Source organism: Odontesthes bonariensis, chromosome 2 (genome assembly GCF_027942865.1).
Source record: "Odontesthes bonariensis isolate fOdoBon6 chromosome 2, fOdoBon6.hap1, whole genome shotgun sequence".
NCBI lineage: Eukaryota > Metazoa > Chordata > Actinopteri > Atheriniformes > Atherinopsidae > Odontesthes > Odontesthes bonariensis.
In genome coordinates, this window is record NC_134507.1 from 21,250,580 (window position 1) to 21,394,432 (window position 143,853).

A 143,853-nucleotide genomic window follows, 5' to 3' on the forward strand; every position below is an offset into this window, starting at 1 on the left:
TGCATATACACTTGCACAAGAAACAATGCAGACAGCTGTTTAACTCAAACATTTTCATTGGTTTCAAACCCATAACGTTATCATCCAACAGTTAGCTGACCACCAGGCCTACCCCACAGAGTGGCTTCTGACACAAGATTACGAGGCCTGAAGAAAAGCTGCGCTCCTGTTTCTGCATCTGTGTCAGCAGCCAGCCTTTCCACCATGTCAGTGTATAAGGCCGGACACGAGCAGCTGGGTAAACATATGAGATGATTTTCTCCAATGAGGAGAAGAGCTTTATGGCTGTTTGTTCGGCATGACTGAGAGCAATGAAAATACCATTAAACTAGAAAGAGGAAAGCCGCATTTCTCTGCTGCCTCATACAGTCAATATCTGACCAAACACAAGCTTATCTTTACTGCTTGCAGCCTGCTTGTGATAACAGAATTAGGCTTTGTCAAGGTAATAAGCTGGAGGGTTGTCCGTTGCTATTGGCCATAAGAGGAGGACGGGGTAATAAAGAGTAAGTAAATATAGTGTTGGAAATAACATACGTTTTATAATTCATTCTGAAGAGATTGTCAATCTTGAAATCAAGCAGTTATAAATCCACTAAAGTCAGGGAATCACTGAAGTTATAAGAATTTTACCTCTGGGTATCTTGAGTGTAAATTGTTACTGGTCATCCATATGTTTGAGGAATTTGATTTGATACTGAAGGTAAAGTACACACATAGTGTATACGTGAGCTGCTGCTTGTGAGGTGAAAAGTAAAGGGCCTTTGTAAAGTGGTCAGGGCAAAATTTTGATTCTATTATTGTTGATATATTCTAGAAAATGTTAAAGCTTAATACAAAGTGCTACTTAGAGGACTGAAAAGACAACAAGTCAGAACATTTCAGTCGAGGCCAACCATGGAGACACTCTGATTTCATTTATCATTGTTTATGTCACAGAGTAATAATTCAACTTTATCTTGTTTTCTAAGACTATTGCTGCTGGGGATTGTTTTCTGATGTTACACAGTGATCCACAGACAATAAAAAACATGAAGAGATTTAATAAAGAAATAGAATGAAATGAATGTTGGCAGGATACCCAGAATCATTCAGGAAATATTGCCAATTTCCCCAGAGATTCTTATCTCACATTCTTTGAAAGGAACACAATGTTGCCCATGATAACATGAGCGGATGGGTTCACTGCAGACAAAGGATGCAACGAGTTAACAACGAGGAAATGGTTTGAAATGGTAATGTTGTGGTCATAAAAGTCAAGTTGCAGCTTCCCCCAGGTTTCCTGACACTTTTTTTCAAGCAAATTAAAGTCAAATATTCTGTTTAAGAGGACATAAATCTCACCTCATTTGTTGAAGTCACTGCAGCTATATTAGTTCCCAAACATATGGGAAATTTTACGCTGTTGGTGTTTGATATTTGTGTTTATCAGAAAATGTAGAGCATGAACCAGGCCACTATTGTATATTTCAGGGACTATTATATGGACATTTTCAGGCCAACCTGCCTGCCTTGTTCTGATAAGCTGAAGTCTGTTATTGCATATCTGCATATTAATGAACAATACTTTTCTTCTTAGAAGCAGTTAAACTTCTCAGTTAAACCTTTACTTGATACTAAAGACTCTGAAAACTCTTCTTTAACCCTCTTACTATAATAAGTGGTAATGACTACTCATAATTTTTCATAAAACAAACACAACAAACCCCAAAACGCAATCTGAAAGATCATCTAGATGTGCCCAACCAACATTAGAGAGGTGGTTTTAACGTTGTGGGTGATCTGTTAAGGGTTGAGGTTCAGCAAATAGCCAACCTGGTTCTGGTTTGTTTAGGTCTCCAGAAAATGCATGTAGCCTAAGTCAATTAAACCTCTGAAGTGACAGAAAAAGGACCATGTGGGGATAGGTGATAGGTGTCTTTTTACATATTATTCTTTAAAAACTTTTTCTTTCTTAAATTCATATGCAAGTGATTTCGAATAGAAATTATTTTAATGGAAAAATTACACGATTAACAATTTGAGTGACACATGTGTGTAGGAAAACAAGCCAATTCACTTCCTAATCCATGTCTATTTATATATAAATATATTAGTTTATTTTGTCTGAGCCTTGTCCTAAGTCGACAAAGTAGCCCACTGTGTAGTTAATGTGTATTTGTAGACTGTAAAGTTTCCCCAAGGTCACTATAAAACCTGCACAATTACAAAAGAACACAAACACTGAGGCCATGACCCATTTAATGCCTAACATTCCTCTGGGAGTCCATAATTCTTCGCTAAAGACTCTACATTACAGTCAATTAAACAGACGTTTTACGTTAGTAATGGTTGAATATTTAAGAAGAATAAAGGCTTGTATACGTCTTTGACTAATATAAGGCAACAGCGCAGTGTACTTGACCCAGCTGCGGCAGCCGCGGGGCGTGCACACTTCTGCAGGCAGCGCGAGAATGAAGAGGAGAAAAAAAAAAAGCTTCTTTGACGTCAGACACGTCAGATTTCAGTATTCCAAGATGGCGGAGGTGAGCGGGCTGAGGAGCAGAAATCACTTCGAGCCCAACTGCAAAAGCCGTGTCGTAGACGAAGGTAACATGTTGTTTGTTACGTTGATTCATTTTTTAAAGCGAAGTGATGCGGAGTAGTTGATTGGATCAGCATACAATCTGAAAATGTTGGCGTTTCCATGGTTTTGGTTTCTGTCGCTTTTCCGTTAGCCATACGCTTCTGTTTTCAGTTGGTGACCCGCGGTGTCCGATCAAGTGTGGTAGTCCAGCCAGAATATGTCTCCCGTGGCTCGCTAGCACAGTTTAAATACTGTCGAAACAGTTAAAAAAAAATAGCTACAACGCGACAAATTTTGCCAGCCTTTGTTGTGGCTCTTTGAAATGTTTTCCCATGGTAATTTGAACAGAAGAACAATTGTTTAGACCAAATTCTGACCCGGATACAAAATACTCGCGACACCTGTCGGCTCATTTGTCCTGGCCGTCACTTTCACCTGGCTGCACCGTGGAGAGCCGGCTGTTTGTCTGTTTCTTTGTCTCTAAACCTGCATCTTGTGGCACAGTCAGCCAGAATATACACAAAGTACTGTTTTATTTTCTTAACGTGGAAAAACAGTCATCTTGAGCGGCTCTTCAGTCCATGTAAACCGTGCAACGATACGCTAATCTCATCCCACTAATGACTCGGATATTTTTAAATACCCTATTATTAGTCAGTTTAGTTTGTCAGCAGACCTAATCACGTAATTGGGAGGAATTGTTTTAAACAGGTGTGTGTATTTTAAACTTAACACAAAAGATTGTCAATAAGAACACATATAAATAAGTAAACCATTGGTATTAAACCGTGAGCTGATGCAGATATTCACCTGCTTTGCATACTTAGAGAGGTGTCTGATTCTGCTCCATGAATGTGGGTATTTTTAATTTGTATTTTGTGGAAACGATCCTCTGGCAGCTTAAGTGTGAGGGTGGTATGTTTCTAACCACTAAATATAGTGTACTTGCATTGTAAGACTGGCTTAGATAACAACAGTGCTGTTCTTCAGGAGGACTTAAAGTTTTACAGTCGACATAGAATTCAGTGGAACTATTTACGTTTTGTTTTCAACACATGTAGTGAAGGTTGAAGGACAAATTTAAAGATTGGGCTTGAGGACACTGACTTTCAGTTTTTAGTGTTTTCCTTTATTTCGTTGACCGGTCACCATCTAACTTAAAGAGCATTCGGATTCATTTTCTAATATACTAACTGTTGCAGACCTTTATTTGTTGTTTAACTGCTTTCACAAATGAAAGACATGATAAATGATGTCTGAACGCTGCTTTTCTAGACAGCTGACGCTTGCTAAAGCTTTTGAGGACAAGTTCGCAATACAGTCTGCGTGGCTCGCGGGCATGCTTAAGAACCCGTTATCGTAATGACCTTTATGTTTACTTTCATACAGCCCAGCTGCCTCTGGCAAACAAGGTTCACAAACTGTAACGGCTCTTAATCTGCACTTTGTCCTCACAGCCTCCTCGTTGGTTTGCCTGCCGCGGCAGCTAAACATTTGGCCTTCTTGACTCGTGGCCAGAGGCTGAGTCAGGTTATGGTAGTGGAGTGCAGGGAAGTTAGTGTATTCACATCCTAATAGGCAATTAGGATGCAGGTATCTATTTCCTAATCTTAGTCTCTACTGACTTGTTCTATTTGCATAGACTAAAAAACAATATTTACTGGTCACTCAGGGGTAACACCTATTAATATGCAGCGTTCTCTGTTTAGGATGCAACTTTACTCCATTTCTGTTGTTCCTCTACGTGCCAGTTTTAGTGCGTCTGTAAGGAATAAAATCTCCATTATTTAGACAGATGATCATGTGAAGTGGATCGTGTTTGAGTCAAAAGAGTGCCTCGGATATAGTCCAGGAGTCGAGGGAGGTGAGCGCTCACGCAGTGCTGATATGTAGGCTGGATTGCGCAGAAACTCGCCATCCTCGCAGTGTTTATTTAAAGACGGACCATCTTCAGGAAGGGAAGGATGCAGTTAGGAGCAGAGAGGGCAACTTTCTGAGTGTATGGTGGGGGAAACGTAAAGCCCAAGTAGCATCTGCTCAGTGAAGCCATAAGATAAGAAATAAAATGGCTAATTTTAGCTCTGCCCTCATTTTTATTGAAGCTGAGGAGCAGGACAGTGCATTAGTCACTCAACATGAAGTGTGGCTGCGATGCTTTTATCTCTGGCTCTTATGCTTCCTTCTCTTATTGTGTTTGTCTTTTTTTCTTCTCACTTACATTCTGCTGCAATACACACTCCTCGCAGCCCCAGCAGAATAGTGTCTTTGTGCGAGTCTCCTCTACGGATGCAGTCTGTGCCACTTCATTTTGCTGAGTGCTGCGCTGGACTTGATGGGAACCTGCAAGGCCACAGACTGAGGAACTGTTCAGGGCTCATTTGTGTGCAGAGCAGATTACAGTAACCGCCTTGTGCTGAATGTTGCTGCTGCCCTTTGCAACACCACCAGGTTGATCTCTGGATGTCCCACTTACAATTGTTTTCTTGAGCAAAATATGGCTTGGCACTCTGAAACCTGCCCTTTAACTACTTTTAAATGGGATTTGGTTGCGATTTTCTTCAATTCTGAAGGAATTTGCTGGTTACCTTTAAGATAAACTTGTTATTGACCTGGCTTTTAGGAAGTTTAGAATATCCTTTAAACATTGGATACTGGTAATTGATAATGCAACACTTTAATGGGGTGAAATTTGTCTTAAAACATCATTATAAACCTAATCTAAATAATTTTCACTATTTTTACACAACACACTTTTTCTTATCTCACTGACCCAGTTTGTTGACCCCTTGTGCTGCTTTCTTTGTTTTTTCTTTGCCAGATTTCTGTTTTATTAAGCCCATAATATAACAAAGTGTCAAGCCTAGTTCCAGTCAGCTGACTGGACCACTGACCACTTTTCTGTGATGAGTACCACAGTAGGTGTACAGAGGAGGGATTATTCCTTAAATCAGATGCATTTTACTTCTAAAAATCCTCCTGGTGCTGCCTGAGGTAACCCATGGAAAATATTTTAAATTAACTTGTCTTTAGAGTGTAAACTGCTCTCTTCCCATTTCCATCACTCATGCAGTGTTTCAGTATCCAGATACAAAGTCATAACAGTGTTCAGGGCTGTTTTGGATGTGTTTGATCACTTTTAAGGCACTTTCAGGCATTTGGGTTGGAAGTTGGACCACTTTTATTTAAAACATCACAATTACCAAACCATGTTTCTGAAAACTCTCATGTTGTGATAATTACCAGGTTGCAGCTTATTCAGTTTAGTGATTTATTCCAACGATGGAGAATTAGACTCAGTGGTTCCTGCTTCTTAAAGGACAAGACCGGTTTTTTGACATTGGGCCCTTGATTTCACATTATAACATGATGTTCTACTCACCCCTGCTTGTTGTTGAACATTTGGAGCTGTTCCGAAGATATTCGCGAGGCGTCTGGCTGCTCTCTTGAGATATTCGGCCATGAAACGGTTTCCTATGGGCAACGTTATACAGGCACAAACTATGCTGTTTATAATTTATTAATTACTCTACACTAGCACTGATAACGTGGAGGTGCGTCGCTTACTTAAAAAAATCCGGGTTACTGTAATTTTGAATTTTAGCCGAATGAATAAATAGGCAGCAGGTCTGTGGGCTGTCTGTGGTAGTAGCACGACGATGACGTCAGTAACACCCACTTTACGACAAAAAAATCAAAATTACAGTAACCCGGATTTTTTTAAGTAAGCGACGCACCTCCACGTTATCAGTGCTAGTACACCAAACTTTGAGTCCCGTGGGAGACGCTGCTTAAAAAACTCTGAACAGTCTAATTCATGTAGATATTTGAATGAGAAAGGTTTAATGACTCCTGAATTGTCTCTTTAATTAGTTTGTACTTGAAGGAGTGTCGTTCGAGTGGTGCTGTGTCTGTACTTTTGGTATTTGTGAAGGGGGTGAACAAAGTAAATGAGGATGATGTGTGTATATTTTTTTTTTTCTGTGCCCTCACATGATAACAACCTGAACATCTCTTTGGTTTGATTATTGGCCAGACTAAATAAGATATTTGAACATTTCATCTTGGGCTTTTAAGTCATTATGATGAACCCCTCATCTAAATAATCCCTCACCACCTTTGGAATAATGCTACTGTGACTCCGGAGGAGATCTAGCAGTTTAGAGGAGACCTGCTTTAGATTTATGGGAAACACTTTTATGGAAAAATCAATGTGTTGGAGAGGAAAACGTAAAGAATGTCCTGGTGACATACTTTACTCGTGTCCTTTTTTCTGGCCCTTTGTGATTTTCACCGGCAAGCTATTTTCGAGTTTGACCTAGATGGGAAGTCCAGAGTGGATAACGGTATTTAGCCCAGCACAGAAAGCTGGAAAGATTCCCATCTTCAGCTTGATCCATGTAGGGCATTTCATTTTCCTCTTAACTTCCCCAAACAAGTCAGTTTCCTATGCAGATAAACTCGTGACAGTAAAGCCTCTTCACACATAAAGCTGCCTCCCCATCATAGTCGGTGTAACTTTATCTTTTCCTACTTTGTGCTGTTCTCTATAGGCTCGAGCAGCGTGGAAGATGTCCCCATTTTCAGGCCTAAGAAGAAGCCTCCTTTAGCCAGGCCCGAAGACCTGGAGGATGAGTTGCTTCCACACGCCATGACTTCAAACTTTGGCAAAAGTGACAGCCTCACCCCATCACCAGATGAAGGAATTGAGGAAGAAGAGGTGAAGTTTCCGCCAGTTTCCTTTTGGTCTTCCATTCCACCGATAAATGTCTACGATTTTTATAGGAGTGGAACCTATTCTTCTTACTCTGAACTGAGTTTTATTTAGAAGAAAACATGTTTTTCACAGCAGCTGGCAGAAAAAAAATGATTGTAAAAGTGTTAAAGTAAGGAAAAGACAAAAATGGTGAACATCCAGATTAATGTCTCCCTTTTTTTATTCATTCTTTGTATTTATATGCTGTTTTATGTGAAAACGTTCGTATGTAAAACAAATTAAAACAACAAAAAATGCCTGGTTTTTATATATATGACCAAGTTGTTCAATTTACTATCGTTTCAAAGAAGGAAGAAGCAGCAAATCCATTGTCTTGGACACAAGCAGTTACCAATTATCAAGATTGTTGCAGATTAACTTTCAACCTGTAAATAGTCAGTTAACAGACTTATTTTATTAGCTCTAATGGGGATGGTAATCACGTCCAGTTTGAAGAGTTTACAAAAAGATTAATATTTTGGGGTGTAGTGGGATAAGCAGGCGCCCCATGTAGAGAGGCTACAGTCCTCGCTGCAGCTGGCCCCGGTTCGAGTCCCGCACCGGACGGCCCTTTGCTGCATGTCATTCCCCCTCTCTGTGCCACCTGCTTCCTGTCTCCAACTGTCCTGTCCATTAAAGGCATAAAAAGCCCCAAAAAATAATAATAATAAAAGAAAAAAAGAATATTTTTAATGCTGAGAGAAACAGAAAATTGGTAGATGGGTAAAAAAACTCTCACTCTCGATTTTCTCCATCAGAGAAAATGGATTTATTTAGCAGGCATTTGAGTGTATCTTCCAGGAGCCAGTGTTGCTGTCTTTGCTTTATGCCAACCCCCCCCCCCCCCCCCCCCCCCCCCCCCAGTGTGATGCGCTGTTGGCTTGTGTCAGCCTTGTAATTTCACTTCCTTCTCACTGAAAGCTGCTCCGTCAGCAGCGCAACCACTCGAGCCTCTCTCGGTGCCAAAGAGAAAGCCCCGATTGATTGCAAACTGGTGTCTTCAGGTTTTGTTGGAGGAGGATAAGGCCCGGCCCATCCAGATCGTCCTGGCCAACGAAGATGAACACAGCTTTGAGCTGGATGCTGCCGCACTGGAGAAGATCCTGCTGCAGGATCACGTGAAGGACCTGAACGTGGTGGTCGTGTCTGTGGCCGGGGCTTTTCGCAAGGGCAAGTCCTTCCTGCTGGACTTCATGCTGCGCTTCATGTACAGTCAGGTGGGGTGAACGTGTTGAATTTATCTGGATGCCTGTACCATTTAATCCTGTCCAATATAAGAGGCAGAATCTTCACTGCTGAACATCGTCCTTAAAGGAATGTCTAAATCTTTAATAGACTGGCACAAACAATACTTTGTCTTAAACTTTTTTCTGATTCTGAACCCCCCCCCCCCGAGAGTGTGTTTACACTTGCTGAGTAAACACAGGACAGTTCATCCTTCCTCTGGGTTTTGTTGTTGTGTAACGCTGACTGTCAGCAGAGACTGTAAAAACAGGTGATCAGATTACAGCTCGTTCTCATGTGTGAAGCTGACGAGCGCTTCCAGTTTGGTCTCGGTTGAGATTCTTGCTGAACTTGAAGAGTAAGGTGTGAATCCAGGTGGATGGTTCAGAGCGTGATGTAACCGGTATCCTCCTTCTGGGAAGGAAAATGTGATCATACTTATAAGAATAAGTGTTTTCGACTTGTTGAGAAAATACACCAAACTTCACTGCTAGGGTAGTGACCTTTTATTGTATTAAAAACCCAAACGGACGCCACACAAACAAACATTCTTGTTCATTTCTACTGAATAACAGACCTTCAGACCCTCTGACAGCAGCTGGACACACCAAGGTTGGCGACCTTGGTGTGGATCACCTTTCACTCACTTACAAATACTCTTTATAACACATACACTTGAGGAAAATCGGAGGAATGTTATGAGCTTTTCTCACAGCTGTTGGGCAAGTCTTTGCCCGTGTTCACACTGATGCTATCTGCTCTGTCATTAATAGTTAATGTCACAAGCTGTACTGATAAGTGTACAACTTTTTATTAATGTATTATCTTAGTTGGTCATTAGGTCGTAGTTGGACCCGGAGCAGAGCTGCGCTGTTTAGTTGCACTAACGAGGAGCCTCCCCATACTCTGACTTGCAAATCGAGTATTTGTTTAGAAAGCTGCGTTTCTAACTTGTTGTCAGCAGCTCAACTCGCTCGTCACTGGGACAAACGCACAAGGTCACAGTCTGCTGCTTTCACTAGAAATATGTTCACACTCGCAAGAAGTGAGCGCTAAGAAAAAAATGAATAATGTATTTCCCCTTGCAGCACTTTGGACACTGGTTGCTTTAAATCTGCTTTATGAATAAACTATTTTTGATTTATATGACTCCAGCTAAACTGGAGTCTTAGTTTTTTGGGTGTTTTTTTTGTTATCAATGTTCGGATTGACTTTCACTTCAGTATGGATGCAGGATTTTAGGAAGGTGTAGTCACAAGTTGGTAATTGAACGAGTTTAGAACCGGATAACTTAATGCATTATTCATCACAAATGCTTGAATCTCGTGGGTTCTAATCTGTGCCAAATGCTGATGGACTGTTCACTGAACCGTATCATTTTCCACTCCTCCCTGCGTTCTTATCTCTACACCTTCCCTCTTGTGCCCTTTATCCTCCCACTTATCTCCATTTTCTCTTCTGTTTTTGTTATTTAATCTCCTCTCCTAACCTCGTCCCTGTTCCCTCCGTCTTTCCTCCGCAGCAAGACGACTCGTGGATGGGAGGTGACAACGAGCCCCTGACTGGCTTTACTTGGCGGGGAGGCTGCGAGAGGGAGACCACTGGAATTCAGGTCTGGAACGAAGTGTTTGTGGTCGACAAACCCGATGGCACCAAGGTAGACTGTTCCCAGACGTAACCAAACACTGAACTTCCTTTTTGTTGGGGAGTTTTCACAAATCTCAACCTCACCCGTGGTTGCTGTTTGCAGGTGGCCGTTCTCCTCGTTGACACTCAGGGGGCGTTTGACAGCCAGTCCACCATAAAGGACTGTGCTACTGTGTTCGCCCTCAGCACGATGACCAGCTCTGTGCAGGTGACGCTTCAAAATGTCGCGCCTTCCAGAAACCTTGTCTTTCACTTTTTGGAAACCTTTACACTCGTGTTGTGCTCGTCTCTGTTTTCAGGTGTACAATCTTACCCAGAACATACAGGAGGACGACCTGCAGCATCTGCAGGTTTGTGTTATTTCTTCTTTGAGGAAAAAGAAGCATCCAGCTGCCGCATTTTATACTGTTTTCTGATCATTATTTGTCTGTTTTTCATATGAAGCTCTTCACAGAATATGGCCGGTTGGCAATGGAAGAGATCTACTCGAAACCTTTCCAGGTAACGGCTTTTTCAGATGAATGTGTTGTGCAGTTATATAGTTGTAACAATGTATTTTGTACTTTTACATAATAAACATTATTGCCTCATTTGTAGCACATTCCTCACATTCCGTTTCTGCCATGTCGGTTGTGTATTTTAGTCCTTGATGTTCCTGATTCGGGACTGGAGTTATCCCTATGAGCATAATTATGGACTGAAAGGAGGAAACTCCTTTCTGGAGAGAAGACTCCAGGTGAGAACCAGTTGGTTTTAGATTGAAAATGCGCATTGGCTTTTCAGTGGTGCAGCAGATCTGAAACGCACCGCGTCTGTGTGGTAAAGAAAAGCATAGAGTTGAACTGTGCTGCTGACACAGGTCAAACCGATGCAACACGAAGAGCTGCAGAACGTGAGGAAGCACATCCACTCCTGCTTCTCCAGCATCGGCTGCTTCCTGCTCCCACATCCGGGCCTCAAGGTGGCCACCAACCCGTACTTTGACGGCAGACTGAAAGGTGAACACAAAACAACACAAACGTGCTCTCACAACGCAGAGTAGCTCCCTGACCAGCTGAGCTGTAATACTCAAAAGTATTACTAATGTAATCAGTGACTTTGTGTTTATGTTTCAGACATTGATGGTGATTTTAAACAGGAGCTGGCCAAGCTGGTGCCTCTGCTGCTCGCCCCAGAACAACTGGTGGAGAAGGAGATCGGCGGAAACAAAGTCACCTGCAGAGATCTTCTGGAGTACTTCAAGGTCCTGCAGGATTTTTGTAAATTCTAATGCTTTTCATTCTGATGGGTCACTGAGATTCTACACACACAACACAAGTTTGGATATTTGTCCCCAACGGGCTCCAAATAATGTTTCTGCTCCAACCAACGAGCGCTTTGTTGTTTGATGCCCAGTCCTGTTTTATAAAAACTTCCTACTTGGTTCAGAGGCGCATGCAGGATTTCAAAAGGTGACACCAGACTTATGCCTTAGGTTTGTAACGCCTGCATTATTTTTAATTTCTACAGGCCTACATAAAGATCTACCAAGGTGAGGAGCTGCCTCACCCAAAGTCCATGCTGCAGGTCAGTTACTGTCCACATGAGTTTTAAATCTCATATCTCATTGCCAGATTATCTTGAATTGTCTTCCTGTTTGTCAGGCGACAGCTGAGGCCAACAACCTGACTGCTGTGGCAGGAGCCAAAGACATGTACAGCAAGAGCATGGAGCAGGCAAGGACGCTTCCTTTTCTTCTTAAAGTCGACACGAATCAGTCCAACAGGAACAAGGGCTGCCAAAGTTTAGAGATCACCGGGTTTCAGCACAGAAACGGAACAGATCATGCTAAGAACCGACTCATCATGTCTCTTATCTCCGCAGGTTTGTGGAGGGGACAAGCCCTACATCGCCCCGGCTGACCTGGAGCGCTGCCACGGGGAGTTCCGCGAGCACTCGGTGCGTTACTTCTGCTCTGTGAAGAAAATGGGCGGCAACGAGTTCTGTCAGCGCTACCAGAACCAGCTGGAGTCTGAGCTGGACGAGGCCTTCAACAACTTCTCCAAACACAACGACAGCAAAAACATCTTCAACGCAGCGCGCACGCCCGCCACGCTCTTCGCTGTCATGTTTGTCACTTACGTGGTGTCTGGGGTGACGGGCTTCATCGGGATCAGCACCATAGCGCTGCTGTCTAACCTGATCATGGGTGTGGCGCTGATGTCGCTGTGCGCCTGGGCGTATGTGAAGTATTCTGGAGAGTTTCGGGAGGTGGGAACGTTGATAGACCGGGTGGCCGACCTGCTCTGGGAACAGGTGAGTTATCAGCGTGTTTATTCATGTGAAAACAGATCATGTGGCAGGAAAACTGATTCTTTTTAAAGCTTTAAGTTGCTTTTAGTACATAAAAATATCTAAATTTGTGATGGCAGTTTGGTGAAACTAGAAAATATTGTAGGTATTAGGGCTCATCAAAGACTAATGTATACGGTCCAGACATTTGTCGCTTCATGAATTGATGCACTGTGTCACCCAGTATTTCTAGTTTGGGAGAGCAGAGAATAGTAACAGTTTTTTTTTTTTTTTTTACGTCATTTTTACCGCAGCCTGTTCTGTAACTTCTTACGCTGCACGCTTTAAGTTTGTGGTTCAAAGGATTTGCAGACAGATCCAAAGTATTTCTGAACAGTGGGTATAAGTTTGGGTTAACTTGCAGGATTTTTACCCTCCCACAGCTGCGAGATGCAGCACCGCTGTCGTAAAAACAAATCTCTGTCTGAGCCCTGCACATGCACAGCCATACACGGGAATTAGTTGTCCTAATAAAGAGGCTGGGAAAGACGCCGCCAGCGACACAAGAACAAGACTACATATTTCTATATACTGTGATGTTGGTGGTAAACACCCCCTCACTCAGAGCCAGGAATCGAAGGTAGCAGAGGACATGTTGAAAGGGTGAAAACCTCTAAGATTTTGGCGAGGTTTGCACAAACTGACCCAACATTTTTACTTGAGAAGAACCGTTTACAAGTGACTCTGAAAGAGAACTGAGGCTTCATCTGTGAGGTTATAACTTGCATTTCAGTCTGTGATGAATAACTGCCGTTGTTGTTTTATTTCCTTTTGTGATTCTGAGAGTTAAAGTTATCGAGTGTATAACTAGTTTCGTTGTTTGAGATAAACCTCTGATTCAGCCTCCTCTGACTCACAACCAGCGCAGAGAAGAGGGAGGAATCATCGTCATCTTTTCATGATTATTAACCCGTCAGAGCCAAGCAAAGCTGCTCAGTTATCACTTGTAGGAACCTGTGCAGTGAGTTTAGCTTCCGTATAGTTTTGTGTAAGACAAAGTTGAAAGCCTCACAATGTTTTGAGCTTTTTTTTTTCTCCCAGCGTCAGGGTGTCGGAGAATAACTCAGGTTGGTGTGAACAGATGCAGAGACCAGAGGTCCAGTTAAATGGCACGTTTGAGCTGTAACCAGAGCTCGACTCACCTGTGCATGTAACTGTGCTGTGTCAGGAGCACATGGTTTAAAGTTTTACACACTTCTCTGATGTTACTTCAGATAAAACTCTTTGTGTGTTTACAGCAGCGAGCTCACGTCTGTGTAATGTCTCTTTAATTATTCCAGTTTCTGTCATCTCTCTGTTTTATTGAATTAATTCTGAGCTGAAAAGTATCCCATCCTATGAGGCATAAGAAACTAAAGTCGAAGCACCTGTGGTCACCGACGCTGCTCGATTGAGAACATCTGGGATTCCCCGAACTGCGCACACATGATCACAAAGTGACAGGATGTCAGCACCAGAACTTTGGGCACATCTGTGTCCTGCATCCACACGAAGGAGAGTCTCGAATGATGTGAAACGGCCCAGTGAGGTTAAAACCAACAAAAACACATCGGTGGACACAGCTGCTGCCGTGTTCAGGAGGTACAGAGTGAGCCATGGTTCCACAGATGCTGAAAGCACACCACAGACAGTGCTGATTGCACAACCTGGAAAAAACTCCAACTTGGCAGAGGAGTTATCTGTGGAAATCTGCGTTTCTGTGCCTGCTCAGATAGTGTGAGGGATGTTGTGTAACAGCGACCTCTGAGCGATGGCACAAAAACACATTATTAAACTTTGCCGAGTCGGTTGAGACAAAGACGCTCTGTTTGGTTCAGATGGGTCCAGCGGGTTTGACCTGTGCAGGTGGACCTGCTGCCGGGAAGCACGGAGGATAAAACGTGATCACATGGATGCATGAGTGCGGGACAGTTTCAGGAGATTACATATTTTAGAGAAATGGTCTGAAGAATATCAGAACACCTGATGCCTCACAGTGGTACGCTCTGATCTGTTGTCACCGGGTGGTTTTATGTTATTAGGTTCTTCTTGTTTCCTTTTTCCATCATTTTCTCCTTCTCCACTCCTTGTTCTTGGCTTTGAGTCCGGCCTTGACTTCACATCCCATCATCCATCTCAACAAGTCCAAAGAACCCTTTCTTTCTCTGTCCTCTGTCTCTGTTGTCGCTCCGTTCTGACGTTACTCAGGAGAACAAGTATGAACTTGGGTTGTTTTCTGTTTCCCTCACATGTTGCTTCTCCCACCCTCCTGTTTGTGCCCCCCCCCCCCGCTTTACAGAGGACTGTCAGAAAGGTGAGACGTGTTGGTTCCTGTTCTCTGATCTTCCGCCTGCCTGCCGTTCCACACATCCTGCCTGATTTACTTTCCACCTTCCTTCTCTTGTATTTTGTTTTGGATGAGTTTTGTACGACACCCTTCTTACCCCCTGACTTCGTATCGCACTTTCTTGTGTGGGCCCCCCCCCCTCTGCTCCAGTGTACGTCTGCCCATCAGTCTTATCCAAGCTTAACTTTCCTGTTCCTCCCTGCTGTCCTCTCAGGTGTTTTCCAAACTTTCGGAACCTGTCAGGAGCCGCCTGGCGTGGCCCATCTCTCTCCTCCCTTCCCTCCCATCAGGAGCGACACTGGGACTCAGAGCTCTGACTCCTCTCAACAACAACTACAAGAAGACCAACTAGCCGCCGGCCGGCTGGTTTACTTACAAACTGTTCAATTTCTGTCTCATATAGAAACTTTTGAAGTTTGCTGGCTTCTTTATTTATTGACTCTCAGTCCAGTGGTGCTGGATTCTTATACTTTATCGCTGGGTGTGGACACCTGCAGAACTACAACCATCTGTGGATGTTGATGACACAAAGCCAAACGGTTTCTAATCATCTTATTCTAATAAATGTGGACAGTGTTCTTTAAGTTTTTTTTGTTACAGTTGTTTTGTTGTGAATGTCTGAGAGGTTTTTATGTTCAGCATGTTGGAGTCCTGTTTCGTTTTTCTTCCTGAGCTTCCTTTTTACTTATTTTTTTTCCCAGCGTTTCTGTGACCGCGGTGGAAAGTTTTGATTTCACACAAACCCTCTTTTTCTTTTGTCTCCTGCAGGTTTTGAAGCCACTAAGTGAACATTATATGGAGGACAACGTCAGACAGACGGTGGTTAACTCCATCAAAGCCAGCTTGACAGAACAGGGCTCGCAGCACACCAAGTTAAAGACTCACTGACGCTCTTCCTCCCCATCTCCCCCGACGTGTTAATCATCCTCCTGCCCACTCGCTGTCCAATCCTAGAACTGTGGAACTAGTTCAACACCAAAGCTGACCTTCTTTTTATTTTTACTTTTCTCCTGCCCGTCATCACGCTGCTGCCCCGTCTCTGTCCGTCTGTTGTGGACCCGTAGGCTCGTGGCCTGCTCTTCATCGCCCCCCAGTGCCTCACATCACATACTACACGCTCATGAGAGGACAGAGCAGAGACGCCGGCGGCGGCGCCTCTTGCCAAAACCACGACCTGTAGGGATCCCCTGCGGCGTGCCCTGCTCTCGCTTCAGGACTGAGCTGCGATTCAGGGAAAAGCGGCACAGCTGTGGGCAGCTGCTGACACCATCGGACGAGACTGAATCCCTTCAGAGTGCATAGAACCGTTTTGTCTTACAGTTTACTTCCTCTTTGGATTGATAACAGCATTTGACACTTAGAGAACAATCGATGAGGTGATTCTCAGCTCTGGTTTTGCTGAAGTAAAAGTAAATGAAAACGCAGCTGGAGCGACAAATGTATCTGTAACTCTGAATTTATTAGCAGGAAAATGAAGCAAAGCTGTATTTTTCTTTGTTCTTTCTCTTCTGTTTGCTGCCATTTGGGTCACATTTCCAGGTGACGTTTGTATAATCCAACTCTGGGCTCAGGTTGCTTCTCGATCAGATGTCTGCACTTGTCTTTGTCCCTTTAATCTTTGTGATGACTGAAGTGCTGGAGGGAACCTCCATTTTTCTCAGCTCTCTCTCCTCTTGGTCTGTTTTTTTATGGTAGAAATTTGAGGCTTTTGAGATGGCCTTTGGAGTCCCGTTAGTGGCCCCGCCAGCGCTCGGCTCTCTGCATGCTGTTAAGAGCTTTTAGAGCCCAGCTATAGACAAGTTGTTAGTTTTAAATGTTTTATTTTCATCCACTGCCTTCCATTGAAGCTGCAGCAGCACTGACTGGCTGCAGTTTTAGAAGCTGTAAGATTGTTTCGTTGGGAGCTCCAGCTCAGATGTTTGTGTCATCCGTGGCTTAAGTTGTTGCTCTGTAAAGATGGAATGACAGAACCAGCCTCTGAAGCTGTTTGTGAGTTGTCCCTCTGTTTAAACCAAGCCGACCAGATGTTGGTTGTAGCTTTAACTGACAAACACGAGTCACTTCTTTCATGTCTAAATCAACCTGCTGCTGACAGCGCCCCCCCCCCCCCCCCCCACACACACACACACACACACATCAGAGCTGGATCTCCCAGAAGCAGCTGAATAAAATGTACTTTACAACAGAGGAGAAACTTGACTGAAGAAATCGGTTCGTTTTAGCTCATCACACTAACGGCTGAATCTGAGCTCTTTCGCATTTATTCCATCCACGATTTCTCACCTCAAGCGCCGGTTTCGTACTGTACAGACATTACAAATCAAGCATGTATGTTGATTTAAGTATTTAAATAAACTTTGTACACCTTTTTGTTTGTTTTAGAGAGAATCAGCTAATGATGGTTGTTTGTCGTCTTCTCTCGCTTAACTTACCAGTTTGTGGTTTGTTACAGAATAAGTTGCTGCTGTAGGTTTACATTAGTTCCTCCTCCTCCGCGACAACAGAGACGCATGGTGTGAGTAGTCGTATCCTGATGGGTTTTTCTTCGGGGCTGGAGACGACATCCGTCTGTCTGCCTTTTAAAGAGATCTCTGGTAATTTATTTTTGAATAAAATGTTTACCTTAAAGAATAAACAATCACCACAGCTCTCTAGGCTCCTTTTTCCTGTTATTTCTTCAATCTTAATGAAGCCGTCTTTACAACCAGCTGTCCAGACATGCTCGATTCTTTAATATAACATGATTCAACAACCTAATCAGGAGACACTTTTGTAGTTTCTTTTTTTTTTTTTTCTGGTTTCAGAACGTTACAGCAACCCCAGGAGACGGTTTCACTTCTGAAGTGAAACATTTTCCTTTGAAGCACTCTGGAATTAAACTAAAGAAGTTTCCTGATGCTCTCCCTCCACAATCTGAATTCACTGAGCTCCGTTTTTTTTGCGAGATTCGACCGCGTGATGGTGCTTAAACTATATTCAAATATGTTATAAGGTAGTTGTGATTAATGATTATCGGAGAATATATCACAGCGTTACACCGTGAACTTTACAGGGCTGGCAGAGCTGTAACAGCAGCCTTGTTTTGTAAAGATGTGATTTGAGGTATTTTCATGCGTGCTTATCTTCTTTATTCAGTCACACGCAGCTCGTGGGAAAAAACTTGGCAGCTGACGAACGTGGATCGTTTGTTAAATACCATAAGTTGCTCCCAGAACAGTTTGTTACATTAAATGATTTGTTAGTTTAACGTTCTGCAGACAGAAGATTAAACTGTTTTTCATCAGCTTGACTGAAGGCGTGTTCAAACAAAACAAGCTGTAACAAGAGTCATTTACCTGCTTTTATTGGAGATAGAACTTTAAATTCAGGACTTTTACCTGTAAGGGAGTGTTATTTATTTATGTGTTGCTATTTAACTACAATGTTGAGTGCTGTAAGTTCCAGGAATGACCAGCAGGGGGAGCCACAGTCTTAAAAATACATTTATTTTTTCACAGAAGTTTCACGCTAAACTACGAGCAGCACTGTAATGGTCGTTATCTTTGACTCCCACACCAAACTAATCACAAAGACAAGCGCTGTGCTCTTAAACAAGCAGGTTTGTTAGGATGTATACAGTTAAAGCAGGCTTCATAAGCATCAAAAGGCCCCCAAAAAATGCAAAGTAAACCCCTGACATACCTTTAATCCCAAAGTAAAAGCCTAAAACGCAACTACTCCTGGTATAAAACTCGTCTTCAATGAGAAAATAACTTCATGAGAAATGGCTCACGCTTACAGAAGAGGCCAGAGTGAGATTTTAAGTGTCTCCCACTCACATTCAAAATTTCATTTCACACCACTGATGGCTGCGTAGCTTTTATAGAACAATGCTGTGTTCAAAACCTCAGTAACAGTACAACCTTAATGTTGACTAAAAATCTCAAGACTAATGACACATTATCTCCTGTTAAAGGATTTTACACACCAAACTGACAGAGAAACAGCTGCTGAGGATGGGGGTGGGAGGGTAGTACCTGAACACACTGCAAAAAAAAACAAAAAACACCTTCAAGTACTAGATTAGTCTCAAAAAACCTGTTGAGTTTAAATTAAAATCACATGGATTGCTTGGTTGGTTTAAGCTTCTCTTAAAGCCAGCGTGATGTAGAAGCTTCTGATGAGTAAACTTGATGATCACAGCTTAAACGGGTTGAGCTGAGGTCAGACTTTATTTACACGCCATCTAAATGTTTTCTGTCTTTTCTAAGGAGACTGCTCCGCAGGGACTAAAGAAGTGTTACACACAGAAGCATTGACACAATCTTTGTTCCACGTGTTGTTGAATGAGGCCGGGGGACGCTTGATGGGGGGCTTTAAACGCACCTGGAAGCTCCAACAACAGCTAATTTTTTAACACTTTTGGTTTTGATTGAAACGCAGAAACTTGTTTGATCAGTGGTATCAATTAAAAAAATATCTCCATGAACCTGAAGCACAAGTGAACATGATGTGCTGCTGAGTTTGGAGAAAACACACATTTAAAAACAACAATATTCAGTAACATGACTCAGCTGCTGATGGCTGAACGAGTCTCTGCTGTAACACACGTGGAAGACCGAGCTCCTCTAGTCCTCCGGTGTGTTGTGCCGTGTCCTCCCAGAGAACGAGGTGGTTTGATCTATGGCTGCTGAAGGTTCTGCTGGAGGTTTTAGACCAAGGCCCGGATTGCGAAGGAGATTCCAGCACCCAGTGCCAAGCCGAGGGACAAGAAGAAGGCCATGATGGCGCCCGCCGTCTCTGCCTCGTGCTGCGCCACCTTCCTGCACGAAGACAACAGAAAGCCGTCAGAAATGAGCGCAGCGGACGCGCTGGCTGTGATCAGACTGCAGATCTGAACTTCAGGACGGCGTGTGTGAGCTGCCGTTTGCTCATACAGTCCGTCCTGATCAGATGTGCGTGACTGAACGTCTCCTACTGATGCGTTGCTGAGGTAGCAATGGACACAGCTTAAAAAGCGACGCAGATCTGATGTTTATCAGGTTGTGAATGACACGAGGAGACATTTCTGGACCCTCACTCAAGTCGAGGCTGAGACACGTCTGCAGGAATCACCTCAAAATCAGACTTTTTGCTTTGTTCTCCGTGGTGACTCGAGTCCGAACACACGACCTGGAGCCGGTTAGCTTAGCCGAGGATAAAAACTGGAAGCGTGTTAACAAACCTGTCCAGCAGCTTCCACAGCTAACCGACTCGTGTTTCAGCTCCTCCCTGTAATTTGCAGACGTTGGTTTTGCACAACAAAAACTTTTTATTTGTGCACATAGTTTGATTCGGAGTTCATCTAAGAGTTCGTATGAGTAGCATATTAGTGCAACTCTGCCATAGTTACGCATCAGCGTGCACTTGGAGTCCAACAGATATGTTGGTACCAAGTGGCTGTTTGGGAGAATTTAGATCCGAGTGACTCATTTAAATAGTGACTCATAGTTTCTTTCTCATCAGAAACTCTGCAGCTCCTTCTTCTACCCTAAGATGGGCGTGTTCTACATCTTCTGATCTTACTCATGGGCGGACAACAATGACGGCCCGTATCCCGCACGTGTGCAGCGCTTACTTGGGTCCAAAGCACATGCAGAGGCTGGCCAGGTATCCGTTGGAGAAGGAGAAGAGGATCATGAAGATGATGTACCAGGCGTCGTGAGAAAACAGCACGGGGAGGTAGTGGCGAGGCTCGACGTTGCACAGCATGAAGAGCGGGATGAAGACGACCCGTACGCCAACCAGGACAGGAAGCCACATGCTGTCTTTACCCGGCTGGACACAGAGACACACACAGTTACCACGGAGACAGGCACCAGCTCACAACTCCAAACAACATGTGTGTTTATGCCCACATGTATACTGTGATATCATAACTAACTAACTAATACACCTCACTCACCAGTTTAAATACTAATTCTAAAGTTTTGTGGCTCTGAAATGTTGGTGAAAAGAAGACATTTGAAGGCATCATCTTGGTCTTTTCAGATTAAATTACAATAAAGTCTTTTATCCGCCCGTGGACACACTTACGCTGAAAAGGAAAAGGGAATAGATAACTTCCTGTGGTAAAGACGCGACTGCCTGAAGAACCTGGAGTCACAGGGCACCTCAGAAAACCCTGATCATTGTCGTTTGAGGATAATGAATGAGCTCACATGCCCCTGCAGCGGCTGACTGCTGTTATCTGCATTCCGCTGCAGGTCAGCCTGCGTCCGCTAACTGTACTCAGTTTGTTATATTAGATTCCATCCTCTCAATCACAGGAAATTAAACCTCTTCATTTATTTGTTATTTTATGGAAAAAAATTTTTTTAAAGGAGCTCGAAGCATGTTGTGTTGGGAGAGGAGCCAACGTCTTTCTCACAAAGAGAAACATTAGTACAACGTTTAATGCGTTAGCAAATACAAACTAACAAAAGCTCAATTCTTTGAGTTTTTTCGCTCACAGTGTGGATGATTAAATCTGATGGAGGTCATACACTTCTGACCAGGGGAGTCCCACTGGGGCCAAATGGGACAGAAGTAATGAACCAACAGCTCCAAAACGCAATGAATGCAAAATACTCCATTAAAGCTTGTTGGAGAAGTTACTCAGACATGTTTCCATGCCCTCCACAGACACCGAGCTCAGACGTGAAGCTGGCGTGAGGTCACCGTAGCTCTTCGGTTACCTCCCTGCTGCCATTGTTCGTGCAGATCCCCGCCGTCACTTTTCTCTGACCCCGAGAGAAACACACACCCGCAAGCATTCGCCTGAAAAAACTAACTCCTGATCTCAGAAGCTAAACTCTTGTCCTTTACTTTCACCGTAAACTCCGAGTGACTGTTGTTTTTCTGCCGCTCCTCACATGACAGCGATTTACTCATGGGTAAACATTTGATGCAGCCAGAGGCCTTCGTTAGACTCTCAACAAGTGCGTCTGTTGTTCACAGCGCCAAACGCCCGTTGGCCATTTCAAAATGTCTATAAGTCAAAAGTGTTTAGAAACAAGAGAATAATGTTCGGTTTGATTTAAGGAAGGTGGTGACTGTCATAAGTACATATTTGTTCTTTATAAATATGTTCTTTTACAGTGCAGATACGCAGGCTGTTGCTGGATCATATCCAGATCCACAAAGACCAAAACCCAGGATTTTTAGTTTCACGTTGTTTCAGAGTTGGTACTGACCCACATGCAGACGGCCGTCAGGCTCCTGCCCGCCCAGTCCATCACATTAAAGAGGAGGAAACACGACACGGGGATGAAGTAAGTCGCTGAAAAGGGATCAAAACAAACCGCCGTTAAAAGCCACACCTTCAGATGATAAAACTAAAATACACTACACATCAAATCAAACTGACTTGGCAAGAGAGACTGACTCAAAGAGTTTGCTCCCTTCAGAGCAAGCTTTTCTTTAAATTTGTGGGGCATACTTTCCCCACAAAGTGCCAAATCAATCCGATCTTCTTCCACTTCTGCACCTTTCTCTCACCAATTGCCCCTTTCTTTTTGTCAGTTTATCAGAGTTGCTGGCTCCCTTCTACAAAAACAGTTCACGGTTGGACAAAAAGGAGAAATCCAAACTCACTCCAGGCGCCTCCATCTGCTACTGTTGTTTTGACGTCAACGGTCACGGATGGGAAAGTTCCTATAGTGACGGTGAAGATGAAACACACCGACAGAGCCATCACCCAGATCTGACGGGAGAGAACAGGGAGAGAATTACAATTCAACCTGCTGAATCTCAGTCTGACATTTAAAAGTAGACTGACTGGAGCTGATGATATCAGACTGGAGACTGAGCAGATAGTTATATTACTATCTGTTATATTTCATATAACAAGGCTGCGTTTTTTGTTTTGTTTTTAAAAAAAATAAATGAATAAAAATCAGGATTTAATCGGTGCAGAGCTGAAGCCTGGAACTTGCCCTCACCGCACACCCGATTTCTCGCTGGTTCCTGGAGGGTGCAGAAAACTTTCTAATGCAGGTAACACACTGGGCCAGAACTCCACGCTAAAAAGAACACTGAAGCCTCTTGTGTTTGCGCTTGTAAACTACTGAACATTTTGCAAATTTTACCAGCAGTTTAGACATTTTAGCGTTAGCATCAACGTGGCTACACTGCGTTATATTTCTGTGGCCCTTACCACGCACAAGCTGCCAGCGTTGGGGGTTAACAAACTAATCTTTTCACCTGTTGATTAGCAATTTCCAAAGGAATGCATGAAATTCTTCCTGGCTTGTAAAGTGGGACTTAGGGGAGGGATGGGAATATTTAAACAGTTTCATGGCTCAGAGTTTACAGAAACCATTACAAAATGTTCTCACTGCGGTTATTGCAAGTTTGGTAAGTTTGGATCTGAAATAAAGACAGGACTGCTGATTGCTCTGCTAGGAAGAAAGCGGTCATTTGAACCTGTTTGAAGATGTTAAACACGGAAACACTGGGTTTGGCCTCGTCCTCCATCAGATTCACCACCGGTCGCTTCTCTGTTGGACTCTCTGAGAAACAAACAAACAAGTGAAGTGGCACTTAGCGTAGCATTACCATATTTGGGTGGGTGTGCTCTTTCACATAATGACGCCAATAAACCAAAGCGAACAGTTCAGTTAGTCGACAAAACAAACTTAAAGACTTTAAGACAATCCTTTGGGTACAAAGGCAAACCAGTCAACCAGAAACACTCTAGAAGGCACTCCTTACACAAAGTTAAGTTAAATATTCTGCTGTTTTCTTTTTTTTTTTAATCATTCGATAGATGAACAGCATTGACACAGGCTGTTGTAAATCTTTTGTGGAGATCTAAGTTCCCCAGATAAATGATCAAATAAACCTCAGCCTAAACCTAAGCCTCTGCAGACAAAGGAAACTCCAATTCTCAAAGAGGATTTCAATGAGAAACCTTAAAGTTCCCACTGCTAACCGCTAGTATTAAACTTTATGAAAAACAAGTCTGGAACAATCTTAACTGGAGTATTTGTTGGTGGGTTTTCCTGGTTAAAGCAATAAGAGACACACATGCAAGGAAATACAAAATAAACCTGAGTTCTAGGGGAAAAAAGCTGACAAATATCACAATGATGAGCTTATTGCAACTGTGTGAGTCACTCAGTTCCAATAGCAGGTGACAAACATCCTCTGTGATGTTCAGTAAACCTAAATAAAACGACTTCCTCAACCTCACAGATCAGGCCCATGAAAGTTCTTTAGGTACCTTTTTTGAGTAAATCCATCTTGTTCTCCTCATCTGCAGATTTCCGAGAGCCATTACTCTCGATGTAGTACTGAAAGAACTCCTGTTGAAGAGAACAATGACCATAATGAGCCACTTCCACTGAGGCAGGAGAACAAAGACACAAGGGAGACAATGGTTCACTGAGATGCTGCGAATCACAAAAACATCCACTTTCTAAAGCACAAAGAGCTTTTCAAAAGGGAGTTTTAACGGCAAAAGAAAACCTGATGCTTAACTAAAGTCTGCAAATCAAACTGTGGTGTTTTACCATCCTGGGCAGAGTGAGGTAGGACATTATGGCCAGAAGAATAACAACACAGGCTGTGATGAAGTATCCAAAAGCACTGTCCTGCAGTTCTGATCCAGCTGAAGACCAAAGACACACAGAACCATTAATGTTTTGTCTTCTCATACAAAATCACATCAAGTTTCAGTGTTCTTCTTTAAAAATGATACTCAAGAATTGCCTCATCTGCCAAAATCTTAATAAATCAACTGAATATTCAGTCTACAACCTGTGAGAAAATGGTGACTAATGGCTTAAAGCCAACAATACTTTGAATGATTCACCCATCTGTTGCAGCTCAGAAGCCACATATAAGTGAAGCAAACAACTAAAAGCACATAAGGCACATGTCACTGCTCAGGACAGAGCTCTTAAAGATGTCCAAGAAAGCCAAATCTGATAAACAGATTCTTTATTCAGCTGAGGAAGAGTTTGTGTGCGACTGTGCTTCTTTAACTGAAAGCTTGTGCTACAAAGTTTAACTGCAGCTACAGTCACATTTATAAATTGTGAGAAACATTAGAGACATGTTTCTATGGGTGTTATTAATACATATATATTGTTTTTAGAAGATAAAAGAGACAGTTTTATCTGTCCACCTGCAGAAGAACCTCCAAAAACCGTTCAAATACAGTTATGTTTTCAGTCTGTTAAATCAATCCTTCAGTCGAACGCTGGTCACATTTACGTTAACGTTTCTCACAGCTTCATTCAGACAAACTGATGACTGTCATGAGTACAATGGTTACCACTGAAGTGAGACTGGATACTACATTAACTATGGATATGATCAATCAATAAAAATAAATCAAAGTCTGAGTCTTGTTAGGGGAACAGGAAATACGGCCACAGCAGCTGATATTAGCCCTGCCGGCACTGTAGTTGTGTAAAGCAGTAGAGGAGTGCAGATGAGAACATCACTTCACTCTGCATATTTCAGCTTTTCACCCGCCAGGTTATTAATCAAACTGACAGGTTCTGTCCACTGCAGAAAAACAATCGTTATCTTCGTCCCCAGAGCAGAGAACATTTAGAGAACAAAATTTGGTTTGGCTCAAGTGTTGTGATCACTCGGCCCTTAAATCAGACTTGAACGTGACAAATAAGTCCTGCTCTGCCCGACCTTTGGGCAATTGTTTCAGCAGAGAAGCACCACAGAGCTCAGTATACATGCTCAGTCGCAGATAAAAATAGGTTTGTTTATTTCCCCACCACCTGTTTTCATAGAGGAGGTGTACGTGAGGTTTGTGACTTACTGGCCAGAGCGCAGATCATGGAGAAAGCAGCGAAGGTGCCAGCCAGCCCCTGTCCGCTCATGATGGGAGTGGTGTAGGAGGCAGGCAGGATCCCTGCCAGCCCGAACAGGCTGCCCTGAAGAATGGCCCCGAACGCTGGTGAAGGACAGAAACAGTCATATGGAGCTTTAACGGCCTGTACAGTTTACACTCCCAGCAAAAGGAGCAACTATCACACAGAGAAATGACACCTTTTCTTAAAACAATAAGAATCAAAGTTAACTCTTTTCTTTACTGTTGCATTTCTCACTCAGTCAACATTGAGGCCAATAACGCTCTTTCATGCAAACACATTACACAACAACTGTGGGGCTCGCTGCAGAATTCTAGTGACACGACCTTTAGGAGGGAAGCGCCGATGTAAAAATCAAAGCTTTAGGGTCATCCTGTCCAGAACAAAACACGATGGGCTTTTAGGCATGAGAATCTGGGGGTCAGAACTGGCCCGCTGGGGTTAAGGGGGGGTGAGCTTATCCCTGCAGCTCAGTGACTCAATATGAATAAACAAACACTGTGAAACCTCAGAGTGTGTTGAGAAGCTCATTGTGGTATGAAGATATGTACTGTATGTGAAGTTTTCCCCATAATGCCGGATATGATGGAAGTGATTATTAACATGACTTCAGCCTGGAACAGACAACTTTATTTAGTGCAGCCTAATAAAAGAGTCCATCAACTCTTACTAACCATCATGAATTCTCATTAATATATAATCATCGAGTCATGCTTCTTTGGGAGGCTGCAGTCTGTGTTGCAACGCAGCATCATAAATATAAAAAAAAAAAAAGGGACAAATTCTTTTAGAAAAATCCTCTTGCTGTGCTTAAAAACATATTTTGGGTTCCTGAAATGATTTCCCTCTAAAACTCCGACATAATAAAGCCCCGTTACTTTGTTTGGGGGTGCTTAGGTCTGAAAATATATCATTCAGCGAGCCATTCAAATTCGTCTGGGACGCACATCGCAGCTGGAGTTTAGATTAGAATTATTAGCCGTCTTCCTCTTTATCTCCACCCACAGCTTGACATCAAACCTTTGAGGTCTGCAAGCATCGAACCTGCTAGAAATATGTTACAACAACGAAAAAAAAACTGCACAAAGTAGGACCCATCATTACACTGAGCTCCAGCCGAGGGAGAAAACAGGGGCCCTGTGGATGGACCTCATTTTCGAGGGCATTTGCTGCAGCAGTGTATTTTTAATAACCTGGACCAGTTCGTTATGTGACTCATGACCCCATTGTGCAAAAGAGGGAGCGGTACCAACTGTCTGGAGACAAGGATAATGTAGGTATTTAATATAATCTAGCTTTGTGATTCTTTGGCTGTTAGCGAAGTTAGGGTGTCATAACTTAAAATGCGTTGATGTTAAAATGAATCCTTGGGGAAAACTTTTCAGAGATGCAGTCGTGAATAAAACTGCCAGTGAAGCATTTTTCTGTTAGTTTAGCGTGAGGTAGCGGCAGCTTCTAACCTCTGTGCTGTACACTCTCTCATACTTTAATATGTGATTTGATGTATGTCAAGTGTAATTTGTGTCTCTCTCTAAAGACGGGGCTGAGAAGGGCTCCGTTGTATCTCATCTTTGTGAAATTATGACCAAATCACATTTCATTTAGACCCCAGGAAACCGTGCCAACTGTGAAAAAAGGGCATAGTGTGTCTTTTTTAAATTAAAAAATATTTTGTTTTACTATTGAGTCTAATTGTATCAAGTGTATAGTTCAGGATGACAAGTTCACCATTTCTCTGCTTTGTTCTGAGACTGTTGGGTTCACGTATGCACAGCAGGTCGTTCCCATTTGATAAGGATCAGACATTTAAAGTTGTGACTTTTGAGCTTTGAAAGATTTCTCTGCACTTTTTAAACGGTGGTCGTAAAGAAACCTATTCTTTTGAGATATTCTTTGTATAATGGCATAAAGAGACGTTCGTCTTTTCAAACCCAACACGGAACAGATCTGAGAGGCTGTTAAGACTTGATTGGTTCAATGCAGCATCAGAGCACACACACATGAACCTTGACTCGCTGCATCAAACCAGTTGGTATAAAAAAAAAAAAAAACAGCTTGAATCATGCTGTAAAAAACTTATATAAAAAATATATATTTTCAAAAACCTGAAAAACTCACAGTTTATGCAAACAATCTTGATCATAGTGAGGGTGAAGAAGGTAACAGGAGCCATTTCCACCTTGACAAGCACTGCTGTGAGCATGAAAACCCCCAGGATGACCGTCAAGCTGCCCGAGATCCGCAGCTTCTGAGGAATCCTGAAAAATAGACACATAAATGTATAAATGTATAAGACCCAATACTGCGGAGCATCAGTTTCTGCACAAGCGCCGACCAATCAGCCATGACCATTTAAAAACATTACGTAGAAGAAAAAAAGTTACACAATATAGCAAAAGGAAGGAATAAAATTCAGATTTCAGAGAAAATTAAATCCTTTCCAAGGAAGGAAAGGATTTAAAGTTGGTGGAAAATAAGGCTGATGAGTTAGTTTCAATGAAAAAGTATCTGTTCTGGAACAAAAGAAAAAAACTAAAACAAAGTGATGTGAGAAAGAACCGGCAGAACAAAGAAGGTCAGGAGGAAGAAGACAGGGGTAAGTGGAGAACATAAATAGCATTGCTAGGTGTGTTTTTGCACAGTATGACCCCACTCCTGAACTCTCAGTCCAAGTCTAATTAAAGCAAACACGAAAAAGGTATAAAGTCATGACAGGGACCACGTTACACAAAGGGGGTCAGAGCAGGAAACGCATTGAAGAAAGTTGATTGGGTTGCATTGTATGAAATATCCTGAGTAACACAAAACTAGAAATCAGTCGCTGTGTTACAAAAACAAATCATTAAACCGTTAATGAACGTTGAAATAAGTCTTGCACTCTTTCAGTTGATCTTTTGACTGTACAAGTTTTTGTTTATTCTCATTTAACATCTTTGTATGTAACGCATGTGCAACAGTCAGCGACTGATATGGCCATCACAACCACGAGCTTTCCATGTGTGTTCAGGATGAACTTTATCTGCATCAGAAACTGCAGCCTTCCACATCTTTCCACTGGTAGGTTTACTTTACTCACAGTAAAACCCAAGTTCTGGAAGAGCCCATGTGTTTCCAATATAATTTATATCTTGTGAGAAGGGAGTTGGGTCGTTCCTGGCTCAACTTTGAGGAGTTTGCTGGCTATCCAAACAGGAGATTATTTCCATGCACTTGATGAAAAGCTGCAGACTTCTTTCTGTGTACCTGGAAGATGCCTTGTAGGAAGCCAAAGGAACAATGTTTTGATAATTATCTGTGTTTTTTCAGTTGTGTCTGGAGAGGATGAACTTGATATGCTTACCTGATGAAAGATTGTATCAGTGTGCCCACATGGTTTAGAACAAAAATGAAACTGCACAACTTAAGGAATAAACAAACAAATAAAATCCTCAGTAGGCCTGACTCAGCTGACAATTTAGACCAAGAGGGACGTGACTGAACTCTGGTAACTCAAGATCTCAGTTATAGCTGTAACTGTAATATTTACATGGGGGGGGGGGGAGACTTTTAACCTTTAACTGTTAAACTTTTTGCTCACAGTGCAAAGGACAAAACTCAAGCAGATTTACTTGGGTTTTTGTTTATCTTGTAAAGTAATACTTTACTCTGTGACATTTTGATAACTTATAACTGTATTTTTTGTGTTTATGACCAAATAATTTATTAATAATGCAGTCAAGACTTAACAAATATAAAAGCCTAACATTAGAAGTTGATTTAGGCAGCTGCTATTCAGTATTAAGTTTAAAAGTCTAGTACCATAAGTTAGTGCATTACATAAAAAGCTACACAACCATATTGCCAGATAAGTATAATCCCTTTCGAGCACTCATTAGGTACCTTGAACAAATAAAGAACAGACAAAACAGAGGCTACTGTCTTTGGAAAGGAGAATGATTAAAAAAGTCTGCGCTTTATTTTAGTCTGTAAAGTTAAAAACCACAAACCAAGCCAGATATCCGAGTGTCAGTCTGGACTCGGACCTGTACTTCCACAGCGATATGATGTGGATTAAATGACTAATGTCTCAAATGTTTCATTTTATTTGGGATTACTTGCTTAATTTCATTTCAAAAGCTGGTCCGTGCATTAGTAGACTTGATTACTGTAACTGTCGGCAGCCGCTGGCGCTCGAGTCCTCACTTAGACCAGAAATAGACCAGAACACACAAGACACGAGGAAACACAAATCTATGGGATCGGTTTCTTTTCTTTTGGTCAGAGTGTGTCAGTGAGCAGGAACACGAGTACCTCTGATGTATGAAGGAGTTGAGGCAGGTGAAAATGAGCAGGGGCACCATGGCGCACAGCGTCATCACGTTGTTAAACTTTGACTGCAGCACATTGCGAGTATCGAGAAAGGTCTCGTTGGCCGTCAGATTGGGCGAGAGGCCAGTTGGTGGGTCCTTCAGTCTGCTGGTGAAGTACTGAGGAAAACCATGAAGCAACACACATTCATTACACTTGTTTTCTTGCTACTCAACAGTTAAACTTTTTTAAGAAAGACCTGAATGGACTTTTATTTTTTAAAAAGGCCACAAATGAGAAGCATCTCTTCCTCATGACTGTAGGAGTTTTGCATTGATCCCCATCAGTTTGAGTTATGAACTGTGTATGTTCAACAAGAAAAAGGTTAGAGTTATGCTAGACCACACAAATAACCATCTTTATGGTCCAGGTCTCATAAGTGCGTTTTATTTACCAGTGTTTTTCTTTTTTTAAACTTTTATTTTCTCTATCATAACAACGATACAATTTAAGCGTCACCATACAGTCTTCTTTAAGGTAAGCCCACATTATATTGCACATAACAAAACCTCCATTCCACATTTAACTCAGAGTTAACCCTCTGAAGCTCAAGAAGAATTTCTGGGATTAGAGACTGAACCACAGCAATAGAAATCCACCTGGCTGCAGTCATTTCAGCTGTCCTGAGTGAAAGGTAAACAAATAACCTTTGTTTCCTTTGAGATAAGCTACTTTCCTCCAAGCGGAGCCTAACCTTTCAGTTAACTAACTGACACGGGCTGGTCTCCTACTCCAAGGATTAAGAGCATTCGCCATCAGACAGTCTCACATTCAGGGGATTAAAAGCATTCTTAAACCTACCATCGCTGCAGTCATGAAGAAATTCCACGGTAAGAGAGTTCCCAGGCCCAGGATGAAGAAAATGATCCATACTGCATTGTATCTGGGAGAGCAGCAAAAGGAAATCTACATGAAAGTACATCAATCAAGTCATTCATCTTTATATCAACAAACAATCTCCAACTACTTATTCTCTGGATCTCATCCAAGCTTCATTTTGAGCATGCGGATGTTCAACATGAGGCTAAGAGAACAAACACACACACAAAAAAAATAAACAGCCTTTCTTCCCTTTTTGAATCACTTCTCTTACTTGTCTCGAGGTGCGTTGATGGCCGTCATGATTCGCAGGCTGTTGCAGGTTCAGTGCTTGATTGAGGCAAAACAAGGTCTGCAATGATCAGAAAGAAACAGTCGTTTCCAAAACCTGCCAGCACAGACATTTCCTCTATAAGCAGCCATCTACGTCTTCCTTCTAAATGCAGATATTTACGCAGCAATTTAATAATGAGCCTTGTTCCAGGGGTTATCCTGTAAACCACTCACACACACACTCTGTGTTCGCCACGCCTCTGAATTGCATCTGTTTGCAGTATGATGCACATTGGCAGCATGTTTAGATGTGGTTTTCCACTGTTAACTTCTTGTATTTAGAAAGTTGGTAACAAACTACTGCTGTGGGTTAATTAATTCAACTAATGTTATTTTGCAGAGGAGGTTAAGACACAGTTTATAAAAGCAGGAGCTGAAACTTGGAGCCTGTGCTTCAGAGCAAGATGGCACAAACAGGCCGTAGTAGCTTTGCACCACCAACAACCCCAACTGGAAGAGGTCTACAGTCATTTGCATGTTTTTCTTTATATCTGGTGAGTCTTAAGCTTGAAAACTTAGTAAAACCCAAACTAACAGCTTTAAGACTCCCTTTACGGTCCTTCAGACAACCTGACAGACCTTATTATGGGATTTCACAGAAACCAAACAACTGATTCAAACAAAGCTACAAGAATCAGTTTAAAGAACACCTAAAACTGCAAGACACAAGTTCCACTTCCTAAATTTTGCTTGTTCACAAACGTTTCTCAGTCACTACAGAGCAAGACAATCAAGCCACAAGAGCATTAAGTGGTCAATCATCCACCCAACAAGCAATTAAAAAAAATTAATCTTGCCGCTTTTCTGGTGCAGTTATGCAGTGGTTGTGAAGCTGAGACGACAAACATCATACGGGCCGAAAACATATTATCGCCCCCATACAGCATTCCTCTCACGTGTGGTAAATCAAATATGACAAACAGGAAAAAAATGCCAATGATCGGTCCATATTACCCTTAAAAATAAACTTACTTAGAGAAGAGGTCGAGCGCAGACGGAGGGTTGCTCCTTCCACTCACCAGATGCACAGTGAGGAAAGGCTGAGCAGCCTCCGAATGCTTGAGTTTATAACATACAGAGGTTTAGTGGGTTGACACCCAGCTGTTTTCAGCTCATTGGAACGGCCCCTCTTTGCATCTCAGTGTCCATCCCTCCCTCTTGTCTCAAAGACCCCGTTCTCCTCGACTCCACCCTTCCTCTACCTCTGTGTATTTACATTCCTTTCATGCATGCGTAACACTTTTTGGCATACAGATGTCAGCTCCTAGATTAATAGTAATAGGTAATAGGAGCGATAGTTGTTTGTTACCTCTCACACTGTCACTCTCAGCACCTCTAATGCATCTACCTTCCTATCTGTTGTTCTCTTTTGTTCATTCTATTGTCCTCTCTTTCGGGCAAATAAATTCCTCCTTTTGCTCTCATTATCTTAACACATCCAACACTGTAATGCGCTCTCCCCTCCCTCAGAGAAAGTTTCCTCCTGAAATTAATGGGGTGCACGTGTTCAGTTAGTTGTGCAACTCCTTCACCAAACAGAATGAGCTCATTTGAAGACAGGAGAAATATGGGAATGAGAGCAGCTTTATTAGTTATTCCCTTGCATCTATATAAGCTTAACTCTGACTTGTCTTGTTTAGCATATTCATGCAGGAGTGATTCAGTGACAGCCGGATCATCTGGGTGTGTTAGTCCATTATTGAGAAGCTCCATTTTGGTTTGGACTCGCATATTTTCGTGAACTTTCGTTACCACAAAAAAGGAAATGCATTCAACATACTAGCAGGAACTTCACGTAAGCCAAGTTTCAAAGTTTCACCTGCACAAATTTACAGTGAAATCATCTAATAATATTAAGGCAACAAGGAAGTGGAAAAAAATGCAAAGAAACTTAAAAGACGGACCGACTTTCATTCTGGACAGCACGTCTGGTACGTCCCCTCTTCCTGTCTGTACAGTGCTGCGAGCCCGCACCACACAGTAACATATAGACAGACATTAGTTTGATTGATATAAATTTGAAGACGAAGATGTTGTCCGGCTTCCATACAAGCGGCAAACTTCTCACTACTGGGAACCACAGACTCACTGTGACACCATCAGAGAGAGGGCAAAGACGTGAGCATTGTTGGCATCGAGTGGGCGCTGTAGCTCAGCTGTGTTGGGGATATAAAGGAGTTGCCAGAGGCAAGACAAGTTGTATCCTGTTGCAGCATATAAGACCCGACTGAACTGCTGCTTCATCTATAAACTCAGTTTAAGCAGCAGTTACTTTTTCTTGATTACAATGTGCACCTTTAATGAAAGCAAGTATTTCCAAAGGCCACCGTTATAATAGAGTATTGCAGAGCATTTATTTCAAATTGGGAAAACTGTTGTTTCAGTAGATCAATAGATAAACTAAATATGAAAAAGGAAAAACCCTTCAAAATGGTTTAGCAAATTTAAGAGATGTCAAGCCTACACAGCAGAAATCATGAATAATACACACTTCTGGTGTGTTGAAATAAATGATTAAATGTACCACAGAAAGGGGAGAAAAGGGAGCCTCGAACACTGTATATACAGTCAAATTAAACCCTGAAGTTAAAAGATAGGAGAAAATACAATCCAAGGCAAGAATAGGCTGGCATGAGTAGTTAAGCTCATCAGTAGTATCCTACCAGTGTGGAAAGCAGGTAAGGGGGAACTCTCCTTTTGTTGTTATGAATGAAGCTGAATTCCAGATAAGATGAAATGTGGGACAGCATTAGTTACACCTATTAGATTTAATGAGCAACACTGAAGGAAAACATAACATATGAGAACTACTTAGATTACTCAAAACAAGCTAAAGTCACTCAGGGATTCACAGACCTCAGTATTTGCAAGGCATACGTTCTTGTTGCTTATAGACACGATGAATCGATTGGTTGATCTGGCTGGTCATGAGGATGCCGTGAGTGAGCACAGAGAGTCCTCTATATGAAGGAGGCCAACACACGATAACTCATTAAGTATCACGGATCGAAACGACACGGGACTGCTATAGCAGACATTCACTGAGAGACCACTGTCTGAGAGAGGTCCGCGTGGAACGCAGGATGGGAAAAGAGTTCACCTTTGGGATAACAAGACATGGTCATGGCAGGTCAGGAGCTCCCATCCTCTGCTGAACTCTTTGACTGAAAAGATAAGATTTTTACTTGTTACTTTTGGTGGTTTTCTCCACAGAAGAAAGACCGTATTTGATCTGGAGGCTTTAGTCATTTTCATTCTTGAACTAGCTTAACCCAGACCTAAGCACCTGCTTCATAATTTCTCAATCTTCTGCCACCTCTCTCCTCTGGCTGCCATGACAAATTTGCATGTAATCTCACTGCTCAGCTCAGTGAGGCCAAACATTATTCATAGGGAGTGTCATTACAGAACCCCAGCAAGTCACAGTTTAAGGCATATTGACTGAGTCGTGTCCCATATTCTTGTAAGACAAACCATTTCAAAGTGTGTTTCAGGGGAGCCTCAGTGAATGGAGAAGAAAGAATAGCCATCAGAAGAATAGCTCAGATATATATGTGACGTGATTAAGGAGTTCAGATACACGAGTTCTTGGAAAATGTGAGTCCTAAATACTTTAAGATAGTCCTTTTTTTGTATTTAGTGTGGTGTGGACACGTCAGGTGTCAGCACGTGGCGATTTTGGCTAATTTGCTAATTTTGCACAGGATTTAAAAAAAAAAAAAAAAAAAAGAGGATAATTATGGTTCCACAGGTATCAAGACATTTAACTAAAGTAAGTGATATGGTAGAGAGGGGAAGGCTTAATGTTTCAGACTTTGAAAATCCCTGCTGTCAAGTATGCCTCTCTCAACCTCATCATCATCATCAGCACGAGCCAGCTGGCAAACGGCGCCTGGTGCTGAAACGGCGCCCGCCACACACACACAAACACAGGCACTTTGCAGTCTGTGGAGTGGTACACTTTCCCATTTTCACTGGCTGGCCTCTCGGTGACACTCAACAAACAGCGCCCTTAAGAACAAAGATTTAACTTGCTGTGACTGCAAGTTAGCCTACCTTTTTCCTGATCTTATAACAAGGTATAAAATAAATCTAGAAATCATCCCAAACTCACTCCGATTGCAGCTGCGTCCAAACTTTCACTTATGTAACACAAACCTGATCTTTTTAGTTCTAATTTCATGCAACATTACAAAAAAAAGTAATTTTTCACAGGATTAAAAAAAAAAAAAAAAAGAGGATAATTATGGTTCTATAGGTATCAAGACATTTAACTAAAGTAAGTGATATGGTAGAGAGGCTTAATATTTCAACAACATTTTTGTAAAAACCATAATTTTTTTGCAGCTTTTTTCAGATGAAGCAGAGGAAAATCATATGGAATCCCCTTTTAATTCAATTCAATAATACTTTATTTATCCCAGAGGGAAATTAAATGTTGATGTAGCTCAATTAAATCAAGGAGTTATTATAGATGCTGATGGCTGTGGGCAGGAATGATTTCCTGTAGCGGTCCGTTTTGCATCCAAACTGAAGAAGCCTTTGACTGAAGAGACTCTGTTTTCCGATAACAGTCTCATGGAGAGGATGTTCAGGGTTGTCCATAATTCTCTTGATTTTATGCAAAATCCTTCTTTGCATTATGGTCTCCAGAGGTTCCACAGTCGTCCCCAGAACAGAACCAGCCTTCCTTATCAGGTTGTTGAGTCTTTTTAGGTCCCTGGTTCTGATGCTGCTGCCCCAACAGATGACGCCAGAGGAAATGATGCTCTCAACAACAGACTTGTAGAAGAGCTGCAACATCTTGTTGCAAACCTTGAAGGACCTTAGCTTCCTCAAGAAGTACAGTCTGCTCGGTCCTTTCTTGTAGATGGCTTCACTGTTGTGTCTCCAGTCCAGTCTGTTGTCCAGATGAACACCAAGGTATTTATATTCCTCAACCACCTCCACTTCTTCTCCCATGATGGAAACAGGGTTTGATCTGACCCTGTTTCTCCTGAAATCTACAATCATCTCCTTTGTTTTGTTAACATTCAAGATGAGATGATTGTTCCCACACCATGCCACAAAGCGGTCCACCAGCTCTCTGTACTCAGCTTCTTGTCCATCTCTGATACACCCGACCACTGCAGAGTCATCTGAATATTTCTGTAGATGACAGGAGTCTGACTTGTACTGGAAGTCTGAAGTGTACAGAGTGAAAAGGAATGGTGAGAGTACAGTCCCCTGTGGTGCTCCTGTGCTGCTGATCACCTGGTTAGACACACAATTCTTCAGTCTGACAAACTGTGGTCTGTTTGTCAGGTAGTCATTAATCCAGGTGATTGTTGAGGCCTCCACCTGAGTCTTCTGGAGTTTCAGACGAAGCAGATCAGGCTGGATTGTGTTAAATGCACTGGAGAAATCAAAGAACATGATCCTCACAGTGCTGCCTGCTTTGTCCAGATGACAGTGGGTTTGTTGAAGCAGGTGTATGATAGCGTCTTCAACTCCAACTCCATGGCGATAAGCAAACTGCAGGGGGTCCTGATATGTGCTGGTTTGCTTACACAGGTGGGTCAACAGGAGTCTCTCCAGGACCTTCATGATGTGGGATGTCAGGGCAACAGGTCTGTAGTCATTGATGACTGAAGGGTGAGTTTTCTTTGGTACCTGAACCAGACAGGATGTCTTCCACAACAGTGGTACCTTCTCTTGGGTCAAGCTAAGGTTGAAAAGGTGTTGCAGAATCCCACAGAGCTGCTCTGCACAGGCCTTCAGGACTCGGGGGCTGACACCATCTGGACCTGCAGCCTTGTTCCGGTTCAGTCTTTCCAACTGCCTCTTCACCTGACTTCTAGAAACAGAAAAGTGGGAGGGGGAGGCAAAGGGGACAGCAGCATCTCCTGATTGGGTTGAAGACAAACTAGTGGAAGCAGAAGAATCCATGACTGAGGTGGAGGTGGAGATGTTACAGGAAAGCTGTGGGTCAGAGGAGGGTGGGATGTCTCTTTGGCTGGGAACAGGAGGGGAGGATGGTGAGCTTGTTCCTGAAATGAACCTGTTGAAGAATGTGTTCAGCTCATTTGCTCTGTCCAGACTTCCATCCATCCGATCCTCCCTCTGCTTGAGGCCTTTGATCTTCTTCATTCCTGACCTCACATCTCTGATATTGTTCCTCTGCAGTTTACTCTCAAGCTTCTTTCTATACAGTCTCCTTGCTCTCTCTGATCTTGACTTTGAGCTGCTTCTGTATACTCCTCAGTAACTCCCTGTCTCGCTCCCTAAAGGCTCTTTTTTTCTTGTTCAATAGTTCCTTTAGCTCACTGGTGATCCAGGGTTTGTTATTAGGGAAGCATCTCACTGTTCTGGTGGGGATGGTGTTGTCCACACAGAAGTTTATATAGTCAGTCACACACTCAGTCATGGCATTAATGTCCTCTCCATGTGGCTTACAAAGAGAAATCCAATCGGTTGCATCAAAACAACCCTGTAAGGCTTCTTCAGCTTCCTGTGACCACTTCTCTAACAGTCCTTTTTGTGACAGGTAGTCTCTGGACAAGGGGTTTATATGCTGAACAGAGAAAAACAAGGTTGTGATCTGATTTACCCAGGGGAGGTCTTGATTTGGAAATGTATGAATCCTTGACATTTGTGTAAAACAAATCCAATGTCTTGTTTTCTCTGGTAGAGCAGCTGACAAACTGTTGAAAAGTTGGCAGTGTAGCAGAGAGTGAGGCATGATTAAAATCACCAGATATTGCCACAAAAGAATTGGGGTGTTGAGTCTGTATCTTAGCAACAACGGAACTGATGACATCACATGCAGTGTCGGCAACAGCTGAGGGTGGAATGTAAACAGCCACCAAAACAACACTGGTGAACTCTCTTGGCAAATAATATGGACGAAAACTTACTGCCAATAGTTCAATGTCAGGACTGCAGAGACGACTCTTCACAGTAACATGTCCTGGGTGACACCATCTGTTGTTGACAAGCACTACCAATCCACCCCCTTTCCTTTTCCTGCTACTCTTTAAATCTCGATCTGCTCGTACAGTCAGGAAGCCCGGCAGAGAGACGCTGGAGTCAGGGATATGATCCTGTAGCCATGTCTCAGTAAAACACATAATGCTACATTCCCGATATTCTTGCTGAGTCCTTGTCAAGGCTAGAAGTTCATCCAACTTGTTAGCTAACGATCTTACATTGCCCATGATGACGGATGGCAGAGATGGTTTGAACTTCTTCTTTCTTTCTCTCCTCTTTGCTCCTGCTCTGCATCCACGACGCCTCCTTTTCAATTCCAGTGGGATTTCTGGCTTCAGTTGTCGAATTATTTCTGCTTTTCCAATGTTAATCAGCTGCTCCCTGTTGTAAACCACCTTGTTGCTATGGTTATGCATCATAACAAAAGAGCAAAATATACAAAAGTATTGGGAAAAATCAATCCAGCTGCACAGCATCCAAGGCAGGAAGGAACAGTTGTCCAAAAAATGCAATTTCTTCCAAGAAAAAACAGGAATGAAATTTAGAAAAAAGAATAAATCTCAATGTGAGGTACAGAGCTACTCCAACGTGCTGCCACCCTCAGCAGCGCATTCTAGAATCAATCAATGGGCATTTCTCAAATAAACAGCTGGACAAATATAAATATGTAATTAAGTCTGGAGGTAAAGGAAAGTGCTCGTGGAGCTTTTTGAGCCGTTAAAAGCAATTATAAAACTCCTTCAAGAAAGTAACTGAACTCTGTGGTAAAAGTTTGTTTTTCCCAATCAGCCGTGTGTGAAATCTGTAGCAACATACGGGTCCAATAATGAAGTGTCAGGACAGAAAACTAACGCACACCGCCTACAACGTAGAAAATGTAGCTACAACAAATTATATGAAAAAAACAAATGGTAAGAAACAGGACTCAATGTTTGTGAGCGTATTATAAGAAACTGGGGGAAGGAAATGGGACCTGAACCCAGAAAAGCCAAATGTAAACCATCATAAACACCTAAAAAGGAGCTGAATGAACGCCCTCCAATTATGATAATTCCATAGTTTCAAGATCCCTTAAATCACTTCTCAAACTGCACATTTCATTAAGGCCGAATGTTGGCAAAAAAGGACCGAAGTTCAAATGTTGTCACAGTATCGAGCTCTTACAGGGTCACCTTTCTTCCCAGGCTGAGACGTGGAATACTTTGATGTTGGTCATATGATGAGCGGGAGGAATAACCTCCTTCCTCGAGGTCATTTCCCAGTGCTTATAGAGGTTAAACACTCACATGTCATGCCATTTTCTCGTAATAGCATCAAACTGAAAACAATTCTCAGAAGTTATCAGAGGAAACTGTCAGCAGTGAAATATGGTTTTACACCAGAAGTAGTGGCATAATACATTCGACAAGATTTACAAAAAAAAAAAAATCACCGAAACCAATTCAATAGGATTTAATGGCCATTTAATTAAAGGAAACTTCACACTAGAGACACATCCTGAGTGCAGCAAACTCAATGAACGAGCTAACAGCGGGACAGAAAACTGCACCAACGTATTGATTTCTCACTCCATTTGTTTCGACACTCAACCATCCTCCAACATGTGCTTTTAATGCAGGAGAAACGGGACAAAAGGGATGTTGTGCACTGTGTCCCCTTCTGTGTTTAGAGGCCACACAGACGCCGGATGTGCTGCTGCAGCGTAAACAACAGCAGACAAGACATCGATCGGTGTCCAGTGGACTAGTCGCGCTCTGGGGGGTTACAAGTCTCAACAAGTTATCTGGACGTGAGTTAGTAAAAAAAACTTTAATTCACACCATATTACTTAAGAGTCCATAAAGATATAGACCGTAATTATCACAACAACATCTGTATGCTATGCATCACTATTAGCACGATACAGTGATGATTGTTCCATTGTTTCTACATGGCCAACACACAAAGATACGCAGTTACATAACCCGCAGCTTGCTCAACAGCCCAAGCCAAGAACATCGAGGAACACATTACAGCTCTGTGGCGCTACACTAACTTCAACATCTCCTGTTTTTCTCCTTCTCTTCTCTCAAAGGTCAATATAACTGACAGTCGAACTCTGAGGAGAACACCTGCAGAGTCTCCAACGTCTGACTAGAAATAAATGAAGAACATGTAGCTTCAGGTTACCCTGAAAATGTAAATGTACCACAATCTTGCTTCAACTATTCCCTCAGAGAAAAACTCCATGTTTAAGAAGCCCTGGTCTCTTATATGAATAATGATGAGAATAAGCAGCAAGATTTCACCTCATCTAGTCGGGGATTTAGAATAAACGTGTGGTACTTTGAATTACTGAATTACTGACAGATGACAGTATTTTATCAAAGTAATCATGATTGAATAAAATGACTGAACTGAAACTGTGCAAGTTCACATGTGAAGACGGCTTCTTGTAAATGTTTGACTCAACCAATAAACAGCCACAACAGTCTCTTTATCAGTCTGATAACCGGTCTGTTCCAATGTGCTTGCATTCAGAAATGCTTTGATAAAAATGCACCCCGTGTACTCTCCACGTACTCTTAATAACCCACGCGCAAAAGAATAAATGTTAGCAATTTCAAGAGGCTTTAGGACAGGATCAAATGTATCCGACAAATCATAAACAGAGAAACCAGGAAAGTACTCATATTTGGCTGCCACAAGAGAAAGTTTGTATTTCTGTTTGAGACGCAACTGCCTTCAAAATCCCAAATCTCATTATTAGGAAACAATGTTATTCAGCAAGCTCCCAACAGCGAGTATCGATGCATCCCCGAATGCTGTGGTGCAGTAGAAGTCGAGCTCTGACCTGCAGTCACATTATTTAGAAGGTGCACTCATGCCAACCTCTCGTCTGCATCATAATTGAGTTTTTTAATCTCGAGGTTGATCCGACGGTCCGTGGCAGCTTCCATGTCAGCAACTGACTCTGTCCGAGTGGCTGACTGAAATACCCCTGTCAGATTAAAATAAATCAAATCTGTACAAAAGCTCCTGCGTAATACTGTCAGACAGAGAAATAGAAACAGAAAACAGGAAAAACAGACTGGACTGAAGCGAAGGGGGCAGAACTCCAAACAAAACACAAACTTTAGCTTTCCACATGCTGCTCTCAACAAGAACATTAAAAAATTAAACACAGGTACCTAAACCTAAACACCATCTCAATCACTGTTATTATCAAACCGTAGGAAAATGCTTTGCAGTTCAAGATTAAATAAAATATATCACTTGCACTGGTTATAAACACACTGTGTCTGCACAAAAAAAACTGCCATTTATTCTTTTTATAACATGTTTTTTCTCCAAGCAAGTGGCTTTTATTCCTGTGCAGAGGAAAGGTGATTCCAGAAGATCACTCCGAGCTGAAAAGTTACATGCGTGACACCGTTTTACGTTTGATTTGAGCCCAATCATTTGCATTCCGTGTACCAGAAAGGCCGTAATGCTTTGTCAGATGGAGATGTAATAAGGAAACACATATAAGATGAGGAAACAACAGCCCGAGAGAGGGAATTGGTCTTTGATAAGAGACTACTTCTAGTAATCCCAGCCAAAAGTAGGGCAGACAATAAAAGTCTCCAAAAGCGTCGCCTTCACCATGACTCACCCCCCCTCCTTGGCTCACCAAATCCCTTCCCGCCACTCTGACAGAGAACAAAGAAAGCCGCACTCCAGCCGCCCGTTTTAATAGTTGCTTCAAGTGGTCTGGTTCATAAACCGGCAGCTTCACACATCACCATCCGTTTCCTTTGAGGACTCTGCTCAGCCAAAAAAAAAAAAAATGAACACTTTATTCTGCTTGTATGAGCAATAAAGAACCACTGGAAAGCTGACTCAGGAAACAGGTGAAGAAACTTAACGCCCACTCCAACTGTAAGGCAGATGTGCTGGGTGAGTGGTGCCGTCCCATCTGCTGTTCAGTGAAAAACAAAGCCACCACTCTTCTCCTTGCTTCAGGGTCAGCAGTCACAAATATAGCACAAACACGTGTGACGTGGAGCCAGGCCAGGAAACACGTTACCATTCAATCAGAGGGAGATCTCTACTCTCTACTCATTCAGACAACCCTAAAACCTGAAGTACTTCGCTCCTCATTCAACCACACGGTACTTCACCTAACATTTAAAGCAGCTGCAGGTATACGACCCTCATCAGTGACCTACAAACAGACAGATCTGACACATATTTGTCATTGTTTAATCACGTTGCAGCAGGAATGTTGAAGCTTCTTGTTAAAACCTCACTAGGGTTTCAAATCTTCGCCAACATGCTGATAAACCCTGAAAGGACTCCCCTCTTATCTCTGGTGTCCTGTGATACAGTAAGCGTTAGGACCGCGTGCAACCATTCAAAACGTCATTAACAAACGCACGTGCTGTCAGATAGCCATGCGACCCGTGATTCACCACACGCGCTTATGTTCGGATTCACACCTTTTTGGGTTTGAAGACTACATTATTACGTTTGTAATGGTGTAAAACAACCCAAAAGAAACAGAAAAGGTTCACATCAAAATGTAGAGTATGAGGCGTTACACTGAGCACCTGTTCAACGCTTCTTCAGCACCGCTTTAGGGCTTAATCATTGCGCCTGGGGCTCCAGATGTGTTTTCCCTCGACACTGAATTTGACAGGTAACAGAATCTGCTGTTACACCGGGTCGCTAACTCGACGGTTAAGCTAACGCTAACAACAGCCGGCAAAATTAAACACGTTGGCGCTAAATTCAATCGGAAGAGGAAGACGGGCACCGAGCACAAAAAAAAGAAACGATAACCTCGGCGCCTCTGCCTTCATGCCTGCCTCTTTGAGACAGTTACAGATACTAAAACAAGTCGTTCAATGTTAAAGAAAATGGCACAGAAAGGCAGATGCTGTTATATTATCAGTTATTTCGTTAGTACAGGACAGTTTTTGAGCTCAATACAAAGCTCGAATAACCCCCGTTCCTTCAGGAAAACGACCAAATCCCGGCTGAGAGCAGCGTTTAGTCAGTGAAAGTTATCTTTTATTAACTATAGAGAAATTCCTCCTTACCTTGTTAAAGTCAGCGGATGATTGTTGTTGGTTTGAAGCGGAGTAAAACCACCACGAAAAGAGAGAGGTTCACACTCCGTCGTAAATCTGAGCTCCTCCTCGCAGCCGCTGCTCCTTGAGCTCTTCACGTCATCAATACTATGTGTCTAAAGCTAAAATGGGCAAAAAATCAACAAATAACAGCACTGCAGAGACAGTTACTTTTAATCTCCTCATATGCTACATTTAAATACAGTTTTGTTGTACTTTTCTGCTTCTTTGTGAGTCAGATCCCTTTGGCATCACATGTTTTAAATATTGTATTTGTTATTCGACAGCATTTTTTGATAACCTTAATTTATCAGAAGATTAAGATTAATAATTCAAACTACAATAAATTGCTCCCGCTCCAGCAGTATAGAAAATGGATGGATGGATAATAGAATATTAACAAACTAATAAAGTTGTAAACACAAGCCCAAACTTATCTTCTGAAAGCAATTACTTGGGTTACTTTAATTTTATTTTAATGCCCACCAATTACACTTATCTTATACTAAATCATAATGTAATGTTTTCTTCTTGTTACAGTATACTTTGTTCCAGCGCTCTGTTTAAACTACTTTTTCTATAGTCTAAGATGTAAGAACTGCTCAGAAGAGGTAATGATTCACTTTCTGAGTTTCCATAAAGTACCCGCAATACTTGAGACAGATGAGGGGGAAATTTTGTAGTACTCTATGGGTATTTTAATGTGGGCTGACATTTGTCAGGCAAAGCTCAACACTTTCTGAATGAGTGCTCCTTCAGCAAATGCTCAACACCAAAAGTACAAGCATTGACGGTGAAGCTTAATGGCACCTTTGATGTAACAGACTCCACTGCCTTTGAACCAGGGGCGTCTGTAGCTTGAGCAAACATTGGGGGCTGTAGCCCAGACATGCAAATAATTTTTAACGGGGGTTTGGGGGTTTCTCCCCCTGGAAAAAAAATTAAAAAAGGGGGTGTTAAAGCTGCGGTCGGCAACTTTTTTTTAGTCATATTAGCTTGAACTGTCATGGGATTCTGGAAGTAGAATATTAAATAGGCTGTTTAGGAAAAATAACGAAATCTGTAGCTCCCTCTGAAGCCTGTAATCATGCTTACAAAAACCGAGCGCTCCCGGCTGTTTTTAACCAATCAAGTTAGGGTGGAGGAATCCTACCTGTCAATCACAGCTTGTGCACACGCTGCTGAGCGTGAGTCTGCCCCAGCTTGTGTGCACTCACACTGGTGTGAACTCACGTGCACAACCTCGTCCACAGAGGGGGAGGGGTTTGGGGGGCGATTCGGAGCTTGTTAGGTTGGAGGAGGGACCTGAAAGTTGTATCAGTTCGAATTTTCCGACTTTAGACTCGGAATTTTGAAAACCTGCCGACTGCAGCTTTAAATGAAAATTTAACACAGTTCATGACCAGCTGCTACACAATTAAGAGTTCAGCTTTGGCCACTAGGGGACCACATCTCGGAGTTCACGAGTAGCCCTACTGCTTCCAGTGAGTAACTCGAGCCACAGTCGATGGCTCGAGCCAATCAGAGGTCATCACCAAATGAAGAGCCTGCCTACTTTTTAACACAACCCAGAAGGACTGAGAAGGAACCAGCTGTGTCGTCGACCTTCATGCTGTACTTGGACGTTTGTAAGCTTGTTGTGCCTGTGTTCATATACTGTAAGTTTTGACATTTGGTTGTTTGGATGTAATGTAAGGTCATATTTCTATTTTCAAAATCAGAATTTACCAAAGTTTGTGGGCATTGCGTGTAGTCTGAGCCGCGTGTGCGGTGTGTAGGCTAGGCCTGCTAATTAGAAATTGCTGTTTTTATCCTGCCGTGTGAAACTGATATTATGCCTTTAATTTAGTAGTAGGCTATACTATCTATGTCTTTGCGGTGTGCATAGACAACGCTGTGTATATTCATATCCTTGTCTCTACTAGGTATTTTATGTAGTGTCAGGCTGGATATTTCTGATGTGTGTTAGGCGAGTTTCTTTTAGCTATAGCCCTTATCCATCAGATTCCAAAGCGAATTAGCTTTGTTTTGTAACGAAGTAAGGTGCGCCTTGTTGGCTTTTAATCAACAGGACGATTATAGCGAAATAAAACGGTATTGTCTTTTGACTCGCCAGATGATTTTCATATCAAGTTTTCTGAGGAATATAACACATAGTTTGTGCTTGGAACGTAGGTAAGGGAGAACATCCTGCACAAGACTCAAAGCCATCGGCTAATCAACAGAGCCATGATCACCAGGTGTTGGAGCAAGTGTTGGAGCTCTCGTGCATGGGCCAGTAGCCTATCGCATTAAACCTTTTCTTGTAGCGATAGAACTTTGCTCATCACCATAAATTCCGAGCGAATTAATATTATAACCGTTAGTCAAAGTGTGGTCCACGGAGCTCTTCTTTTTCTTCTTCTTCTTCTTCTTCTTCTTCTTCTTCTTCTTCTTCTTCTTCTTCTTCTTCTTCTTCTTCTTCTTCTTCTTCTTCTTCTTCTTCTTCTTCTTCTTCTTCTTCTTCTTCTTCTTCTTCTTCTTCTTATTATTATACATATTTTATTTATGTCAGTCCAGAGAGATTCGGGGCTGAAGCCCCGAATGACCAGGTCTCTCGACGCCCCTGCTTTGAACTTTTAAAACAAAGGTTTTAAAAGGTGGTGTTAATGAGCCCTTATTAAATGATTACATGCAGGCATTTTATGGAAAATAAAGCCAACGAAAAGTCTGAGCACCTTCTCATTCTGTGGTTTTTGTGGCTTCTGTTAGACAGTAATGAAACAAATGGAGTACGATTTTTCAAAGCAACAGCCCATGGAAACTTTCCAGGTGATCAGAGTTTGTTCATGTGCTAAAAAGCATGTGTTTGCTGCTGACTTTACACATCTGAAATGGGTTTATATTGAGTGTGAAGGCCAGGCATCTGAGGCAGTGTGTTTTCACTCTACTACATGGTCAAATGACACAACCGAACACAGTGGTTGTGTTTTGGCTCACTGTCCTGTTGAGAAACAAACGATGGCCTCAATTAGCTCAAACCAGATGGAATGGCAGGTCTCTGGTTAACTGTTGCCTTTAGTTCAGAACAGAAACGGCTCTACCAGCCAAGCCCCTCAACATCTTCATGCCCTGCTAGCGGAGCCAAACATGCAGATACCAGGCATTCATCTCCACTGGAAACTTGGAAAAAATTTCTTTCTCCCAACACATCACATTTGAAATGCATATTTGAACCCTTCTGCATCATTTTTGGTCAGGCAGTATTGTAAAAGGGAGTGTTTTGAGCTAAATGATGATCTTTTCCCTACTCTAAGTAGCTTTTGTCCCGAAACCTAACCAAAAAAACAAAATTAAACTAACTGACAAGGCTCAAGGCTCTCAAGGAAGGAAAACTAAGTGAAAACACAATCCTCCTCCTCCTCATGGAGGCTTTTGACACTCTTTCAGCAGCAAACATTGTCACGTGTCAAGTGCACGTTGGAGTCAGATGTCACTGGACACCAAGTGTGAATGCTATAGAGGCTTGTTTAGAAACAGCAATCTCATATTTGGGTGTGGAAATCATAAAACAGAAAAGAAATAACACAAAGTCTCCCATATGCAAGCTGCAATCAAGACAGTTTTCAACCTTGAGGAATTTGAAATATGAGATTTGTCATTGTTGTCTTCAGTATTGTTCTACAACAGCGGAAAAGAAAGAAAAAGCCTTAGAACGAGTAGGTGTGTCCAGATTTTTGCCTCGTCTTATATAAAACACTTAATCATATAAGTCATTTTTATAAAAATGTGGATGTTTTTACAATATTTTGGCAGTTTACAAAAATTCTTTAAATCTATTCATAGATTAAATGAGAAAAATGATTTTGGTTGATTTAGCAAATAAATGTAAAAAGTCAATCTATTTGATCACATGATGATAAATGATCATAAAAATTCTATATTTTCACAGAGAATTCCTGATCATTGGTCGGTGGAAGCAATAAATAAACTGATGTTTCATTTAATTAGACAGAGTCTTGGTTGCTCGGCTTTTCTTCTTTGTGTGACGCAGAAAGAGAAGAAGTCATTTCCTGTACCAGCGACCCGTTGTTCGGATGTAAGATAAAAGCCACAACCCCAAACCCCAGCAGCACATGGCATTGAAGTGCCCATAATACATTTATATCGTACTCATGTTCAACTTGTTCATATTCCCAAAGCTTCATGATCCAATAAGTGATGAGTAGCAGGTTGATGAAGAGAAAATACACAGACATCACTGCTCGCGTGAATACAAATAAAACGTGTTTGAGAAGGCGTGGAGGAAGTCAATCATGTAATGTATCCATTATTTACACATTAGAATAGCTGAACAAATACATGTCAGTACAGGCTGAAGGTTACGTGTGGTCATAGTCTGAGGATCAGTAAGGACAATGAAGCAGAAGACAGAGAGCCCCTGAGGGGGTTTGTGATAGGAAAACATGTGTTGTTCTTAAATTATAAGAAACAAATGACTTATTAAAGAAAAAGTGTCTAATCAGTCAGTTTCTGTTATGCAAGACGTTTAAGTAAACATGCTACAGTTCTCTATTTTCTTTCAGGGAACAGCTTGTTTTCCCAAGTGTGTGCAAGAAGTCACACCAGCGTATCATCTCATCTCAACACGTGCATCTGTCTGAACCGCCGTGCCAAGGCGTTGTTTGTAGGCATGAATCTGAACACACTAAGAGCCGCTCTCTGCTGTTTACTCATATAGTCGTGGTAGATATTTAGTCATCCACACCCTGTCTCCCTCCTGTCTAAAAAAAGCTTGCTGAGGTTTTGAGAGAGAGCTAGAGCAGTCTGCCTGCGTCCCCGCCAACCCAAAACCCAACGAGTAGGAGTCCAGCTGCACAGAACTGAGGAACTTCTGTCTGTCTCTGCTGGCGTGAAGACACAAGACACACTTAATTTCCACAAGGGGGGCATTCAAATATGTTACTGTCATGTAGCTAAATGTGTCTGTCTCCACTCTCTGGGTTCCTCTGAGCCTTGTTTACTAGGTTGTGAGGCTAAAAGGGAAAGTCAGTGAGCAGCCCTCAGTACAGCACGGCCCAAATGTGACTGGGTTTTTCCATGAAGAGGAGGTAGACAGAAACGGAGAAAGAAAATAAGAGAAAACAAGAGAGGAAGCAAAACAGAGAAATGGAAAAAGAAAGGTTGCCATTTCAAGAAAACACAATCTTTATCCGACACCCTGAAACCTACATGAAAATGTGAATTTGCACAGGAACTGTATAAAACCCTGTTTACACAAGGGTTGGGACGTTCTTGGAAATGTAAATAAAGACATAATAAATAATGTATTTTTGACAATTTCACAGAATTAAATAAAAAAATAGTGGAAAGACTTTTTTTTATAGTTTAACCATGTTCCTTTCTTGTCCTTTATGACCCATTTTCAGCCAAGCTTTAGCTGTCAGACAGATGGCCTCACATTTGAATACTTTGGTATACAGAGGAGCTCATGTTGGACTCAATGACTGCAACGTGTCCAGATCCAGTGGCGTTAAAACAGGCCCAGATCAACATTCAAATCTTGAATGTTTTCCACTTGTGAATAATCTCTCTCTCTCTGTAAATGATGGACTCCAAATAGTTTGGAAATGTTCTTCTAGTCCCGCTCCAGATTCATGGGCAGCAACAATTGCTTCTCTAAGAACATTACTGATGTCTTTCCTCCTTGGCATTGTGTTAACACACAACTGAATGCTCCAGACCAGCAAACTGACAAAACTTCTGCTTTAACAGAGGAGCTCACACTTGCTGACGATCAATTATTCAAGTCCATTTGATCAACAACACCAAGTTTCAAGAGTATAATTGAAACTTATAATAAGTAATAATAAACCAAAAAGTCTTCAAATAAAACAAAGGGCGCTGTTATACAGGCAATCCTAAATTAACAAAAACTTTTAAAAAAGCACAAAGAAGATGGGTTTCCGGAAAACAGTGGGGGAAGAGAAAAAGATGAACTGGCAAATGGCTGAGGTGACTGGAGAGTTTCATTCCCCTCAGTGCAGACCTTAGAGGGATGGGAGGGTTAATGCCAGCAGGTGAGCAATTAATAAGAGACAGGTGTGAATTGAGACCAAAGACAAAGAAAACTGAGTATATCTACAGATTAATAAGAACAGAAGGAAACTAAATCAAACCAAGGACTGAAAATAACTACAAACTAAGCAGATAGCACAAAAAACTGAATTAAACATATGATGAAACTAAACTAGGGAGGAGGAAACTAAAGTTAGAGAGTAAACAGTCCACAAACACAGTACGAACTCTAACAGAATCTAATCAAGAGGACTGAAAACTACAAAGCTAAAAAAATGCCAGAACTCAAAGCAAGACAAACCCAAGGTAAGAATAAATAAATTGGGGCATAGAACAAAAAACAAAGACAACATAGGAAACCAAGAGACTGAAGGGGAAACAAAAATCTGTAAACTAAAACCTCCTAAATATAACAAAACTGTCAATTAACATAATTAATTTTGAGATTTTCCTCCAAGTGTTTTTAAAAATATCTTGAGCTGACCTCAAATTAAGCATAAATTTAGCAAAATTCTGATAGATGTCTCAGTTTTCACATTTAATACGTTACAACATATTCTATCAAAATAGGGTTTAAACTATTTGCAACATTTTGAGTCTGTTTTTATTCAACAGCAACAACATCCAACCTTTTTGGATTTAAGACAGATAGACAGATAACTGCAGGTTATGAACAGCAGTGAAAATAACTCCAACTGCAGCTGAGCGGTTGTTCGTATCTTTACCTCTAACTGACTTGTACAGCACCTGCTCAACAGCACATCTGCAGATTAGCCTGTTTCAGCCTGCAAAAGCTGAGGAGCAGCCAAAAACAATCTGATTCAAAGCCACTATTTCATATTAACAGGAAGAACCTGAAAAACAATCAATCGGCTTTTTGTTTTGCTTTTTGTAAGCATGTGTATTGTCAGATGAAAAACTTAACTCCTTCACTTCCTGCTGACCCAGACAGGTCCCTGTTATTCCATTTTTAGAACACAAGATGAACAAATAAACATCACACATGTCTAATTTGAGAATATCCGGTGAAATTTGTGGCGTAAAAGGCGCAGATTAGGAGGAGGGCATGATGTGAATGGGCTGGAAGTGGCTTTCTGACCACATACTCAGATTTAAGAGGACCACGGTAGAAATTTCCGCGGTTCACTGGCCCATAATTACCCAAGTAGCCTATGAGAAATCCCACCAACGCTTGATGGTTCGCAAGATTCATGAACTCGCATGAAATCCCTGTCATGATGGATTGTGCACAAATCTGCCTCTAAGCACACAAGGATTTCAGCTCATTGACAAGTCCACTTAATTATGGGTTTCACCTCTTCAGTTGAGGTTCAGCAGCTATGAGACCAGCATCAGTCACATAAATCTGCACCCTCATTTTTCTGAGCAACTGCAACTGCTCAGTTAATTTTGTTCACTCCTCCAACACAAACACATCTCTTTTATCAGCGGCCTGGTATGGGCTCAGTGTTGACTTAGATTTTGAGTGCATCTAAAAAATGTAATGTCCCTGCCAAATATAATATATCTCAGATTTAATACCTATAAACTGTAGCTGAAATGTTCATTCCTCCACTGTTCAGATGCATCTCTCATTTTTTATGTTCTTGCTTGTAAAACCCAATAACACCTGTCGTCTTTTCCATCTATCAAAAGAGCTTTCTATCACTGACATGAGATAAATAAGAGTCAGTGTCAGTCACGAGTCAATTCCTGATCCCCTTCTTCAGGAATCTCATGAAATTTATGAAATATTCAACACAAGGTCAGATTCTGTTGTGAATCTTCAGAGGGAGGATTGTGTGCATTCCTGTAGTTTCTGCATTCCCATGCTCCTCTGCTTGTAGTCAATATGTGTTGCAACAGTGTTGTCCTGAAGACTGGATTAAATCCAATTCTGCAGAGCGAGTAGTTGTAATGGCCGGGCCAGAGTGCACAATGTTGGCACGAAAGCAGCCTGAGCAGAAAGATGAAAACCAGGACTCAGAAGCTGAGTGTCAAGGACTGCCAACTTCTGTGTGAAAAGAGGTTGCAAAAGTTCACACAGTCTTTATAAAGTTGAATTACATATTCTTCTGTATAAAAAACGAACAAAACAAGCAAAAAAAGACCTTTTTACTCAAGTAAAAGTAAAAAGCAACCCTTTAAAGGACATTTCCACGAGCTGTTTTAATGAAAAACTTGCTGAGCTAGTTGGATGAATACATGTCTGTCGTTATTTGCTAAGAATCGTTCCTACAGACAACAACAGCTCTGAATCTGCTCCATCTGGAAGTGGAAAGTCGGAATCACGTCATTTTCTACCTCTGCATGTTAGATGTTCAAAGTGGAAAAAGAAACATAGCTGCCTAAGTTTTTTTTAATTTAGCTATTTCCTCATCAACCAGCCCAGTCTCACAGAAAATGTTTAGTACGTTAATTTGTCCACATGTCAGAAAATGTAGTAAGTTCACATTGTGAATGGGTGAGAAATTCTAAGATAACAACATCTCAGTAGGCGGTTGTAGTCACGTGACGGGAGCTGCAACCACTGAGAATTAAACTGTGGAGTCCTCCACAATGTATAGCTTTCTAACCCCAATCACGTGTCATTAACTTCTAAACCTCATGACTTTTGGGTGGGAGCAAAGTAGAAAAGTAAGCACTGGTGAAGCAGAAAAATGAAAGGTATGTGCAAAAAAAAAAGTGAACTTGCAATCTTTTGCATGAGAGTCATGAGTTTAACATTTTTTTAAGGCTTTACAGTGAAACTGCAATGAATCTACTGCTGACCAAAGCAGGTATTGCACAATTTGTCATGGGGACATGTTAGATCAATGTTTTATTTGATCAAGAACAACAAATGACAGATGTGTACTTTATAAGGTAACTCTTAAAAAAATGTGCAAGTTGGAGTTGAGAAGCTTACTCAAGGTCCCAACCAGAAAGTCTGACTCTGGTGTGTTCTTAAACTTTTTCCCAGCCAGTTGTTATCAGATGCAGTGTTACAGTTGAGTCTCCCAGTTATCTGTTATGTCACATTGTTACATTTGTCATGTGGATACACCAGGGGATCCCTGTTTGGAATAATTATGCATAAAAATAATCTATGATTCCCATGAAATTCATGAGAACAAACATAACAAAACTCTTTTGAAAATATAAGGAGTATAAAGTATAGATATCATTTGTTTCCAATGAAGCAGCTTAAAGTAAAACTTTCAACTTCTAGTTGCAGATCACAGCTCACCACACAAGGCAGGCCTATTTCATGAAGGCTTACATAAAGTGGAGTAAATATATTCGCAACGCATTTTCAACTGGCATCAGAAATCCAAGCTTGTGTGGAGGAAAATGGCTTGTAACATAAATCTGGAGGAAGAATGTCAGGAGTGAAGCTGTGTAACATTTCAGTCTCATTTATTGCCCATTCAAGATCAACTGGGAGAGCCAGTGTCAAAAAACCAAAAGTTCCCTCAGAAGAGATCAAATCTAAAAACTAAACTACTCATAAAACAAAGAGGGGCAATCCTGACCGTTACCCATGGATAAAAAAGAAGAAACACCAAAACAGCAGTTAACATAAATCTGATTAATACATTTTCTGATTCTATCCGGTAAAAGAAGGTTTCAATGTGTTGTTGAGGTATACATGTCGAAGTTCCATCAGGGGTGTCGTTGATGTGACTTTTGATTACTCAAAATTTTAAGGAAGATAGCTCTAAATCACATTTTTGATACCTTAGTTTTAACTCGCAATATATAGATTAGCATTTTTCTGTATCCTTAAATCTGTCTGTCTAATAAATTGTACATCCACACAATGATGTGATTTCAGAAATCCAATTCTGATTAGTAGATATTTGTAGATAGACAAAATCTATTTACAAATATTAATTCGGAACATATTAAAAGCCTATGGTTTGCTATGTTGGCTCTTCACACTGAAGGCAATCAGGATATTTGGGAATACTTTCCTGTAAGCTGCTTAATAACTGGGCTGATGTTCTGGTGGGATAAAAACAAGGCTACTTTAACTATGTTGATGCCATTAATCCGCTCACCTGTAGCCTCAGCATTGCAGTAGGTTGGATGGTTGCTACCAGCTGAAGCAGTTCCCCTCCCTGTAATCAACAAAGGTGATTTTGACCTTACAGTTCAGGTTAGGCTCACAGAAAAACCTTAAAATTGGTAACGTAACATAGAACTAGAAAGTAAAGACCACATCTGTATTTTTAAAAATTCGAAATAATGTATTTCAGTAGGATGTCTGTTTTTTTTGTCGCATTTTGAGTTGAACCAAGCGGGCAGGACTCAGCTATCAATAACCCAGGAAAAGGACATTGGCATGCGACACCTTATGATAGTGTCTGTTTTAATGCAAGCCCTTATGCCACCTAACATTAACCAGGTAGACTGAAATATGTAAAACACCAATGAAACTATCTACTTGGTAGATAGTTGTGTAACGCAATCCTTCAACCCCTCTCACCTCCAACTGTGAACTTTTTCACCTATTAAATGTTTGTTGATGAAATGGTGTGACAGTACTGTGTCACTGAGTTATTTACGTGTGCTGCAGTATTGACACAAAAAAATTGTGTCCGTGGGCATGACTTTACAGATTAAAATTACACAGCTATTTCACATTTGAAAGCTGTAAACCTGACTCTGGCTTCACGAGTCGTTTTCATTCATTTTTGGCACATTGAAAAATTTTAAAGGAAAAACTAACATATACAGATGTAAGGAGGGGCTGAAAAGCTCAGATATAAAAAAAATAATTTGAGGGTGAGAATAGCAACTGGGGCTCTTTGCTGTGTTGATATCAACACTGTATGTATGTATAAGTATGCTCAATAACAAGGAATGCATACAGCTGACTCAGCAGCACACGCTCAGTCACACGCAGACAGTCAGGAATTATGTCTTTATGTCACTTTAATGCTATTTTTACACCAGAAGTAGCATGTTTAAACAGATTTTTCAAATACTGGAGCTTTCATTAAAATAAGCTGATTAAATTTTTCTGTTGCTACTGAGGCACTGTAAGGGCTAGTGTATTCAGAAACTACCACAAACTCCCCGGCATTGAGCCTGGTTGCCTTGCTGTTGCTTATAATAGCGTGCAATACAGCATGCACATGTGTGGTGGGGTTTTAGGGTTTCATGCTTATCAGCTCATTCTTCACAGCAGCACGGATAATTTGTACACTACAGTACAAACATGTTGTCCTGTGTGTGTTTGCTTGCTCTCTGATTAGTTTCCTTGTTCTTTGTCCAAGGTGAAAAACATCACCTGTTAAACCTCTTCAGGAAATGTGAATTCCCTGCTGACAGTCTCAGCTGTTTAGATTTTTTTTTGTCCAGCGTAAATTATGCTGTCAGCCCATGGCCAGCTTAAGACCCGTCTCTTCAGTGATCTCTTTGACACGATTTTATGAATGTGATCCTTATCAGTGTCCATCCACGGCCATCCTTTATCTTAATGAAGGCTGACAGCCATCCTGTTGGCCTGTCAAGATGGGGAAAGTAATCTTAGTTACCCCAAACCAGTAACTAAGGGCATTTTTTTGAGAATCTGGAGTGCTGCCACTATCATGTTTGCCGTGGTGTGTTTTTGAGCATTTAACATCCTGTTTGCCCAGTTAAAACCCATTACTCAATTGTTCTTTCTTTCTTTCTTTCTTGCTGCTTGAGAATGCTGCAGTCGTGCTTTCCAGTTTCTGTAGTAACATTAAACCCTAACTGTTTTCAAGCTGCCCCACTGAACATGAAGACTACTAGTGGAAGCCATCGGATCCCCAAAGACACGTTCACAAGTAATTTGCTGACGAAACTATCACAATGAGAATTTGGGAAACAATACAGTGACGACTATACTGCCACAATCAGGTGGCACAGGTTTCATGGCACATTGATAGTCATTGATGCCACTGGAGGCATTGTTTTTCAGTGGGTTTGCCTTTTTAATTGGCAAAGTATGATTACCAAAGCATTTATAGTGTTAAATTCCTCAAAGTGTAAGCTATCGTAAGTCTGTCCACAGGTCAGAGATGAGCTTTGTGTTGTTTAAATAAGGTTGTGCAGGGCTTTTAAACAACTTATCCAGGACTAAAGAGTTTTAAGTGACATGAACAGACAGATTATCCACGGGGCTATTCTAACCTCAATCTGTTCCTAAAGCTGCCTGATTTATCACAGGCTGAGATAAAGTCATTTCCAAGGCTGACACCAGACCCCTTTAAGCTGCACATGAGCCACATGGTAGTGTGACACTCACATGATTAAGGAGCGAAGCATCTGCCGCATGCATGTCCCAAAGGCTGCATGTGAAATGAAAGGTACAGATCAGGGAAGAGTTGAGTTCCCTCGCTCTGGCTGAGGAACTTCCAACAGTAACATTACACCACCACTATGGTATTATCTATTGCATGCTTTGGGATTTGTGTTCACAAAAGTCAAATACCTTTATAAATTTACTGATCACAAATCTGTTTTTCAGAGTCACAGTTGCATAAACAATACAGCCAAGCAACTGTTACAGCTCAACTGTGCCATTTAACTGGACTTGTTCTAGTACACATGTTGATGACTGAAGTATGTCTGCCACTATAATGTTTGGCCTGTGAGAGACAGTGCTTTAAAAATCATGCTGGTTCTAACTTTCTCTACAAGAGATCATCTTACATGTAAGTATAACCAAATTCACTCCACAGACACCTGTAAATGACTTCAGTGGTGATTTTAAAAAATGACACTGGGGTCATAAAGTCAGGATTTCATTAGGGCAGAGCGACAGTCCTTAAATCCTTCAGCCGAATGGACAGAAAAATATGTGAATGAGAGTAACCTCTCTTGGGAATTCATCTGTGTCAACATACACTTCAACTTTAATATTTATTAAGGTGGACCTTTGGAGCATCAGCAGAGCATCTAATCTCATTTGAGTCTGCTTGAGTGTCATAAATAAAACCTGAAACCTGACTGAAACCAGAAAACCCTGACGGAGGTTGGTATTCACTTGTAATAATAATAAAAAAGAAGATATGTTTTAAGTGTTTAATTTAAGAAGGTACATATCTATATAAAGTTTGAATAAACAAGATATCACAGTTTATTTCTCTGTCCATTGACTCATTAATTAATTTGTTATGGTTCCAGCATTGCGGTGGTTATGCAAAAGAAATGACGAATAAAACAATTCTCTGCCCACAAGAGGATGACAAGATCTTAATTCAATATTGCAGCATTATCTCACATGGAAGACTAAAAACTACTATTTCTAGACTAGATTTGTAGCCGTGTTTGTTTAACATGGCAGAGGCAGTTTTTTAAGCCCTCTCATGGGACTGCATGATGAAGTTGGTTGACAAGATGCTGAAGTTGTGGTCATCTAGGAAAAAAAGCCGTCTAGCCAGGTTGAGAAATGCTACATGAGTTAAGAAAACCACAAACCTCACAAATATGTTGATGCACACTTGTGTTTTTTCTTCAGAATGTCTACTCTCATGGTTTAATCGTCATGCTCGGACAAGGAACACAGTTTTACTCATCTGACTTCGGTGTCTTTGCTGTGCATGTCAAGAGCATTCATATTTATGTGGAAAAATATCTGTCTTTCACTGCTGCACTCCTGCTTAATTTCATTGATCTGTGGATAGATTTTAGCTTTTATAAAATTTGTCAAACCCTAATTTCCAAAATAGGGAAGTACGGTCAACTTCTGGGTAAGTTTGTGACGTCTGATCTCTTTGCAACACATCCTGTATCAATGTCATTGCTGCTCATTATTTCCCTCTTCTCCGATCAAAACAAGCACATAGGTCTCTTGTTAGTTTCTTAAATACAACCAGAACTGGTTGAACATACGATACGTGGGCATGTTTTGGGGAGGACAAACAGCTCCCACCTTCACTCCATTACATTCAACAAACCACTCCAGTGTTTGTTGAGTGTAACCTGAGGTACACCTGAACAATCACAGCATCCTGATCTCACAAGAAAATGTGTAATAGGTTCATTTATCCATTCAAAAGTAGTGCTTTTTGTGTAGGCCAGCCTCAAAGTTACTTGACAATAACGTCATTACTCGAAATGTTAAAACACATAAATATGACTTGCATATTTCTCTAATGTCTCTAATCATTCATGACAGAGAGCAGAGTGGGAAAGTGAAAGGGTTGTGTTGACTGGGTCTCCGCCACGGGGTCTCTTGTTTTAAAGTCAGCAAAAGCCAAATCAAAGTTGTGCAACATGTTTTCATATCGGAGAAGCTGCAGGTGAGAGATGACAACATCCAATGATACATAGCGAGAATATGGGTGGTGGTCAAACCTATGTGTAATCAGGTCAGATATATAAATATGTGTTTCGCACTGTGGACCAACTTTGCTATAACATGTTCTGTTAAGAGAGAGTTGATCCCTAAAGTCCTTCAAACTACATAGCTGTACAAAGATTGAGTTTTATAAAGCTTTGATAGTAAAGTTTAGAAATCAGAGATGCTTTTCTTGCTTTTAATTTGTATTTGAATTAAACTGGTACACAAAGACCCCTGTTTAAGTTTGGATTGTTTGCTTTGGTCCAGCTGTGGTGCTCTGTTTGTTACCAGCAGAGCTCTAGACAGGCCCCCTTAGCAACGTGCAGGTAGTAAATCGTGGTTTTTAACTGTGACGTTAATGTGACGAGCACTAGTAACCACTCTTAGCACAAGTCTGGAAAAATGTGCTTTTTAGATACATTTATGAATCCACAAGAGCTTCAGAACTTCAAAGATTAAAGAGAATTTAGCATCGGTGCTTAAACCACAAGTCGGCAAGCAGCTCCTTTACTGTTATCAGCTGCGTCTGTGAGCTGCTAAGTCTCCATTACACCAGATAAAAGGAGAAAAGGCTGTTTTCTATTGTCATTTTTCTGAAATCATCAACAGTTTACATATTTACATTACACTTGAAGAAACTGAATTATTGTGTTTAGAGTTTTTGAAAAACACGTAAACTCATCAGTCCAACTGAGAATCAAACTTCTCAAAACTGAATAAACAATCATAGATTATGTGGTTGGGGATTGAATTGCTTCCACTTCTTTTTTTTCTTTTTTTTACATCTTTTTGTGAAAACAATAAAGTGCAGTATATAAACACAGCTGAATACTGAATAATAATTAAGTTGCTCTCATTCACTACAATCAAATCCTAGTCAAATCCATCATTTAAGTAACTGACAGACATCTGTGCAGAGAATTTGGCTATACTCAGGGCTCCTGCACACTAATCGAAACACACAGAAAATGCTTTAATCAAAGCATACAAGAACAAAACAATCCGATGTGTTAGTTTGAATTTGTCATAACACGTTAAAACAGCCTATAATTGAGCTAGAACTATGTTGGATGATGAAAACTGAACTAATGACCTGACATTACCTGACATTGAGCTGAAACCATAGCTCAACTCAGCTGTGTATGTAAACATGCTTGGTGGGGCGTCTAGCTAACCTGCAATTACCCCTGAGAAGAAATGCAACACAAGTTTTAATAAGCTATGACATTAAATGTCCTTTATCCAAATGAATTTGGGAGTGTCTGGTGACTCTTGTAGGGCCTTCCAAAGGCTAAACACTGAAGATTTCTGATTGGTTGCATATTCCAAGATTCTTCCTCACTGTTATTTTCTGCCTCATTCATCTCAGTCAGTCTCCGGTATAACTCTTGTAAATCTGTCAAATTTGTACGGCAGAAGTCATTGTTCCTGTTTGTAAATATTTGTTAAAAAATTATGCCCAGTTCAATCAGCTGGGGCAGACCAAGTGTGCAGCGCAAGCTGAGCTTGAGGAAGAACACGGGTAGAGAGAGATCATGAGAACAAAGCAGTGGAATTGAAAAATGAATCACTGATTTGGGATTGTCTCAACACAGTTAGGCTGGATTCACAATACACATTTCAAGTGTCATCTGTGTCACTTTTCATTCACTTTGAATTGGGTGATGTCTTACATCAACAAACTGTATGAGGCACCAATAAATCAAATCACCTGACTAATCGTGTCTGATCTCATGACTGATCGTTGCTACACTTGAAGGCATCAGGCCTGCCCAGTGATGAGCGTCAAAATATACCCTCTGCTATGTTCTGCCCTACATGGAAAGCACAAAAAAACCCAAATATAAGCATAACTTTGTGGGAGTGTGTAGCATTTCCAGATTTTCAACGAATGAAGCTGGAATGCACTTCCTCCTTCTGACTGTGTTTGTGTCTGTAAACTGTAGTCGGCCCAGGAATTATATAGATCCTTGATTAGAGTTCCCTGGACTTAAAATACCACATAGACAAAGACTGGTCCAAAACTGACCTTAGAGACTATGAGCAGAAGCTCCAGTGGCACTTTTTATGACAAATCCTGTGTAACATTCATTCTAAATGTATGTATGTATTATCTGGGGCTGGATAGTGTAGCTGCCTTTCATGTGGCCGACCGAGGTCCAAACCCTGACCCCCCCTGCATGAAATGTACTACCTCCAGTAAGGGTCCTTAGGCAAGACCCCCTTAAAAGCGTCTGCCAAATGCACAAACACAAACACAGACACATCTGCAGTTATTTGCTTTGCACATGGACTCATTATTTTGTGGCTGTGTAAGAAGTGGTCGTCCTCCAATTAAAAGATTGGTGATTTAATCTCCAACCTCTCTGCATGTGGGGCTTGTCCCTGGACAAGACACTGAATCCCACAGATTGCCCTGAAAAGTGCTGTACGCACAGAATTAAAATAGAATGGAAATATTTAAGAGGAGCTGTGTAGGTGTTTGTATGAATGAGAAACACACTGTTATCCACTTTGTAGAATAATGTTAAAAAGTGCCAAACAAGTGGAAACCATCTAGCACCAAACATGTAAAAAGCCTCTGGCACTCTTACAATGTTCCAATATTATTTGACAGCTTACAATGGCAAACATATGTTTCTGATTATTTCTAGGAGTTTCCCTGAAACAGCACACAAGGTTATGTAACCATAACTTTCATTCCCTGGTGAAAAATGGGTTTCTAACCCTTTCGGCCTTCAAACAAAAACATTACAAGACTGGTCCATTTTCTTTATGAAATATGCAGTGTTTGTTTCACAAGTGTGTTGAATACAAATCAGTGTGAATATCTGTTGATAGAAGCCAACCTGACCCCAATCTGCCCCCCGCTACACTTAACAAGCTCATAGGTGATGCTTTATTCAAGATGTAAAAACAAACCTGAGATTATTTACTCGTGAAACTTAATGAGATAACATTCCAATGTGTTTAAACTAAACTGACCTAAACACAACTTATTTTCTGAGGAAATATGCTTAAATACTTTTCTGTATCTTTTCTGTAAAGGTCCTCCTTTTTATTATACATCGTCCATTCTCCAAGACCTCACCTTGGTTATCATGCAGAACATGACACTGCAATAAAACATCTGAAAAGACAAATACATGAATTTCACCTTGCAATTTCCCCATCATAATCTGCAGGGTTGGGTGTGTTTTCACTGTCTTTTGAGCCTATCCCTGCTGACATTAGGCAGTAAAACGAGGTACACCCTACACCCTGGACAGGCTGCCAACCATCACAGGGCATGCATCATTCAATTAGTAAAAAAATGAACCTGTTGGTGCCACTTGAGGAAAAGTCAGAAGATCAGTCTGAAGTCTTAAGAGTTTGTCTGTCGAATCCATTTTAAAATGACTGAGGGAGGCGAAGAGAAACATTTCCACAAAACTGACACTCCAAACAAAGACACCGAAAATAATAAAACAAACTGGTGTGACCTTATTAAATTAGGTCTGCTCCTGCGTGTGTGCCTCCTCATTCCACCTCTGATGATTCACCAGTATCAATAACCTTGCAGGCCGACAGGTTGTGGCTGTGAACAAAGTGACACATTTAATGGCCCAGTTTTGATCAACCGGTTTTCTCTCTACCGCTTCATATTACACCGCTGCTTATGTTCTTTGCACCATGTGTCGCTGCCCCTGCCTGCTTATCAGAGTATCTAATTATTGTCTCAGGATACAAGGTGATCAAGTGTTTGAGGGAGCTGCAAAAAAGGAAGTTGCAAATGGGTTACGGTAAAAACAGTGTTGAAGGCTGATTACAGAGCTATCAGCGGGGATTGTCATCTGAATTCACATTTAGCATTTTATGCTTTAAGGTTGAAACTTCCATAGATTGTAACCTTCTTCTAGGCATTTTAGTTCTCATTAAACACCCAGCAATGTAATTTTGCTCTTATTTCTGGTGAAAACCATAAAAAACACCACAAATAGAATAGGGACATAGTCACTGTCATAGAAGCCCCTTAGTGCAGTTCACTTCCTGGTTTGTGAACTGCCATTTTTGAAGATTTCAGTTTAGCATTTTGCCGTCCCAATCCAGAGGCCAGGTACATAAATAATGTCTACCTTTTTCTACACACAAACTGGTATTTATAAAGAAAAAATGTGATGTGAATATGGGTGCATCTTACTCATTTTTCAGACCATGCACTGCAGAGCAAGTAAAGCCTGATTAGATGAACTGAAAATGTAATTTTCTCTTCAATTTCACCAGAAGAATTTTTCTGGGTTTGTTGCCTTTGATTAGTTTTTTTTTATCATATATACTCTTATCTAACTGTGGTTCCCATAAATAGCTGCAGCTGTGTGTCACGGTTGTGTCTCGGTTTTACATTCAGTAAAATTGTGACTTGTCTTTACTTTTGCTGTCATTATCACGCCTGTTTAGTTGTGATGCAGCACAATTCAGCTTATGAAAACACACACAACATGATAACATCATGCCTCTGAAAAAAGATAAATCTCAGAAAATAACCTCTAATTGTCCAGCAGCAAATTCACCAGGGTTATGTGGGTGTGAGAGGTACCATACAGGGATTATGGGCCTATAGTGACAACTAAAAGTCAGGATATCTCACCCTTTCTGCTGTGATTGTGACTACTTTTTAGTCTATAAAATGTTAAGAAAAAGAGCCAATTCCGACTTTCTCGAGGCCCAAATCTGTCAGCACAAAATTTCTAACCCAGATGGAATTAAAGCAATATTAGATTAGTTTGTGAACCTTAAAACAATGTGCTTCTGACTCGTTTTGCAGGCCACTGACTTTGTTATGCACATTCTTTGGCCTGAAACTGCCCTAGGGCGCCCAGGGGCTGAGAGACAGCAGTTTAAGACGTTAGTTTCCAGCCCTGCACCACACTGTTTAGCTTTCTGGTTGCTTGACATTTTTGTGGGCTTTCGATGGTGTCTTTGTGGCCTCTTCAACATGAAAATAAATTCACGTGTGCAGCTGTACATTTGCAGGGCTCACACAGAGATTCCTTTTTTATACCAGCAGTGTTACATCCTACAACAAGAGAAATTCCAAACTGTTACTCTAATTTCTCGTAACATAAGATTTAGAAAAGTTGCAAATCCTCTCAATCAATTGTTCTATTGATCAACTAACTGATTATCGACTGAGGTTTTAGCCACATCAGCTTGTTGATCCTGATCTGAGCTGAGCATCTTAAACTCTCCTGTTTTCAAGCCCAGCAGCGTTCACAGCAGGTGAAAACTGACATCAACAGAACATCTAACCACAGCTAGAACAACAGCTTTCTCAAAGCCACATGCCCGTCTTCAAAAGTTATCTCACTCCACCAACATTACATAAAGCATTTGCTGCAAAGAGTAGTTTGAAACAGGGTTTGTGCATTGACAACATGCTGTTTGGTGTTTACATGATACAGTAGTAGTTTTAGCTCAGTGGGGTCTATTCTTGGAGCTCTTTCATGTTTTCTGCGGCTGTGGAGTGTGTGCGTGGCGGATCTATATTCTCACACTGTTGCCTGCTGTGATGCCCCAACTCAAACTGTGGTCAGGTCTCAACCTCTGGCCAGCAACTTTGAATCCAAAACCAAATCTTCTTTCAACTTCCTCTGCAGCTATCACAACATGGATGCAGGAGATATTCTAAAAGCATCTGCCTACATTCAGACTGTATCATATCACAAGTCAAGAATAGCTCTCAGCAGATGCCCTCTGTCGCACATCATCTGGCGCACTTTCAGCGCATTGAGAGCATGACGCGTCAGTCACGTCCAAGCAGCGCAGCGCAGTGCGAATTTGTGACCATTTGACCTTGTCACCGTTTCTTCAGCAGGAGCTCCACCTGCTCCACAGAATCTCCTCTAAACTAAACATCTGCATTTTCTGAGTTTGCAAGCACATGACACTCACTTTGTGGGCATCCCATGCAATCCCCCGCGCCTCGACCCCCCGAGCTCTTTTTGACAGGCTGTGTCAGCAGTCTGCACACCGTCCTTTACTTTCACACTGACGGTACGTTGCCGACACATGAGAAACGCACACTTACCCTCGGACAAACCGGTCTGCAACACCCTCACATGTGAGCAGCACGTCGGTCCGTGGGCTAAAACATTGATGCATGCATTCGTCTGGTTTCCTCTCGCCTCGTTCAGCTGCAAAACTCAACGCTCCGTAATCATGCAGCTGGCACACATACAGGCTGCAAGGCTGTGTATGTGTGTGTGTGTGTGTGCGGGGGGGGTCTCTCTCACTGGACCAGATTCCGACAAATAGCAGGACAGCTGGTTACTTTGGATTTTTACAAGTAAGCTACCAGATTATGATTGTTGTAAAACATGCGTCAGAGGAGGCGGTGAAATAATGTCACAAGCTCTTTATTCTCGTAACAAACCAGTAAGTGCCTCTAGTAACTCCACCACTCTGCTCCAGTTTACAACACAATCCATAACAAACAACTGTGGCCACGTATTCATGTATTGATTTTATTGATCAGCTGTCATGTCAGGAGTATGAAACAGTCAGAGGAGGCCAGTGTCCTGTGGATAACATTTCAATGCTTAAAGCTTGTTTTGCTCCATGTATTTTGATGGAAAACTGCTTGTTGACTTTTTTTCTTTAGGTGTTACATTTTTTGAGTCACTAAGAGAAACTGTGGTTCAAATATCGGTTAAAAAGAAAAAACATCCAGAAAGCACTTGTATTTCTTTTAAAATGCAGGCTGGTTTAAATGAACCAATCTTCAGAGTGCAGCCCCGTAAACTTGAATGAGTTGGATTCTTCCCTGATGTTGAAATCTGGAAGAGACTGAATTACACTCTTGTGAGAGCAATCTGATGACCATGGAAGGTAATGAAGAAGGAAGTGAGTTTATGAAGGATGTACGACATTAGATTTGGGCTAACTGCAGACACCACTACAGATCATGTGCATATTTTTTCTATAGTGGGAAAGAGTAAGAGGTCCTTCCTCTACTGTGATTATTATAATAGGTCTCTGTCAGATGTTGACATTCATTAAAAGGCTTTTCAAATGACACATTTAGTGGGGTGCATGTAAAAATGTGCCATTCTCATACTAAATGATTTAAACTAAGGATATTAGAATTTTCCTGACATTAGATATGCCACCTATCGGCCCATCTCTTCTCTAAACCACATAGTCTATTTCAGGCAGTTATGGGGAACAGACCTGGTCCCTCCCTGCACCTTCTGTCTCATCAGCTGTTCCCAAGCCAGTAGGGGGTGAGTCCTGGGTCATTGTTGGGTACACCACTTTTCTGGCTGTGCCTTAAAAACCTCTAAAGGCACTGAGGGGGCTATCCTTATCAGGGGCCTGAGCCACCATAACTGGCTCTTTGTCAGTATGAGGAGCAGCAGCTCTACTCTAAGCCTATCTTAGACTAAACTGTTTTCACACCAAAAGTTATGTGCTTCATTTTTAAATGTGGGTACACCTGATAAAACAGGTTGATTACATCCTTATATTACATTTACCCTCAGTGCTCCAGAGGCTACAAAGCTTTCAATAACCAGACTGGTAATTACGACCACCTCCCAGGAGAAAATCCTGTAACTGCAACAACATGAATGGATGGCCTTACACTGTAACTGTCAGGTTGAGGGTGCGGATGGAAGGGAGGACACGGATGCGGACTTAAAAAAAAAAAAAAAAAAAAAGGGTGATTTATTTAACAAAAAACAAAGTACGAACAAAAGGCGCGGCAAAGCCGGATTCAAAAACTAAACTGTGACAAAAACAAAACAAAATCACTTGACATGGCATGGAATAAATACTTAACTTTAGCCGGGCAGGTTGGGACAGACAGGTCATGAACACTAACAAAGGCAAAGATCCAACAAAACTGAAAGGGGAGGCAGGAAACTAAATAGGGAGTGAGAGTGATTGGGGAGTGAGTGCAGCTGAGGGAAAAAAACACAGGTGAAGTGAGTGAACTAATAAACAGAGTGCAGGGAAACTAAAGCATGACAAAAACTAAACATGGAGTGACACAAACATAACCTAAAACTAAAAACGTGAGTCCATGGGTGTGACAGAGCCCCCCCCTCAAGGGGTGGATCCCAGACAACCCCTAAGAAATCCGAGGGTGGGAGGGAGGGGCTCGAAGCCGGTCAGGCCGGGGACCAGAAACGGGTGTGTGGTACCGGCTTCGGGCAGCAGGAGGCAGTGGTCTGGCGGACGCCCAGACCGCAGATGGCATAGCCAGAACAGGCGGTGGTCTGGCGGACTCCCAGACCGCAGACGGCATAGTCGGAACAGGCGGTGGTCTGGCGGACGCCCAGACCGCAGACGGCATAGCAGGAACAGGCGGTGGTCTGGCGGACGCCCAGACCGCAGACGGCATAGCAGGAACAGGCGGTGGTCTTGCGGACGCCCAGACCGCAGACGGCATAGCAGGAACATGCGGTGGTCTGGCGGACGCCCAGACTTCCGTTGGTGTGGCGGCAGTCCGGCGGACGCCCGGACCCCCGATGACGTGGCAGCAGGCGGTGATCCGGCGGACGCCCGGACCCCCGATGACGTGGCAGCAGGCTGTGGTCTGGATGGCACCCAGACTTCCGTCGGCGTGGCGGGAGGAGGAGCCGGGGACCGTCCCACGGTCGGACGGACCTCCGACGGGGGGGGAGCCCCCCCTTCAAGGGATGGATCCCAGACATCCCCAAAGTCTAGGGGTGGGAGGGAGGGGCTCGAACCGGTGAGTCCATGGGCCCCATGGGCTCTGAGGCTTTGTGGGGGGCTGCCGCCTCGTGGTCAGGCCCGGAGGCCTCTTGGTCAGGCCCTGTGGCCTCTTGGTCAGGCCCTGTGGCCTCTTGGTCAGGCCCTGTGGCCTCTGGAACGGCTGGGGCCGGGGCCAGCTCTGGAACGGCTGGGGCCGGGGCCAGCTCTGGAACGGCTGGGGCCGGGGCCAGCTCTGGAACGGCTGGGGCCGGGGCCAGCTCTGGAACGGCTGGGGCCGGGGCCAGCTCTGGAACGGCTGGGGCCGGGGCCAGCTCTGGAACGGCTTGCAAAACAAAATCACTTGACATGGCATGGAATAAATACTTAACTTTAGCCAGGCAGGTTGGGACAGACAGGTCATGAACACTAACAAAGGCAAAGATCCGACAAAACTGAAAGGGGAGGCAGGAAACTAAATAGGGAGTGAGAGTGATTGGGGAGTGAGTGCAGCTGAGGGAAAAAACACAGGTGAAGTGAGTGAACTAATAAACAGAGTGCAGGGAAACTAAAGCATGACAAAAACTAAACATGGAGTGACACAAACATAACCTAAAACATGAAACTAAAAACGTGAGTCCATGGGTGTGACAGTAACCTGCTGTGTTGGACCACACCTCAGTTAGACTGAGCTGCCTGTTGTCTTGACAACAGGTAAAATTGATCTGTCTTGTCTATTCATGTCCACGAGTTGTTCCTGTCAGCTTCAGAGCCTCAATGTGAGACATTACAATCGGTAAATGTGTGCCTCTTCAAAGAAAACTTGAGCTGTGCCAACGCTTGTGGCCCGCAGCACCCTTGTTGAAAGTTAGCATGTGAGCTCAGGCGTTTTGTTCCCATCGATGCTTGTTTGAACTCATGAAAACCTGTGACGACTGCACTTTGATGTCTGATTAAATGGCAAATACATTCTTTCCCATTGCACTCAACAGCCAGATATTAGTGGGTGTTAGAGGTCTTTTTTTGACCAGGGCAAAAAAAAAGGCTTTACTGAGCATCTCATTCAACATCTGAAAGGAAGCACAGGCACACTGCAGAGAAAACTCAGCTCTTGTTCTTTGTGGTTATCGTGCCACAGTCAGAGCCGTGAGTGATGGTTGAAACACGAGTCAATCTGATGGTCCTTTTTCCCCTTCACACCCCAAGTCACTCAATCTTGAGAAAAGTCTCTCACTTCACCTGAGGAGAGCATGCCAATTTTTTTTCAATTAGAGAAACTTGGCCTCTAATTGAGAGGTGCTGAGCCAAATTCACCCGTATACCACTCAAGTGATTGTGCAGTGCCAAATTCCCACACCCACAATAACTGCTCATTGTGCTTCCTATTCAAGGTAAACACAAGAAACTTGTGCTAAAGGAAAAAAATAAATAAAAATGGACCAGACTCAGTGAATAATTCCCTATACTCCCTATATAGATCAGTGAGCAATGCTGACCAACATGTCATTGGGGTCCTCAGGTGGGAACCTGATTCAGGTTTAATCTCAAAGCTTTTCTTTACTAATACAAATCACATGCCACAGACGTCGGGAATCCATGCATTTCATTATTGACTCCGATCAGCTTCAAACAGCTGATTGTTCTGCAGAATGCAGCACTAAATATCACATCCTTTTTTGGCAATAAATATGGTCTTCTTTACAAAGTGCTCTGCAACAGAGTTGGGTACACATTGTTAAGTTGCATGTTTTATGATTTATTTGGTAGATTACAAGTAAGCTTCTGCATGATGCAGTCATCACATTTGTTCGCGTGAACAGGGGCATGTAAGGAAACAACAGCCCCACTCACTCTCTGCTTTTAATAGACGAGCTCCTCATGCCACAAAAGGTCCTGCATGTGATTTATATACACTAGGATTAGCAATAGACAGTAAACAATAAGATCAACGCATCATCTGGCCTTGCTCAAGATTTTCTTCCGAGAAAACAAACTGCCCTCGAGTTTACACCACGGGTCTAACACAATCCACAGCCTAGTCATATAAAATGAAGCTGTTTGTGCACAAGTATCTCCTCCCATTCACTGCCACGTTTAAACAAATTAGAGCCCAAAATCCCTTGTCAAACTCCCTGCATGTTGATGAGTTTGATGTACTGTATGTGTATTCCATGTCTGCCAGATGTTTGCTGTCCTCCTTCACATAAAACCCCACCCTGATACGAGGGAGGACTCTCTCCTCCTCAGATACTCTGGCCTCGCTCGGTACTGTGCAGAGACTTTGCTGGGTGGGTTGTTGAGTAACTCTGTGACCCAATTATGCAGCCAGATGGATTGTGGAATTCCTGATGATGGCTGAGTTCCATTGAAATTCTTTATGGGTTCAAAATGTCACTTTTCACACACACTACACATTCAAGGCAAGCCCTCTTCTCGTGTGTTCAAGTGAGACACACTCTGACCCACATAAAGAAAATCCCTTCAGTTCTTTTGGGGTTTACATCATTTAAATCACAGAAGATTAACCTCTTGACCAGTTTTTTCCAGAAAATATGAGATAATTTTCTCAAATAGCCATGGACTTGGTGAAATACTGTTACAGTACAGTAGTCTGATGCCTCACTGTATATTAGACCTGTTTTGTCAATTATGTAGTCGTGATTTTATTTTAAAAAGGGATGACCAGGTTTTCTTTAAATAAATCATCTGATTAGGTTTGAGTCATTGACTCCTCAAAAGTGCTAGACATGACCTGACATGTGGGAAATTGTTCCCAGGAATTCAGGGGCATTTGCTGGTTATCCCGGGTCTTTGGGACTGTTTGCATAAACAGATTAGGGCAGTTAGTTTTAGGCTTGAGGGTCACAGAGGCCTGATTAGCTCTTTAGCTCCACTATCTGAAAATCTGTATTGCCTGAAGCAGTTCGTCAAACAGAGGTCCCTAATTCAGCTCTGCTCTGGGTGAGATTTTGAGGCCACCTTGGAAGCAATCCAACTTAAGCTTTTTGGGGTCTTTACTACATTTTGATTTAGGCACAAAGTCATGGATGGATGGCTCAGATCTACTGAGTCTTTTTTAATTTTGCTGGACTGGAAATGGGGGCAGTGGAAGAGGGGATGACCTGCAGAAAAGAGCCCAAACTGGGACTCAAACCTGGGCCAGCTGCATCGAAGAGCCTTTTGCTTCTGTGCATGGGGCGCCTGCTCAACCGGGTGCCATAAATCTGGTTACTGTTAAGGCTCAAATATGCAGCTGCTGTTTTTTTTAATAAAGAGAACTGGCATTTGAAGTAAAAACCTTTGCACAACGCAATGAGGAATAAAAACTTTGCACAAAACAGAGTACTCGTGATTTAACTTTTGCAGGAGCTGCTTCATTTAAATTAAAGTTTGATGATATTAAAATATACTTTTGAGGTTTAGATAATAAGTTTGTTCTTTTATGAGACAATTCTGAACAATGATGTGCTCAAAAACAGTCAAATGGTAGAAATCTCTTCAATACCGAAGACTCTGACTGACACAATAAAAATAAAGGTTCCTGCAGTGCCCCCTACTGGTGTATTTTATTCCTTACAAATTAGTACCATCTTCAACACTCATGTAAACACTAAATAAATGTATATAACACTCTGAAATGTAATTTTATCAGATATTTTTCTAAAACATTTCTGAACAACTCATCTAAAATAGCGTGAGTAGTTGTGAATATTTAGAAGTATTCTTTGGTTTGCCACTTTGAAAACACCATCAAACACGATGAGGAGGTAGTTTGGAGGTGGGCTTTATTTTTCACATTTTTTTCCCCATGAAAATTTGATAAAACACGTTTAGTGGATGATTGTGTTATGTCTTTTTTTAATTCAGTGCAGATTTGTATCACATTGTGCCCTTGTAATAAGGCAGCTTTAACCTTGATGTATTCTGAAGTGTACAGATATACTGTCTTAGATTCAGCCATAAAAAGTTGTTTTAGACCATGCGTCGTAGTACAAACAACGACTCAAAGCAAACTGTAAGTTTTTAAGGGTAAGAAAGTGCATTATTCTGCAGCTGTGAGTCAATCACTTGATTTGAACTTAAATCAGTCCCTAACATTCATTGAAAAAGATGAAACTAAAGACAAAAAAAACCCACAGCTGAGGACAGCTGCAGTAAAAGTCTGGCATCACAAGGAAATAAACCCATGGACATGGTCCTCTTTGAGCTTAAATTGATCATAAACCTGTGCCTTGAATATATTTTAATAAATAGCTAAAATAACTAAAATAATGTCAGTGTCCAAATGTTTCCAGTAAATAAAAATTCGTTTGGAGCTAAAATTTTAAGAGCAAAAAAAAGGAAAGGAAGACAAAACTTTCTGCTAATTAGCCTCAAATTGGATAATTGTTTAGTTCTTTAAAACAGGTAGCTTCCAAACAGGTAACTTAAACCTTCAGAATGCAAACCACGGGGGTTTGGTTAGTGGATCGGCCACGAATTGAATGGTTTGGCAGTTGCTCCCGATGGCAGGTGAGCAGCTCCTCCACCACATGAGAGTAACTATAACACACTGTGAAGCAGAGCCTGGGGTTAAATAAGATAAGTGCCGAACATTTACTGCTTTCTTTATAAAGCTTTATTAAGTAGCTGTTGTTTTTCTTTAAAAATGTACTATGATAACACACTGCTGTGGCAGAGAGGAGCAGTTCCTCGTGGTCATGTTCAAATTTCTCCTGAATGTGCAGCAGTTTGGACTAAAGCAGCAAAAAAAAAACTCAAAGATTTAACGAGATTCAAATGTGTAATATAAAAGCAGTGATAACAAAGAGACTCTTTATTTTCTCGATGTCAACAGACGTGTTAACTCAAAAGTACCAGAACACCGGCCGTGTCAATGACTGTCAGTTCATCAAACTGTTGAAAGTTAAATTTCATATTAAAAAAGAAGAAAAAATACTCCAACTGCAAACCTTAAAGTTTTTACTACGGAGTCTAAAATTAAAGAAAGACAAGCTCGCCATTGGTTTTATTTAGCGTACTCATTTATCTTTCTCTGGTTTGCACGTGTAAGAAGATTATTCTTGTTAAAGCAGCTGTAGAATCCAAATTCAGGTGAATTATTGCTGCTGATAGTAATATATCCCATCCCGTGACAGAGGCTCTTAAATGCCCCCATTCTACTTCTTTCACCGAGGCTCTCTCTTTAGAACATTTCTGTTTGTCACGTAAGCGTCCGTCAGTATTTCTGCGTGTGCGTTCCAAGGTGGTATTTCAGGTGTGCGCTCTGCTGGAAGCCTCTGCCGCAGATCTCACACCTGTGCGGTCTCTCTCCCGTATGGCTTCTCAAGTGCTTCCTCAGGTGTCCGCTGTGGGTGAAACCTTTGCAGCAGAAAGAGCAACAGAAAGGCTTCTCGCCCGTGTGAATCCTCATGTGGATCTTTAAATCCCCCTTGCGGCTGCACTCTTTTCCACACACGTGGCAGCGGTGCAGTTTCACCCCCGCGTGGCCGGCCATGTGTTCAGTCAGCGCGGTCGTGCTGTTGCAGTGTTTACCGCACATGTGGCAACATTTTGAGCTCCTGTGGGAGTTTAGGTGCACGTCAAAACTTTCGGTGGACTCAAAGGTTCGTCCACACACTGCACACGTGACACTGGCATCCTTTGAATGAAAGCGGAAAGCGTGAATTATCAAGCGATGATTGGAGGCGAAATATTTAAAGCATAGATGGCACCGGTGGTTAAGTGCACCTGAGTTTAAATTGGATACCTCGGTGGATTCTCTGGAGGTTAAGAAGGAAGTTTGGTCTTGCTCCATCTGTGTTTGGTCTGGTGTGAAACTTGCAGCGCTTCTTTCATGGTCCCCTCCATTTTGGACTCCTTCGTTATGTGAAGACAGACTTGAGGCAAGAGGTGACAGGAACTGTTCCGTCTGTTTTCCATCTCTCTGCGTCTCCTTAAATTCATCCTCGGATTCACAGTTTTGTTTTTGGGGCTGCAGAAGCTGTTTCGTGTCCTCCTGCTTGTTTTCCTCCCAGACAAAAGAATGAGGTGGGAATAAAGCGTCAGCCTCAACTTCTGCCTCTCCGTTGTCCTGCTGCTCAGTGGCCCAGAGTTCGTGATCTTCCTCTTTAATGTGCCGCAGCTCGGGGCCCCCCTGGTGAGCGTCGATGCTTGGCTCCTGGTCGCAGTCCTGCTGCTCATAGGACTCACGTACAGCCTTGTCTTTACAGACAGGCGACTGCGTGACGTCTGAAAAAAGAGAAAATGCACCTTTTGGTTAATGAGCTTAATGCCTAAACATTAAGAAGGTTTTCAGGTAGAAATATTAACGTCACTTTCATTATGGAATTATTTGTGCTGATCAGTTTGTTTTTAAGCAGCATAAAATGTATTCAGAGGAGAAATTATTACAAATTCTGTACATTCTGAGAATTTTATAGCACAGCTGCATTACAGTTTATATTTAAACATAATACTAGTTAACAAATTGCTTACAAAGGTTAAAGTCATTCACTTTAGAGCTGAAATAGTTTGGGCTATTTGCTGTTTCTCTGCCATATGTGACAAAATTGTTCAAAGTTTTGAATAAGATCCAACTAAAAGAGATTAAATTAAGTAAATTGGAAAATATGACACTTCAGTTTAGTTCATCCAGTAAGCAGAAAACAGACCTGTCCTCACAAACTCCAGCAGCAGACCTCTGAGCCTCTCGATCTCCTGCTTTGAGCTGGAAGCTTCTTCTTCGTATTTTGCAACTGTTCTTTCAAAAACCTGAAATATTTCCTCGGCTGCAGCTGTCAGCCGCTCGTTCACAAAAGCCCTGAGAAGCAGAGGAGACATTTTAACGGGGATGTTTCGGATGAGGACGCGAATGACCCCGGCAAGAGGAGGTTTGACTGCAGCTACGGGAGGTTAGCCGTCGCGCTAAGGAAGTAACGGTAAACAAAGATACACAGTGCGCATGTGCTGCCCCCTGCAGGTCAAAGTGATCCTTACACCTCCCCAAGTTTATTGCCAAGTAGGTTTGCACTTACAAGGAATTTGACTTGGTGTAGTTGGTGCAGAGTATAGACAATATATATATATCTATCTATATATATATATATATATACAGAATCTATATATATATATATATACAGTCTAAAAAAATAAGGAGCTGTAGTGTAAGCTGAATGCTATAAATACTATAAATGTGCAGATATACAACAGGATGAAGTGGTTCCAAATAAATAGAGACTGTTTGTTAATATAACGCAGAAGGCCTGAAATACCACAGTCAGCTGCCACAAAGACTGCCCAAAGCAATAACTGTACACAAAGACTTTATTATTTTTTAATTCTATTGATTTTCTTTCTTTACAATGATGAACAACTGATTTAAATCTTTACGATTCAAAATAATTCCCTATTGTGGGCTTAATAATATCTAATTGAATGACATACCAAAGTTCTTCTTTAGATGTTAGCTTCCCTATATGACTTTGGGATCAAACGATGAGGAAATTAATCAGAAATTGAAACAGAAAATGAACTGAGGTATATATAGATAGAGGCGATATTAAAGGGCTAATCCAGATTTTACAAATGAATTAGCCTGATAAGACCCTATCCTCATTGTGACACATATATGCTTAATTCATTCTAACAAACAGGCCCCAGAGGAACAATAAAAGCACTGAAACGATTTAAACAAAAATAAAGCTGAAGATGCTCAGAATTTCATCCTTCGCTGCATGGCGAGCAGGACATGTATTTCTGCTGACATTTAGATTCACATGCAGTCACTAAGAACACTGTTAGGTGTCTTTGAGAGTACTTTGAACCTCACCACTTATATTTGAGTTTTGTTTTTATATGAGGGCAGATTCGGATAAGTCTGTTCCAAACTCTGTTGCCAGTTGCCCAATAAAGAGAAAGTAATAATATTTGGAATAATTAAGGAATTAATAAAGGATGGGAAGAGAAAATTCATAAGAGATGCAAAAGCAAACATGACAACGATCCTCAGCCTGCAGTTTCCTTTGATATGATGTAGCTGTTGGAAACAGATGACTGTGAAGGACTCCAGCAGTACACGCTGATTGAGCCAAGTCTGATTGTTTTCATACAGCGAGGTCGCTGTGGAAATGACTGCATAACGTTAGTTTGTTAATGCAAGGCTAAGTCACGACCCGCTGCCCAGTGTTCCCACCGCTTCCTCTCGTCCTCCCAGCTGACCATCTGTCCCACGCTGAGCTCAAAGGAGATGAAAGGACAGTCGTGATGCGAGATGTACAAGGCACCGCTGATTTCCATCTGCAGCAGTTAAAACAAGAGATGATGAAAAGATGAAACCTGAAGATAGACAGACAGACAGACAGACAGACAGATAGATAGATAGATAGACAGATAGACAGATAGATAGATAGATAGACAGACATACAGACAGATAGATAGATAGATAGATAGATAGATAGATAGATAGAACTTGCATGTATTAATAAACACCACTAGAGGGAGCTAAATAACTCAAAATGTGACTGCAACTGACTACAACAACACTCACACATCGGTGAAGACGCTTCAATAAGACTATTGCAGTTAAATTCCTGCTGTCTGTTAATAGGAAAAAAAGCAGTTCTGTTGAGTTATATGTAACAGGTGACTGATGCTACTGTCTGACTTTAAAATGTAAATGTGAACTCTAAGAATGGCGATAACATAATCTATGGAAATTTAGGTTGCAACATTCCACTGCTGTTGCCAGATGTCAACTTCACATATTAAAATAAGGACTGCTGACCATTTTGAATAGTTTTTCTCACTTATTTTCCAGTCTATAAAGTCCCACATAAATCACCTTCAACAATGCGGTGCCCTTGAGCAAGGCACCGTGCCCCCATGTTCGCGGGCGCTGTGAATGGCTGCCCACCGCTCCAGTGTATGGCATCTGTCTCTATGAGTGTGTGACCCTGCATGAGTGTGTCAACAGGTGCCAACCTGGAAGCAGAGGACAAATTTTGTGTGTATGCATGTATGCATGAAAATAAATCTGATTTTAAATGTAATACTAATCAGCTACACTTTATTCAGAAATAGGCTGTGTCATAAAGGCTTTTCAGGAGGTTTTTTTTACTTCTACTTCTGATATATTCTGTACTTTTCCTCAAGTGTAGTTTTAATTACAGGATTTTACTTTTGACCAAGAATTTCTACACTATGACACTGCTAAAATAGCTGCAGGTGAAAAGGGACTGCCACATTATCATGTACTGTATGTGTAGCCTCTGAGCTGTTGAAACTGTCAAGTTATTTGACAGATTAATCTGCTTTTCTAAACTTTGCTTAATTTCCTTTCTGAAATGGTAATGTGTGTTTTTTAATTAATTCAATTTGGCAGATGTGATTAACTTTTTCTTGATTAGGGTATAGTCACATAATTGTGGCACAATTATTGGGTTATACTGTGTTTTAATGTGGACATATTTGTATAAAGACTGACTGCTAATGCAACACACATTAAATCTGAGGTGAAGTTGGCTCATTCTGGGTGCTGATTCCTACAAAAATTAGAATTAGATGAATAATTTTATTTTATTGTGGCCAATATTGTATTTATCAAACCCTAGATCCCGCAACACAAGCAAATCTAAAACTATAACTACTGGAGTTGCTTACACGGCAAGCATGAAAGCTACTAAACATGACAGTGTTTGTTAAACTGTATATACACTGGTGTGTTATGTACTAAAGAGGTAAACTTGTAAATGTTTGTACCGATACAGTGTGTATGGGAATAAAACTCATTCTGATTCGTGAATACAGCTAAAGAAAATATATGAATTGTGGAGTTTACCTCTGAAAACAAACCTAAACTGATCTTACTGGTGCTTCAGATCAAATGGAACAAATTGCCATTTAACTTTTAAGAATAAACTTAGATCATAACTTAGATCATTACACCCACATTTAAAGGTGAGTATGCAAGCATGAGCAGGATTAGACCTTTTATCTTTGTTGGAAAGAACAGACACAAACTCTGACGGATAAAAGTACAATGGTGGTTAGAGTTGGGAAAATTAGGTCCATCTTTACATGATTAAAATACTATTTACATATTATTACGCCATTATATACATGTTTTATATATAACAAACAATCACTAAACTGAGTCTTACCAAAGTTTTACTTAAAATGCAGGGTCATACTGCCCTTGTAAAAGGGCACTTTTAACACCTTTACTTACCCCAACATACCTCCGGAACACACCTCCAGCTGGGGGAGTGTCATCTGAGATTTTAACAATATGAAGATGATTCACTTCCAATAGGACTCAGAGCACTTTATTTGTGAAAGTGCAACATATGTGACACTAGCTTTATGCTTTAATCTAATGAAAACGACCAGTGATGTATTTCACTGAGCTGCAGTTGTCAAGGTTTTCCGTTTTTTGTTTTTGTTCATGTTTTAGGTTTTTTCAGCTGTCGGTCCCGACTCGTCTGCGCATGGGCAGTGCGTTACTTCCTCGCGTCTAACGTTGCTGTGTGGAGTGAGCTCCTTCAGTTTTTGTTTCTATCTTTGGTGCGGGAAGCATCACCGACGGTGCGGCAGAGCGCACGAGTGTAGTCAGCCAGGGACCCAGCTGAAATGTCGGAAACTGGGAGCCAGGAAGCCGCCGGGGCCTCCAACGGCAGCGACAGTCCAACGAAACGGGCTCATAGACCGTCCGTGGGCAACACGGTGACCGTGGTGCTCGGGGCTCAATGGGGCGACGAGGGGAAAGGGAAAGTTGTGGATCTGCTGGCACAAGACGCGGATATGGTGTGCAGATGTCAGGTATGTGATTCCCCCACCACCACCCCCACCCCACCTCCTCTCGCATCACTACCTACTTAGTATGCGTCTGTTACCGGGTTAAGGTAATTACCGGAAACACCGCAGGTAACCGTTATGAGCTAGCTACCAAACACCGCTCCTCCGCGCTGTCACGCAGCATTCATGTCACATCGTTTAATTGACAGCAGTGAAGCGGGAAAGAAAAAAAAAAAACCGTTTTTGACAGTTCCGGACCCAGAGTGTGGGAGTTTGTGGCAACAACAATACCCTTTTAGTGAAAAAACACCAGGCATCTCGATGAAATTATGGCAGAAGGGTTATGTCCATTGATGTAAATCAGCTGTAGTGACAAGGTTAGCAGTAATGCTAACAGTAATGCTAACCGCTCTGAAAGTCGGTTAAAAGGTGTTTAATATGTTTCCCCATTCTGCCGACATCGCTTCAATGCAGCATTTTTTTCCTGTCACGCTAACAGCGACTAGTTGCTAGCTAATGTTCATGTTTTTGCTAAAGTCACCTTGAATTTCTGCTAGCTGCTTAGCTCTTGAAACACCTGTAATGGTGTGATCAGTTGTCTCCTGTCGTGTGCACATAACGCGATAGCTGAAGGTAAATAGTAGCCAGGTGCATCACTTAAGAGTGGGCTTTTTTTCTGCGTTAAAGCCAGTCTCCAGTGGACACTGCTGATGTTGGCGGTGTGATATATGAAATCATGTGCCGCAGACACTTGTGGAATTACTATTTTAGTAACGTTTTGTAAAGGCTCCATACTGTTCCCATGCCGACATTTGAACCTCTAAGAGCCTCCACATTTTAAAAGCTATGACATCACAAACATCTTTGCAAAGCGTTTTACATCAGAATAATTCCACAGATCCACATTTCACAGTGGAACTTGTGTTTCTGTAGGCAGTGAAATCATGCATCGTCTTACTATCATTTAGGTATAGAGGAAACGCACGAGATGACATCAGGAATGTGACTGTGATCGGGTTACGCCCATTTCTTGCCACCGACTGACGAAAAAACAGCTGGATCTAAGGCAGCATGAATACAGAAAACACGTCGAAAATTATGAAGAGCTGTACAGCACCAACAGACTCAGAAGGAAGTTTGTTTTGCCTTTGTATGAAACTAAAAACTAAAGAGCCAAATGGATGGTTTATTAGATTTCTACGTAAAAGTCTTCATTACAAAAGTTTGAATTAGATAAGATATGTTAGTGCAAACCTGTCTGTATGCAACCAGAATGTCTGCTGAGGAGTTCACCTAATATCCGTGGTCCACAGATTACTTGATGTGTTGTAAATACATCAGTCGAGACATAAAACTTTTAATTTGAGGTGATATTAATTTGTCTTCCTCCCACAAACAGAAGCTCCAGACGCGTCTAATGATTTTCCACTCAGGGACGGTCAATTCAAGGGCTCAAAGTGTGCCTTGATAGAACAGTGACGTAGGTGCATGCCTTCTATAGTATATTGTATGTTTATTTTAGTAATGTTATCTAATAACAGTTACCAAGTTTTACATGTACAGCTCGATGTGCAGATTTTACAGAGGCTGTTAAGATTTATGTTTCTTACAGGAAGACGGTAAGAATGGAAGAAATCGCAGTGCAACAAACTTTTATGAATCCCATTTACTTACAAAAGGGAAACTGTTGTCATTGCGGATCCTTTTGTCACATTCCAGCTGAGGTGAAAGAGAGTCTTTGCCTATTTTTTAACAACAAGAAAATAAGACTGTGGCTGTTTGAACCAACATTTTGTAGAAATACTGTCGTGTTTACTGTTTTGACTCGACCGCTTGGCTTGTTAAAAACGTCTCAACCTTGCAAGCCATCGTGCGCTCACATAACCCGGAAACGTACCACATCACTTAGACATCATCGGACTGAGTTTGTGTACAGTTTGTGTACTCACCAAAATTCAAGATAGAAAATACAAAGTTTTTTTTTTTTTCCTATAAATCCAGCTGCCAAGTTCAAATTGCAAACGCTCCCAGTCTGCTGCCTAAACATGATCATTATACACCGGAGTCCTCAATCATGCTATTTGAAATGTTGCAGGAATACACCAAAACGTCACCTCGGGTAGGTGGCGTTTGTCTCACCTGAAACAAATTGTTAAATTTGAGTTGTTTAGTTTGTCCCGAAGCCCCGCAGGCTTCACTTGGACATATCTACACATGCACCCCACACATACCAAATATAAACCACCTTATCTTTACAGACAGGCTGGGAGTGGCTGCAACGCAAAGCGAAGCGAGACTGAAGAGTAAAGATGTGTGTTGATGTCTGCGTGTCTCAACGTGTAAAAAGATGTTTCGTTCTTCTCAAAGTCAGTTTAATGTCAGCATATAAGGAGTGGATTTCATAGCACATGTGTTGGGTATAAAGATGTGAATGTTATTGTGCAGCTAGTGGAGACTTTTTCCACCTGACCCCTTCACTTATTCTCCATCAGCATGTTGACTCAGTGAATTTTAGAGGGACTGACATACCAGGAGTTGGTTGGTTGCGAGCTCTGTGGCCACCTTATAGCTACTGTGCTGGATCTCTGTGACAAAGGGTACGCGTGACACTTTGAATCACCTTGTTGTTGAATTGTGCTATATAAATACATTTGCCTCGCTTGGGGAGTAACAGCAGCAGAGGGAGGGCTGAGCTCCTGCCTGAAATGCTTGAAAAGCCTCTGCCGTGATGGCGCAGAGCCACGTATTTAATCAAAGATGAGAGCAGCGGTCTGGCCGACCTGTAAGAGACTGGTCATATTTGGTCTCTCTGGGTTGTGTAACCATGCACGGTGCAGTCATTCCACGTTTAACCTTGTGTTTTGAACTAGTCTAGTTATTGTCAAGGCAAAGAAACATTTGGAAACGCCTCAGCTGGGTTTTGTTCACCTGTCAGCGTTATATATGCGGTATTTCTTATTTTTTGTTCAGTTACGTCCCACAGATCTTTATCGCGGGACACAAACTGCATACATTTGCATGTTTGAACTTTTTCATCTCAAATTAAGTTGTTAACACGTACTGTTACTATATTACCAGTACAGTTGAGATAAATAGTGAGCATTCAGTGTAGTTCAGAAAGAAAATATAGAGGTTTAAAGCTTGTTTTATACTTCTATTGGGGTGACTTTAAGGTGAGTGAAAGCTGAGTCGTAGTTTGTCTCCGTTATGGGAGATGACACCTGTCAAACATTGTCGTCTTTAATTGAAATCGATACGTATTGATTATCTTCTCAAATTAAACATTAAATTGCATTAGATATATACAGAATATTTTTCAACTTTGCAACAAGATGTGACTTAAACCAGACGTTTTTCTCTGTGATAACGACTGTTGCATTGAGCAATAATGCACGTGAATGTGAGGTATATCGTCACTACCATTGCTGAAGTTAATATTTCCACTTTGTGTTTTTTCTAACTAGCACAGTCCTTCCACCTCTTAGCATCACTCCGTGTTCCCCAGCCTCGATAATAAAACATCCTCGTTGATCTTTTGACAGCTCAGAATAACTGTGGTGTTCAGGGAACCATTAGTTTTCTCTGTTGATAAGAAGTTGACATAACAGGGATTCTCCTGAGTGTTGGAGCGTCCTTCTTCCTACTGTCCTGCCAAGACTGGAGCTGTGCTTTTGAATAAGAAAAAGTGGTCGGCCTGCACAGCGTGCACTCCATACATCATCACATGTGCGTCTGTGTTTATTGTGGGCTCGCTGATATAAGAGTGTACAGTGAAGAGGCCGAGCAGATAGCGTTGATCTTTTTATAAAACAGAATTTGTCAGCAGTTTGCTTGGTGTTCCTTACAGTCCAGTCCTCTCAAGATCTGAGCAGTGTGTCGATGAGGGCATAAAACGCATTTCGGGACGTTAAGGGCCCGTCTCTGTTGTTAATTATCATGTCTTCATACAGTTATTACTGCAGCGTCACACCTTTAGTCTTAAATACACTCAGGCCAAGGTTTCTGAGAGCTGTTTGGGCAAATAAAGCAGTTTAGATATGTCGCCTTGGAATCTGAGAGTTTATCGTTAAAACACACTGTTGTGTCTCCTTGGAGATTTGGAGAATTAGATGAAAGAGCTGTGAAACGAGTTCATCAGGTGGAATGGGCCTCGTTTGATTCCAGATAGGCTGAGTCATGATTATACTGTGGATTTAGCCTTCTGGGTTTGCCTTGCCAGAGGTCACTGTATTTGCTGTGGTCTGTGTCATAATGATGTATGATTTCAGCTTTAAGGACCTGCACCTCTCACAGTATTAATGCTCTGGACTTTGTTGCCATGGAAACGCTTGCTAAAAAAAACAAGGCTTGGTTTGGGAACAGGAAGTGTTGCCCTGCTAGTCTTTTCACTAGACTTTTTGGTAAACAGAGGCTGTGGACGTTCGGTCGTTGGAGACTTATTGTGTATGTCACGACCGAAGTCACACGCACCCATTAGAAATATGTATATGCTTGTTCCCACAAAGCCAAGCTGCAGTAACTGTGTTTGTTTTCGGATTTATGGACTTTGTCTCCAAGTCACCCATCAACTTTGATGCTACAACTTTTAATACAATTTGAATTCTTATTCAAAATAAGTAAATAAATAACTGCTAAGCCCTTTCTATCTAAGCTTAATATTTCTTTTAGAGTTTGCAAGCACAGTCTATTTTAAAGTGTGCATCTAGTTTTATTTGCCTTGCAGCTTGTAAAGCTCCAGTGCTCGAGCTAAGGAGCCTTTTCTTCACCGCTGTTACGGCCCGTTTGCCTTTGCAGTTGGGTAAAGATCATAACTGCCGCTTAATGTCAAACTATAATCGAAAAGGGCAAGTGTCTGCCAAGATCAGGGCTTGAGACGGTGACGGTGCTCCACGTGACGTCCTGGCTGCGTGTTTTTACACAGCCTGTGTGTTAACTGAAAACTGCGTAACAATCGAAGCTGAACAGAACAAATAAAAAGCTCCTGTTTTGTTTCTGGGCAGAAGATTCGGTGTGACAGCGTGCACACAGTGTGGTGAAACACCTACCCATCAGAAATATGTGTGTGTGTTTTTTTATTCTGTTTGTTCAGTCTCATTTTATCGAGTTTGTGTAAGAGCTGAGGCTTTAAAAGGAAGCAAGTTTAGCTATCAGACAATCAAAAACATGGCTGATGCAACACTGGATTAATCTTCAGTAGCTTTGTACAGATGCTATAGTTATAAAAACATTTCCTGTTAAGAAATGGCACATTTTACGACATACTATGAGAAATAGATAAAAACTTACATTTGGTTTGACCCCCACGGTGGCGTTTGCGATACCAGCAGCAGCTACATGAATTTTAGCCATCAGTAGCTTAATCGGGTACATCTGTGATTTAAAAAAACAAATGTAATAAGACGAGTTCTGCTCAAGCTCTTAAAAAACAGATGTATGTATAGTGACGTCTGTGGACCTGGTTTCCAGTTTTACTGTGACATTTGTAACATGACACGTGTTGCAAAGAGTGTGGGGGATATTTGTGTTTAGAGCAAATGTTTAACATGCAGTGAGGGATTTAGACTGTTAAGTTGCAAAGCTGCATTGTGGGAGTAGTTTGATTAGAGTTTTTGGGGGGGCATAGATGGTTTAAATCCACTCAGCGGGCAGAAAGGCGGCAGAGATTTGGAGAGAAGAGTCTGATCATCTGGAAAAATACGTTCTTTTTTTTCCCTTTAACTGCTGGGAAGCTTCAGGCTCTTTAGATGGTTTGAAACCACATTTCCAAAAAAGTTGGGACAAAGTTAAATCCATCCATCTTCTACACGTTTCCCTGGTTAATTTCAATTCCAGCTGTCATTGGGCGAGAGGTGGAGTCCACCCTGGACGGGCCGCCACTCCATCACAGGGCCACGAGATGAACAACCATGCACGCTCACACTCACTCCAGTATCTAAAAAGGAGAGGCATCTGCCCCCCCTGCCCCTTTGGTGTGTTACCCATCACCACCTTAAGGGAACCGCTATGGCCAGGAATAACTTCATGTGGTCGAAGCACATGCTGAGCTTGATTTATAACCACGGGCTACAGAGTTGGGAACAGGGGATGGACAAAGACAGTAGTGACACAAGCTGCAGAGGCAAGAATGGATCTGCAGTTATGAATAAAACTGTTGCCTTCGCTTATTCGACCCTCTGTGCCCCAAGCTGTTTTTCTGCTTATCTTTTTTATCGTTTAAGTTCGGGGTGTGAAACCCGCCGCAGGGAGGAGCAAAGCTGCTCGGTTTGTGACGTCCTTTTGCAAGAACTCGCTGTTCCCCTTGTAGTTTCCACTGTGTTGTACTTTCTTCTGTGCAGTCAGCTGTGCTCGATCATGTGCCAACCTGAATGCTGCATCCAGATGGACATTTGGCTAGTTAATATCTGCTCGTATTAAAACATCGTCTCGTTTGACCAGTGGATGTGTTTGCCCGTTGCCATCAGAGTTATGGTTCAGTACAGTTACAGAGGATGAATACGTGATAATGTTTGGGGAATGAATGAATGATTACATCTTGTTGATTGTGAAACAGGACGTTTGTAATGTTTATCTTTTGTTTAAGCTAAATAAAGCATTGCTTATTATCACTTGTATCCTCATCGCGTCCTCAGGCTTGATGCCGCGGGCTAACAGTCAGGCCAACAAAGTGCATACCGCTCCTTTTTTTTTTTCCGCTGCTGCAGAGCAAATAATTAAAGCAGACAGAATTTTAACGCAGATGTAAACCGGACCTAAAACACATCTCACACAGATCATCGATTTGGTGCGTACTCTGAAAACAACTCAAGCAGAAAACTAAGAGAGCAACAGCTCAAAGATGATATCTCTGCTTTTCAAGTTCTCAGTTTTTTAAAGGTTTTTCTTTCCTGTGTGCGTTGGGAGCAACATTCTTGTCAGAACCTGTTCAAGCGCTTTTGTTTCAAAACACTTGAAGACCTTTCAGATGTTTAACACCTAATACCAGCGATATTTGAACTTCCCTGCGTTTGTCAGTAAGTTTATTACATCAGTAAGATGTTTATTTGAGATCTGAGTGCACACTACTGAGCAGGAGCCTCTAAGCAACAGCGTAACAACACTAACAGAGCAGTGGTTTGTGCTCGTTGCTACTCGCCAAACTATTCAGCCTGTCCTCACTCTCTGCAAAACAGTTGCGCGGCCTCCATTAGGCCTCTGTTTGCCTCTCCTCATCAGCCTTGTTCCTTCTCTGCAGGGCGGCAACAACGCAGGACACACAGTGGTGGTGGACTCAGTGGAGTACGACTTCCACCTCCTGCCCAGCGGCATCATCAACCCCAAGGTCACTGCCTTCATCGGTGTGTAACACACAACAATACACCCTCACTTGTATGCAATCCACTCACACAGGTAGGCACACTCCCAAGGTCATCCTGTCTCACTTATTTTCTTAGTGAATGGATCAGAATCGCATTCATTCGAGCGCTCGTCATCGCTGATGCAGACTCCGCTCTAAAGGCTGCTCCTCTGAGTGTGATCAGCTTGACTCAGCGCCAGTCTCCAGGCTGCATCACATCCACTCATCTGCAGTAACTTCATTAGCTAATGGACTCTTAAGTCTTTCTACAAGGCTTCCAACCCTCCACGTATCTGCACTTTAACATATGGCTGTTGATGCTGCAGTAATCACATCTCTACATTATTTTTTTTAATTTGTGTGACAAATTAGTGCTACGCTGCAGGCCGAAATGCTCCGCGTCACATTTTATTTCCCACCTGCCCTACCCTTTTTTTATTAATGATAAACTTCGCTGGTAGCTTTTACCAAACACGTCCAGCACCACTGAAACTCTATGCTCGTTAACACTTAGTCATCTGTCACCTGCTGGATAAAAAGATTTCTGGTTTCACTGTGGTGTGTGTTCAGAAGACACAAACATTGGAGCTTATTGCGTGGTTTGTGGTGAATTTCCACCTGTACCTTCAAAGTATAGTTGAGTTGTTCACATAAGGGACAAGAGTTATGGCAGAATCGCATACTGAGGAAAGATGATGCAGATCCAGTGATTGTATTAACAACATCTTGGACACACTTGCTCTCTCTAAAGGGGCAGATACTGCCTCGTAAACCCATATCTTCACACCTGGTGGTGATCCACCGTGGCTGTGGCTCAGTATGTATGGTGCCGCCCTCGTCCTGTTGTGGTGGGAACCTCTTTGCATCTCGATCCGATTATGATTCACAGGGCTGCCATGTGATTATAAAAAAGCTGTCAAGGCATCTCGATGCGTCTTTTCTTTTTCTTTTCAGGACTTTTTGGTACGTTCAAAGCAAAGTATTTGTTACGATTCCTAATGAATTTACCTCCAATATCTCATGTTACTAAAACAATTAGAAGAGATGTGGCCAGTTAACTGGAACCGTACTTTGCCAACATATTTTCTTTAGTACCGGAAGAAAATGGAAAAAGAAACGTTATATCTGATTAGCAATATAATCACTCGGCTGTTGTTTAGAGCACACAAGACTGTCTGATAATCATCTTTTATATAGTAGACGGTTTCTGTGGAATGAAATGTGGCGAGCACCACATCTGGTCTGACCAGCTTTCTTAATTAATTCCTTGACTTTGGTTTTGGTCTCATTTTAGAGGGTTAGAGCGCTTGAATCACTATGTCAATAAAGTTGGCATGTTGTTTCTCAGCTCCAAAGTACACAACACAGTGCCAAAACCCTGCTTCTAAGAAGATTTCCAAGCCGGGTTGAAGCTTCAAATAAAGCTGTCAACGTGCACTGTGTTTTCTCAAGTATGTCATCAAGTGTGTGATTCCATCCCAATGCAGGGAGTGCCAGTCGGATTTCCCACTCATCCATCTTGCTCAAGCTCCACCTTGTTCGGTGTTCGGCTTTAGCTTTTCCACGTAACTCCTATAGAGTTCCATCAACTTCACCTAAACTATTAACATGTAGAGAAATGGATTTTTGACATTTGTAAATCAAATTAGAATCTGATCTTGATGCATCTATGATCTGATACACTTTTTTGATATGTTCATTAAATGTATTATTTGATTATTTTCCTTCATTCGTTTCACATTGAGTTCAATAAGCAGATGTGAAGTCAGTCGGAAACAACAGCACAGGTCTGTGCACTGGTGTCACACTTAATCACAAACAAGTCAGATTACAGAGAGACCACAAAACTAATCGAGAATGACTTTTTACATCCATCGTTCTGTGAGCTGTACGTGTTTTGGCTCCTGTTAATCATTTTGCAGGTTAAAGCCAGGTTTGTTACTACGTTTTTCAACTGAAAGTATCTTTAAACGTATTTATCCGGGAAACGCTTGTCATTTGTTCTCACACTGTTTCCCTCTTGGTGTCATTTCGCATCGCATCCTTCATTTCTTACATTTAATTTGGTCAAAGTAATTACCCTGCCTTCTCCACTTAATGCTGCTCAATTAAAAGATAATTAGAGCCAGCTGTTGGAATACTCATGAGAGCTGGCGACAGACTTTCACGTCACAGTCAGGCTGGCAGTGGGACACACTGACTTTAGCTGAGATTCAACTTAAGATTAGAGTTCTCTGAGAAGGGGAGCTGCAATTCTTAGTTAGCTATCTTCTTTATTCACCAGAGAGAAAAGAGTATTCTGTTACAACACTACATTTATCAGTTAGAAAGCTTTATCATGAAATTATATTCTATATTACCTCTAACATGGTATATATGACTGATAAGATTGCAATAGATGAAGTATCTAAAGAACCTTTTGTAGGATATTGATTGAACATTTATAGTTTTAGTGCTTAAGACTTTCTCTCCTGCCGCTTTTTCTTAACCTCGTGACGATTTCCATCGAGGTCAAGGAAAAGAGCAGAGGAAAAGACGATAAGAGGTCATTCTGTTGACTATTCGACAGGACCCCTTGTACCCGATCAGTCCTCTGGTGTGTTTGCAGGCTGTACCAGGGGACACGTGTGATAAATTAATAGCATGCTTCGGCTACTTTCTGGTAAAACAAAGAAAGAATAACTGAGAATGAACAACCTCTTTAACCTCACCATGCCTTTGGTGGCACAAAGCCTTGCTACTTCTACTGTTTTTCTGTTATCAATTATAATCGTAGATGATGGTATAGGATGCAGCTATATTCCTACTCGGTGCTTATTGTGTTAATCAGGAGGTTTCCATGAGCCGAAAAACCCACCAAAATAACAGTTAAACGTCCAGAATGAGGAAGTCCTTGATGTGTTTCCTACAAAATTTGGCAGTTTTCTTCATTTTTTGAGTCTCTTAATCCGACGACCGCAAATTCTTGATTCCAAACTAGCTTAATAAGCTTAAATTATTGATATGGTATAAAGATTTATGTGCTAAACCTGACATGATGTGACTGTATATAACTGTTACACGTTAGTCACGTTTCTTATTTAAATAGCATTGCTTTTAGAGTTTTTTGTGTCTTCTTTGGTGCACCCTTCATTTTCATTCTCATATAGAGCAAAATGTTCCTTTTGTTGAGGCTGCTTGTGGTAAAGATGCAGCACCGTGACACTAGCAGCTCATACTGATTCATCAAATTAAGCCTGGATTGGCCTCGATATCGATCCTTGGAGCTGCTCAACACCTGTCCGCTCACAGCATCACAAACTGCAGCCTTTAAAATGACTGTGTGATTCAATAGACAGCTGTCTAAAACCAAACTGAACTCTTAAACCTTCTCTCAGGGAGGATTTAGGATTCAGTGACAACAAAAAAAAACATTGTTGATGATAAAGACCCCACTAAGGTGTCAGCAGATAAATCTGATGAGTTAAAACAGGATAAGAAACGAGGGAAACCCCATTTATATGGCCCACAATGACATTATTTTTCATTTGCTATGCTAATGCAATTTGCTATAATTCTGTTTTAACTCAAATGTGGTTTAATTTCTTCTCTCGCTCAGGCAATGGTGTCGTGATCCACCTTCCAGGCCTGTTTGAAGAGGCAGAAAAAAACGAACGTAAAGGAAAAGGTGAGTGGTTAATGAGAATCATATCTATAATATCTGTTATCCTTTGTCAACCGTGGAGACTTAAAGTACGTCTGTGTGTGTGTTCAGGCCTGAAAGACTGGGAGAAAAGGTTGATCATCTCAGACAGAGCACACATTGGTGAGTTCTTCCACGTCCGTCCCTGGACTCTTTTATTTTAATCTGTGTGTGTGAAAGTTTGAATGTACGCATGGAGAAATGTGCGCACGTGTGTAGGTGGGGGGGTGTGTGAGCCCTGCTTTCTCTGAGGTGTGTGAGAGTGTGTGTCCCCTCTCTCCCTCCTCCACAGTGTTTGACTTCCACCAAGCGGTCGATGGCGTTCAGGAACAGCAGAGGCAAGAGCAAGCAGGCAAGAAGTAAGGAACCTGTTGCTTAAAAAATGGCTGCAACACTCACATCCTCACACGACACGCACGCACCATGATCACAAACGTGGAAGGAGAGGTCTTGCTGGCTTTAACCTCGGTTTGAAAACGGATCAATCTTGAATCTGACAATCCGCCCTGCATAATGTGACTTTTGGGAAAGTCTTGGGATCAGTTTGGAGATTTATCTTGACGTCACAAAGCTCACCACTGATCCACATGCCGTATTACACAACCTGCAGCTTTCAGTCAAGTAAAAACTATTCCCACACCTTCGTGCCTAGCTGCAGCATGTTGTATCCTTACTCCCAACTTTGCTTGAAGGCTCTCTCTTTCATTGTTGTTCTGAAAGGGGCTGAAGAAAAGTCGATCACTGTGGGCACTATTCTCTGTACATTTGAGCACGTGAAAAGTCTGCAGCGTTACATGCCAAATAGCAGTTATTCATCTCTCGTAAAACTGCTCCACAACAGCCAGGAATGCTTTGTCGGTCCCGTCTTGTCTTCATTTAGCTTGGCACGCCCTCATGTAAAGGTCATTTTGGCGGAGGATGGGAAAAACTTCGATATCGCTTTGTTAAGGAGACACTGATTGCGTCAGTGCAAATGGAATTATTGTAATTATCCTTTGTGTGAAATCTGTCATCAGAAAAAGCCCAACATTTTATTGGGTTCCCTCCATTTTCTGGAGGACTGCTTGATCAGGGGCCTTGAAGGGACTCCGGGGTGAACTCCGGTGCTGCAGGAACGTTTTTAGGTTTATCCATACCATATGCAGTCAAATGTATCCACAGCAACAGATGAGTGGATTCTTCAGGCTGCCCCCGATTACAACTTTAATTTTCTCAAATTACAGCAAAAAGCTGACTATTTGTTATAGTTTTATAGTAAATATATTCGGGGCTCCCACACCGTGTTAACTTTTTAACATATGTTACATCGGCCCCTCCCATCTTAATGCACTCACATCGGATCAATACTAAGAATCGACTAAGACCTTCTCATTGTTTAAAGCTTAGTTGACTTCTAGGGAGCAGACTCAGTGGAAAGTTAGTTAGTTTGTTAGGTTGTGCGAACAGACTAATGTTTCAACACCGCGTTGAAACGCCTGTTTGCACTAATACAGAATTGCATGTCTGAAATCCACTCCTCTTCCTGGATTTCCTTCAATTGCAAACTGTTGGAAGATATGCAGGAATTTCTGTTTTCAACATTTAACCTTCCGGCATTTTACATGGGGGGGGGGGGTCCTGGTAGAAGTACAAGGCAAATTGCTGTCGACATTGCATTCTCACATTTCACGCCTCCAGGACATCTTTAGTATATTATAGGACTTCAGTGCTTGTGTGAAAATGGTTTTAGATTGCAGATGGTAAACTTACTGAAGGATTTCATGTGATTGGAGTTAGAGGAAACCAAAACAGAACTCAAAAAGAAAGAAATTTGGATTTAATGTTAAAGCAGGTAAATGTTTCTATTGTTAATGTCAACAAATTCCCAGCATATATGTTTTTTTTTTTTTTTTGTCAATACCCTTTAAGATGGAACAAAAACACACTTGCTTTCACATACATGTATCTTCAGTTTCCATATAAGCTTAAACTTTATTTTCGAGTAGCTTCCATGAGCTTGATCAGCTTTGACACGCGGTCACAGAGCAGCAGGTCTCCCAGTGACCGAGTAAACCAGAAGGTTCCTGCTCAGGCAGGGCTTTTGCACTGTCTTTAAAGTGCAAACACGCTGCTCTGGCATGCTGTAAATCCAGGTATTCAGCTCTCTGTTTTACTCCACGCTGATTGCAATGTTTTTTTTTACGAGGAATTAGTCACAATTTAGTTTAAATTCAAGTTTCCGGTTTAGGTTTCCTAAAGCCAGAAAAAGCAAGTGGAGAGTCCTAAGAATAAATAAGAGACTCTCAGTTCTGTAGTTCCTCTAAGACGCTCCAAGCACACAACACGCTCACACTACACACTGATTTTTATGGGCTCTTGGTGGCATTTGTTGTGACTTACAGCTTTAGAAATAGAACTGAAAGGAAGAAATATAAGAAACAGCTCAGATTCAATCTGGTGAATTATTATGGATGTTTGTTCTGACGCAGTCTGATGGTGTCTTTAAATGTTCTCTCCACATTTTAAAGTTGAAATGTGTTGTTCTGTACTCAAACACATTTAAGCAAGGCAAGGCCTGGCAGGTTTATTTGTATAGCACAATTCAACAACAAGGTGATTCAAAGTGCTTTACAGATACATTAACAGGAGAAATAAAAAGCACAATTTAAATTTTAAACAAAAAAAGAAAGAAATAAGAACAATAGATAAAATCAGTAGTTAAATGTGATTAAGTTTTGAAATTCAAGCTTCAGATTTGGAGCTTTATTCAAATGCAGCTGAAAATAGGTGTGTCTTCAACCTGGACTTAAACACACTGAGTGTTTCAGCTGATCTGAGGCTTTCTGGGAGTTTGTTCCAGACATGTAGAGCATAGAAGCTGAACGCAGCTTCTCCATGTCTGGTTCCGACTCTGGGAACTGATAGAAGACCGGATCCAGATGACCTGAGAGGTCTGGAAGGCTCATACTGGGTCAGGAGGTCACTGATGTATTTTAGTCCACAAACATTCAGAGCTTTATAGACCAGCATCAGAACTTTAAAGTCTATCCTCTTATGGACAGGCAGCCAGTGTAAAGACCTTTTACACATTTAAGCTGATGAAATGCAATGCAAACGTCTTCTTACAAAAGAACTTGCACACATTTCTCATTCGCTCACGAGTTCTGAGGCTAAATTGTCCCGTTTTCATAAAAAAGTGATTAAAGTCGAACTTCTCTGTCTGACTTTCTAACCACTGGTGAAAACATGCCGTCCTCACACTCACACACTTTGCACACACGGTGACTGGATACCGCATGTTTTACTCCGACCGGCTGCTATTAGTGAAACTCAATAACCGCTGAGGACCTTTGTCTATTTCTGTTCGGTAGTTTGCATGGTGGGTAAGCAAATTTTGCTGTGCCAAGCCTTCCTTTTAATAGACAGAGTAATCTGATGATGACGTGCTGTCATATGGAAATGTGTGTTTGGTTTACTTTGTTTCAGTAATCTTTCCCTGACAGTGTGTCGTGTTTAAAACGACCTTACAGTTTCAGGTGGTGCAGTAGTGTGAGGGGAGGATCTGTGTCTGAAGCTGTGTTTTTAATTGGTGCTGCTTGCATTCATAAAATGGCACCGACGGTGAACTTCTTTCACCTGAGAATCACCAGTGGAATATTCAAATAGTTTCCACATCACGTGCTGGCACATGATTTATAGCCATTTTACCAAGCTGCAGTTGTCTGTGTCAGACATGTTGGGTCTGGAGTCTGTTTTGTGTGTTTTTCTTTAACTTGAAATCTCATAAACGATCATATGGACTTTAGATCCGGTCATACTCGGGGATTTTCCTTCGAGTTAAACCCACTGGGTCAGGAGGTGTTCAGGCTTTACAGGAATCGTGTGACTAACATGAACTTTGAAACGGTAAAAAAGCATGTCGTGGATTGAGGTCATGTTAATGTGTTTTCTGTCTTTTGTTTTGTCCCCCCCCCCCCCCCCCCCACTCTGTTTTGGCCCCGCCCAGCCTCGGGACGACGAAGAAGGGCATCGGTCCGGTCTACTCCGCCAAAGCAGCCCGTAGCGGTCTCAGGATATGCGATTTGCTGGCAGACTTCACTCAGTTCTCTGAAAGGTCGGTTCCAGCAGACATACCTGTCTTTAGTTCTACTCTTAGCAAGCGTTCAGAGTCAGAACAGCTAAGATTTAACATTTTAAACTAATCTACAAAGAAAGTATGTTTGCATGTGTTGTATTTGCACACATTACCAGACTGTAATGTCACAGAGCTCTTTGGTTTGACCGGACTGGCCTCATTATTGTATGACAGGAATAGGTGATGCTCCCTTATGTAATGTAAAGAAAGAAATGTTTGCAGATATGTAAACATGAGGGAAAGGTGAGACTTCTTTATCCCACTGCATCACATTACAGATAAGAGTCGCATCACACAAAGAGAGCCTCAGTGTGAAAGATAACTAACCAAAGCCGACCACTGCTGCATGTTACAGGTATAAAGTATTGGCCCGGCAGTATGAGTCTATGTACCCAACACTGGAGATTGACATAGAGGGAGAGCTGCTGAAATTAAAGGTAAGTAATCAATGTTATTAAAAGAAAAGAAGTATGTCTTTACAGATTTTAAACGGGTTTCTTTCTGTAGTATAATGAATTTCTTCGTTGTAGGACTACGTGGATCGGATCAAGCCCATGGTGAGGGACGGCGTGCACTACATGTACGAGGCTCTCCATGGTCCTCCGAAGAAGATCCTCGTGGAAGGAGCCAACGCAGCGCTACTCGACATCGACTTCGGTGAGTAAATCGCTGCGTGCGCCGCAGATGACCGTGCCTCACTTTAATTTGCTTCTGTATATTTGGACTGAATACAAACGTCTGGATACTTTTAAGTTTGCAATGCTCTTTACAAAAGCCTGCTTGGAGGTCAGACTAGAGACAACGGTGAGTTTGACTGTTTCTGATGTGCCCGCAGTGTTCAGGTTCCACTTCACAAGTTAAAACCACTCGTTGTCACCGGACTGTGCATGAGCACGAAGATGACGGCTGTATTTTTCCTCTCAGATAATAATACACTGATCTCAACACTATCACGTTGCTGTAACAGAACAGACATGTAGTCATTGAGAGCAGTGACACCAATCAATACTATTAATTTAACTCTGCACTCTGAAAGCCAAACATTCCCTCTTTCTGACTGACTGTGTCTGTATTTGATGAGAAAAAAACGAATTTTGATTTATCTCTACATTTTAAGCCTCACAAAACTCTTATGGAATTTGGGGGCATGTATGGCGCCAGTATTTATGTAACGAGCACTTTGACAGTACACATTACAGCTGATGAACACGCTGTTGTAGACATAAGAACTGTTCTCTGATTACAAAACTGTGTCTGAACGCTGGGTCGATCTCCATGAGAGCAGCCTCCAGCATCCGGATGTGAAAACACAAACCTTGGTCTGTTTTACATCAGTTTATTATTCTCTGAGGTCTTATTAATTTTTTCCATGTCGGAGACACGACTGATTCACTGAGTTTGCCACGTTAGCGGCAGACGGATGCACGTTTTATTGCCGTTTTCTACTGTATAGATTGCGAGCAGGATGAGTTCACTGCTGATGTTGTTGCAGGGACATATCCGTTTGTGACATCATCCAACTGCACGGTGGGCGGGGTGTGCACTGGCCTCGGCATGCCTCCTCAGAACGTGGGCGAGGTTTATGGGGTCGTGAAGGCGTACACCACCAGAGTGGGCATCGGTGCTTTCCCCTCAGAGCAGAGCAACGTAAGAGGACACACAACATGCCTCAAGCACATTTTTATCTTTCAAGGTGCATTTGTGTGACAGGAAAAACCAGCAGTTTAGAACAAGCCTCAAGTTTTACAGACACGATGAAGCATAAAACCCAAGTGTCACAGAAACTGAGCAAAAACTGAACGTTTCTAGTCATTATACTTACAATTTGTGGTGTTGTGGCTTGATATGATTGTCAAACGGCACCACCTGGAGGACGTCTGGTTACATTGCACTCAACTTTGGTTTTCTGTATTTGTTAAGGTCAGTTAATCATCCAGCGACACCTGCTCGTGACTTTAACAACCGGTTGTCTTATTTCTGTTTCTGTAACTGCAGGATAATATGAATTTCAACAGCTCTCTAAATACTGTGTGTGTGTGCCTAAATTGTTGTTTTTTAGGAGATCGGAGAGCTGCTCCAGACTCGAGGGAAGGAGGTGGGTGTGACCACCGGCAGGAAAAGACGGTGTGGTTGGCTCGATCTGGTCCTCATCAAATATGCACACATGATTAATGGCTTCACCGCGTAAGTTTAAAGGCTTTTTTTTTTTTTTTCTCCATTAATACATTTATTTAATTAGTTCATTCATGTACTTTTCATTTGAAATTGATATAAAAGATTTGTGCTTTTCTGTTAATGTTATTATTAATATACAGCTCACTTAAATATTACCTTTCATTTAATTTTACAATACCTAAAAATACATCTGAACTCTACTTTTAAACAAATATTCCTGCTTTCCCTTGTTTTATTGGGTCTAAGAGTAATGGTTTTATAAAGGCCGTTGAGTCTTGGGAGACTGACGGCTGCTGTGGTGAAAGTTCATGTGTATCCATTATGGGTTAAAAACACTAATGTAAAGTATTTTTAAAGGTCTCTTTTAATAAGGCAGGGATTGTTAATTTTCATGTAAAGTTGTCCCTTTTTGCTTGCAGTTTAGCCCTCACCAAACTTGACATACTTGACGTGGTCCCAGAGATCAAAGTGGGTGTAGCGTACAAAGTCAACAACCAAACTATACCTCACTTTCCAGGTGGGTCTCTGTGTGAACGATGACGTTAAGTTTGTTGTATTTTCTGTGTTCGGCAGTGGTACATAAGACAGGTGCTGGTGTGAAACGGTGTCAGGCTATCGGCTTCAGTTGTTTGGATGCAGCCTCTTCCAACTGAGTCACATTTCTGACTTTTAACATCAAGATCAAAGAGTGGATGAGATGCGTTTCTGCTTTCAGTGGATATCGCCAAATCTCTTTTCTTCTTCTCCTAATCTATACGCCTATTTATAGAGAGCGGCACTTCTCGGCCGAGACATATCGATCTGTTGTCATACAGCCGCTGACTGTGCTCTCCTGTAAGGTTAATGGTGCGATCTCGTCCTCACCACTCTCTATTCTCATTGATTTGTGCCAGCCAATCAGGAGGTGTTGCAGCGCGTCGAGGTTGAGTACGAGACGCTACCCGGCTGGAACAGCGACACCTCGGCGGCTAGAAGCTTCGAGGAGCTGCCTGAGAACGCTCAGAAATACGTTCGCTTCATTGAGGAGCATGTGGGAGTGCCTGGTATGCCTAAACACACACACAGAACTAAACTCTCTTCTTCTTCTGTAGTATTTTTTGGGTCACTTCACACACTTTTCTCTTTTAACTGGTCCCATGCTGCCCAAATGCCAACACAATTACTCCCACTGACATTTTCCCCTCTTTTGATAAGTTTGCACGTGACATTTTTTTTTTTTTTTGGTCATCAGCTGACCATTTCCATTAGATGAAGACTGGTTACTTTAAACCATCCCTAAAGCCCTTACTGAATACGGGGGAAAAATGGCTTTCAAGTGTTCTGATCCCTCTGCTTGGAGTCGGCTGCGGGAGCTGGTTTCTTTGAACAACTTCAAAGAAGCTGTTAACAGTTTGGAGGCAGGACCAGGTGCAGGTGCTGCGGCTGCTCCGGTTTGACCTTCGATTACTTATTATAACCTTACGTGGAGTCCTCACAGTTTTGGATTTAGAGTCGGGTTAATTACGAACATGTCAAACAAAATGTGAAAAAAGAAGAAAAAAAATGAACCAAGCTCGAAGTCAAAAGATAAACGACAGCCAAACGCTCTTTTAAGAGATTCTGTGGTGAACGTTTTCACAGTTCTTTGTACATTTGCTTTTGTGTTCAGATCAGTACAAGAGGGGGGTTGAAGTATAAATTCCAAGTAGAGACTGAAACCCGTGTTGTAGATCAATCTACAGGCAGGCAAAGAGCCTTTTTATTTGTCATATTTACACCATTTGATTTCACTGCACAAACACAAGTGTGAATCAACAAGAAAACACAAAAAGCAGATTTACATGAACCAGGTTATTATAGGGCAGGTATACGCGTTCTCTTAAAACCTCGAGGTATTTTTGGCTTTACGCCCATGTTCGCAGTATTTTTCAAGTTGAACATTTTTAGTTGTTATACATAGAAGCACCGTGTGAGAACGCAGAAGGTTCACATCAGTCGGGCCGGACATTAAGTCGTCACGCCGGCTCCCAAAGGCCTCGTTTCCGTTAGCGAGAATGCGTCTGACGCAGACAATGCCCTATTGTGTGTGACGCGTGGAAGAAAAAACTCATTTCAGTGTTTTGACCATTTCTCCGAACTTTCCCAAACTTTTTATAAGAAATTAAAGTATCGTTTTCCTGCTCCCTGTTTCCTCAGTTAAATGGATCGGAGTGGGCAAGTCTCGGGAGTCCATGATCCGGCTGTTCTAGACGCAGGAGAAGAAACACGAGCGATGATGATGCGCAGCAGCCTCCCCCCCCACACACACACACACACACACACACACACACACACACACACAGACAGCCAACCTACCTGTCTCAACTCTCCGGCAGAGACACGACCACGTCTGTTTGTAATGTTTTACCTCTGTAGCGTCAAACTGTCCCATGTTACAGACCGGTCCTCTGCAGAAGACACTCGCATCAGACTGACCACTGTGTTTGAAAAGTTTCCAACGTCTCCATCTTTTTAACAGTTTCAAACACGAGGATAACAGCATCCCTTCTTCATTTGTCCGTTTTGATGTCGTAGTCGTTTATTTCAAGCAAGCGAAACAGCCGGCAACACTAACCGCCATCGGCTCTGAGAGGAACGCCACGAACGCAGACACGGGAGACTGTCCGAAGGAACTGCGCCCATGTCTGGCTGCCTAAACTCTATATAAGTGTATTTTTGTTGATTAATGCTGTGATTTAAACGCGCAGTGCCACTTCGGTGTAAATCATTTTTTTTAACCTCAGCACTTTAGATGCTTTGGACAATATCTGCTTTACGTTTTCTTCTGCCAGGTGTGCAGCACATCCTGACTCGATAAAGGGATCTGTTCATTTTTAAATCTGTCTTCTTGTGCTTTTGTTGTCAGACAGATGTTCACACTCATTATTGCCTTGTCATTCAACCAAAAAAAAAAAAAAAAAAGAGCTTTTAATTGTCTTTTAGTCAACAAAAGCTTCCATTGAATGATGATGAAAACTTGCCCATACTTTAAGAAGGCTCGTGTTTTAGGATTTAATCTTAGCTGGTGAGTTTTCCATGAACCTTTACAGAGAATCTATTGTAACTAACTCTTTTTCAGATGAAAATCAGTTCAGTAGGCCAGCATCCTTCTACTCATGTTTATGTGATTGTTTCTTTTTATCTTTTATTTCTTTGCACTTTTAGCACAATGTTTCTTTAATGTGGGAGAAAGGTAATGGTAACTTATGAATTGATAAATATAAATTAAGATATTTTGTTGTCATTTCCTTTGTTATAGCGTGCGTCTTTGTATACGAAAGACAAGCCTTGTCTAATCCTAAACTGGACTGTGGTACCAGACTGTTTTTATTCACTTTGCTTTGCCAACTGCATTTGATGAACCTTCATACGGGAAGTTTGAACTCAAAATGTTCACATCTTTAAGCTTTTAAGTTGTTCAACAGACATGAAGTGAACTGAAGCTGAAGACGATCAGAAAAAAACATCCTAACAATACATTTTTTGTTCTGTTACATATAACAAAAAGGGATGTTTCATCGACTTTTTTTCAAGGAATGACCAAATACAGTCAAAGTTAGGATTAGAAAACCCCAGTTACCACATTTTGAATCTGACTTGTGGTGATTTTCAAGTTGAGAACTAGAAACTTTGAGATCACAGTTACCAATGAATGAAGCATCCATCAGAATAATATGTTTGCACAGACCATCGTATCATTGGTTAATCTTTTTTCAAAGAGAGGACAAGAGCCCTGGGGTTGAGATGCTTGTGTTGGATGAGCTGAGATAAAGAAGAAGGGGCTTCCCACGAGGCATCAGATGGAGATAAAGATAGGTCGGAGCAGGAGAAGTTTAAAGAACAAGGTCCTTAATGATTGGCTCAAGAAAACGGCAGGCAAGAAGATCATTGGACCACAGCAGTGACGCCAAATTAGGAATGAGGTGAATTTTGTTAAGGGTGGAAAAACAGAAGTGGCAGAGGCAACAGCGGGAATCCCAAACAATAAGAGCAGGTGAGAGGAAAGAGCGTCATTGTTGGAACTGTCACCAAAGCTGCATTTAAAAGGTATAACAATGAAAAAGGAGGAATGAGTCATCAGTGTCAAAACATTTGCATTAAATGTGCTCTAATGTTGAGCCATAATCAAGACAAACAGGAAATTCCCCAGATAAAGAAACGACAAACTAAATTTCCTGTCTGTGCCAGTTGAGTTGAAGTATTGTCCTTAATTCCAGTTAGATTAACAGATTCAACATTTCCTGGATTAATCTACTGTTTAACCCTCGAGCAGCAGTGAAAGAACTGAACAGAGCTGAAACTGAGGATTCACTTCAGTAAACTGAACAAGGCAAGGAAAGTTTATTTGTATAGCACAATTCAACAACAAGGTGATTCAAAGTGCTTTACAGAGAACAACGCAACACTCCAAAATAATCCAAAATAACTAATACAGGTGCAAAAAATACGACACTATAATGTTTGACAAGGTGTGCTGTTTTGTAAAAGAAAAGAATAAATAAAGGCAACTGTTCTTTATTTGGTTCTATGTTCAGCCTAAGAGCAAAGAAGCTTCTGAGATCCAGACACAGAGGTCAACCTACATCTGGAGGAGAAGGGACTCTGGAGAGGACAGAAAATATCCACAAGATGTGTGGTTTGAAGGAGGGGTTATTAAATAAGACAACATTAAACAGAAGAGGCGGCCTCTGGCATCACCTGCCGAACACTTACAGTGCAGCTTTGACGCTCCTTCTCAGCCGCTTTCACAACCATTCACACCTCGGATCTTGTGGCCAAATAGGGTCAGCCGTGCAGGTAAACAACTCACAGGTGAGAGTGACCTAAATGACCCACATTATGGTCCGGTGAGTCAGCGGCACATGTGTGAACTCAACAACTCTCTAAGTGTGAACAGTTTTTAAACGGCTTATAAACCTGAATCAGCTGGTTAGAACTGAAGGAGCCTTTTGGATGAGATGTGACACGTTCATTTTTCCTTTATTCAAGCTCCTGTGATTACTATGGCCTACGATGCACTCCTGTAACTACGTATTTATCAATATTTAACCCTAACCCTGTATTTGTTGCCTAGTAAAAACAGTAAAGTTAAAAGCTGTTTGACGATGTTGGGTCGGATTGAGCTCAAACTTGATTCTCTCTTGTGGAAGTTCACAGTTTAAGGCCACCTTCGCCCGCCTCCCATATATCTGCTGACAAGTGTTTTCAAACTAGAGTTTCACACAATGAATCAAAGTAAGCATTTTGTGATTTTAAAAGGCAGACTTAGGCATTTAACAATTTCAGGGCCCACAAAGCGTGGCAGTTTTACCATTTTTTTGAGCAAATATTGTGAAATTGCTTCGTTTTGTGCAGTGAACCGATGTGGCTTTTACACCACGATGACTGTTATGAGTGAGGGAACAGAGAGTGAAGATCAGATGAGTGAAGATTGGATTAACATCAGAGGGCCACTAATTGGCTCTTAAACTCAGCACAGCTGAATATTTTTGCACTTCTCTCCATGCTTCAACTCAATCCTGTCTTGCAGGTTAACAACAACCTCTTGGCTTGTATTTCTCTCTTGCATAAACATTTTTACTGTTAGACCTGAAATGAAAAGGCATGTGCCTTCCAACCATGTCAAATCAATCAAACTTAGGACCCGTGGACTCAAGTTGTAGAAACATCTGAGAAGCTCTAATAGAGGTAGGATGCACCAGCGTTTCAATCTGAATAAAAAAATAATTTAATCAAATTTTAAAAGTTACTTCAAGTCTGTAACTAAACTGTGAAGTTTGTTTTTTAATGTTTTAAATTTAAACAGTAAAAACAGTTCAGCCGACATGAAAATAACTGCACAAGTAATTACTGTCTTGTTGCATTTTTTTTTTTCACCGTCATACAAGGAGTTCTCACATTTAAGAGACAAGAAACTTTATATTTTAAAGTCAGAGTGGTTTGGTGGTGAAGCTACAGATGACTGTTGAGCTCGTTTTCAGCTGATTTTTGGTCACGTTTCCCTATTAAAAAGTAATTGGTCATGTCATTTCATGGTCAAAGTTGTTAAAAAAAGGTCAAAACATCTCCAAACTTTACCAATGTTTTAAAACTCTTCATACAAAGTTACTTTCACAGATGGAAACATCCCCGCTCACACATGAGGTTCAGCTAGATTACAGAAGGAGTAAACACCATTATTAAAATAAAATAAAGCCCAGAAATAGTGTAGCCTACTGTTGAACCCACAACTGACTTCAAATATATCCACATATTATGAATATATACTAATCTCACACTATACTGTACATAGCAAAAGTCTTGAGCCCTGACGGTTTTATTTCTTGTAATCTTTTAAACTGGTTTTGAACAATCGTTCTCCAGGCTTTCTGAGGGTCTTTCTAAGTTTTTCTTTGGACATTTGGACTGTCTACAGATAACTAATGAGCAGTTTTAAATAGCATCTTTAAGCACTTTGTTACTAGCAGCTTGTCACATAGATGCATAATTTGTTTCCATTTCTTTAGTTGCATATGTTTCCCTACCAGGAGCTATCTGCTGAAAACTCAACATTGTGTGCAGTGTGTACTTAAAAAACTGAGGAAACTGGACAAAGAAAAAGCAGCAGGCTTAAAAAAGATCTGACACGGGACCTGAGAGATGCATGTGGACCTTCAGTTCATCTACTGTTCACAGAAGCCTCAGCAGAAATGAAAGGCTGGCTGTTAAGAAGCCATTCTTAAGGAAGGGAAACAGGTAGAAAAGGCTGAGAAATGCCAAATGACACAAGGGGTGGACTGAAAATCTCTGGGGTTAGGATACTGTTACTTCCAAGAGCTTTGGAAAGTCCTTCAAAAACCCTGGAGAACTGTTATCAAATACTGTTATTTCCATTTATGTTTGCACTCGTTTCAGTAAACCACTGCAACGATTTCCTGTTTTCCGGGAAATGTATAAAGAAATCAGGGTTGCCTGAAGACTTTTACTCAGCACTTTATGCAATAATTATGTTGTAACAGTAAACGTTGTTTGATGTAATGAGCGGGATTTAGCCACATATTTACATAAGAGTTTGCATTACACAATGTTAACAGCAAGGGTTTTACACTACATGTGCACAATGTTCATATTAAAAAAAGCATAAGAAACTATGAATCTGCTCTTTTTTGTTGCCTTTTAATTTATGTAAATGAGCCCAGATTATTTAATTAGTTTATCATTTGATCCTCGGTTTCTGTGAAAGCTGAACACATGAATTAAAGAGTTTTATTCATGAGCACTAGAGGGGGCTATTTGACTGCAAATGTCTGCTATACACTTGTTAATGAACTGATTGTCTCCTCTGGGATTATTGTGAAAATGAAGAGGGCACAAATGATTTTGTATTCAGTTCCACTTGAACTCAAACAAACCATACATGCAGCTGAAATCAGGTGTCAACATCAGTCTTTCTCTGTTAGTGTTTACTCGCTGTGACCACAGGTTGGCATTGACCTCGCTTCCAGCTCATTTCCCTGTTTTGCCAAGCTTCCTATTATTATTTGACTGCATCTGAATGTGCAAACAACCTCTAAAGCCCCACAAACGCTCAGTCGTCCAGATGCGTACATCTTTCTGAGCAGACTGAGTGTAAAAAAAAAAAAACAAGTTGCCTGGGCCTTCAATGCCATACACTGCAGCTGCCCCAAATGAGGTTGTGTTGTTGAATAAAGTGTGTCACCTTGGAGCACCCTGAAACACACGCGCAGTGGCATCTGGCATCAAGCCTGTCCTTCTTCTGCATTGTGTCACCGTGGTGATGGGAGGCTGGATATTGTCACAGTGGGGTGGGGAGCACCGCTGCACCACGGTTTGGGTCGGGGCTAACTTTGTGGCCCGCTGCCCCTCCTTCCTTTTTCACCCCTCGACATCTATCGCCTCCCCCCTTCTTGTTCGACTCATTCGGTCCTTTCTATGCCCGAACTCAACCTCTGTACCCCTTTCAATGTGCCGCTCCCCCTGCTCCCCCCCACCCCTTCATTTGAATCCCACAGTGAGGCCTCTTTGTGCGGTAGCTGCCACTGCATTGTGCTGAAACAGGAAGCAGAGTAAATGGACAAGCAAATTAGTTTTCTCTTACAGACCACTGCAGTGTGTGGACACAACATGCACAAACATACATGCAAAGACACACCTATTCAGGAGACTTTCAACGTGTTCTTCAACTGAAGATGTGTTTTTGGCGTGCCGCAGACCTTTGACCTAGAAACAAATCCCTGTTCAGAAAAGCCTGGGCAGAAAACGGAGAGCATAGCTCATCATCGTCATCGTGCTCTTCCTCAGTCTTTGAGTGCCTATGATGTGTTTCTTAGTTTGTTTTATGTTGCAGGTTCATTTTCAGTGCTGCTTGTCCTTACACAGCAATAACACCAAATTCGATTAAACTTGATGAAGATGTGGAGCATAAATCAGAGCACTGGATTTACTCTCTGAATGACTTTTTATTTTCATTCCATTAAACTCACAAACATTTTCTCTGTTTCACTCCACTGTTTAGTCCCTAACTTCTTCTGTCTGCCATTTGGTGGCGGGCAGGTAGAGCATGATTTAGTTTATCCTCTGTGAAAACAGCTCCCCGCTGCAGCTGGAAATGTGAAGAGAGTTGAGAGAGGGAACCAGAGTTGGAAAGCAGCGGACTGTAAAACTAAAAAAAGAGCTAAAAATTGTAAAACGCTCCATAAAGCCAAGAGGAGCTACGAAACGGAGTTTGTCACTGCAAGTAAATTGTGTATATACATACATAGATATATATGTATATATTTATATATCTATGTATGTATATATTGCACAGGGGAATTCTCTTTTTTTTTATTATTTCAAAATTTACATGTCATTTGGGTTCAGCTTTTACTTGTGAGAGTCCTTTTTGAGATCTAATAAGCTGAAAAGTTAAAAAATAACTTTCAAATTTAAAAGATTAATTAAGATTACTCAAAACAACAACATACTGAACAAAATCCTGCTTTTGATTGCAAATATATTAACTTACCTTGCATATGTCTTACAATCTGTTTGGCAATATCACTGATAATAAAAATGTCCTTACCAAGATGGACGGACATGAAAGCCTTTCCACATAAAGTCTGTGAACGTATTTGAGTCATCCGGCACTCTATCCTTACAGAAATCTCCAATGAGTTCCTCCTTTTGTTTTTACCCTGTTTAATTAAATCAGTATTTATTGAATAAGATAATAAAAGTGGATTACATTTGAGACTACCTTTGAACAAAGCCGGGCTACACTTGCTGATTTCTACAGGATCTGTGCTATCACCTGGCTCTTGTTCTGATAATTCATCTTGAATAAATGTCTCTAAGATGTTTCGCTTTTCCTTTAAGTAGTAGAGATGATCATTTTCTAGAAATTAGGGTGGAAATTTGCACTTGGCTGGTGAGTTTATCCCCAGCTAATTTTATCATCTCTGTCTCTCTCTTAAGGTAGTCTGACTCCTGTACAAAGGTCAACAGCCAGCAGCATTTAGGTCACATATGCCTTTTTGTTCAGGCAGAGGGTCGGCCACATTTTTTCTACATTCTTGCTTTCAAAAGGGTCGTTGCACCCCAAAGCTTGTTGGAAATAAAACTTTAGCATCTGTAACATTCTCAGACACTCTCTAGAAGTGACAGAGTTTTATTTTTTTAAATAAAATGCAGCACCTCAGTCTTTTATCTCCCATTTCTCGGTGGTATTTGATAGTTCAGCACCGCGGCTGCAGTGCTCTTGAGCAACTCGACAACCCTCAACCCGATCCTTTCTGACCTCCCCGTGGAATGCGCGGCTGTAAAAGCCCATAAAGTTGCTTTTATTCTCTATCTCCTTTGACCCTCCTTCACCTGCTTCAGTTCTTCTCTCCTCGTTTTTCCAGCCCCTCCTTCCTCCAACCCTCAACTGTGGCCACTCTGTAAAACAGCCCAAATGCAGCAGATGTGTGACGGCCGACGCCGTTAACAGCTGTCAGCTCTTATATCAGCTCCTGTTCAGCCTTTAACCCCACACACTAACCTACAGTGTGTAGTCTCCCAACGGTGACCACCAACAGTTGTGCTACAAACATCAGGGTGAAACCCAACCCACCTTTTTCAGCCTCACCACACACAGGATTACCTGAACTTTCACTCAGTAACACACAGGAGAAAAGAGCACAGGGGTTGTCCCTTATTTTGTCAAAGACTAAAAGTTTCCCTGTGTGAGAGAGCAGATTTTTCAAAAACAGCCGCTACTGTAGTTCTGCCTCTTGACAGTAGTAACAACAGACTGTGAAACCGATTCAGGGCGATGCTCTCCATCCGGGTGATTAGGTTCACACTTTATTTTTACACACCTGCTCTGGGTCTGAGTGTGAGAAAGCTGCTTTTTCTGTATTTAATTTGTTCACATTGTTGCAGCTGAACATTGTGTCATGAGCACAGCGATCTTCTAAAAAAGACAATTGCTCTCCTAAATACTTTATACGTTAATGTTCCACACACACACGTTTAATTTCTGTTGTTTTACTCTGAATCAGTTCATACTGCTTATGTTACTGTTCTATATGTTTTATGGCGTCATAATGCTTCATATGAAGTTTTTGTGTCAAAAAAGGTGAGTATTGTTTGTACTTGAATGTGTCTCGGCAGCACTTTAGCACTTCTCAGTTTAAGATGCTCAAGTGTCACTACATAAGAACAAGTTTGTTTCAATCACACCTCAGCTTAAACTTGATCTAACCTCTTTGTTTCTTCCTGGCATCTATCCCCCTTCTCAGCATCTGGCTGCTGTCCAAAGCTTTGCTGCTCATCCCTGGCAGCTCTATATCTCGCCTGTTGCCCCAACTGCTCCCCTCCCTTTAGCTTAAAACTCACTCCTGTCTGGCCTTTTCTGTGTCCCGAGCCCCAGCTTTAACCCCGCTCTGAGTCCCGTCCTGTAAGTTTTGACCCCCAGCCCCGACGTGGACTGCAATGACGGGCTACTGCTTCTGGCCCTGAGCTCTTTACCTTTTCTCTGAGCCAGCTGCTGTCGCCTTCCCAGCCATCTAACCCAGCATGAGAAGCCTAGCAGCTGTTGATCAATGGGCAGCCGGGGCCAACGCCTGCCTGTCCCCTCCCCTGACCTCCTACCCTCACACACACAAATACACAGATGCACGCACACACTCCCCAGGGAGGCAACAGATGGGGGTCAGCCAGAGGAAAAGGGTGCAGTGGGCTACAAAGTGCTGTGTTAGGTGAGTGTACATGTGGGACCCTGTCTGTTTTTTGATTAATTACATTTTTTTTTTTTGGTGTTTGTTTTATTAAATAGCCGTTTCTACAACAACGGCTAGAATAAAAAAAAATTTTGTGTGTGTATGTATCTGTGTGTGTTCGAGTGGTTGTGGCTGGACATTTGCTCGCAGTGTGTCTCCAGTATGGACAGGTGTTGGCGTCAGCAGTGTCCAGACTCGTTTCAGCAGCTGCTGCCACCCCTCTTCTCCCCCAGTTTGCTGCTCTCATCTCTCCCTCGCTCCCCCCTGACAGATGTAGCCACACCACCACCTCTCAGCCTTTTATGGGCCCAGCCTGTTTAGACTTTAAATATTTGCCCAGGAGGCGCTTGTCCTCTTAGGGTACAGAAGGGGTTGAAGAGGATTCACACAAACACACCCGCCATGTATGAATATGTACCACCTATTTGTTTCTGATGTGTACGCAAAACTGTATGAGGACATTTTGGGATCAAACAATTACAGAGAAATAAAACTTGGTGATCTGTGGCCCTGATGGTGGGGATCAGTTTGCAACTAGGAACCCATCACAATTTACGAGCTGGTGGCAAATGGAGCCTTAGAGATCTGGTGTTTTTGTGATACGTCAAAGAAATATAAGATCCAGCTTTTCCTGGTGAAGTCCATCCTTTCAGTATGTAAAATTACTGATCGTGTTGTTTTCTGTCACACAGGTTACAGTGTTGGTAAACACACTGTACCTGTAATTTCCTGAGATAGAGATTGTGAACCCTTTGGAAAAACTGATCTTCATTTAAGTCCCAATGACAGACCGACACAATAAAAAAAAACTTAATGCAACTCTAGTAAAAAGGCAAAATTTTCCATCTCTACAAACCAGGGATGCATGTAATGTCATGGTTTCTGAACATGAGATATGCACATAAAGTGTGTCTTTCCATGCATGCCATCAACAAGTCAATAGTTGATGCACTATGGCCTGAAAAATTAGCAAAATAATCCACATTGTAGGCTTGGAGGGGTGGTGATGGATTAAGTAACAGGAACTTTGTTTGGGAGACCTGGATCCAATCCAAAGCAAACCCCTTGTTTTTCACTTAGTTTTATTTTTGATATCTCAGTTCCAGTCTGTTGTGAGTCCAGTGTTTTATCGTCTCTTGCTGTGTTGTTAGGTTTAGGGACTGAAACTAGGATGGATATGGTCCCAGAACAACTTAATTAGGGTTTGGAAACAAACCCTACAGAAACATTGAGCTTATCTCTAATTCGCAGAAATGTAAAATGCCAACATTTAGTTTTTACCCACAGAGCTGAGCAACTTCTGCAGCCAGATATTTCCTTCTGAGAGATGAGATTTTCAAATGTGGATTGTAGCAGCCTACAAAGTCTAGTTGCTAAAAAATGTGGTCTCTTCTCAACAAAGAGTGGTTGGTGGGAACCAAACCACAACAAAACAAAGCAGAAGAATCATTATCGACTAGTTAAAGGCTCCAAAAGATTTGCTAAAGACCTGGATGATCATCAATACAAAACTGTCTCTAATGGAGGAAATTCAGTGATACTGCTACTCTCAGTAGGAGTGGAGGACCTGCCAAGAGCTCAAGGATTAAAAAAAGAAACCAAAATGAGACAGAAGTCGAACTACACAACAGCGTGTTTGAAGTCAAGAGAGCACTGCACATCAAAATCAAAACCTCATGCCGGTTGTGGAGCATGGCAGTGGGAATATCATGGTTTGGGGCTGTTCTGCTACCTCAGTGCCTTGACAGCTTGCAGTACACGGTATAATAATGATTTCAGATTATGTCAAGACCTTTTACAGGACTTGAAGAGAGGTTGGGTAATGCAACAATGATCCAAAGAACACAAGTAAATCAACAACAGAAGGGTTGTAAATCACAGCCCAGGACTACTCTGTAGTGTAAAGAGTGCTGTTCAGTCTAGACATGTCTCTACAACCCAGTCATCAGAGTAAAGGTTACCCTTTTATGTCTCCAGCAAACATTAATGTTGTGTATAATCTCAGTGTTGATCAGCAAACGCTTAGTGCATACCTCATAATCCAGCAAATAAGCCTTCCTTCACAGGTCGGAGAGGTGGTGCTGGAGTAGATGGTGGGATAATTGCTCAATTGGAAAGGCAGTTGGAGACATGAGTAGTTTGTGAGATCCATGTGTAACCAAGCTTTGTTACTTTTGTTCTTACCTGCCGCTTGGTTGCTTTTGACAACACAGTGACTTGGCTTAAATTGCATGTTCTCGACAAAATGTCAAGATAGCTTTTTTTGCCACTGGTCAAAAACCCGCAAACATCTGGCATCTGAACAGCCATTCAGTCCTGCTTCAAATGAATACAGTAGCACATTTACGGACTCCGGCTCTGAGCAGTAGTAATGGGGAACACAACACCCTGGTCATTTTTAAGGAGGGTGCAGCACTCAAGGCTGCAATAATGGGCACAGCTCAGTTTTTCTTCACAAAAAAAACACACATTTACTGACTAACACATCTCACATGGAGGCTCTGAAACTGACAGCAACAAGTCGCACACAAAAATAGACAAAACTGATCGATTTTACCTGTCTGCAAGACAGCTGGCAGCTCACTTTCAGTCCAGCTGTGTGTGTGGGCTGACTTCCACGATCCAATCAAAAACAATGAACCAGCCTAATTATCTCTATGTTCGATTATCTCAGACAGACAAGTTTATCATAACAGCCAACAGGTTACAGTATAATGCCGTCCCTTCGTGTTGTAGCAGCCTGCGGGCTTGTTCCTTTTGATGTAAGTTCTGTTGTCCAGTTCTATATGTAGTCGCCATCAGAGCATTGAGGGTAAATACAAAACTGCTCACAGTGGGAATGAATTTAATCGACACATTTTAATGGGTGTATCTACATTTAGATGACCTGTGTAGAGGCTACCTCTAATGTAAAAATTGGGAGTGATGCTGCACTTTTTTGACTCAAAGTATTGTGATTACAGAGTATATTTGCAATGATCCGGTCTCCTGTGCACCAACAACAACAAAAAAACACTCTTTCAAAGTCCCTTGGGTTTTTTCTTCTTCATGGTACAAAATTTAAGGCTTCTTAGACACTAAGCAGACAATCAGCTGGAGAAAGACAGTCAAAGACAGTCAGCAAACTTCTGTCTTTGTTGTTTTTTTGTCTATTTTGGTGTGTGCACCTAATAGCCCTTGTTGTACTCGATTCAACTTGAAAAATCGCCAACATCGTTGTCCACGGAAGAGCTCACTCTGATTGGCTGTTTAGTGCGGCAAATGAGTGCAACTGTGACCACCATGTGGAGAGGAGAACCTGAAGACTAGCTGAATGGCCTGACAGAAAAACACAAAGTGCACGCTGCTATGTTTACATTTATTTATTTTTCTTTGCACAGATCGTTGCACTGGTCAGCAGTTGGAAGTCTTCTTTGCAGTGTGCTGTTTTGTTTGGTGATGTGAGGACACCCAGCACCCTTTTTTTCGAGGCTAGTTCTTCTCGTTGGTTTGGTGTAAAAATGCACTAAGATCAGCTGAATCTGCTCAGTTTTTCAGAGGATAAATGGAGGTTAACTGCTAAATTTTCCTATGCAAATCATCTGTGTGGAAGCATCTACGATTGTAGATGTGAAACTGTTCCTCCACTCGTTTCTCCACTGTTTTTCAGTACCTCCTGATTTGAGAAACTTAAGTCTGCTTGCTATTTCGTGGGACATGTGCCACAGTAATCTGATGTCAGAGTAGTGTTGGCTCAGTTGTAAAGTCAGCATTGAGCTTCAGACATGCGGAATTCTGTAGTGCACCGTCTAAAAAATTAGATGATATGTTGGCCTGTCTGTGTGCACATTTTCACCTTTTCAGCATCCAGTCAAAGTGAATTTACAATTCTCTTTGATCCTGTTGAGTAGCGTGCCGCAAGACCTTCCAAATAATTCCTCGAAAATATGTTTTCATTAACTGCACAGCACATGTTCAGCAAATGGCTGCAGAGAGAAGGAATAAATCATAGTGAATGTGAGCAGCTATGAGAGAAACACCGAGTGAGTAAAAGTATACATCGGGAAAAGCTTATTGATTAAAAAGATCTCTAAAACGTTTGCTTGTGATCGGTTGAGATGGAAGGAAAGAAGTTAGAGGAAAGTGTGGATATAAAAGAATGACATACAGTCGGGGTTTGGAGTTTGAACGCTAATTTGAACAGCAGTGTGAGGATTCTGTTGCTGATCCCAGAAAAAACACCTCCGCCAGCTGGGTTCAACGTCCAGGAAGAGAGAAGACAGAGAGAGAAAGACAGAGAAGGCCACAGGAAGACAGAGATTTAAAGATCTAGCAGAAGAGTGGTGGAGCGCACCTTGTTGTGCCATCTGGGCCGACTCCCCCACAACAAATACACACATATTTCTCCTTTCCCATTTCCTCCTCCTTCGTCTCTCAGCCCATTAGGGAGGAGGATTAAGGTGGTGGCAATTACAAGTTGCAGTCGACAGGAGCGTACACAGCAATACATTTAACTGTCCGGGGAGGAAAACAGGAGAGTGAGACAGGGGAGAAAGGGAGGTAGTAAAGGAGGAGATGGGTGGAAAGTGGAGATAATTGCCAAAAGGACACACATCAGGATTGTTGTGATCGCAGCAAAAAAGAAACTTTCTCCATCGCCTGCTCAGCAGACTCATCTTCAAAACTGGCAGTGTGAGCAAGTGAGCGCCAAATAGATGCTGGTACAGTCACAGCCACCCCACCCTGCACTCTCTCCATCCAACACACCCCCTCCACCCACCTAGCCAGCCACGAGGGGTGGGGTGGAGGGGGCTGGAGCTATGGATGGCGCACATATGGCCGCAGCTGATGGGGGTGATTGTCGGTATTGTTCACTTTGTCAGCGATCCTGGGGATGCTGGAGAGAGCTAATGATAATGCAGAGTGCAGATGTGCTCCGGAGCAGCCCAGTCGTTAAGCAACAACAGCTTGTGTGTGTGTGTGTGTGTGTGTGTGTGTGTGTTTGTGTGTGTGAAGGAGAGTTACAACCACAGCTGCTTGCCAGCTTGTCAGCCTTCTTGTGAAGACCTTCTGTAAGACCCATTTTATGCACTCTCACAAACTCACAACAATACATGTCACATGAACGCGTGCACACAGCTGTTTTGGTCTTTAATGTTGAGCTGTGTGTTTGTTCATCCAAAGTGCTCCCTGTGCAAGAAAAGCTTGAGCTTTGAGGTGATTGTTAGTTTCACAGAAATTCAAACTTTCGGAAGAGATTTGCAGACTTTTGGAACAACTTGAGACATTTTTAGACTGTTCACTCACACAAAAAGCTCCCATTTTCTTCTACAGTCTGTCTTCACCCTGTCATTATAAAATTTAATGATTCGGCAAATATTTGACCTTTTTTTTCCTCCCATTCTGCTCTACAAGTGAAACACTGATTAATCCTGCTCTTCTCTTTCATAATCTACCAAAAATCCTTCCATTCAGCATTACCACAGTATCATGTCAAACCAACCAATGATCTTCCTGCTTGCAATCCTCAGGCCTCATGCTTTTTGAATGTCATTGCAATCTTGTCAGACTGTCAGTCTACACATGTCCTGAACCACTTCTCCTATCTTTATATGGCGCAGTAGATCCTACCGCCAAAATCTTCCGTTGGGGATTCCTCAAGAAATGATTGTACTGAAATATACGTTTGTTGTTTAAAGTTACCACAAAACAGCTTGCAAGGTACTAATATCCAGCCAGGTATCACCACAAAATATGTAAAACATGCTGTAAATTGTGAAGTTAACATATTTCTCGACTGTTTTCTATGGGGCAGGGTTCACGTGACATGATATGAAACGCCAGGCCAGAACTGTGAAATTTCAACCATGCAGAATTTTGTAATTTCTGTATTTTTGTGTATTTTAAAACATGGCCTGACCGTATACGTTAATTCTAACCCCTCAACATGCACTTTTCACTCTACCCCTTCATGAGTGAGGACGCAGTCGAAAAAAGGGAGGAATCGTGCTTGGGTGGCAAAAGAAGAAAATGACAGTGACTGTTGAAAGGATTGTGCCAGTCGTGTCCAGAACCAGCAATCTTGATTTTGACCTCCTGTCTTCATTTTGACTTTCTACATGTGTTCTACTGTTGCACTACTTATACATGCATTAAAAGTTAATTGGACTAATTTGGAATTTGATTAATCAGATTTGATTGGATCATGTTTCTGTACAATGAATTGGACACTAATTGTCTTGAATTGGATTGTATTTTTAAAGTTCCCTGAGATGACATTTATTTTGATTTGGCTCTATATGAATAAAGCTGAACTGAATTGAAAAGTGCCTGGTTGAGGTCTGATAATAACTATACCTGGTTAAGCTGAGGCATTAAAAGTATATAGTTAATGTTAGACATCATTGATACTTGGTTGCTGATGCCGTGAACTCCTGACTGAGAGTCAGCATGGGATGAGTTGTAAGTAAACATTTTTTTGTAAAAACAGAAGCTCGGTCAGCTGGTCAATCCTTAAAAAACCCAATCTGCTCTGATTAGTCCCACCATTTTTGCATCAGCCCTGTTGACATCCAAACACAGCATTTCATTGTACTTTAAAGTTAGTACACACCTCCAAGTACAGGATGAGTCATCAACCTTTTATTTCTCTCTTTCTTTCTTTCTTTCTTTCTTTATGTATTGGAAAAAAGTAAAATAGGTGCAACAGTCTTTTGTAAAATGTTCAAACATAAATGGAAACACAACAAAAAAAGTCAAAAACATAGTTTTTACAATTCTAACGAGCTTGAAAGTCAATATGCATTGAGATCATGTCTATTCTTCCACACAGCCTGATCCCTCTTGGACAAGCAGGAGAGCATTTCTGATGAGGACCCTACGAGCAGTAGATGTATCAAAGTAAGGGCCAGATTCATCTCTCAGGTCCTGTGTTGAGTACAGGCTGGCTGTGACCTGTCGGAAGGTAGAGTTGGACCTTTCATCCCCACCCCCATCCAAGTTGGCCATCTTGTTATGCAAGAAGCTACCCTCACATCCAAGATATCGTTCTAGCAAAAAAAGTCAATTAGGAAGAAGAAAAAGAAGTTTGAAGCCAACCCTGCTTGCCATGTCGCTGAGTCTTTCCTTTGTAACCTGATCTTATGAGTGTTTTTATAGATTTCAAGCCCTCCATGAATATGAAAATATTGGTTTTGCTACATGTGTTATTAGCTAACTGCTTACTTGACCATTTAAAGTATTCATCTCACAACCTAACTTTGGCAAAGTCAAATATGCTTGGTTTTAATCCAACGTTCATAAAACCAACAACTGAGAAACTTTAGGAACATTGTGCATCATCAAAGAAGCAAACTTATCACAAACATAACATATCTGCATTCATTGAGGGCCTTAAGATCTATCAACACACTGATTAAAATATAAAATTGTGTTACAAATGAAAGATGAGTCCCAGTCATCAACTCTTTATAATCACATTATTTTGAATATTGATGAGGATTAACAAAATAATGTGTTCTCTTTGTATGATCATAGCTTGTTATGGTAGGTTGCCCTGATATAATATTGTTAATGCATGTACTGAAGGGAGAGAGCACGGAAGGCAGTTGCTAAGTTAAAAGCCACCTATGAAATGCATATCATTTGTACTGTTCAATAAAGTTTCAAGTAAACAAGGGAAATACTTGGATCATCCAGTTTGGATAGTTTAGTCAGACAGAAACGTGAGAAAAGGCGAGCTTGTCAATTATCAAGCTTCTCAAATATATTTAGCTGTCCAAAATGTGTAATTAAAATGACAAAAACAAACATAGAAAACACGTGCAACATAAATCAAAGCTTGGCCACAGAAAGATTCCTCAAAATGTAAGTTGTGTGGTATTTCTTGGATGAGTTGCTAAAAGATAGCTGACTTGGATATGGGCAGGGTTTGTTATCCATTCACATGAGACATTTCAACATGGCCAACTGAATTGGATGTAGGCAGAGTTGGATGGTCCAACCGTGAAATGCAGTGAGACATATTCGCCCATGTCAGGTCTTTTCTAGATTTTTTTCCTATTTCTTTAGGACAACACTTTCAGATACTGTTCATCTGCTGCAGATAGATTTTTTGTTAGGCCTGCCACTTTTCCTTTTGTTCTCCACTCATCCAGATTTATCTGATTATCATGCTGAGATATGCCAAGTTTTTAGCCACTAGCTTTTGGGGAATTGTCTTGTCGGTGCAAAAATGCTACTTTATGTCTGTCAAACTGTGTATTCTTTGGCACCTTTTGTGGATACAACTGAATAAATATCAACAAGTTATGTGTCTTTGTCACAGGCTGCTAGAAACAAAGTTTCTACAGATACAATTTGAAATTGGTCCATTTCCAAGTTTTCTGTTATGTGCAGACACAACACTGGTTCATCAGCTTGAATTAGGTCGAATTATTCATATATAAATGTTAAGTGGCTTAACGAATAAGAAAATCCATTCATCTAAAAATGGCACAGGTACAACATTAACAATGTTAAAAAAACCAGCTAACTTTGAAGGCCCTCACAAAACCTGGGGAACGATTGCTCAAGACCAATTTGAAAGATTATGAAAAATGTCTGGTTGCGTGAAAGCAAAACATACAAAAGTAAGGAGTGGCTCAGATCCTTACACAGTACTGTAGACTAGTATGTAGAGAAGCAGATTAATCTTTTTCCTCCTTCCTATCCTGTGGTCTCTCTTTGGGGATTCCTGATCCCTCACATGGAACCGCGGTCCTACATAAAAGAAGCATCCCTGCTGATATACAGTTGTGAATCTGAGGCTGAATTCAGTTCTTCTGAACTTGTTTGCTCAGAAGTGATGTCATGTAAAAAGAAAGAAAACATCTTTTCTGACAGTTCCTTCTCTTTGGTCCGGTTCTCTTCTTCTTCCCTACCACCATACAGATGGTCCCAAGCTGCCTTCAATAATCCAATGCACAGCCATGCCAGTACACCCCAGGCTACACCCCTGATGCTACACTACTCACACACAGAGACAGTGCCAGTTCCCTAGGCAGGACCCCTGTCTCTCTGGCCCAGATTGGATCACTGTGGTTCAGCATGGAGCAGTAACACTGGGCCTCAGGGCTCAACATGAGCCTGCAGGGTCCCACATTGGCCTCAAGTAGCTGAAGCTAGAATGGAAAAAAGCTCTGAGGCTTGTATTTGTTATCTTTTGATGATGAGTATTATTATTATTACACAAGCTGGAGCGGCCACATGTTGTTATTAGTTTAAGCCTGGACATGTACGGGCACTCAGGAGCTGACACAGACATTAAAGACAGAGAGACGGGGGAAGAAGAGCAGTGAGAGATGAGAAAGGAAACTTCTTTAGTGGGAAAAAAAAAGGAGATGGAGAACAGAGATGAGAGGTTTGCAGGAAGGAGCATAATGAGGGAGAGGGTGGATGGAAAGATGGAGGTAAATAAAGAAACAGGAGGGATGGAAAAGGAGGATGGATGCTCAGAGGGAGGGATGGACAGAGTGTGGCGGATGGGGGAAGGATGGAAGAAGGGATGGAAGGAGGAATGCGACAGATGGGTCGTGCCTGGCCAGAGCTGGGAGGGAGCGGAGAGGTTGGCATCACAGGGTGACAGAACTCACACACAAACACACAATACACACAATAACTGCACACATACATTCATGTGCGCCACTTAGCTCCTCTCATGTACACTCTCCGCTGTCAGGAGTGTTTTCGGTGTCTTTCTGTGTGTCAAGAAAACGTCCGGCAAATGATAAATAGACAAATAAACGGCGCATTAGACATATTTTGACATACTGTTTGCATACATTTATTTCCTGCTCATGCAGTCATTTTTCCTGTTGCTGAGATAATAGTTCAACATGCTGACTGTAAATCTTCACATCATGTCAGAATTTCCCGAAGTTCTTCATGAAGTCAAGATTTTTTCCAAGTCAGGAGGATCAGCAGGTTGCTCTCTGATGGGCTGCTGACACCAGAGATCGAAATAACCCATTACATTTGTTATAGCAAGAGTCATTTATTGTGTTCAACTGGGTATTTATTCAAACCTGCAATGCTAATATCACCCGTGTATTTCTATTCTTAAGAATTTTGCTTGGCTACAATTGATATTTTTAAACTTACAGCTGCAGAGTTAAAATGAGGCAAAGTCATACGCAAAAATGAGTCAGTGGTTCTCAAAGGCAAGGCATCGGGTATTAGGTTGAAAAAATGGACACAAAACAAGACTAAATATCAGACAAACATCCACATTAGGCTAGACACCAAAAAAATTAAAGTCCTCGGACATGAAAAGCACCAACTCATCCTCAAGTACAAGAAAGGTGACGGCCTGTACAAGCATGTGGGGGTAAGTTTTCTGTCCTGTAGTGCAATTGTAATTATTCTTAAAAGGTTGGGTACATTTGGGGAGATATTTGGCAGGTGATTGGCTGAAGCATCTTTCCATCAGAAGCAAACAGATCAGTAAAATACTACAAATGGAGCCAGTCAGTGAACATTAATGGCTATTGTCAACTAAAGCCCCACCTTTGAAATGCACACATCTGCCAGTATAATATTTTATACGTTATAAGATAAACTTTCCTGTTTTGGAAGCTGGATGGATACTCTCTGTGACCTGAGAGTATGATCCTGTGAGCCTGTAAATCTTGTGAGAATCCAGGCAAATTGCAGGGTTAGCATTTCATTCAGGTGATCTGCAATTAAAAATAATCTTGCACTGTTTGCATGGGAAAAGTCCCGTAGGACAGTCAGCACTTCACCAACTTCCCACTTTAAAAGAAGAAACTTTTTACTTTTTACTTTGAGTGTAGATTTAATTTCACCAGAATAAAATTTCACCTTTAAAAAATTAATTTGGGGGATCAGGAGACAGCTGTTCTGTCAACACGTCTTCGTATACATTCATTGACTATACCGCCTTTTTATTGTGCTACGATAGATGTAGAAACACTATTGACCTTTAGTGCAGATCTTTGGGTTGTGAGGGGAAGGTTGAGCTCCCAGGAAAAAACCCTTGCAGGCAGGTGGAGAACATGCACACTCCATTCTATAATATTTAGATTTTATTAGCTGAGATCAAATCACATCATCATTATCATCGTTATCATGTATATACATATATATGTTATCAACAGCATATTGATACTTCATTACTTTAATATCAATGCATCATGACACCCCAATTCAAACCCAGAACCTCGTATGAGTGCCACCATCACTGGACCTCCGTAGCTTCAAATATTAAACATTCAACGATCAGGTCTCACAGCTGGATGTGAAACACACACAGTGTCTGATCTGAAAATGCATTGCATCTTCACAGAGCTGTGCCACATCACACTGGACTGTGAATCCTGTGATTTGCTCGATGATATACAGAACCTTTACCCATAATACCGTGTGTGTGTGTGTGTGCTTTTCATCACATCTCCTCTGTGCTTCAGCAGGAGGAAAACATGACAGGGATAATGAACTTGACTCTACCACAACAGCACAGCTGGCTGACTGCTGCTCGCTTGTCGTGTGTATGTGTGTGTGTGTGTGTGTGTGTGTGTGTGTGTGTGTACAACACAGCAGGCAGGTGCACCAGATGTCCGCACACACACACAGCACACACAGCACACACAGCACAGTAACATTGTTAGCACAGGAGACAGCAGCCCGACAGGTTGAGTTAGTGACACTAAAGGACCCCTCCCTGCGTGACCCCGTCAGGTCACTGTGGCGATGATAAAGTGCTGAGTTGTGCACATGTGTCCCGATGCCAGCAATTTCCAACAACACCCTGAACACACCCTGTTAATGCCCCTTATCTGGCACACACACACACACACAGCTGGGAGAGGATGGCACAGGCAGAGAGGAAGCTTTCATGTCTTTCTGCAGGGCTTCATTGTTGCTGTAACCTTACATCCAGTTAAGCCGAATATTTTATCCAAACTTTCTTCAAATGCACCCTCCCGATTGAAATATTTGTCTCCCCGTCCTCTTGTCTCTCGGCTTCTCTTCAGTCGAGAGTTTTTATCTGCTCTCTTTCCATGCAAGAACAACACAAAGGACAAGTGCTGTTTAATCCCATCGTAGCCCAGCCCTGAAGACAGACCAACTGGAGGCCTTTGTGTGTGTGCGTGTGTGTGTGTGTGTGTGTGTGTGTGTGTGTGTGTGTGTGTGTGTGTGTGTGTGTAGCTAAATGACAGGTTACATAAACCTATGCTACTCCTCTGTGCATGTGCACACTTGCAAGGGTGTGAAAATGGCTTATTAATTCTCTTATGCAAGTTTTTTTTCACTATGAGTTTATGTAAATGTGTAGATGTGTGCTTGGAGGGAGTGCAGGGGGTGGGGGGGTCATGGTTGAGTACTATTTGGGGGCCCCCTCTCACAGAGACACAGATATTCAAGTTCGAGTTGCGGCGTCTTTTGTTTCCAGGATGGGGGGAGGGGGTAGAGGGTGCAGTGGGTGGCTGGATGGATGGGTGGCTTGCTGGGACACTGTGTCCCCTGATTTTCCCAAAAAAAAAGAAAAATCCCACCCCACCCCTCCCCAGCCAGTGCAGTGCCACTGTATTGTCTGCTTGCAGGCGGGCTGCTTGTTGCTTGCCTTCTGTCCTGCTGTGCTGAGTGCTTGACAAAGCAGCTCTTTTAAATATGTAGACAATCCAGGATCACTTGCACACACGCACACATGCACATGTTTGTCCGTGCTTTCCTCTTTCTCTCTCCGTCAATTCTTCCATGGCTAGACCTGGCCTGGGAATGTTTCCCTTTTCATGGAGAATCAACAAGTCTCAGACATGAAAAGGATACAGGCGGCTTTTCTCCCCGTTTGTGCGGCGCAGGCTTTGAATGAATGCTTTTGTGGCGTGGCCATCGTGTCAAGGCTAAAAGCTGGAATCCTGTTTGTTATGCTGCTTTGTTCTTACAGGACATTTAACCAGCTTTATTCTAACACACGGGACAATCCATATGATTAGATTAATAAAAAAGAAAGAAGAAAAAGGAAAAGGAAAACCCACGCGCAGCAAACAGGTATTCTTGGCTGAGAAAAAAAAAACAGCCACCTTTGATTATTTGTTCATGTACAGAAACACAGATAGACAAAGCAGCATTTGTTACAAACACATTTAGATTTATACATCTGTCTTGAGAAGATTCTACGTAGAAATTTTAACATAAAGAGGTCGAACTGCAGTCGTCACCTCAGAGACGAGCTGAAAAACTGGTTTACAAATGCAAACATCAGGACTCTTCCACATGTCCGCATAACACTCTCCTCTTTATATACTCCTCCCTCCTCCCTGCCTGAGGTATGGGAGCCCTCCCTGGCAGCTTGGCAGAGTCGGTTCCCTCACGCGATGTGGCAGAGTGCTGGGGCCCGGGCCCCAGACAGGAGCCCAAGCTGGTCTCAGCCTCCCAACATGTTGAGCTGGCCCGCCTTGGGCACAGCCAAATGGTTCTGCAGCTGCCCCTTTGTCCCCCTTCCTTAAGTAAACAAAGGATAGAAACAAATTAATGACCTACATTCACAGCAAACCTCCTCACAGAGACGGAGAGAGAGCAGTTGTCTACAAGCAGATGTTCACTTACAACGCTGCAGTCTGCAATTAATGATCAAGCAGCGCAGAATCAAAGGAGAGGGTTTGTGTGTTTTTTCTGCATCTGAAGTGACAACTTGAAGCAGCGCTGAGGACAGGTAGCTCAAACAACTTGACTTTTTAACAAAGTTTGAGTGCTTCAACTGGAGAAACCAGCGTTCACAGCCAAATCTGTCGAATGATTAAAATCATGTAGTTGCTCAACTTTATTACTAACATAAATCTCAACGGGCTGAATGCTTTTTTTTAACTTTTTTTTTTACTTTGTAACAAACTAATAACTGTCCTTGAGGCATTAGCCTGAAATCTTTTTACCTCCTTTAAGTTTCTTAAACCAATATTGGACATTCATCACTCAGAGGACAATGTCATAAAGATTAGGAGTGAGCTTATCGCATGAGTGTGCGTTGGGGGCTTACCGAAGAGACCATCTGTGGCCTAATGAACGCTGCTCCTTGGCCTCTGAGTGCAGGGGCTTTTAATGCATCTGTAAGAGCAGGTTTACTGAGCAGCAAGACATTAGCTAAAGCTGATTTCTTTACTGGAAACCATGCTTGAGGACCGTTGGAAGGAGGTTGTGTGTGTTTGTGTGTGTTGCAGGGGATTGGATCTTAACAAGCTGCTGCACATTTTCTTCTAAAGCGCAGCCAACACCACAACCAGCGCCGCACATATATCACACTCAGCGGGTTGCAGGCCACCATTCTGTGTCCAAGCACGACTCACTAGAGCTTCCCAAACACACAACCATGTACACGCACACATACGTAACTTCCACCCACATCACAAGTGACGGAGGAACAGGATGCCAAAATCCTCCTGCACCGCCCCTTCTGCAGCGCGACACCCCGAGAACCGATGCGCTAAACAGAATACATCTGAGCTTTGGGTTCTTTTTCAGAGTAAAGTAAAAAAAAAAAAAAAAATAGAAGAACTACTTCACACAAAAGTTGAATTTCAAGATTCTTATAATTTATTGCAGTTTGCACACAATTTAAAAATGTCAACAACAGCACACCAGAAAATTACAAAACTAAAGACAATTAAAATTTACTCCCCTTGAGAAAAAAGAAAAGAAAAATCAACCCAACTATGATTGTCAAAGCTAAAATGACTAAATCCAAAAAGGAACATAAAGGAAAAGCAAAGAAATATTGTAATCTCAACAGGGAGTAAATGTATCTCAATCGAAATCTGCTTGTTTCCCCCCCGAGACAGTGATTGTCCTTTTTCAAGAGACTCAGTCATTTCAACACCCCCCCCGCCCCACCCTCCAAACCCTTCATGTTTTTCCATAAACTGTCTAAGACATTTTTTTTATTTTTTTTAAACCTTGCTTTAGAAAAAGTCCCCTCCCCCCCTCCCACCCTTTTGTTTTCAAGTAAGCACAGCAAAAGATGGAGATGTCACTGCAGGGCGGTTACTTCACAGAGCGGTGGACATCAGTCCCGCAACTCCACCCCGCACTCACGCTTAAATAAAAAAGAAAAAAAAAAAAAGAAATAGCCCGGACTACAGCAGTTTAAGGCGGTCAAGTACAACCAGAGAAAAGAACGGGGAAAAAAAAAAAGAAAAATAAAACCAAACCAGCAGTAGTGATGAAAACAACAGCAGGATGAAGGGAGCCCATATGCAGAAACGCTGCCGGTGAAGAAATAACATTTCAAGACAAAAAAGAGACGATATGGTGCAAACTGCCGCAATGTCACCCACACTGTTGCGTTGGCAAAGCCTGCAGGTGCCACCAGATGACGGGGCATGCACGCACACACGCACACGAGCGCGCACACACACACACACACACATCCGAGTGAGGAGGAGATGCGGAGCGTCCGTTTCTCTGCCAAATGTGTTTGGATTGCATCAACGCTTGACCATCTTTTTTTAAACCTTAAAACTGATTTTTTTTTCTTCTTTTTTTTTTTTTTTGAGACACAGATGTGAAAAAACAAAACCAATTGTTAAACTGATGTAGCCCCAAACCCAAACACAACATTCACAAACAAAAGATTTCCAATCACATGACCAAAAATAGAAGCAGACATTATTAGTCTGATAAATTCCATGAATTTACACGTTCTCCATCAACCATTTCTCGATGCTCTACAGTATCAGATACTTCAACAGAGTCAGAAATGGGCTTGTTTTTTTCTTTCAATAAAGGCATCTTTTCAGCAAAAAAATCTGATTTCATGTCTTTTAGCTTAAAAAGGTGCTATCAAGCAGTCCAATTCTCTCCCATCTATCACAAAGCGAAACCACTCGGGTATCTGGTGACGTCTACTGCGTGATGCGCTGCACTGAGCTGTGTGGCCCAGCTCAGCTCAACGTGAAGCAACAGCCCGACAGAGATATCTGACCCTTCGACTTCCAGCAGGCGGGCTCAGGTTTAGCCTCTCTCCTTCTCTCTTCCCCTCTCTGTATCCTTCACACCTCAGCCAAGCCAAAAAAACTGCACTCGGCAGACCTGAAATAAGAGGCCAGATCCACAGAGATAATAAAGAAAATGGCTCGACCGCGTTTAGAACTGTAGAGGACGGACACGTGAGAGATGGAACGCAAAGTAGTGGGAACATTTAACGCCTGAGGAGGAGCAGGAGGAGGAAGTGCTGGGTGGACTTAGATCTTCAGTAGGTTCAACTGACTTGTAGTAACCAAGTCACACACTCATAAACACACGCACACACACAAACACGCACGCACAGCAGAGAAATCAGTGCATAAAGACTTAAAATGCTTCATCATATCGCTTCAACATCCGACAGAAACACATTCGGTAACATTCCTCTAAGAGCCCAGCGACAGACCTACAGCGAGCAGGAAAAAAAAAACAAAAAAAAACGTTTCACTGTCAAAGTGTTCGGTTCTAATGTTTCCCCCTCAAATGCAAAAAAAAAAAAAAAACACAACTTAAAAGTTTAAGACGAAATAAAAATGTCCATGCATTTTTTTTTTTTTCCATAGTCGTGAGAATAATATTCAGTTTTTCCAACAGACCGCACCCTGGAGTAGTATTCACAAAGAAAAGGAAAAGAAAAGCCTGTTGTCAAATATTTGATCAATTACAATGTGTACAGTAATACAGCAAATTCACATTTTTATTTCAAAATATACAGGTTTGGACGTCATGCAACAACAGCAGGTCCCATTACAAAAAAGTAACAAAATAATAATAATAATAATAATAATAATAATAATAATAATAATCATTAAGTTAAAAAATGTGAAGGATTAAAGTTTTAAAACTATAGCAGAACAATATACAACAACCTTAAATTAAATACCTTTTCAACAAGAGATGTTTTAAAGACTGCCAGCTAGATTTAAGAAAAATGATATCGATAACAATAATAATTATTATTTGTAAAGGTCTTCTCATTTTTAGAAAATACTTCGGATTGATTGGAAGTGAAAAAAGGAGGCTGTGCATTGCATGAGTGCCATCAGTTTGTCTGTCAGTCCGTCAGCTTTCCCCTGAACACACAACAGCAAAGAGCTTAACAAGAGGAGCGGGGAGCGCCTCGCCAACGGCACCTTCATGCCAGTCGAAAATAAAAATGAATACACACAAAACACGCTCATACACACTTACGCACATTAGGTGAGATTTTTGCCAGAGTAGTGCAGTATCACACACACGCGCACACTTCTTCAAACTGTGTGCGCGGTGGCGTCGACTTGTGGTGATCACAGTACCCGTTTAGTGTATTGTAATGCTTTTTCACTTCAGTGTGTTCGACCTGAACTCCTGCAGTGGTGTTTGCTGTTTGTGTAACTGGGACCGACACGCCGGCCAGCGTCCGGGAGTGTTTTTGTCTGGTGATGAAACACAAACGGAGTGAAAACTCTACGAAAAAAAAGGTGAGACGTTCTCACGGGGACCCATGTCCTCAGACGCAAAGAAAACCACCGACAGAAAAGAACTAACGTCAGATAATGAGAAGAGTTCAGAATAAAATAGAAGAAAACAAAATGAACCCAAATAGCAACAACAAAATAACTCAGTAGTAACATTTTCATGTGCTATTAAAGTGCAGTTGGATGAGATGTTGCAACAAACAAGGACATGACTCACTTAAACCCCCAAAATATCAAACTTTGCCGCCTCCCTTTCATCTCCCCAAACTTCTCCACCCTTCTTTCACTCGCCATCTCTTTCCCTTTATTCAACCCAGCAGTCTGCTTCTACTTCCACAGTTCCTGGGAGCTGTCCTCGATCGCCCAATCCCTGACATTGGGCAGCGCCAGCGGTTCGCTCTTCACTGACAGCGAGTTGACCAGTTCGCAATGGAACTTACGGATATGTCGGTAGAGGTCCCCAGATTGCGTGAAGCGCCGCTCGCACCACTTGCAAGCGTGCGGCTTCTCGCGCGTGTGCACCACTGCGTGGCGGCTGAGGTTGTGCGAGTACTGGAAGCTCTTGCCGCAGGTGGTGCAGGTGTAGGGCTTTTCACCGGAGTGTGTCCGCTCGTGGCGCTTCAGCGTGTACATGCAGGAGAAGGTCTTGCTGCAGATGGTGCACGTGGGCACGTTGACGTCTCCGGCGGGCTTGGAGCGGATGCCCTCCTGCTCCCTGAAGTGGGAGCTGAGGTGAAGCTGGAGGATGTGTGGGGAGGGGAAAACCTTGTTGCACAGCGGGCACATGAAGATCTGGGTGTGCTGAGCTGACAGCATGTTGGACACGTAAGGCAGCAGCGAGCTATCCATGCTGGCAGCCTCAGCCTGGGCGCGATCGCTTTCTCCCCCCAGTATGTCCTCATCGTCGGCCGAGGCCGGAGGCTTCTCCTCCCGCTCCAGCTCTGAGGCCAAAGACGCCTCTCGCAGAGCAGACAGGTGCGCCTCCAGCCCGAGCCTCCGCTGGGCCGAGAGAGGGCCCCCGACCCCGAGGTGGGTCAGGCCCCCATTGGCGGTGGGAACTGTGGCCTTGGTGAGGCCGCTGTGCTCCATGTCATAGTCCCCACGTCCCAGTTCCTCTTCCTCATCTGAAGCCACACCCCTCTCCACCTTTACCCTCACAGCCAACGGGCTTTGCAGGCTGTCTGGTGTAGCTGCCCCGCTGAAATAGGACTGGTGGTGGTTGCTGTGGTTGCTACCGGCAATCGGCTTGACTGACAGGTCCAGGACGCAGTCAGCCGCATCATTTGACACCCGCCTGCCTCTGTGCCCTCCTCGAGATTTGATGGAGCGGTGGGACCTCTGGGAGAGAGATCCAGTGGAGCTGCTTGGGCTGCCGGCCGGGGAGAGCACCTTCCCTCCCTCCCCGGTGCCTTCACCACGCTGCGGCTCTGCCTCCACGTGCCCTGGGCTGATGGTAGCCGTGGCCGGTGTCCCTGGTCTGTCTGCAGGCGGCAGCCTCAGCCACAGTGGACCTGCCTTCGCCTCCTCCTCTTCATCACTGTGCAGCAAGTCGGCAGTAGCAGGCCGTCCTGTCGAACCTTCCGATAGGCTGTCGGCCTTGTCGGAGCAGCTGGACCCGCCATCATCCTCTCTGCGCGTGCTGTCTGCCTCTGCTGTGGCCTTCTGCTTCAAACGTTTCTTACACACCTTGACAATGTCATACATGTGCAAGTAGCTGGCCGCTGCCAGCACGTCCTCTACGGGAAGGTCCTGGAACTGCAGCTTGCCCTCATACATGAACTCCAGGAGCAGGGAGAAGGCTGGGGCCGTGACAATGTCGCTGTTGAGGTGCACCACATCTCTCTTGTCCAGCTGGTCCTTGTAGAAAAGGTGAAAGTACATGCTGCACGAGGCCAATACAGCACGGTGTGCACGGAACTGGGCATCGCCCACCAGCACCGTGGAGTCACACAGGAAGCCCTGGTGCCGCTGCTCGCTCAGACACTGAAGTAAATGTCTGCTGTGGTCTGGGAACTCCATCCTGCCGTCCTCATAACCTGCAGCCACACACAGACAAAGAAGCAGAGTCAAACATAAGCACATCTGATAATGCTCTCAGTGTCCATGTCAGGCTTTGAAATTCCATCTGGAGTGGGTTTTTCAGAAGATATGTTTGGTCAGATAAAGGGGAAATTAAATATAGATGATAACCAAACCAGCATGAGACACTTTAAAAAGAAAAATAGAAATATTCTGAAATATTCGAAAATTAAAACCAATACTGCGCTGATCAATTTTTGAGCTTTTGCGTTAAAGTTCTGCACACTAAATTATAATCAATGAGGGCAATAAGAAAAAAAACTAACTAACAGAGAGAAAAGAGAGGACGCAAACGCCAACAACACATATGGTGCGACACGCTAAAAACACACCGCATAGCAAGCGGAGGAAACTCATCACAAAAAGGTACGTAAGAAACGACGAGAGCAGAGAGGAGGCATAAAATAAGCTGGTTTAACATGTCAAAATGTTTGATGACCTGCACATAAAAAAACCAACAACAACAAATGAACAGAAACATTTCTTAAATTCCTTCATACGATCATCCCAACTGTTCATTTTCTTTCTCTAATTATTTACTATATTTGAAAACATAAAAAGAAACGCATGAGAGAAACAGACAATAATTACAATTAAAAAGAGAAATTTAAAAAATGTCATGAACATAAAGTGAATTCAGTTTTTACCACAACTAAGACTTAATCTCAGGTAAACCAGGAGCGACAGATTCCTCTGCTCTGCATCTCCTCTCCCCGTCTTTCTGCATCTCTCTAACTCCTCTGCTTGCACTCCTGGATTGTCGCTGCTCCTACGCTGGTTATTTTTATTAACCCACTTTGGCCTGGCCTGGCACGGCCCTTTTAGGTAACCGGCTTTCAGCTGCACACACTGTCCTCGCGTGCACAACACACACACACACACACACTTAGTACCAGCCTACCTACAAACCACCTCCGCAGGCTAAGTCGAGCAGAAAAACTGGCCAATTGAAAAAAGCGCCGTCAAAAACAAATCAGCTCGTCCCTCGTTTAACCTGCGAACGCCAGCTTTAGGTGTGAGCTTGTACGGGAAAAGAGGAGACGGAAAATATGAAGCAATGCTCTGCAGGCGTCCTGAGAGAAGAGTCTGAACATTTTATATGGTTAATAAATAAGAGAAAAACTAATTAGGGAAATCTTGGATGACAGAGGAAAAGGAAATCTGTGAAAGGTCCCACCTGTTAACCAAGTCGATTTGTCCTGCCTGAGAAAATACATTGGTCCCGCTCTGCACTGTGTTAACCAAAGCAGTTAAATCACCTCATTTGAATGAAGCTAAACCAAGACTGAAAGCATGTGTGAGACTGCGTGTGCGTCTGCCTGGTGTGTATGTGTGTGTGTGCTCGCCCTCCGGCTCGCTCAGACTGCTTTTAATGAGCGGACTTACGGGGACAAGGGTGTACCACCTCCCACCTCCCCACAACCCCACCCCTCCGTCCAGCCAAACCCCTCGGCCACCTCCTCCTTCCACACACACACACACACACACTATCCGTCTCTCACGCACTCCTTCGCATCTGAATCTTGTAAGAAAACCTCAGCACATCCGCCTTGCAGAAGAAACTGCCCTCTTCCTCAGCCCTCCCACCCACCACCACCCAGAAGAGAAGATTTACAATACAATCACTGTAAGTGCCCTGCTCGTCACAGCATCAATCCTAATCCTTAAAGATGGCTAAAAATAAAGACGGTGGTGGTGGCGACGGGGAGGGAGCCGTCGGCGGAGGCTCAGGAGGGCAGCAGCCAGTCACCCAGCCCACCCGGCCCGGCCGGGCGGCTCAAGCAGGGGTCTGAGAGAGACACGCAAGAGGGAGAGGGTGAGGGAGAAGCTGGGATGGCCAGGGAGGGAGGCTTACCCACATCTGATCCAGCTGACGGGGGCCATATGGCAGCTGCTAGCCAGATAAAGAGATTAAGACTAGGAGGGAGTGCGATTACAGCTGTCTAGCCAATTCAGGCAGCTCAAATCTGCAACTTCTAAATTAGTCTCCTCTACTCCAGCCGACAGGAGGGGGAAAAGTGGGTACAGCGCACCGCACATGCTTTCAAGTAATTTTACAGTTGGGGGTGAAAAACAGAGCAGATAATTAAGATTAAATAACAGCTCATTCATTTCTTTTTCCTTTTTTTTTGCTCTCTTATCAAGTAAAATATGCTCAAATGTAACAGGTTACAAAATCACAAGAGAAAAAAGAAAGAAGAAGAAAAAAAAAGATAATAAAGATCCTACTTATAATGAATAAACAGAGAAAAATCCTAATTATTTAAATAGAAAAAAAAAAAACTTTTTTACGTTTCTTTTCTATTAACAGGTGTCCAAACTAAATATGTGACGACACAAATAGAAAAGAGAAGTAGGAATAGAGTTTTTAAATGCACCTCTCGCTCTCGGCTGCAACACTAAAAAACGCAGCGGAGTGTTTTCCCGGACAGCAATTACCCCTCGGACAGGCACCGGCAACTACTCTACAACTGAAGCACTCACCACCAGCTTCGCACAGGTCTGACACGCCGGAGATCCCCACAAGAAAACAAAATAACTACTCTTCTATCGTGGCCTCTCCTATTCTATTTGCTGACGTGCACATGGACACACACACACACACTCACACACACACACAGAACGATACCTGCAGCAGTATGCATCAACTTGATTAACTCCACTGTGGCAGAATAACCGGGCTCTCTGGCTGGGAATGGCAGTGTATCCTTCCCTCTCTGAATCAATGAGTGGGTAGAAGAGGAGAGCAGACGAGGAGGGAGGCAGGAAAAAAAACAACAAAACAAAACAAAAAAAACACGCTGTTCAAACTGCGAGGGACAGATGCAAAGTGGAGGAGATGTTGGAGGGGGAACGAGATACCACCTCCCTCCTCCTCCTAACTGGCGCTGATCGGCAGCCACAAACACACACACATACACACAGCATGCGCACACACATACAGCACTAACTCTCCCAGGCTGCCGCTGAGACTCACAATAAAGGACTGGGGAGGGGTGGAGGCGGTGGAGGGATGGAGGAGGAGGAGGTGGGGTGGATGGCAGCCTGTCAGCTGCTCTGACATCATCCTCAGATGGAGATGCTACCTCCAGCTGTGCTCTTTCTACAGCCATATGCTGCCTCCTCTACACTCCTGCCACCAGACTCCTCTTTCATTCTACCAACACCGCACAACTTTGTCTCCCTTTCTCCCCCTTTCTCTTCGCTCCCCTCTCTAAAGAAAAAAAAAACAACAACAAGAAACTACTAAATGCAATGGGATGCTGATTTTTGGTTTAATGAAAAAGAAAGAGTTTACTCGCCCACTGCTACAATCAAGCAAATGGAAAGTTTACAAAGAAATATTAAAAGGTTGAAAACTTTTTTGAATCTTTAAAATGCACACCCCTCTGCCCGCCTCCTTCCAGTAACCATAAACAAAGGCCAACACAGCACATTTGTAACCGACAGACGCACGCAGCTGATATTGTTTTCCATTTCTTTACGGTTCACCGCTGCTGCGCCTCGTCTTGTATTCATTCATTCACTCACCCTCTCATTCATTCATCAATCTATATAACCGTGCACCCCCTGTTAGGACCCTTCGGACAAATGACAGGAACAAAAAAATGTAATGAAAAGACAAAGGGAACAAGTCATAAAGAAAGAAGCAAATGAGTGCAGCCCCTGAACAAAAACAAAAAGAAAAAAAATCAAAAAGAAAAGGCAGACAAGCCTTTAAAAAGCCGGCGACAAACTTGTTACAACCGCTTCATTTCGCTTTCGCTTTAGCTTTTAAGGACAAGTTTCCAGCTTGGAGTGTGTGAATTTGCACAAATGCTTGTATTTCCTCTTTAATTCTGGTGCCTGGACGCATTCAATAAAGTTTAAAGCACTAACTGAGCTTGAGTAAAGCATATCCGTCCACTTATATCCCAATAAAGTTACCACAGATGCACAAAAACGTCAAGATAAATTACGGAAATGTTATTTATATTTGGTTTATAAAAAAAAACTATTGGTTCATTTAAAACATTTTAGCTTATAAAAAAACCTAACATTTTCCTAATAATACTGGGAATAGGACTGGGAAATGAACATAAAGTCTAAAACATTTGGTTTTCTAACTTAAAAGTTTTTTATAAACTGCACCACTGGAGTTTATATTAGCCTCTTTAATTACAGTGATATATTTAAAAGAATCCCTGCCTTACTTTGGCACAGTTTATCATCATGACAGTGCTATATTAAGGACCTAAACTCACTGAAAAATAAGTGTGGCATGAATTAAACTAATTACAAGCTTTAAGTTGATTTTAAAGCAGTTTCTAAAGCTTTGACCTGCGAGAAAATTAGCTTAAAAGTCGAAGTAATGTCACGGTAGGCAGGCTGGCAGACAGTCGCCGAACAATACGTGAAGACTGTAATTAATTTCTTACCAGAAGACACAACAAACAGAGAAACAGAGACTCGCACACACTCGGAGACACAGTGACCCACGCAGCTAGCTAAAGCCCGTCCACGGCTAACAAAGTAAGGCGGACGAGCTACAATATTGAGCTATTTACAGTTGTTCGGAAGGCCCCGGTGCTATGACAACAGCTGGTGAAACACCGCGGAGGGACAGCTAACATAGCAACTGTTAGTGCATGGAGACAACACAGTCATGCTAAGGAAGGTTTAGCTACTTTTTCCCGTCCGTAACCCACCCTCTGCCTGCTGATCCTCCTTTAATCGGACTCCGGTATTAGAAGGGGCACTTACAGACAACAAGGTCCAACGTCTTCCCCGCTTCCTCCGTCAAATCCCCCTTTTTTTCCTTCGGAGACCAAACTAGATTGACTTTGGACTAATTTCCATAACAGGCTGCCGAAGCGACCAGGCGCAGGGACGGGGAGTGTAGCACTCTGCGGCGGCCAGATGTTTCCGAGCTGTTGCTGCTCAACTCGAGCTGGGAAAGGAGGCGAGTTGACTGGCAAGGCACGGAAGCCAATGGTGCCGGCGAGGAAGAAAGTGGAGGCCCTCTAACAGAGGAGCAGAGGGAGGGATATGTCTTCTTCTCTCGTCGGCGTAGGTTGACACCAGGAGACAACAACAGCAGCACACATAGTGAGGAGGCAGGAAAGAAGAAGCTGGGCCAAACCAACTGGTTCTGCGAGTCAGCGGGGCGGACTGGCGCAGCGGAGAGCAGCGCGGTGCGATCTGGGTACTGTAGTCAAGGAGGAGGGAGGTGGGGGGTGGAGCCGATGTGAGCAGGTGCACCACCTTGATAGGTTTACAGTGGAGCTGGATGAACCCTAACATTTCATTTTATACTATATACTTTTGGTACACTAAATAAAGGTAGTATCAAGGCAGGTCTTTATCAGTGACATAAAGCAGCTGTGCGTCCTCCAGAGGTGGCTATTTATAATTTATAGTGAATACGGATATATAATGAATAGTTTAACACACTACAATCTATTTGTACACAAATCTAAGCAATCAATAATATATTCAGCAACTATATAAAAACTGACAGACTGTAGGTGTTTTATTGGGGTGTGAAGGTAGTATGGCTTAAAGATCAGGGTGTTTTAAAAGTGGACAGGCTTTTAGATTTCATATTTGTATCTTTTTCCATGTTTAGACCTGGCAAAAGACAAGAAAACAGCTTTGTAAAATAATAAAACATGTTGTTGTAATCGCATATTATTAAAAACTTAAAAACTGCTTATAACTGCATGGTGGTCTGTTCTAAACCATCCCTGTTATGATTTAAAGTGATATATATATATGTATATATATATATATATACTTGTTAGAGGCTATAATTCAACGTTAAGTTTGGTATTTCCAGGAGAGTTGTTTACAAAAACAAAAATACTAATACACAATGACCATAATTTGGTCATGTAATACTAATATACATGTTCAATAAGATATTAATTACAAACTCCCCCTCTGTGCGATCTTCTGCCCCTCCCTTTTCAACTGTAGTACACAGTTACCAAAACAATTGGTGACATTATTGATTAGTCCATGTTTAACAACCAGCGTAGTTTTGATTGTTGGTTAATTCACAACCAGGTTATAAAAGCCACAGTGATTTGAGTTTTTTTTAAAAACCTTCTACTGACAAAATAATAAATAAAGTAATAAATATTACATTGGACCTTTCTATCAGCTGCCACCTATATTAATAGTTTTACATTAGACAACAACAACAAACAGACAATCGACACTCCCAGGCCAGTTAATTTTCCCTAAAATTCCCGATTGACTTTACCCGACATTGAAGTTTACCCCCACTGTTTTCCAGAAACTGCCTTGATTTTGAGAGGTGGCCAAAGGCTCACACCTTTGTGCTCCAAGTATAAAAATTTTAGAACAAGATGGGGTCTTGTGGTACTTTTAGGGAGCTTTATGTACTTTAGAGAAGACAAAAGACTAAATGCTGAGTTGAAAGAGCAAACCTCTGAATTTGCTCATTTTGATTTCTTTAAAGTTCATTTGCAAAAAAAAAAGAATGAGAGGAGAAATAGGAAAAGTATTGTAATTTGATTTAAAATGCCTAAAAGAGGCAAAGGGGCGAGCCGCAGCCTCTTATAAATGTAACAGGTTTCTGTGCTGGCTGTCAGGTTTTAACTCCCCCAAGAGACGCTTGACTGGCACTTTAATGGGAGACCTATGACTCGCTTTGCCTTGTAACAGCGAGGCTTTGTGTGCCAAGGTCTGTTTAACCTGTAAGTGGCAGTTTACAATAATCAGGCTGTTTCACATATTCACACTGGACTCGTGTGCTCCTTCACTGACAGCTGAGTCTCATGTGAAATTGTGTTTGTTCTCTTGGGGGTGCATATACTTTCTGATGATTGTGTTTTTACAGTGGGAATCACTTCAGAACCGCAGAGATGTTTGGGCTGTTTGCCTCTGACAAGACGGAGAGAAAACACCAAATCTAGGACACAACATCAGCCATCCAGAAAGAAGGGATGCTCACAGACCCACGGACACATGGAAGGTAAAATCATAAATCTGTCCATAAATTTGCAAAATAAATGATTACATCCCAGACTACGGCGCTTCAGATATTTGACACGGCCATTTATCATGTTTTTCAAATCCTCTCAGATGTGGGTCACTGGGACAAAAAACCTTTTATTGAATGTCTGCTTGTCACGGGAGCCTTGACATGAAAAAGTTTGTGTCGCTCTGGTTGCCTGAGTGAGTCTGCGGGCCTGTTTGCAGTCCGTAAACCTGTCCCAGTAAACTAATTGGCGTTACTAATAGATGGCTGGATGAGCCGCAGCCCTGTGTGGTAATGAATTCACACGATGCGGTGTCATAGCTGAAGGACTAGTTAAAATGCAAATGAATGATGACCCTGTTGTGTGTCTATCAATTTGGGGATCCATGTTACTAGCGCATTACAATGAGCCTCTTGTTCTTGCAAGAAAGCACTATTAGACCCAATAAGGAGACAAACAATGGGCCTGAACAGAATATTGGATTTAAGGGCAGCTAATTAGCTAATTAGTGTGATAAATATAAAACAGTCCAACTATTTTTTTTTGGGGGGGGGGGTTCAGATTCTCCTGTATATTAGGCTCCAACTTAGAATAAGTCTCACTCTACCAGAAGACGTGATGTCCGATGGCCTTGAATGCTCTGAAATCTGTTCTGTGTGCAATTCTAAAAACTTCTCTCACCTTTCTTGTGTTTCCCTTTCAGATCTATACATTGTTTTGCCATCGACAGATGCCAGAACACGGCGTAGTGAGCAGATAAGCATAGAAAGCCCGATGTTTGGAATGATCCGAACCACTCTTTCATCTTCCCTACAGCTGAAAACTAAAGACAAAGCAGAAAGCAGGTGAGAGAAAAACATGAAATGTACAAATGTACAGAGCAGATAGTCATGTGTCTACAGCAAATGTTTTTGTTAAGGTTTAGTTCTCTTTTTGTTCTTGAAAGTGAGCAGAAATCAGATGCACTCATCCACAAATGGTCTCACATGTTTAGAGGGAAACAGGCCTCAGATCATGAAAAATCTCCTCAATGATGAGAACAGTGCTAACAGTTGTTTCCTTGAAATAGAAACTGCACAGACAGCAGCCTTGTCAGAAAAGTACAGACTAATTTCAGCGTGTGTGCTGTTTCACAATAAAGACGGCAGAGTTTTCAGCTTTCTACCTCTGGAGGTCGCTGTAGTTCCCATGTTTTACACTCCAATTATCTTCATTCAGCTCAGTTTATGCAATTTAATGTTGATAATAAGTGAGTTGCCAAAGCTTATACAGAAAGGAAGGGAAATGATTTACTTATTTACAGGCCGTGACATTAAACTATAGTCACTGACGGGTTAAATAAAGTGAGAAAGACTCATAATGATAGAAAGAAGGGAGGAGAATTTACTAAAGTACAAACTTATTCTCTTCAGATTTGCATAAATGTTTACCTGACTCATAGCTGTAAGTCAGTGCTTCAGGCGCTCATTGTGCTCTATTCACACTTTCTGTTTTCACTCCAAAGCATTTGCTGCTCATATTCAGCTTTTTATTTTTGCCCACTGGAACACACAGTCCTGAGAGCAGCTTTATGATTTTATTTGAAGCAACGAAAAAGCAATTCAGTGAAAACTTCTGGCCGTACCTGAGACATTACAGCTGCACAGCTCCGTGGGTTCTGGCATTCGTTGCCAGCATTAATTGCATTTTGCTTGTCAATGACTTTTTATTTCCAAAGCTTTTCATTGTAGACAGCTGTTTGAAAACACCTTTTCAGCACTTCTGAAAGGGATTCCGATGATGATACTCTACAAACATTCAGAAGAAATGTCGTATCAGGATACTTTAAGGGGGAATTCTTTGTTGAAAATGCATTTCTTTCTTTTACAAAGGGTTTTCATTTCCTGTTATTTATTTTGCTTTCAATGGATGCAACAAATATAATCCCATATGTTCCACACTCAGTATATTTGGGGATCAAGATGTTTAAGTTTAACTGTACTCATCTTAAGATCCTCTGAATGACGATGAGCCTGAGAGAAAATGTTAATTGGCAGACATATCGCGTCTGAGTGAATTGTTCAGCTCAGTTTCGTAGCAGCGGGGGGCCAAAGCAATCAAATAAACTATAAAAAGCAGCTCACAAAGTCAACAGAGTACACAGCAACCCTCATTATCTTCCTTCCTTTCACAATCTCTGAGGCATTTCTCATAGACTCGAGTGCAGATGTATTAGAGGACCACTTTTCAAACATGACTCTCCACCTGCATTTTTCTATCATCTTGGAACGACTGAGACAGTGTGAGGGACACTCAGACTACTTCCTGTCCTTTCATCTGTCCATTTAGAAGCATCACAAACCTGAAGCAGCACATCCCACAGCTCCCCTCATCATGCCCATAATGGGGGCGTGCAAGAGAGGAGACACTCTGGGAGACACTGGCAGGCAGACACAGAAAGAGAAAGAGATGGGAAGGGAGCCAGACAGATGTTTGAATCTCAGTCCTGGGACTGATGAGATTAATCCATCCTCAAAGGCAGAGACAGAAACAGAGAGACAGAGAGAAAAATGGAAACTAGACCTATTTGTAGATTAGACAATGTGCAGAGGTGTGCAGCGAAGCCACCCTTGATTGGTTGGCCAAGCTGCCACCGTGAGAGGCCCAATATAGATGAAAAAACATGTATCATACACACACATAATGTTCACACCTTTCTCCTCTCGAGCTCTCATGGATGGTGTGAAGACAGCATCGGTGTGTTTTTAATATATTTCGGTCTGTAATTAGACAAAGCATCAAACAGGTCCAGATGTTCTGTTTGGTAAAACAAAATGATATACTCACACACTCTCCCAAGTGCCAATTATGAATTCAACATATATGAATGCATAAATCTCAGCTGAAAGATAAATGTGAATGTACTTACTACACTAAACCTGAAAGCAAACCAAGCCAACACAAACTTTCTGTCAGTGTCAGAACATCCAAGGAATACTTAAGCGACTTGGTTTCAGCTGACAGTGGGAGGAAGACCGTCCATACAGTTTAATGATCATCTGGTCCAGTGCGGCTGCTGTTGTAGGCGGCCTGGAATGCAGCCATTTTGAGTGAGTGTAAAATATTCATGAACTATCAATGGTCGCCCATCTGACTGGCTGGGGAACAGCTGCTGGGTCTCTGTGCCTCTAGAGGGGCAGCATCTGTCCATTTGAGGAAAGCGAGTATGTGTTTGTGAGTGGATGCTCGCCTTAACGTGTGTGTTCCTGTGTGCCTTACCAGACATACATGTGTGTATGAGGGCACACGTTGTCATTAGTGTGTGTGTGTGTGTCCACGTCTCAGGGGGACAAGACATCAGGAGGAACGACTGTGTATTTAACTTGCTTATCTCCTCCAGATGGTGGAGGATCATTTCAGAGATGATCAAATAGCAAGTCTCAGATTTATCAGGAGCTGCACTTGTCAATCAAACGACACTCGCGTATATGGACACATCAACACAAACTGATGCACACTAGGTGAGCAGCACTGGTGTTATCGTCTCTGCTGCGTGTTTGATGTGTTAAAACAAATGTTTCTTTTTACATTTCCTGTCTCTGCCGTTCTATATGAATCTTTTTGTGTGCAAGCATCAGCACATCACAGCTTTGTGTGTGTGTGAGATTCACAGCCATTCCTGTGAAGCTCACAGAGAACTGTGCAGCTTTGGCTGTGGCTGATGATGGACATCTGGAAGCTAAATTGGTTAATGGCGCCTCCAAGCCAACAGCCAGCCGGCCGTCCTCTCGCTGAGATAAAAGAGGTGTGTGTGTGAGCACATTTGTAAAGTGGGGAGGTGGGCTAGTATGTGGAGGACTCTACATCTGGCCAGCCATTTTTCCACACACTAACACTCCTGCTGGACAATTAAGAGATTTTACCTTCCAAATTCATTTTTTGTGTTGCCTTCAGAGTCTGCTCCAACATTAAATTAAATTTGTATATCCTCATGGGCTAGATGCTGAGACAGCATGATATTCAGATTACTTCTTGTTATGAGGAACTTTATCCGTATTGGTCGAACAAACGCTTAATTTAGGAGAATGAAACAGCGTCAAAACTTCATCTACTGAAAAAACCTTAAAGTCTCCCAAAAGAGAAAACTGTGCCATTCAGCACGTCTTTGAAAGAAATGTATTTCAATAGGATGTCTAGTCAATGTGCCCAGCAAGTTGTGTTTGTTTAGCTCGTTGGACAGCACATTGGAACCAGTACTCCAGGTAATTCTGATACCATATGTTAACAAAGGATCAGCTTTCATGACTTAACTTTAACCACTTCGTTTTTTTAAATCTAAACTTAAGTACTTATTAATACCTAACCCTAACCAAGCTGTTTGTGATGTGTAAAACATCAATGAAACAATAAATAAAAGCACAAGAAAATACAGACTGATTGCAAAACGTGGGGTAAACCTCTGTGATGTAACTGTGTGGTGTTTGGTCCAGACAGTTCAAATGCATGGTGATTGGTTGAAACTTTTGTAAACTGTTGCCCATGTAAACATCAGTTCTTAATGTTTTGACTCATTTTCCACCTTCCAGCTGGCTGGTACATCATTTCAGAGTTCTTACTTGCAATGTGAATGCAACTAGAATAAAAATCCTATGAAGGTGTTTACTGCTTAAAGATTACAAAAGTATTTGATGATGGGGTGTTTTATTCTACACGCAGGTAATGCTTTAAGTGCTTTAAGATCCCTTTTAATCTTTCTCCTCAAATGGCATTTATATAAAATTCTGTGACTGGTGATTTTATCTTGCTTGGCAACATGCTGACAATATGAGATTCCTGAGCAGACTAATTACCAAACTCATTATCCACTCTGCACATAATATGAGTTCTATGATTGTTTATTCCCTTGAAAGTTTCACGCTTTCGGCTGCTTTACCCTCCAGACACCTTTAGCTTTTCTTTTTTTTTATCTTTATGTTGTTTAATTTCTCCTTTTTTGTCTCCACGTCGAGGGGAAAGTGGAATATGAAACACGGTGAACACATAAAGTAATGCAGTAACAGTCAGGGTAGTGCATGTGTCCACATCAAGTTTTTTTTACTGTGAGAAAATCAGCACATCCCTAACAGAAGAATCACAACAAGCTTGCAACTCACGCGGTGATAAAAGCACAGTGCTCAGCAGCAACAGCAGAGTCTGGGTGACTCTGCCTTCTCTGTGCTTGTTGTTTTCATTTCTTCTTTTCTTTTTCAACTTGGGATAGACATCCAGAACTGCTTCTTGGCAATGTGATGAAAAGTAGTGGGAGTATTGACATCAGCACCTCTCTGAAAAGTTCAGAGATTTTCATTATAAAAGTGCTGACGTCAGCCTTACAATAAACGTGGCACAATCTGACAAAGAAGCTCTTTACTCTGAACACCGACCCAATTAGAAATCCTCCCAAACCTCCCATTTAGCCCCGAAGGCACTGTTTATTTTAGTTTGAAACATATTGCTTTGTTGTCGCTATTTGCATCTGTATTCAGTTGCTATTTGGTTTGGTTTAGGCATTAAATACAACATGGGTGACAAAAGACCGAAAACATACAGGAGACACTAATGAAACATCCCACTGAAATAATTACTCTAAAAGATGTGCTCGGTGAAGAAAAATGCACAATTTATATACATTATCACGAATTTGAGTAATTTGTTGTGCAATTTTTCTTTTTTTTTCCTGTTTGCTATTGAATCGGCAAGTAATTTACAAATTGTGCACTTTTAAGTGACAAAAGGAGACAGAAATGATAAACAAACCAAACCAGTCTTGACTGAATTGGCTTGTAGCAGCTCATATGGCAGGTTTTGTGTTAAGCCTCCCAAGCTTTTTGTTTAGCATGTAAACATGCTGCTAGTGAGACTTTCACACAAAATATACCTGATTTAGATGGAGCTGTCTAGAAAATGTAAAGGTACTTCATGTCAGGGATGTTTGGATGGGAAAGTCATCTTGTGGGGACTCCTATGAACCTGCTCTGTTTTGTTGCGTGCTTAACTTTGGTTTAATTTGACTAAAAAGTTGGTAATAAATAGTCACAGAAGTGTAGAGGTGGAGACGGGAAAAGAAAGAGGAAATGAGAAGAATAGACTAATTTCCAAAGCATGAGACTTTGGACACTTGGTTAAGGTTTGACAATAAACTTAATAATTGGTGAAGGTTGGGCATTAAAAGCAATTATAGGAATCTGAGATACATGAACATTCAGTTGTGTGTTCATGTAGTGAGGTGAACCTACGGTGGCTCTACGGTACTATACTGCTGATGAGCCTTCTTGATTTTGTGAGCGATGATTGTGTGGTTGAGTGTGGAGGTTGTTCCAGGGATCTGATTGGTTTCAGCCTTATAGCCACAGGTTAATGGCAGGTTAAAACATCTCCTATACTCTATCATCATAATTTCTAGCCAACTATCAAGAATGCTGCTACAATCCTGCAAATATTATAAAAAGTACAATGAAAATATCTACAACAGCTCTGGAATCTTTATCATCAGTGTCATACAATCAGAGGAGTGTCTGTCAAATCACAAACATCTACCTATGTCCATGAGCCGGATATGGCAACAGTTAGGCTCGCTGCAGCTAATTTCTGCCCATGCAGAATACAGACAGAGTCCAAACAATATGTGTGAGGAAGAAACACTAACATGGACAGAGCATTAAACAAATACAGACAAAGCAGATGGAGCAGGGTCCATGCAGAGTGCAGAAACAGCAGTGGGATCTTCTCATATCTTTAATGTAAGATCTCCCGGATCATGTGGAAATGAAATAAGATACTGTAATCTCTGCTCGGTCTGTCTGTGTGCCGGCCTGTCTGTCTCTCTTCAGTCCAGATGTCAGAGGAACTAGCCAACAGCTGTGGCAGGAAATGAGCCCCCAGGCAGTGAAAAGGCTAATACACTTCCACACAGAGGAGAGAGCCCAAAACAAAACATATGCACACACACACACTCACGTGGAAGCTGATGAACTCAGAATAAGCCAGTTGCCAGTGCCTCCTATCTCACTCTTTGGATATGGGTTTATTTGTACCTGAGCTGCTGTTGCTGTCTGTTTAGATACAGTTCAGTACTTTTGTGTGACAGTCTTAACGTGTCTTTCTTTTCTCCTGGATTCATCCTTTTTGTATGATGTGTGTGTGTGTGTGTGTGTGTCTGGACGATGGTGTGCCAGCCTGTCAGCCTGGCTGCCACAGTGCCAGCGGGAACATTTGCCTTGTGGCTCCAATTCCCAGGAATGCCTAACCTGCGCCAGCTGTTGAGAACATGCTACCTGTGCCAACAATGTGCCGGTTCTGCCCACCACATCAACCGCCATTCTATCTCCATCTGGGTCCGAGATTGGATTTATGTGTGTATTTGTTTGTCAGCAGCTTACTGTGTCTTTCTTCCCACATCTGTATTTGTGGTCACATCTGTGCACACACAAATGCCTTTTTAGTGTGTAGTATTCACTGTGCCTGTGTGTATTTGAGTGTGTGGATGCTTGTAATGTTGTGTGTACTGTATGTGTGTGTGTACCAGCTCGAGTGTGTATAAGTGTCTCCATCTGTGTGTGGCGGCCTCCCTTGCCTGCATCTGGAGCGGCATTGAGGAGGCTTTCCAACAAGGCCAATGGTGGCCAGCCTGCCAAGCAGCCCAGATGTTAGTTCTGTAAGCCCCCAGGCTAAATGAGGGGGGAGCCACACTCTCATTATTCAGAACTAGTAAACTGCAACTGCTTTTTATATCAGTGGTAGAGAAAAACAAGATGAAAAGATCTTTTTTTAAATTTGTTATCACTGTCTTAAGTGATATACATCTGACATCAAACTTAATTTAACTGGTAACAAAACTAGAGATCAAAATGAAGCTAACTATTAACTGTTGGTCTATGGTTTGACCTTCTCTGAGGTGCTTTGCTCTAAAATGACATTGCTGTGGTATGCTAAAAATGTGCTTTATACCTAACCTCACATTTTTAGTCCACACGTTTTATCTGCACCTAGCAGAAGTGAGGAGTTCTTCTTCTGTTGCCTTTAGTCATTTGAAAGTCCAGTGCACGGATATCTCATCTGTGAGAATGGACCTCATATTGTGTTAATGAGTACTGAAGACATGAGAACATCGGTTAATCATGTGTATTGATTTACACATCGATCTTTGTAGCTGAATATTGTAATGCGGAGTTGTTTAGATCGGCCCAAAACTGTCACAAACCTATTCAGTGTTATAACTCACCTTTAATCTTTAATTGTAAGTCACTTAAGATAAAGTTCTTATTTAAAAAGCCTGGTTAATCAACAGTAGTCCATGTGTTTATGGCTACAATGATAAACAATCATTACCACCCACATTAGTGGGCACTGTCTGTATGAAGCATGTAAAACCATGCAGACACACTCTTTTAGGTGTTTTACAAAGCCAGAATGTTTAACTATCAAATAAATTACCTTGTGTCACTTTTGTTATTAATTTTCCTTTTCAATGATGAAAAGAAAGCTGAATGAACATCATCCAAGTGTAAGGATTCATAATTTTAACAGGGGTTGTAGAGCTTTCCAAAGCCCAGAATAAAGCTCTAAATCCTGACAAGTTGTAAAGGACGTGTTGCAAATGTAGCACAGGAATAAATCGGAGAGCAAGGAAAAGGAAGTTTGAACATTTTTTTCCCTTGATTGTGATAGGAAATGTGAAATCACTCACAGATGAAGTGGATGAGCTTTCAGTGCTCATGACGCCACAGGAATGCAATGTTATTTGTTTCAGCAAGACGTGGCTGCAGGAACATATTCTCAGCTCTAAGGCCTCTTTACACAGCTCCCAGACTATATGAGCAGACAGAGACTGCAGTCACTAAAATATGATATAATCCTGGATATGTTATTCAGAAGAGGAGTCTCAGCTCACTGTATTGAGCTGGGGAACGGCAGTTTTTATTCACGCTTACTACTGAGGGAGTTTACCTGTTACCTGCCAATACTGCAGGTGATATTACAGTTCAGCTGTCAATCCAAAAATTTGAGGGGTGGCAAGTAGCATTTCTTGATTGGAGTTAATCAGTAATTTCATTTATATTCAGCATAAAAAGTTGTGCAACTTCAAGGGTACACAAAAGCACACACAGTCTCATTGAGTATTCCTGAGTTAAGTGCATATTTAAAATTTCCTGGACTATCTGTACACATCCACAATCTGCTCTGGTGACGTATGATTAGGTTACCATCAGGTCACCTTCTGTCCTTTCTGTGAGCTCCAAAGCCAGCATTTTCCAAACACCCACAAGCAAACATCCCTCCATAAACAGGAGAGCCATTTTGGAAACAAAAACACAACATGTTCCATCAAACAGAGGGACAAAATTAGCTTGATCATCTGGACGGGTGTAGCTGTGATGTTGGGGGAGATTTAACTGTATTTGTGTGTGTGTGTGTGTGGCTGTGTGTGTGCCATTGTAACCACTGGCATCTGCGAGGCCACGTTAGTTCTGTTTGTGAGATCCATGTGTGCAGACTTCCACAGGGCTTAGCCCCCCCATATGGTGAGCTGTCACAGGGGCAACATGATGCTACCCTCCCCTGTGTGGGACCTCTAGCCAGCCCTCAGACTGACCAAGTAAACAACAACTGGACACGCAGCGAGGATGTTGTATTTGTCTGAGTATTTTTTGTATGGGATATGTCTCCTAAATCTGTGACGATGGCATCTATATAATCTACTTCTCATGTGAATTATTGTCGGGTTATAAGTCGGTATTTACACTTCAGTGATATCCCTAAAATCTGTTTGTCCTTTATGAAAAACATTGTTTTTGTCAACAAACTCCATTCTCATGAGCCCGATTAAAACCATATGACTTATAAAGAAGTAGCTTCATGTTTATGGCAATGATATCGGTACATGAGCAGGTACAAATGGGTATGTCAGTGAAAATACCATAATGTCTTTTCTTTTAGCTTGTTAGGAAAGAAAAGTTTGCACAAGTTGTGATTACATCTTCCCCACGACTGTCCATCAAACATGGCATACGACACATTTGGGAAATGCAGATTGCTGACAGAAAAACATGACCGAGAGACATCTCCTCCCATGACAGCTATGTTTCTCACATCTGTCTCTCTGTTCCTGCCCACAGATGTTCCACAGCAGTTTGTTCAGAGACGGAGAAGACGATTCCTCCTGTGCCTCCCCAAGGAGTGTGTAGCCTGGGGAAACTCACATTTACACATATACTGTTCATGTGTTTCTCTGAGCAAGTGTGTTTATGTGGAAACAAAGAAGAAAGGGAGTTTGAGAGAAAATGTGTCATACAAAGGAAGTGAAGGCGGTGCAGACCAGAAATAGGAAGTGGCAGGTTTGCAAGCTGGGGGCCCTTGGGGGCCATCAAAAGCCTTAGAAGTGTGTGTGTGTGTGTGTGTGTGTGTGTGTGTGTGTGTGTGTGTGTGTGTGTGTATGTGTGTGTGAAGGGAGCCAACGCTGCTCTATCCTCTGGCTGTACTCAAACCGTGTGTGTTTTTGATGTTGATCTCACCCAGTTGTTGGAAAGCCAAACACAGTCTGTGCACCCAGATGTTGACAGATGTGTTGTGCACAACTTCACTTCCTCTGAACCCCCACCCCACACACACACACACACACACACACACACACACGCAGTAGAGGCAGTTACACATAGCCTTCCTGTAGGCCCACGAGAGACATTTTTCCTGGCTTACATGAGGTACTCAACAAATACCACAAAATTTCCCAAAATCAACGTCAGCCTCTGTGGAGAGTTCCTGAGGGATTAGTCTCCGCTCTGCTGTTCCAGATGTTCTATAGCTGACTGAAACACACAGTCTAATACAGATGTGTTTACTTCATGGGGTTTAGTGACAGTGAAAACAGACAGACTAATGGGTCTCCCTAGTGGCCTGGAGGGGTTCTTGCAGCTGTGAACATGCATAGAGGAGCCTGACTGGCTTGGTTTTGATTGGTGGGACATTTAGTTATCATATTTAACAGGTCAAGCTGGTTGTGTTTTAGGGTTTCAGCTGTTGTTCCTCCGTGCCCTCTTCTGTCTGATCCTGTTTGTTATATCTCATCCTGTGCTTTCTCTGCTGGTTCCAGATAGCTGGTTAGCTACACATCAATCAATTTATTTGATAGATGGCTCTTAAAAGTAAATCACTTTCAGACTTTTAAGGTTGAAAAGTAAACATCTCAACATCCTCAATGATTCAAAGTAATTTCAGTGCCGATATTTTTATGTATGTAGCAATAAGAGACTCATTACTGACTTATATTGGTTAAAGGTTCAATATATGATAGTTTCTGCAGCAAGCAACTATTTGCTTTGTGAGGATAAACAGAAGCTGTGTAATAATAACCAACAAAATTGATTGTGTAAACTAATATGCCCAAGACTTTGTTTATAGTGCTTATGGCTTTTAGGGGCCTTTAGGCAACAGGGAATAAAATTTGTGATGGTTAAGACACGATTTACTCTTAAATGGGTATAAATCAAAAGGTTTTTAATAAATTAAGTGTTCTTTGGTTTCTCTTGAGCGTTCAACACTGTTCAGACTTCTCTGCTACGCGAGAAGCAGCAGAAAATACAGGTGGATGCCTCCATGATCACCTGGATTATTGACTATTTGACGAACAGATCACAGTTTGTGAGACTGGTGGTTTGTGTGTCTGAGAAGGTGGTCGGCA

At 42.0% G+C, this 143,853-nt stretch overlaps 5 protein-coding genes across 15 annotated transcripts; 2 read left to right on the forward strand and 3 right to left on the reverse strand.

Moving 5' to 3' along the window:
* The first annotated feature begins 2,499 nt into the window (after positions 1-2,499).
* atl2 (atlastin GTPase 2) lies at positions 2,500-17,495 on the forward strand. Its single transcript, XM_075479164.1, has 14 exons — positions 2,500-2,589; positions 7,117-7,283; positions 8,324-8,536; positions 10,066-10,200; positions 10,294-10,398; positions 10,490-10,540; positions 10,635-10,691; positions 10,834-10,926; positions 11,050-11,188; positions 11,306-11,433; positions 11,700-11,756; positions 11,834-11,905; positions 12,054-12,485; positions 15,616-17,495. Exons 1-14 carry the CDS (start codon positions 2,517-2,519, stop codon positions 15,733-15,735), a joined length of 1,842 nt encoding a protein of 613 aa, XP_075335279.1. The 5' UTR covers positions 2,500-2,516; the 3' UTR covers positions 15,736-17,495.
* An 821-nt stretch (positions 17,496-18,316) lies between these two features.
* LOC142396438 (equilibrative nucleoside transporter 1-like) lies at positions 18,317-63,792 on the reverse strand. 5 transcript variants are annotated; one of them, XM_075479176.1, is made up of 14 exons: positions 63,673-63,792; positions 43,217-43,368; positions 31,126-31,203; positions 30,834-30,915; positions 29,976-30,151; positions 27,804-27,943; positions 25,634-25,768; positions 24,360-24,457; positions 24,071-24,152; positions 23,272-23,357; positions 22,441-22,549; positions 22,041-22,126; positions 20,444-20,643; positions 18,317-19,649 (listed from the first exon to the last, which is right to left on the reverse strand). In XM_075479176.1, the coding sequence occupies exons 3-14, from the start codon at positions 31,152-31,154 to the stop codon at positions 19,538-19,540; spliced, it is 1,335 nt and encodes a 444-aa protein (XP_075335291.1). In that variant the 5' UTR covers positions 31,155-31,203; positions 43,217-43,368; positions 63,673-63,792; the 3' UTR covers positions 18,317-19,537. The 5 variants fall into 5 exon arrangements, with proteins under 5 accessions (XP_075335291.1, XP_075335310.1, XP_075335319.1 ...); XM_075479195.1 differs by lacking the exon at positions 43,217-43,368; XM_075479204.1 differs by lacking the exons at positions 43,217-43,368; positions 63,673-63,792 and adding an exon at positions 41,788-41,976.
* Positions 63,793-70,039: 6,247 nt separating this feature from the next.
* Positions 70,040-79,298, reverse strand: LOC142396285 (uncharacterized). Of its 2 annotated transcripts, none has more exons than XM_075478847.1 (5): positions 79,022-79,298; positions 75,121-75,260; positions 74,473-74,576; positions 72,953-73,101; positions 70,040-72,530 (listed from the first exon to the last, which is right to left on the reverse strand). In XM_075478847.1, the coding sequence occupies exons 2-5, from the start codon at positions 75,208-75,210 to the stop codon at positions 71,518-71,520; spliced, it is 1,356 nt and encodes a 451-aa protein (XP_075334962.1). In that variant the 5' UTR covers positions 75,211-75,260; positions 79,022-79,298; the 3' UTR covers positions 70,040-71,517. The 2 variants fall into 2 exon arrangements, with proteins under 2 accessions (XP_075334962.1, XP_075334967.1); XM_075478852.1 differs by lacking the exon at positions 79,022-79,298 and adding an exon at positions 76,507-77,082.
* On the forward strand, positions 76,800-97,627 carry adss2 (adenylosuccinate synthase 2). The gene is made up of 13 exons (XM_075478834.1): positions 76,800-77,096; positions 84,304-84,406; positions 88,004-88,072; positions 88,160-88,210; positions 88,380-88,446; positions 92,073-92,180; positions 92,557-92,638; positions 92,732-92,858; positions 93,694-93,848; positions 94,261-94,385; positions 94,796-94,893; positions 95,270-95,419; positions 96,552-97,627. The coding sequence occupies exons 1-13, from the start codon at positions 76,908-76,910 to the stop codon at positions 96,602-96,604; spliced, it is 1,377 nt and encodes a 458-aa protein (XP_075334949.1). The 5' UTR covers positions 76,800-76,907; the 3' UTR covers positions 96,605-97,627.
* Positions 97,628-120,606: 22,979 nt separating this feature from the next.
* On the reverse strand, positions 120,607-130,308 carry zbtb18 (zinc finger and BTB domain containing 18). Of its 6 annotated transcripts, XM_075478864.1 has the most exons (3): positions 129,913-130,308; positions 127,799-127,886; positions 120,607-125,126 (listed from the first exon to the last, which is right to left on the reverse strand). In XM_075478864.1, exons 2-3 carry the CDS (start codon positions 127,812-127,814, stop codon positions 123,418-123,420), a joined length of 1,725 nt encoding a protein of 574 aa, XP_075334979.1. In that variant the 5' UTR covers positions 127,815-127,886; positions 129,913-130,308; the 3' UTR covers positions 120,607-123,417. The 6 variants fall into 6 exon arrangements, with proteins under 6 accessions (XP_075334979.1, XP_075335006.1, XP_075334987.1 ...); XM_075478891.1 differs by lacking the exon at positions 127,799-127,886 and having other exon boundaries at positions 129,858-130,308; XM_075478872.1 differs by lacking the exon at positions 127,799-127,886 and having other exon boundaries at positions 129,913-130,307.
* Between the last annotated feature and the right edge of the window lie 13,545 nt (positions 130,309-143,853).

What these genes read in the sequence shown, in the direction of transcription:
- LOC142396438 (XM_075479195.1), bottom strand. Translation starts at nt 31,154, where the DNA reads ATGACGGCCATCAACGCACCTCGAGACAA. An exon ending in TCTTCATGACTGCAGCGATG is followed by an intron (nt 30,152 to 30,833) that starts GTAGGTTTAAGA and finishes GGTTTTCCTCAG; the next exon opens with TACTTCACCAGCAGACTGAA. An exon ending in TGCATGTGCTTTGGACCCAA is followed by an intron (nt 19,650 to 20,443) that starts GTAAGCGCTGCA and finishes GTCTTCGTGCAG; the next exon opens with GAAGGTGGCGCAGCACGAGG.
- atl2 (XM_075479164.1), top strand. Translation starts at nt 2,517, where the DNA reads ATGGCGGAGGTGAGCGGGCTGAGGAGCAGAAATCACTTCGAGCCCAAC. An exon ending in ACAAACCCGATGGCACCAAG is followed by an intron (nt 10,201 to 10,293) that starts GTAGACTGTTCC and finishes TGCTGTTTGCAG; the next exon opens with GTGGCCGTTCTCCTCGTTGA. An exon ending in ATCTTCTGGAGTACTTCAAG is followed by an intron (nt 11,434 to 11,699) that starts GTCCTGCAGGAT and finishes TAATTTCTACAG; the next exon opens with GCCTACATAAAGATCTACCA.
- adss2 (XM_075478834.1), top strand. Translation starts at nt 76,908, where the DNA reads ATGTCGGAAACTGGGAGCCAGGAAGCCGCCGGGGCCTCCAACGGCAGC. An exon ending in CAAGGTCACTGCCTTCATCG is followed by an intron (nt 84,407 to 88,003) that starts GTGTGTAACACA and finishes TCTCTCGCTCAG; the next exon opens with GCAATGGTGTCGTGATCCAC. An exon ending in CAAGAGCAAGCAGGCAAGAA is followed by an intron (nt 88,447 to 92,072) that starts GTAAGGAACCTG and finishes GGCCCCGCCCAG; the next exon opens with CCTCGGGACGACGAAGAAGG.
- zbtb18 (XM_075478856.1), bottom strand. Translation starts at nt 126,386, where the DNA reads ATGTATTTTCTCAGGCAGGACAAATCGACTTGGTTAACAG. An exon ending in CAAATCGACTTGGTTAACAG is followed by an intron (nt 125,127 to 126,346) that starts GTGGGACCTTTC and finishes GTGTGGCTGCAG; the next exon opens with GTTATGAGGACGGCAGGATG.
- LOC142396285 (XM_075478847.1), bottom strand. Translation starts at nt 75,210, where the DNA reads ATGCCATACACTGGAGCGGTGGGCAGCCATTCACAGCGCCCGCGAACA. An exon ending in AGGGCACCGCATTGTTGAAG is followed by an intron (nt 74,577 to 75,120) that starts GTGATTTATGTG and finishes TAACTGCTGCAG; the next exon opens with ATGGAAATCAGCGGTGCCTT. An exon ending in TGGGAGGACGAGAGGAAGCG is followed by an intron (nt 73,102 to 74,472) that starts GTGGGAACACTG and finishes TCTGCTTCTCAG; the next exon opens with GGCTTTTGTGAACGAGCGGC.